Source organism: Mauremys mutica, chromosome 10 (genome assembly GCF_020497125.1).
Source record: "Mauremys mutica isolate MM-2020 ecotype Southern chromosome 10, ASM2049712v1, whole genome shotgun sequence".
Lineage (NCBI taxonomy): Eukaryota > Metazoa > Chordata > Testudines > Geoemydidae > Mauremys > Mauremys mutica.
The window spans coordinates 48,146,948-48,268,843 of record NC_059081.1 but is presented as its reverse complement, the minus strand read 5'-3'; the positions used below and the strand labels follow the sequence as shown (position 1 = coordinate 48,268,843).

Below are 121,896 nucleotides of genomic sequence, written 5' to 3'. Positions count from 1 at the left end.
ATTTCAAGAAATCTTACTTTATGCAACTTAGTACAAATGGAAGTTTCCATAGTTACAGCAGTGGTGCTGAAATTATACCTTTGTACCCTAAATGCCAAGAAATAAGCTTTCCTGACCGTAAAATCAGGATGTAGTTAATGCTAATGTTAACACCTCTCCCAGATGAGCTGAGCTTTCCCGTGCTTTTCTGTCTCCCTGTAATGGCCTCTGTCCTGTGCTCATCCTTAGATACATGAATTCTCATGCTGATTCCAAATCACTGTGGCTACTCACGTGCTTAAAGCACGTATGTGTTTGCAGAATCAGAGCCATGTCCTCTCTGCTGACAGTCTCTTCAACCTCTAGGCTTAGCCTAAGTTTCAGACTAGACCCAAAGAATCCAATGGTCCTTCTGTGCAGATTTCCCACTAACGTCAATGGGAATCAGGTGTGCGGTATAACTGCAGGATCAAGCCTCAATTGAAGATGAATTTAATAAAAAAAATCACTCCTGACTCATCTTAAAACACATACAACAAGGCCATCTAGGGTATGTTTACTCTGCATCTGGGACCCAGCCTCCCAGCCTGGGTCCAAAGACTCAGATTAGCAGGGTTTGCACAAGCACTCTGAAAACAGCTGTGTAGACGGGTCAGGTTAGAGGTTGGATTTTGAAGCCAGGGTGGGGTGAGATGGGCTTGAGAGCCTGAGTTCTGGACCATGATGCAACATCAAAACATCTATTTTTTGAGTGCCAGCATGAGCCCCACTAGAGCAACTCTGTGGACCCAGGTGGGAGGCTTGCCCCCAGATGCCTCATAGACATGTCCCTAATGGCTTGGGTCCTGATTCCTCCCTCTATGATTACAATAACAATACTATAAAATTAAAGGCGGTGGGTAAAATCCATTACTTCAGTGAGGCCAGGGTTTCCATTATAAACTAATTTCACTTAAACAGCTGTCTAAAACAATATGTAAATGGATAAAAAAGCAAGCTGCCCAATATACATATTAACTCCTTACTAACTTTGGACTTTCTCAGTAATAACTCAGAAGAATAGTGGTTCAGCTAAGAAGAATGCAATGAAGAATGAAAATCAGTCCTGGTTTTCTAAAAACCAGACATGAGGCAGAAATGAAAGTCTAAACAAGCTATTAATTTCAGAAAACTTGTAGCAAAAAGGTTCTCTGGTCATTGGGGTATTCACAGTGGAGATGCTGCCCCAAGCAACCTGAATACATGCCAAAGTGTTCTGTCCTTGCTGTTACTCTTAGAGCTTGTCAAATACAAAAGTTGCATCAGTTCAACTATCCTAGTATATTTAAGTAGTATAATACCATTAGGGCTGGTATCGATCTAAGATACACAACTTCAGCTACGTGAATAGCGTAGCTGAAGTCGAAGCATCTTAGATCGATTTATCTCGGTTCCTCACAGCGCGGAATCGACGTCCGCAGCTCCCCGTGTTGACTCCGCTACCGCCGTTTGCTCCAGTGGAGTTCCTGAGTCGACGGGAGTGCGTTCGCGGATCGATATATCGCGTCTAGATAAGACGCGATATATCGATCCCCGAAAAATCGATCGCTACCCGCCGATACGGCGGGTAGTCTGGACATACCCTTAGTGTGGACACAGTTACATTGGCATAAAGGAATTTATACTGGTATAGTTTATTTATGTTTGGGAGGGTACTAAGCTATCCTAGCAGAAGGAACCTTTATATTGGTATAACATCATCCACACTAGGGTTGATATCAGTGTAACTATATTGGGTTAAAAATGCAGACCAAGACCTGTGAAGCACCATCTATGAAATCAAGAGGAGTGGGAGAGGGGAGAAGAAATGGTCCCATGGAAGCAGCTGACCTCCAATTCCCTACAAAAAGGGCTACCAACATGCAGAAGAGAAGGCAAATGGGAATGATCCTGCTGAATAGTCCCATGTATACTTTTTTGGGGGAAATCATCAGCCTACAGTCTAAGGACAGAAAAGCTTTGCAATCAAGGCAGACTTGTAAAACAAGCTATACTCATTTTGTGCATCTAGCCACTGAGAGCTTGAAAATTAGTGTCTGAATGTAAATGTCCATCAACAGAGAACATACTAAATCTAGCAATGAACTATGGGAACTTCTGGTTTATGGAGTGTAAGTGATATCTATGTAGCAGTTCGTACAACACTAGTCTGTGCATCAGAAGACAGTGTCTCTGAAATTAGATTAGCAAAATCATGGAACTAAATATCATGTATGTTTTTGACATCCAAATCAGTGCATATGTATTAGTCACATCTATTAACGTGATTAATACAAGGGAAGAATTAAATATATTGCTTTAATCTGTAGTTAAGGCTATTCCCAATGCCAAAAGACATCAGCAGTAGTGCAGTCGTGGAGTGTCTGTTCCTTAAGAGGGAAATCAAAATTTGTAACCAAGATGCTGGCATTTTTACAGTTTCAGTATGTTACACAGATAAAACTCTTTTTAAGCTTCTGACGTCCCTTCGCCATTTTCATGGGGTTGCAGCTGTTCTCTTTCTTGTTCTTCCTGAGGAGGTCGCACACGTTTGAAGAACCCCATCTGTAATTTGGAGAAATCACACGTATTTGGAAAGTGACAGTCATGCCATCTACAAGCCATTTCTCACTGTGTGAGTGCTTAAACCAACTAACTATTCAGTCACTTGGGTTTTCCTCCCTACTCTCTAGTTTCAGCTCATCCTCTAAAACCAGGAAATACTAACTGAAAAAGGAAAGAGAGCCAAACAACAGCCCAGTCCTCCCACAAACACCAATCTTTATTGCAACTCCTCCCCTGCTCAACAACCTAGAATGAATGGATGGACTCTGCAGTTTACCCAATAGATCAACATATTCAGACTGTTTAGGAGAAAATTACTAGTCTCGTTTGCAGTAATACATCAGTAACGGAACCCCCCGCCCCCCAAAAGTATAATGCTTACCCTGTACATTACAAAGACTAGAACAGCCAGGAGCAATAATCCTGCTAGGACAGCCAAAATTATAACCCACACTGGCACTGGCATGGGCTGTGGTTGAATGCCCCAGGTGATATTTGTGGTAACCTAATGGAAAACACAACGGATCACATTTTATTAGGCAGTGGCATGAATGAGTTTGTCCATACAGTTTGTGACATACGTATTTTGAACCTGTCATATTTAAAACACATCCTAATGCACCCCATGAAACAACATTTCTTTTGGATGAGATGGCACTTCTGTAAATTGATGGAGAATATATGAATTCAAAAAGGCTTCATCAGCCCAAGTTGGAAGCAGCCACATTATCCAAGACTATGAAAGCCTTTGAACCACACTAAATACAGATTCTATATATGCTTGACATTTTAAAGAAGAACTGTGGCATCTCACAAATGTGTCAGAGTTTTTAAAAATATTTTTGACATTTTATTTTACACTTTATTTTAAAGGTAGGCCCCCCGGTAATGCTAAGACTCAAACCTTACAGGACTTGGAACTTGTAAATTGTAACTAATATATTTTAGAAACCAGACACTGTATAAGAATGTCCTCTTCCAAATCCCTCTGTAAAAACTCTCTTTTGCCGTGACGCCTACAAAAGTCTTGACCCTGGTTAGAGAGCTGGTGAGACGAGCTCGCTGTTTGTCATGATGACCACTGCTGCGTCATTGTTTCTCCTCCTCTTTGTATCACCCTGTTGTCTACTGCCTTATACTTTGGTAAGCTGTTCGGAGCAGAGCTCATCTTTTTGTTCTGCATTTGTACACTGCCTAGTGCAATATAGTTCTGGTTCTTCACTGGGTCTGTTGGGCACTACTGCAGTACTAGATTATTAATTATTAATATTAATAATAATAAATAAGAATGTCATAATTTTTAAGTTCAAACCCTTCCACTCTACAAAGACTAGAAAACTAAAAATTTCTACCATTCCTGGATTTCTTATTGCACCAGTTTGGTCACAAGATATTGGACTTCACATCTGTCAGTGGTGCAGGACTTAACACTGTCCATTCTGGGGTCCGGCAAGTGTAATGTGCATGGATGGGGATGGGGAGAAGGGAATATTTCTCTGGAAGAGTTAAGGGGAGGGGGACCCACGACATGGTAGGTGCTGGAAAGCTTCTCTAAGCTTTGGAATATTAGAAGCAGTCCCAGCAGACATAGATTAGTAGGCAAAAGGCAGGTGAAGCGGTCAAAGATGAATGATAAATAGCATATATTGCATACGTCTGCCGAATTGGGCCCTAAGATGTTTGGTAGTACCACCACTGTGACATCAGTAAAATGTATTTCCCAATAAAGGACTAAATATAATCCTGAACATCAGAACAAGTGATTCAGGACTGTCAGTATGTAGACTGATTTGTATCTATTAACTAGGTCTATTTGCGCACAGTATTGTCAATATAGATATATGACAGCCTACATGCCAAATGCTAGAATTCTAGTTTTCAGATTGAAAATGTTTGGTTTTATTCTTAATTTTACATGTATACATAATTTTAATATATAAAACTAAGGGTTAGTTAAAATTTAGTAGCATTATGAAGGTGAATTTATGTGCTTCATTTTGATTGTATTAATTTCAACTGAATGTGCATTGGGTCAAACCATGTTCAGACATAAATGACTTACTACTGTAGAATTGTGGATATCTTCAAATGAAAGGTTCTTGTAAGGGAACTCTATGACATTGAATGAGGCTGATGACTTGAGCGAGTACGAATGATTCTGGTTTTCTTTCTGTGCAAAAAACCAAAATTGATATTACATGCTGGATGTAAAAAGACTTTTAATGTTTCAGAAGCTGAGAGAGATTGTGAATTATTAATAGGCACTTACGTTCATAAAGGTCTGGGTCCAAAGGCGGGATTTTACATACAATATTGCACTCTTTCCCCTCTCCAAGCGGCCAACTTGGCAGACTATTTTTAAACATTCAGCAGTTCCACAGCCCTACGTGCAACAAGAGAAATGGTTACCTCACTGATGAAAATTCATTACTATGTCTACATTCAGTCTTAAAGACACAAATGACATTACATCAATTGCTACACATTAGATAATTTCTATATTCAAATGTACAATAGAAACACCATAAATCACTCAAGTGACTGAGAAATCCATAGCAAAATTCCATAATTTTGCAATTAACGAACTCTATTGATTTAACCCAATTTTAAGGCCCCTTTGTACCATGATTAGAAACATTTGATGGCAATTCCAGGATATGCATTATAGATATATACTTTAGTAAGATGTGTGCTGATCTGAACTCTCACTGAATGCTGGAGTTTGTAATTGTCCAGTGTATGAATTAGAAAGGTTACATATTTCTACAAAATATGGTACATTGCACCCAATGTATTCTCAGTTATAGATTTCCATAGCATTGTATTTCACAGCTGGATATCACAAACTCATGATGCAATATATTGTTGTTACACGTAAAAGCCAAATTCCATTATTTAAGATAAATACCCTTAAACGAGAAGCACAAATCCTTTCAAATTGTATAGTCTCCTCCAATCCCAGAGAACATAGCTAAAAAATTATTTCAACTAGAAATTATTCCTGTTAATATAACTGACTAGACTGCTTTACTTTCTCTCTTTGTTCTAGAAACTGTAAAATGAGAAGCCAAAGCTTTCATTGTGTACCATGTGCCAAATAACTGCACAGACCCAACCTAAGTGCCTCATTGTTGTTGCCTTCATACAAAGGTCACAAAGGTTTTAGAAAAAGATTTATGCCAAAGATTCCACCTGCTGTATCAGACACCTATGAAACATTCTGCTGCTGCATTGTTGATAAATTGGACAAAAGGCCTTCAGTAAGGGAGAGTGACCCTGTGACACTCTATAGCTCGGGGGAGCACCCTGTAACCCCCATGTTCCTCGTCTATATATAATTGTGATATTGCAAATAAAGCATGCCATGTGAGGTATCAGGGGATCTGCTGAAACCCATTGTCCCATCTAAATATGTGCATCATTAATGCATATAAAATTATAAGAATTGTATTGTATGGTTTTCACTAAAATATGCTGTGGGTTTGGGAAGCGCCCACATACTAGCTCTCCAGAGACAACAACAAGGGAGGTAACCAATGCCTGGGTGGGTGCAGAACAGACATCACCAGCCTTTGTCCAGCAGAGGAGTTACAATTCAATGACTCACTCACAGGAGACACACCAGGGGTATTGCGTCACCTTGTGACTCAGCAATGCCCACCAGATATGCTTCTCCAAGCACATGGATTAAGGGTATAAAACAGAACGCAGGGGCCCAATGCTTCGCCTTTTTTCCTCTCCCTATGCTGCAAGCAACAAGGACATTCAGAAGACTCCAAAAGAGAAGACTGGTCCAGGTTTCAAGGGTGAAACCTGCATACTATGAATTGCAATATCCAGTGGGATGAGAAAAACTGCTTAATCTAGATGTTGCCCAGTCTAATAGGATTGAGAGTTTAGACTGCGTATTTATATTTTATTTTATTTTGGTAACCACTCTGACTTTGTGCCTGTCACTTATGATCACTTAAAATCTATCTTTTGTAGTCAATAAACTTGTTTTACTATTTATCTTTACCAGTGAGTTTCCCTGAAGTGTTTAGTAAATCTGCTCAGGTTTACAAAGGCTGGTGTATGTCCACTTTCCATTGATGAAGTGGTGAACCAATTAATAAACTTGCATTGCTCAATAAAGGGTCTTGAGCAGTGCAAGATGGTATATTCCTGAGGCTGGGAGCTGGGGAGATTTGGCTGATGCCTTTCCCTGTGTGATTCATGAGTGGCTCTGGAAGCATTCATGCAATCTAGCTCCACATGCTGCTGTGCTGAGCGATAACAGCACCTGGAGGGGTTTGCTGCTTGTCATTAGCAAAGCATTGCGAGAAACAGCCCAAGGTGGAGAGTTAAGGGGGCAAAGCAGTCCCACAGTCCCAGGATGACCCCCAGGGACCGCATCACAGTCCCTTACCTGTAAGCAATGCCAAGGAAATTCAGAGTTCGGCTGGCCTTTCTAACCTGGATTAAACATTTCTATTTTCCACTAGCATCCTCATTAACTAATGGGATTAGATCATCAACAGTTCAGACTGAAAGAGGAACAAAACAAGGCTGCCTCTTTTCCCCTTCCTTTTTTGACGTGACATTCAGAACTGTAGCTATGCTTACACAATACAATTTGGATGCAACCATCACCCTGCCTCGGAGGGAAAAAGTACAAGATAAAAACGTAAACTGGCAGAATATTCTTGTCACTCAGAAACTGTGTCCTTGATGTCACCCGTCTCAGAGTTATTTGTCAAGCTAGTCAATCAATTGAAATCTCTCACATATAATAAATCATAGATGTTACAGACTGAAGAAACCTACTGTATTGGTATCATGTATAATAGGTGCTGTTAAAATCCACTGTTTGCTATACTGCAGTACCTCCTCTTCTAATTAGGGGAAGCTACTGGGGTTATTGCAGACAGTGCAGGTTATATTTTCCATGGAACCTACCTGTAATCAGTCTTCCTGAAAATGCTAAAATACAGACTCCAGATACAGGCTATAATTTTTGGTGATTAGAGAGTCCAACCAAGCCACTGGGAAGGCTGGGCAAAGGCAGTGACCCTTAAGAAAGGAATGTTTGGCAACTGGAGGTATAGGAGTTTGGAGCTCTTATGTGGAGAAGACTCGGATATCAGATCAGAGCTGTTTCACGGCACAAGCGCTGGAGGGATGGGGGAGAAGCAGGATGCGGCGGCGCGCTCAGGGGAGGAGGCGGAGTGGAGGCAGAGATGAGCTGGGGCAGGGCACTGCCGGTGGGTGCAAAGCACCCACCAATTTTTTCCAATGGGTTCTCCAGCCCCAGAGCACCCACGGAGTCGACGCCTATGGCTCTGCCTTGATGCCAGCCTCTTGAGCAGAGCACCAATCCCAGAAGTACTCCCACCACTTCTCCCAGGTAGATCCATCAGATTGCCCTTCCCAAAGGTCTGACAGGTTCATTCCACAGAAATGGGGAGAAATTCACTGTCCATTTCTGCAGTCTCAGGGTTACAGTATAGACTGATACTCCAGTGAGTAACTTTATTTATATGACAGTAATGCCAATGGGCCCAAATCAGAACTAGGGCCTGACTTTGTTAGGGGCTGTACAAACACTAGGTGGACACGGTCCCTGCCTCAGCCAATTAAAGACAAGGCACAAGAACCGAGCATAACAAACAAGAGAAAGAAAAGGGGAAACAATGGAAAGAATTCATGGGTGACAGCAACAGGTGGATACACAGCTTGATGGTTCCAAACCATTTAAACATTTCTTTAGAATTATCCTTTCTAAAAAGAGTCCCCATTTAACCATAACCGCCCCCCACCCTGGATTCCCTCTACATTTGCTCCCTCACCTACTAGATAAAGTGGACTCACTACATTATTATTATTATTATTATTATGTTATTACTTTTTCCTCCTGCAGAGTCAATCCCCCAAATCCCTTTATCTAGCACTACTGGCTCCTTTCAAAGAGAAACACAGATGATCCCCACACTTCCTGTGGATATTGGGTCCCCTTGAGAGCGGAGAGGCCACAAGAGCTCAGACATTTTCCCACTCCCTGCTGATATCCAGAAAACAGGGACAGGTCCCTGCAAACATCAGGAACAGGAGGGCAGAAAGTCCATTAGTCAGTTAGGTAGAGTATGCTCTGATGTCACTGCAATCCAGGGCTGTGAAGATGCCCCCAGGGATCACCCAGTCATTATACATCTCAGTGTCTCACACCTCCCCCATCCAACTGTCAATCTCCCAACTCTACAGAAAAGCATAGTATATGGAGACCCTGACACTGAAAAAGGCCTCAACTCAATTCCCATGCCTGCAAATAACTGTGGGCACAAATGCATTCAGACATCTAATTAATTGATTGCACAATTAGATGTGTTCCACTAAAAATGGAAACACATGGAAAAATCAAGGCCCTAGATTATCAAATGCATTTTTTCCCTTAAAACTATTTCCAAAGTTTTCATCTCTCCATTAAAAGAGCAAAAGATGACAGCTGAAATATATCAGTGAAGCACTTACCAAAGTATGTACATCGCCTTCAATGGCAGTTATATCTCTTCGATTTATATGGTGATCACGATTATCTTCATCCCTAATTGTTTCATTCTTCTCATCTGGTTTAGGAACTGAAATCTAGGGTTACATCAAGAAAGACACAAATAATAAACAATATTTTATATAGCATCTTCTATCCTAAAGGATCTTAGAATGCTTTACAAACTACCAAATACATATACAGGAATAACTTACCAGAAGCAATCACCTCTGGGATGGAACATAGCAACATTTTAACTGCAGAGAGCAACACTTCACACAGTTTAGTAGAGGAATGCAAGAACACTGCCACATACTCAGGGGCGGCTCCAGGCACCAGCATGCCAAGCACGTGCTTGGGCGGCAAGCCACGGGGGGCACTCTGCCGGTCGCCGCGAGGGCGGCAGGCAGGTTGCCTTCGGCGGCATGCCTGCGGAGGGTCCGCTGGTCCCGCGGCTTTGGCGGACCTCCCGCAGGCTGCCGCCAAATTCGCGGGACCGGAGACCTCCCGCAGGCAAGCCGCCAAAGGCAGCCTGCCTGCCGTTCTTGGGGCGGCAAAATGCCTAGAGCCGCCCCTGCACGTACTATAGGGAATGCCGTGGAATTTTAAGTAGACAAAAGTAATTACCTAAAAAGAACGTGTCTAGGACACCAGGCTAATACCCCTACTCTTGGCAAATGTGATTGAGATCTTTAAGAACTACTACTAATGATTAGACTTAAGAGTGTGCAGAAATTGGGTTATAAGCCAACAGCTAGCCAAACTTCTTTGACTGGGTCATTCACATGTTTTTTGCTTAATTGTTAATGCTGTTTCTGTGTTCCAGAGAAAAACAAAAAGAAGTGATTTTGCAAACGGATTCCTTGAAACCAGGGATAATTTTGTTGCTATGTCATTGCAATACAGACATGAACATACCAATTGCATAGCAAAACCATTTAAGGAACTCAAGTTTATTAGTGTTTTGCATTAACTTTCTGCATGCCTGTAAACTTCAAGCAAAGTAAAACTAGGTCAAGAAAAAATTCAAACTGACCTCACCCAAAAGATTTCACAAAACTTAGACAAATCAAAATCTATGAATTGCACACAGCCCTAGTCTGGAACTTTCTGGTACGTGCAGCAGAATGGAACCTCTGAATGAAAAAGATGTGTGTGTCCTTATTTTTAATCCCCATTTGTCCCTTTGTCTCTGTCCTAGCTGAGGTTTGCAAATCTCCAAAATTTAGCATCATCTTCAAATTTAATTATTATTTTAATTAATCACTCCCTTTCCTAGATCATTAACATAGATGGTTAATACGACCTAATTCAGAGCCCTGCAGTGTCCAATTCTTGCCTCACCAAACTCAATACTTTGCCAATTAGTGCATTTTTTTTTATTTTTATTTTTTTACACAGTTCAGCCAGTTCAATTAGTAGAATGTTAGCTGATGTCAATGGAAGTTTCATGCCTAGAATGGGCAAAGAATCTATTCTTAAAGCTGTCAATAGAGCGCTTTCAATTTAGCAATCTCATATTCAAGGGTCTCTCCCCAAAACTTCTAATGTATTTGAGTCTAAGAAACTGGTGCAAGCACTGTATGTTACACTTACATACACACATTTGTATCATTTAAGGAGGCATTTGAAATAGGGTACTGTGGGTAGGATATTGTGGGCCTTGGCAATTCCTCCAATTTGGGAATTCTTTTTCCAGATTTCACATTTGAGACCTAAAGGACACTATACTATTCAGGGTTCCACATACGAAATACCCATTTATCCCTGTGAGGGATTTGAAATTGTATATACACCTCTACCTCGAAATAACGCGGCCCGATATAACATGAATTTGGATATAACGTGGTAAAGCAGTGCTCCTGGGGGGCGGGGCTGCACACTTCGGTGTATCAAAGCAAGTTCGATATAAGGTGGTTTCACCTATAACGTGGTAAGATTTTTTGGCTCCCAAGGACAGCGTTATATTGAGGTAGAGGTGTATATGTACACACTATATTTATACAGTATATTGAAATTACATGAGCGAAATATATATCATTGTGTATTATATATAAAATACTTTTGTGGCATGCTGGGCCTCATCCAAAGGCTACTGAAATCAATTAAAAGACGTCCATTGACCTCATTGTGCTTTAGATCAGGCCTTAGATAAATAAGTAGTAATAAAAACAATAATGAAATGTCTCCTACTAAACTGAAAAATAAAAATATTACATAAACAACAAAACAATTTTTGGAATATTGCTGTTTAAATCTAGATTAAATAACATTCCATTTGTAGCCAATGTTTCTAATTATTCATTAATATGTTATATCATATATATTCATTCTATGTTAATTAGAGTTAATTTGTAAGATTATAGAAGTATAAGATTGATCAGTATTTAGAAGAACCAAGTATCAGACATGACAAGTTGAAATGCAAGAACATGTAGGCTGAGGCCTGCAAGATTTTAGCTTAGCTATTTTAGGTCTTGGAGACAAGAAATGATGACATGAGTGACCAGAAAATATCTCGCTGCCCTCAGATTATGGGAAAGGAGGTACCAAGTGGTAATATTGTGTAAAATTACCCAGAAAATAAATATTGAATCATAAAAATACTGTAAAGGCACATTTGTATTCGACATGTCTCAACCGCGGGATACAGGTTGTGCATCAATGCTAATGAGAATAAAGGGAACTTACACAGCCTATAGAAAATTGGGGTCCCTTAAGTTTTCAGGGGACACAAACCAATAAGAGAAAGAGGTTGACACTTTTATGGACATGCGCAGAATGTAGGTAAAGACAGAATTACATTATAAAAAAGGGATGCCCAGAATGGGAAAATTGAACTCCCTAATATGGGAGACTCCATCAGGAACCATCCCTCTACTGACGATCAAGCCAGGAGAGACCCATCAGACCCTAACACTGTTGCTAAGGATGTGAATATAACTATATTTGTAACTTGTCATAGGTATGTATAAAATTTCTATATGCTTGGGTAATCTTAACTTTAATTGCAACTTTAATAAAAATTGTAGAACAGTCTAGACTTTGTACTTGTGAATGTATGTGTAGTCACTACCTTTGGTCTTTATCTGTTCCTAGAGACTAACTCTGAAGCAAGTAGCAAAGGTGACTTTTACTCTGTTAAGCTTGAAACTGTAGCTGCCACAGCTGAACCCACGGTGGTGTTATTGTGTTGTCCACATTACAAAATTCACTTTAAAAAAAATAAAAGGCTACACATTGCTGTGGACTGAAAACTATGCCAACATGAGTTTTTCTTTAAAAAAAAAATATGCGGGATACTAGATCTGAACTTTTGGCTGAAAAACTGGTGTCTACCTATCCTTCCAGCTGGTGTCTCTTCATGCAAGGAACCAGGATATAACAAAAAATAAAAGGGAATACATAAAAAAGAGTAAAGAAAATAGGCAGATTCTCAATAGGAGTAAAACTAGCAAAACTAGCATCTATGCTTATTTAGATCAGCAGAGGGTCTGGTCTATATAAATAATCTTATATTTCACAGTTTATAGTATACCCAAACATGGCATTACAAAAGTCTCTGCTTACCTTAATTTTCAATGGGTTGATCTCCATATCTGAAGTGCAGTTCATGGGTCCATCAATTTCATATTGCATAATATACAACAGGGTGTTATTGTTGTATTTGTAAGGCCATTGAAGATTTAGCATCACCTTGCTGAAGGCACTTGGACCATTGTTTCTCAGCTAGTGACGAGAAGAAAATTAATGACTGTGTAAGACTATCCTCTTTCCTTTGTTAATGGCCCAGTAGGCACTAGTATATATTTAAAATTATATGAAGGAGCATCTACAAGATTTCCCCTGACTGTCAGTACAATCAGAGTATCACCAGTGTTACTATGGAATGAAATTTCATCTCCCAAGAAGCTAACTTATAATTACTTGAAATAATTTGCTGGAAAGGGGAGATTCTTCTGAAAAAACTTAAAGGAAAGATTTTTCTACCTTCAAGAAATTCCATTTGTTAAATGTACTATATTGCCCAAAGTGAGAGATACTGTACATTTCTTATCCAAAGTTGTATGTACGTTGTGGACATGTCAGATATATAAGAATAATTTTTTTTAGATAAATCAGTACCTTATTGGTTGCACAATAACTTGAATTATAGTCAGTCTTTCTAAAAAAAATTATTTAAAAAAATTAATTGAACACAGATGAAATCTGTGATAGTTGCTTAAAAAAAAGGAACTCTCAAAAGACTTTAATTTAAAGGCAAAAGGCTTTTGTAATAATGACTGCATAATTACAGTACAGCTGAGTGTCCAGAATAATTAACACACAGAGTAGTCATTTTATTGGTTTCACTGTTGCAAGATTCAGGCGACCAGATAATTTGTGAAATTTTCTAAAGTACTGGATGATTTTATGGCCAATAACATGCACAGTTATGTAAAATAGCATAGGGGCTTATGATTCAGGTATAAGCTGACTGCTGTAAGGATCGGAGAGGAATTTCTTCCCAAGTCCCACTAACTGCAATGTACAGCACTGCACCGCTGGCTATATTAATTGTTAGTATCTTTGCCTTCCTCAGAGGCTTGAACCAGTGGACTAAATTGACTCAATGCAGCAAATTCTAAGTTCCTATTGAACAACCACATGGAGTAAAGCACATTTACCATAAAGGAAATCTTAACTAAAATATTTCCTCCTTCCCCTCTTATTTATTAGCTAGAATCCTGGACCTCAAATCAGTAACTATTACATACCTCATATATGTGCTGAACTAGAGGTCCTATGTCTTCTTCTGTCTCTGGATTCTCCTGGGGTTGCCAGTTTGCAATGGGGAGGAAGATGTGATCAGGAGAAGAGACACTACATAGTGAAGGGAATAAACAAAGCTATCAAATATTTAGCCTAATGAATTACTAATTTCTAAAAAGTGACCCTAAGGCTTTCATAATGCAGACCGGAGAAAACTAAATTTACAAGTATCTAAAAACTAACACTGACTGACAATGACCTTTCCATCCTAAATACTGGACGTTGGAATGAGCAGAAGTGGGGTTTTTTTGGTATACAATGCTTGATCTTCTGCTCAATATATTGTTAAGAATAATTCTCTCTCAGAGGGATGTTTCTTCATATTCTTCTAGTTTGGGGCATAATATAAAATTAATACATGCTGTCTGGATAATCTTCTGTGGTGAGGAATTCAACTGTGAGCCATGTTGATGATAGGGGCATCTGATTGGTAGGGTCATACATAGAACTCAGCCAGCACCTGGTTGGTAATGGTGGTTTGACTAATTTTTCTTCCTTTTTAAACATGAAGGTTTAACAATACCAGGATCTCAAGAAACTTATTAATGCAGAAGATTTCTGGTGGGAAGGAAAAATTAAAGAAAATGGTGCCTTCACAGGTGATTTTCACTTTTCCCCTAAAAAATATGCAAGGCCTCAATGATTGTGAGCAATATTCGTGTTCCAGCAGGAGAAAAATTAACATCTTCACTGAACAGTCAGGATTCTTTAGAGGTTTAAGAGCTGCACAGAAAAGCGCTCTTTGTAAAATAAATATATAAATAAAAGCTATTCAGGATCATTAAAATATGTAGTGAGAGGCATCCTGAATTGACTGGCTGATCAGAAGGACCATTTAACAGTTAGGTGAAGTGTGGCTTTCAATAAATAGCAGTAGGAGAGTCCCATCACAGCCTCACAGATACTATACCTGAGGCTGAAAAGGACAAGCTACTTTAGACCTATATTTGGAGAGTATTTTGACATTCTAAAAAAAGGGTTTTGGCAGTTTTGGACTCAAAGTGTATTTTCTTAGTCTGTTCAGAAGGTGATTTTTTGGGAGTAATTTTTACATACTGTTCTTTGAACAAATTATAAAGATGAAGAGTAGCTTTTTCAAAGGCACTTAAGTGACTTAGGAACCCAAGTCCCATTTTCAAAATTGACTTAGGATCCCAAATTACTTCGGTTTCGCTTAAAACCCCAAAGAAGATGACATGAATCCGTGTTTACTTTTCTATTACAAAACCTCCAAGGCTCAATGAGAGGCAGGACCTGCAAGGAAATTTACCAAAAAACAAAAAACATTCATCTGAGAAAGAGACACTTGCTAAATTAGTACTCACCCTCTGATTTCAACAGATGCTAAGATGGCAAGGTCAGCCTGATAAGATGTGGTTGGGCTTAAATTGTCAAATAGATTGGAGCTGAAAAAGAAGATAAGTCCATTTGTTAAATGGAATGAACAAGGTACTTTTTTCAAGCGTTAAGCACATGTTATGTAACATTATGATGTGACTCCTGTGTCACCGAGGCAAAAGGAGAGGTACTAAAAACGAAGGGCCAGATACTCTGCTCCACTGAGGTCTGCTTTGCCATATTATATGGAATAAATGGGCCTTAAACCTGCCCTAAATATTCTACTGGCATGGAAAAGTCAATTGGCATAAAGCTGGTGTAGCTGACTACGCCAGCCCTTCCACTTTAACTCTCCTTGGCATAAGGGGCAATCGAGGGGCTAGAGGAGGCAGGGTCAGAGCAAAATGCACTCCAGTGATCATTGCTACATAATGGCCCCTGTCTAGCCCTTAGGCCGCACTAACTTGCCCCACGGGCTGGCGTGGCCTTCACCTAGCCCCAATATTGGGGATGCAAGAAAATGCCTTAAAGTCATCTCTGCATACCTCATCCCCTGCCACAGCTACACTAATCAGCAGCTGGGCGCTGAACCCGACATTTAAACCTACAGAAGGGTGTACTAGATCACAGGGCAGTTGTCACTTATAAATGCTAGGATTACTCATACCAATACAATCTAGCACTTTCCTAGCTCCTATATAAAAGCTTTTCATCAATTCTTTATCCCTATTTTACAGAAGGGGAAACTGAGGCAGAGAGAGGCTGCGCCAGGTCATTCAGCAGGTCAGTGGCAGAGCTGGGAATAAAATCCAGGTCTCCTGAATCCTAGACCAGTGATCTATCCACTAGAACCCATTGCCTCCTCTGTAAGGATTTCCTAAATGTTCTCTATTTTCTTCACAGCTGTTGTAATTATAAATTACATGTAGCAGAGCAATATTTTCCTCCTAGGCAGCAACCATCATACCCTTTTGAATGCCGGGTTGTACCTGTGACATTGGTGGGCCAGGTGCCAGCTCATGTCAAGGTGCTCGTGTCTCAACTGGACACTAACAGATATGTAGCTGGAATCTGTATGGCTCACTTGTGGGTTAGTATTGATCAATTATTAAAATTTTAAGAAAGTGTTTAGATGAGAGTTGCTGCACGCATTCATCTTACTTGCAGTATCTATGTTCCATACGGTAATTTGTGAGCAGTTCTGTTGTGAGCCTCTGCGATTCTCGCCACACAGGAGAGGAATGTTAATTAGTGTGGGGAACTGCTCTTCTACAGAAGACCCACCAGACCAGAGGGGCTTTGGTTGGATCTTGCAACTGAAAACTCCCTATGTCTGGACTGAGAAACCCTCAACGAAAGGATTGAAGACTCTTATTGTTCTGCTCTCCTCCCTGAGAATATGAGTCATGCAAGTGGATTCTGCCCATCAGCTGAGTTTGCAGCTCAGATCACATGGCAGGAGGGGGATAAAAACCCCATACTGAGCAAATAGGTTTCTCCATGCTGCTTGGAATCAGAGAGGGAGAGGTGTTTCTAGGCATAAACAAGAGATCCCCAGCTGAAGCACAGGTTAGCTCTAAAGGTCAAGTAGAGCTTGCTCATTATAGAAGCCTATGTTACTGTATGAAACCCAAAACTGTAACTCATTCGTGTGTCTGAGTCTGCTTGCTTTAACCTGGTAAATAACTCTGTTTCCTTTTCCTATTTAATAAATCTTCACAGAGTTTACTATAGGACTGTCTACAAGTACTGTCATGGATGTGAGCCCTTGAGTGCAATTGACCTGTAGTAAGTGACTGGACCTTTGGGAGAGGAGTAACCTGAATATTGCTGTGATCCTTGGTATAAGGAGACATCTATCACAGAGATATGCTCACTTGGGGGCAATACAGATCAGAGTATCCAAGGGGACTGTCTGTGACTCTGTGTTAAGGCTGTTAAAGTGCTGAGGAGTTTGCACTTGGTACAGTTTGTTGGTGAAATCTAAGTTTAGACCTCACAACCAGTTTGGGGTTTGTTAAAAACCAGGGCACCCCCTCTTTTGTCACTGTTGGGAGTGTTGCAGTGCACACCTCTGAGTGCAGCAAAAGGCACAGAATAGAGAAGTGGGACGTGTCTGTCATATTACTTGGACCTGTCACATGTCACTAAATGCTGCATTCCCCTCTCACATTCTGCAGAAGCAATTTCTATCCTGTTGCGTTTGCCCTCTGAAACAGTTACATAAAATGTGCATTTCTCCCTTATATTAACTTGTAGTATATTATGCTTGGGTTGCTCACTCAGTTCATTTCCTCACAACTGATTGCCCTCATGAGAGATCAGGGGGGTGAAAAGGGTCGGGGAGCTTTCAGAGGTAGATGGTGGGGGATGGTTTATGAGGGAGGTGGCAATCGGAAGTCAGGCAGGCGAGTTTCTTGAGGTGGGACCTGGGAGGTGCTGTAGCAGCTCCCCCTTTCTCCTTCCTCTTCCCCACCCCCCACACTTCTCTGTGGAGGAAGCTGGGGAAAGAGGATCTGCAGGGACTGTTATTCCTCTGATGGAGGGAACCAGGTGCCTTGGTGATTGCTCTCACCTTTGAGGGAGGGAGAAGCTAGGAGGCCCAGTGGTGCCCACCTTTTCCAAGGGAGGTGAGCTAGACTTATATGCCACTGGCCAGAAGCAATAGTACACTGGCTGGTAGAAAGGATGGGAATAAAACTGAACCAGACAGCTATGTGAGATCAAAGGGTTTGAAGTGCTGCGAAGCCTTTGATCACCAAGGCAAACCGCTGTGCCACTAAAATTGAAGGAAGGGGCTAAAATTATTATTCATATTATCAGTTTTGGAGAGGGAAAATGCATAATGGGTGAGTGTTATCCATTCATTGGGTTCTGGGGACAAAGTCCCCAGGAAGTGTGACAAATTCACATGATGCCTCAAGGACAAAGTGATATATTTGAAGCTCAGAGTTAACTTAAGAGATGTATAAATCATAACCAGAGAAGCAGATTCCTATTGACTATGCATCACAGGAAGCCTGTGTGTTTTCTCCAGCAAACACATAAATCTCCTCCATTCATATACTCCTGATATATTATTGCCCAGAAGTCACCATTCAGGTTCTAGGCTTGGTTGTGCCAGGGGCTGTACCAAAAAACAAAAACAAACACAAAACAAAAACAAAAAACCACACACACAGAAATGGTCTCTGCTCTGAACAGAATAGGTGAACAGCCCTGGTATGGAGTAGCACCTCCCACGGTCACAAGTTCATTAGACGTAGAAGCCTGGCCTAACGTGCTCTTAAGAGCATGCCTGCATAGCAATGGGAGGTACTACTGAGTCTCAGGTCAGTGTAACTGCACTAGCTTTAATCCAGCTAGCACAGCTAAAAATAGCGGTGAAGATACAGCAGCACGGATGCCAGCTCAGGCTAGCAACACAAGTACATACTCAGCGTTCCAGGTGTGCTCGTACAGTCTGAGATGAAGCCCACGCCTTTGCTGCTATTTGTACCATGGTAACTAGATTACAGCTAGCGCAGGTGTGCCTAACCCAGCTGCAATCACACCCCACGCTGCAGTGCAGACATACCCATAGAAGGACTGGAGTGTCCAAGCAAAGTTCATTTTTAAAACAGAGCCTGCTGCTAAACCTTCAAATGCACACATTGTTTCATATTTTGTCGCTGCATGTGTGAAGAGGAGATCCAAACTGAACCAAGAATGCAAAATATTAAGCTCCACTTCAAATACCTCATCTGGTTTTGTACCCATTGTCACTAAATAGCACCATTTCATTTGTGCCACATCATGTGGATGGTAAATCAACCGCATACAAATAAAACTGACATTTTTCCTACATTACAAACAACAGAGAAGTGTTTTAAAGCAAGTTAAATCCATGATAGAACATTTACCAAATAGAAAGGAAGAAACTAGCTTAGAACTAAATTGTAAATGATCAGTTCACAGCTTTGTCATTTACCAAGGTATCTATTCAGTGCTAGCTACAGCATAAAGTAGATTTGGAGGAGTGGTGTTAGCATCTAGTTCCATACCTTCTGATCTGTAAGTCAAACTTCACGGAGGTGTCCATCTCTGACTGCTGATTCACACTGAAACGCAGCCCAGCTAATAGCTTAGAAACAAAACCAAGTGAACAAAGTTTAGTGGAACAGAATCAAGTTCAAAGCAAAAAGTGCTCAGCACTACTATTTGTGACTGAAATTGCACAAGGCCCGGGGTCACAGGGAAGGAGAGGGCAGACTGAATTAGCAATAAGGACATCCAACTGAACAAGTGGTGCCTCTCTCACTTGGTTGAGGTTGAGTTGTCATAATGCTGCCTCAGAGAAAAAGTAAAATTTGCTTCGTATTTCTCCAGTTTGCTTTTACATATTCCCAGACCTCTTGTTCTGCACCAGAAGGCAGCATGATCTAGTAAACTGGACAAATGTCTGAGAGTCAAGAAAATTAGATTCAATTCTGAGTTTTGTACTAATTCACCCAAGGTCATGCAGTGAATCACTTACTCTCTCTGCACCTCAGCGTCTCCATCTTTAAAATACTTGGAAGTGATATGTATTCCCTTATGTAAATTGCCTCGAGATTTATGAGTGAAAAGTGCTATACAACAGTGCTCAGAATTATTACAGAATAATTCTAGGTAAAGTTGCATCATAAAAACCATGTACATTCTTTTCAGACATTAGTTTACCAGCAAACTTGCAGCCAATCATCAGAATGTTTTCTTTGAACTATTCTAACATGTGGGTGGCTTAAAATATATTTTGAGATCTAAATGTCAATGAGATTACATCTTCTAGCAGTATGAGTGTGCATCTTTCTCAAAGAATATGAAAAGTCATCTTCCTGCCTCTTTTAAACCCCAGCCACGCATTTGACTTACTTTAGTCCCAGCCTTCATGGGATTTCCAAGGTCACAGACCACCAGGCGAGTTTGATTCTCAGTTTTAAATGCACATGATAGACGTGCTAAAGCCTGCAATAAAAATAAACATATCTTAAAAGAAGAGCAGTGCAATATTTTCTGGCATCAGTATGAAAGACAGGAACAAATTGCAAGCAAGTTGCATTCATTTAAATATTACTGGGCAATCTTAATATAATCTAGTAGCAAATAGCTCTGGAAAAAATCTGGAGGCAAAAACCTCACAAGGTAAGTGGTGTTCTGTTTTCTTGAATATACAGTATGAGTCTAATACTCTTACTCATATTGTGTAGCAATGATGATTTTTGAGGCCTCAAGTATTTCCTAGGTTGAGTTCTCCACACCTATGTGAAGTACCTATGACTTTTCTGCAGGGGAGTTAGTTTCAGAGCTTGAGTAATACTTCACATTAAGAGAGAAGTCTTTGAAGGCAAAATGCGATGAGAAGTCAGTAGCTCCTCAGAAGCAGTTCTTATCAGAGACATCAGGTTTTGGATAAGTCCACAGTAACAGTAGAGAGATCTAGGGTAGCAGAAGGCAAACTGCTCTGAACATGCCATTTGAAGTATGACCAGGATACTCAAGGGCACACTATCATATGGGACTAAAGGAGTGGTGCCCACTATGACAGTGAACAACAACAGAGTTGAGGAGGCTTAAACAAAAGGATTTCCCCCCTCCTCTTTTTCTTAAGAGCAGGTGCTCTCTTAAACTTTACAAGTATGGAAGAGGGATTATCTAACTTCATTTTGTGCTTCCTACAGACCTTGCCCATCAAAGAAGTGGGATAAATTGCATCAAAGGTAAGGTTTGTCCTAACATCCTGGCAGTCCAACCAAACTTAGGGTTATTCAGCTGTTGAGGGCTGTTCCTCCTCCTCCTTGGTCTGACTAGTTGAGGGAAGGGGAACAGTGCGTGTGTGTTGACACCTCAGAGGTAACCACGTACAAGACATTAGAAGCAGAGCAATCCAGTCAGTCTAGGTTGCAAGAACTCATGGCAAAAACTGCATTTACTGATTTATCTCAGCCTTCTCCAACTTTGTTGCCATTTTAAACAATCCTATAGGTCAAAGGCCTAACTGTGTTGAGAGAAAACTAGGATGGGGGAAGTTCTGGCAGCATAGTGGGATCTAAGCACACTCTAAGGCAGAGCACTGCTGGGAAACTTCACAGAAGCTTCAAGAATCAGCATTGGTGCTTTGAGATTGGTTGCTTGTGCCTGTGCACGTGTGATGCCAAAGAAAACCCATTTAGATAACCTGCGTCCCTTCCAAGAAATACAAACATCTCAGAAGGCTACAGGGGAAGAAGTTAAAAAAGTCAATCCCAAATACTCCATGTGACCAAGAGAACTGAAGCCCCTTAATTTATGAGGATTCTGCAGTTACAAAATTTCCAGCAGAATCCACTCTTTGATTTTTTCCTTTGTTCTTCACTTGTGTGGCAGGGAGGGAGCAGTAGAACCCAGATATTATTCTCTCTCTCTTAGATTTGCTCAACTCTTTACCCAAGATATGAAATGCTGAGTCTGAATATAAATTAATTAGCAAAGGTGTTGTTCAAAGACCTGTGCCAGAAATAATCTGTGTGTATTCACTGTGGCTGTGTGCAGTCTATTTATCGTTGCTTAACACCTCTCTATTGAATCAGAATAATTCAGCTTTGAAGTTCCAGCTGGGCATCTGCTCAGGCAATTTCCAAGTTATTGTGATCACCTGACTAACCTGAAGGCTAACACAGAATACCCATAATTTCCGGGACCAAGCTAGTGAGGGTTTAGAGCAGGAGAATATTAGTGACCCAGTCTAATAACTGGTGATCTAGAGCCCCTCTTACAATAGCTCACTTTTGGGAACTCTTTCCTAAAAGGTACAATAGTGTGTTGGGATGCACAAAACTACACTAGGCAAGAGTGAGTGCTGTGAGGCCAGAACAATTCAGTAGAAAGTTGTGGTTTTAATATTTCCCACACACTGCTTTGACTTTTTGGTTTCATCTGGTACCAGAAGACACACTTTCCTTACAGCACTTTCAGATTAACCAGAAACAAAGCAAGTACCACAGAATTCCTGCAATGACATATGTTCTAATGAAAGCTCCAGGCCAGTTTTACACAGCCAAGAGGTTTGGGTAAACATTTGAATTTTTAGGCTTAGTTAAAGACTGAAGCTTGTGCGTCACTAAGAGCTCGATCCTGCAAACCTTCACATGAGTAAATGCAACAGGACTAGTGACTGGAAGAAAGCGAGTTAGAAACTTACCTCATTGTTACGAACAACACCAATGAAGTCTGCTTGAGGTGGAATGATAACAAAGAGTTCGGCTTCATAGGCTCCTTCCCCTTGGTTCTGGGCATCGACAATCAGGGTTAAAGGATTGTCATCACCAATATAGATCTGCTTCTGATCACTGAGCAAGCACAGCAAGTGCAAAAGTGAATACTGTGTTCACATGTTTAAAGTAGTTACGTTTAACAGCTAGGATTTACAAAAAGGAGGCGTTTTGACATTGCACTAGAGCATTAGGGGTCACCACAGTTAACTTGCAATAAATGTTTCATAGCTCAAAAAATACAACTTGCAATGGATTTTAAAGGAAAAAAGATACGTCACTGGCAATAATGGAGCAAATATGAAATATCATTAAGAGAAACTCCCTATAAAGCATTTTGTCAATTAAAAAAAACCAAACAAACCACAACACAACACACACTTCCTAACAGCAGAACAGTAGATAAATGCTACAGGCCAGATCCCCAGTATACCCTTGCCATTTTAATAACCACAAACACACACTTTATATATAAATGTGTACACACACACACACACAGCCAAACTCAACTTAAAGTTAACTACAGAGCCGCAAGCAGCATCTCCAAAAAACACACACATTTATATCACTTTCTAATAATTCGAGATAAATGTAAAATATTTTCCCTATATAATCTTTGAAAATGTTGCATATAAACTACAAGGGACCCAAATTTTCTCTGAATTGGTATAAAATTTCTCATGCGTAAGACTACAAGAATGGCCATACTGGGTCAAACCAATATTCCATCTAGCCCAGCGTTCTGTCTTCCAATAGCTGCCAGTGTGAGGTGCTTCAGAGGGAATGAACAGAACAGGACAATTATTCATTCCCTGTTGTCCTATCCCAGCTTCTGGCAAACAGAGGTTTAGAGATACCCAGAGCACAAGTTTGTGTCCCTGACAATCTTGGCTAACAGCCACTGATGGACCTATCGTCCATGACCTTATCTCTCTCTTTTTTTAAACCAGTTATACTTTTGGCCCGTACAACACCCCTGACTATGAGTTCCACAGGTTGACTGTGTGTTGTGTGAAGAAGTACTTCCTTATGTTTGTTTTAAATCTACTGCCTATTACTTTCATTGGGTGACCCATGGTTCTTGTGTACCGTGATGAGGCAAATAAAATGTCTTTATTCACTTTCTCCACATCGTTTATGATTTTATAGACTTTTATCATTTTCCTCCTTAATCATCTCTTTTCTAAATTGAACAGACCCAGTTGCTTAAATCTCTACTCATGTGGAAGCAGTTCCATATACCTAATCATTTTTGTTGCCCTTCTCTGTATCTTTTCCAATTCTAATATATCTTTTTTTGAGATGGGGCGACCAGAATTGTATGAAGTATTCAAGATGTGAGCATTCCATGCATTTATATACAGTAGAACCTCAACGTTAGAAACAGCCTGGGAATGGAGGTTGTTCGTAACTCTGAAATGTTCATAACTCTGAACAAAATTTCAGGGTTGTTCTTTCAGAACTTTACAACTGAACATTGACTTAATACAGCTTTGAAACTTTACTACACAGAAGAAAAATGCTGCTTTTAACGGTCTCTTCCAACCCTGACATTCTATGATTCTATGAAATGAATATGAATTGAAAAAAGCACAGAAAGTTTCCTTAACTTGTCAATTCATTGTTTTTAGTAGTTTACATTTAACACAGTACTGTGTGTGTGTGTGTGTGTGTGCACGCGCACTGCCTGCGTACTTCCAGTTCCAAATGAGGTGTGTGGTTGACCACTCAGTTCGTAACTCTGGTGTTCGTAACTCTGAGGTTTTACTGTAGTGGCATTATAATATTTTCTGTATTATCATCTATTCCTTTCCTAATAGTTCCTAACAGAGTTAGCTTTCTTGACTGACGCTGCACACTGAGCAGATGTTTTCAGAGAACTAGCTACAGTGACTACAAGAACTCACTCTTAAGTGGTAACAGCTAATTAAAATCACATCATTTTGTATGCAGAGATGGGATTAGGTTTTCTTATATGAATTACTTCGCACTTCTCAACATTGAATTTCATCTGCCACTTTGTTCCCCAATCATACAGTTTAATGACATCCTTTTGTAACTTTTTGCAGTCAGCTTTGGACTTTGCCACCTCATGGGGTGTGTATGTGTATACATACTCATGCATGCATGTACAATTGCCCTCTGCTGGATAAAAATCACACCTTCTCATGTGCCTGTAACTGCGTCTAGTAGCAGCTAATGAAACTGTGGGACAGCCTTTTTGTTTGTAGCCGAAGATTCTACATGCTCTGCTTTCCTTGTCACAGGTTTTCACTTTAGCTGAGACAATGATGACTATATACATGCAGCCAGAGTGTCTTTACAGGAGTTTAGTCTCTCCTCACAACCCGTTTATGTTAACAGCACTCAGCCACAACGGGAAAACAGGTTCCCTTTTAGGCCATGATCCAGCAAAAACAACTTATGCACATGCTTAAATTTTACACTCTGAGTACTCCCAATGGTTTCATTCCATTCCATTCTTTTCAATGGGACTACTCACAGTTCACAAGATCTATGTAGGGTTGGAGTCTTACATAGGAAGTTACCTTTCCCAATAATATTTTTCCATAGTATTTATTGTTTATTTTTCCAACACTGAAATTTACCTGTGTACTTCAACCTTCAATTTTGGTTTGCAGATATTATCTTCACCACAGTCCAGCAGAATGTGTGTCTGTGCAAAAATCAAATACATATGGCTTTAATAAGTTCAGCCCATTAATTCAAACATGTATCTTCATTAGCACAGTTCCCTTATCACTGCTTTTTTCAAAGGTTTTTTGGAACAATTCTAATTAGGGGAACCATTTACTTGTCTCTATATACATGAACTATGAAAAAAGTTTTTAATGCATGCTGCATGCCCCTTTTACACTTGCTCACTATATAAATCTAAAGCCAATGTCTACATTTATCAATCGTATTTGCAGATCACCTAAAACAAATCATATGTTTCTTTACTGTTGCATCTCTATCAGGGGCAGCTCTCTGTATTTTGCCACTCCAAGCACGGCAGGCAGGTGGCTTTCGGTGGCGCGTCTGTGGGAGGACCGCTGGTAACGCGGATTCGGCGGCATGCCTGCGGGAAGCCTGCTGGTCCCGTGCCTGCGGCATCCCTGCCGCCGAATTGCTGCCGAAGCCGCGGGACTGGCGGACCTCCCGCAGGCATGCCGCCAAAGGCAGCCTGACTGCCGCCCTCACAGCAACCATCAGGCCGCCCCCCGCTGCTTGTCAGCCCAGGCATGTGTTTGGCGCCCTGGTGCCTGGAGCTGCCCCTGATCTCCACTATTCTCTCTGTGCAAATGACTGTGACAAAGCTTGGAACAAAAGGTAGAAATTAAGTTGTTTGAGAGAACTGCAAGGATAAATTACTAAGCTACAGAGCATCTCTGAAACTTATACAAATGTAAGCATAAGATCAGGAACAATTTCCAGGAACCCTGTGCTCCAGAATGGCAAACAGCAAAAAAAAAAAAAAAATTTCAGAGGTGACTGCATCTTTTGCGGTATTGGGTTAAAAGGGAGGAGGAGCGCCCACTGATCTACGAACACCAATAAGCTGCAGAAGTGAACTGCATGCTTCAGTGAGTAACTTACTCTTTCCTCTCCCTGGAAACTTCACATATGTATGGCACATACAGCAGCTCAAAATGAGACAATGGATTAAAGCCTCTCACCCTTCTGGACCAGCATACCTGATGCTGACCTGACCTCTGTTTTCTGTAATACAGCTAAGTATGATAGGTGAAAAAGAGGCTCAGCTCTGAAGACTAGGGTGTGTCTAATGCAAAAAAGTAACTTATACAAGAGAAAACAATACGTGCATGTATTTGGAAAACATTTTCAAAATTCAGTACCTAAAGCTAGACCCCCATATCCATATTTAGGTGTTCTGATATTTCAGAGGTGTTTCTGAAAATAAGGCCACTAGTTTACCATTATGCGGATTTAGGCACCAAAGGCTGAAAACACTGTCTATTCTGTTTAACCAAAAACTGTCAGGAATATACCTGTCTGCTAATGTTAGCAGGAGTGAACTGGTTGAGGATGGGCTGTAATCCAGCTGAGTCTTTGGCTGTTTTGTAATCCAACCGATATTCCATGAAAACGGTGATCGGAGTAAGTTTGTCTCTAAACTCAGATTCATCCTGAGGGGAGAAATGATTCTGGTCATTCTTAAATCACATCAAAAAGAACCCAGAGGGGCACTGGATTCAAATCAAAAGCCTACTAGTATTGGGTACTATTATTATTTATTGGTCATATTATGCACTCAGAGTCCCAAACCAAGATCAGAGCCCCATTATGCTAGCTGTTGTACAAACAAAGAGAAAATCCCGGCTCTAAAGAACTTACAATCTAAATATACAAGCCAGACAACGTTAGTGTTAGTATGTCCATTTTACAGATGGGAAATTGAGGGACGCAGAGAGATTTAAATGATTTCCCCAAGGGCGCACAGGAAGTCTGTGGCAGGGATGAGAACTGGCTCTCCAAACCCAGCCCAGTGTTTTAATAACAAAACCATCCTTCTTCTATAGCAATAATAATTCAGGGCAAACAACGACGACTCTGGTAATTACAGCTCTTTATTCAAGGTGTGCAATTCAAATAAGGCAAAAGACATTTGCCCTAAAAGTTTAACTGAAGTGATCACTTACCCTCAAAAAAGCCTGAAGTTCTTCACAACGCATCGTGCCCCCTTTGACAACAGTCATATTCTTAGAGTGACCAGGCTGTTTGTTGTGGAGAAACAGAGCTCTCCTTAAGGCTCCTTTTTGCTTAAGCTTATCCAACAGCAGCTCCACTTGGAAGGCTATCAAATCCAAAGCATTTGAGTTAGGAATTTCTTGACCACCCGTACGCATAGCAGGTTCCTCTCAGCTAATAACTCACAAGCTGACTTCAGCTGTAATGGCAATCTAACAGCTGTGCCCTCTTAAAAACTTTTATTTCTTTCAAGTACTAAATCTGTCATCACAATATTGTAGCAGAGGTTGATATTGTACTAAAATGCGACTCAAATCTTCTGCTCGACACTCTAAGCATATTATTTTTGAAGACAAATCTTCAAGTAATAGGTTTGCCTCTATATTGGGATTTCTTTATGAAAGCAGAAGTTAGATTGTTGTAGTCTCTGGAAAAAATCCTTACAGCCACAATATATATCCTCCACTTTTATTATTACTAATCTAATCATTGCTTAATGTATTTGATATGGATCCCACAACTTAAAAATATAATACATTTCCTTCTACATAAACTTTGCCAGATCATATCTATTATACACACATTATGTAGAAAACGCTGAAAATTTTCTGTATGTGACAGTATAATCATCCAGAAAACATCAGTCTGTTGCACTGCAAAAACCTACATACAGCCACCATATAAACCTCTTAGAATCATTTTATTGAAACTGGTTCAATTCCTGATCCGATTCCCATCCATGCCATTGAGAGTCTTTCCATTGACTTGAATGGGAGTTGGATTAAGCCCTTAGCATCTCAATTACCATCTCCACTATTAGTTCCATTAATGCACCCATGGGAATTGTTGATCTAAAATTCCCTTTTGTAGACACAGCTAAAGAGCTTGATCCTGCCAGATGACAAGTGCTGTCAGGCCTCAGTTCAGGAAAGCCACTTAAGCACGTGCTTAAAGCCCATTCAATTTTGTGGGACCTAATATGCGTAAAGTATAATGCATGCTTAAATTCACTGCTGAACTGGGACTTCACTTCTAAATAACTTGAATGGTGTCTAAAGGGGCTCAGCACTGGGAAGGATCACGCTCTATACTGAAAAAGCAATTACTTCAGTGATTAAGAAACAGTTATAACCAGGATTCATGCTTACAGACAATTTGAAAAGTTTTACATTTTTTAAAACAGCAGAACTTACTGAGTGTATTGGGGAGCTTTCCTTTGCCATCAGCTGTTAAGCAGAACTTTACTTTAAAGCTGTTTAAAAAAATATTTCAAAAAGCATATTTGATTAAATATTTTTCAGCAGAATGTAGTTTAAAAGCGCTCGCCCATAATTTTCCCAGTTCAAAGTTCTTTTCTTTAGAGACTCCAAACCCAGTCCACTCCCAAAGTTCAATCCTCATAGCCAAAGAAACCAGAACAGATTCATGACTGTTTCTTTTGTCCCATCTAGTTCCAGTTGGGCCATAGGGCGCTGTCCAAAACCTGACCTGCTCCTTCCCCATTTACGAGGACAAATGAAAATACAAAAATGGGTCATGTGTTTTTTCACCTCAACTGGAGCAGGTAGAAAACTCACTGCATTGCTCTCAATCTGCACTCCCAATGTGGGAGAAAACTGGAAATTTCAGAAGACATGGATTATGTTATTTCCATATGGAGAAGTTTAATGTTGGGGAGGCTTTCAAGGGTGGGGGATAAAAAAAATACCTGAACCATGTTGGGCAGCCACTCTTTAGGGTTAGGAAGTAAACCTTGCAGTATTATAGCTCTGGGGACTGAAGTACCAGAGAGCCATGAACCTTAAACATAACCATGGAGAACGCATATAGCAGTTTATATGGCTCACGGCACTTCTACACTGAAGGGTCATTGTTGACTGTGGTATAGGACTTGCCACTGTAAAAATTTAAGACGTCAAGATGGATAGTGACAGTAGAAATGCAGAGCCTTTAGAGCTTGATTAGCCTAATAACGTTCACCTGTGAAGACCAGAGTTCAAATTGTGCTGTAGGCCAGAAATGAAAGCGAGCTAGGGTTCTTGACCCTAAAGCACTCCACAATGGGGAACAACTGGCAGCCTGGGCTTTGAGGAGTCCAGGCCTAAAAAGGAAGGGCGACTGCAGTCCAGAACTGAATTGTTAAAACAGAACTGCTAGAGCAGCGGTCCCCAACCTTTTCGTGGCGGCGGTCGAGCATCTGCTGAAATGCCGCCGAATTTGGAGGGAGGGAGTTTGCAAAACATCTGATACCAATAGACCTGGCTCAAACCAACCCTAGTGGTCTCTTACTTTCCTGAACAGTGAATTCATTCTAATCAGTAGTAGTAAACGTTTATGCAATAAGTTTGCTAGCGATTATACAAGCATTCATCTGCGAGATGCTGAACCTTGGTGCTGACATGCATTAGGAACCCGGAACATGTAGAAATTTCCAAAAGGAAACTGGGGACTTCCTTATTTGCACTGATATGCAGCAGTTCAGCTCTGAGCTGATTTAATTGGGGAGATTTTACTCTATTCAGTGGAAACATTTTGCCATCCATGAATGAAAGGTGAAAAGTGAGGATCAAATCCAAAGTCCACTGAAGTACCGGGAGTCTTTCTATTGATTTTAATGGGATTTGGCTCAAGCCCTAAGTGTGCTTGCTTTGCTTTGTCTAGCCATTCAGAAAATCCAGTTTCACTTTTTAAAATCTGTTTATTAGCTCTACACTCTCGGCCTTGAGAGTTTAATTAAAAATAAACCACCGTACCAGGAAACTTTCACACGAGTATCTGGCAGTTCACAGATTTTTTCTTCAGGATTTAGAATGGTCGGGTTAACTTCTAAGCCGGCATTTACACTGATCACTGGTCTAGCCCTGTAGACAAAAGTAAATAAATTCTTCATACTGTGAAAACTGTTATACATTAAGTAATGCTAAAAATAATAGATACAGAATGTAATGATAGAGCAACAGATGGAAAAAGATACAAGAGAAGTTTTTTCATTGAATTCAAAGAGATGGAGAGTAGATGGGCAGAGAGTTAAAGAAAAGCTGCCCCAGATACCAGGAGCTGTGGACTCTCACATCAATACTACCCAAACATCAGAATGAATCAAGAAGAGCCAGATGCTAGATAAGTAGAGGGAACAAGGAAGGGAGTGGAATGAGATAAGTTCTTTGGAGGAGACTGAATATGTACAGAACTGAAGAACCTTAATGACACTTTTAAACTAGATCCCTAATGGCTATATTGTAACTTTACACCCTACCCTGGGTAAGGGGCAGGGAACAGCTACGTGACCCCAGAATCAGATCAGAAGATGAGTTGGAAATATTCCACAATTCCTCCCTTTCTCCCTCTTTCTCTGAGGAGAGTAAGTTACTTCCCTTTTTTGTGAAGCAGCCATAAACTTTTTTGTGCTCACCTTAATACTCTGGCCTGCGAGAATGAGCGGAAGAGGAAAGCAAGCTCCCTCCATTCCATGCCCCACTCTGCCCCTCTCTCACAGGAGAAGTTGCCATAATAAGTCAGGAGCTCGCAGAACCTTCAAGGATGAGAGCAGGTTTGCACATCTGACCAGGCAGAAGCATTTTACACCTGCAGGCCTCTGGAGAACTGTCACTCAGGGAAGGCCATGGAGGAAGATCTCATGCAGTGTTTTCTCTCAGCTCTGGACACATCCACCAGAAGCAAATAATAGATTATGGACCGCATATTACCACAGTGGAAAGAATGAGGTAACCACTTTTATCCATGTCATTCTGCAATGCAGCAAGACAGAACTTCAGACTCTCTCGTTTCTGTTCCACTCTGGAATTTACAATTTGTACTGAGCTTTCCTCCTGACTGCACTTACATGAGAACATGCACCATGTGCCTACCTGTACAAAACAGCTGTGTCAACACCAAAGGCTCCGACAATCAAATCTGGAAAGGAGAAAAATGCTAAATTTGAGACTTTATCCTCTTTTTTAAAAAGGGACATTAATTGGTCAGACATATAAAAGTGATGTAGTCACATTACTGCAACTGTTCTAAAGCTACGTCAAGAAAAAAGCACCTGGATATCCATTTTTGTCCACATCAGTGGCTCCTTTCAGTGAGTACCCAAAACTTGGTGGCATGGTACGGGCGGCCCACTGTCCTTCAAGAATCTGAGATGGCACTGCATTCAAACCTGTCGCTCTTCCATTGTAGATGTAAACAACCCCTCTTTTGTCCTCCCCACCATAGGGTGCAGCAACTGCAATATCTGTGAACCAGAAGGAATAGCCTTAATGTCGCCATAAACAAAGAGAACTTCTGTGTGCTGACACTGAACAATTCATATAGGCAAAATACAGTTACAGCAGAGTTTCAGAACACAGCAAGTTGATAATGTTACTATTCTCTGAAAGGTTTATTTATCTACACCCTTGTCTCTGTTTTATCCTGAGATTTTCCAGAATAACACCAAAATTAATGTTTAAGGAGCATGTGTCCTGTAGACTTATCTGCAACAGAGAAGGGCCCAATCCCGCAAACACACTTTTGCACCTATCTGGAGTCTGGGTATTTAACATTTTCCCCTAAAACACTCAGGATTGGTCACTTCTGGAGACAACTCACCAAACTAGGTTTCATTAATATAATCACGTTCATCCAGAAGGTTCAAGATTTTTAATAGCTCCTATAGACCTAAACCAGCCTAGTAAAACACAGTTATTAGATCCTAAGCACTATGTTGATGAGTGCATGGAAATATACCACAGGAAGAATTTTAAATTAATGCAATTATGCCACATCTCAGTAAGTCTGAGAACACTTATATTAGCAGTGAATGATAAATGTCCATAAACAAAATGCTAATCTGATTCCTTACAGGAAACACAACAAAAAAACAAGTGAGTATGCTGATTCAAGAACACCATGAGGCGGGATAGCTCAGTGGTTTGAGCATTGGCCTGCTAAACCCAGGGTTGTGAGTTCAATCCTTGAGGGGGCCACTTAGGGAACTGGGGTAAAAATCTGTCTGGGAATTGGTCCTGCTTTGAGCAGGGGGTTGGACTAGATGACCTCCTGAGGTCCCTTCCAACCCTGATATTCTATTATTCTAATCAAAGTATTAAAATCTGAAACAACTTATAGCAGATGTTATAACATTACTCCCTGTACATTTATATAAAGCTGCATAATGAGAAGAAACTCTCAAATATAGTACTGTTGTCTCATGGGCATTAGGACTTATCTGCATTGAGCTGATGAAAGGAGCAGAGACAATGGTACTGTACCATCCGGGGATGGAAAGCATGTTAACCAAATGACCCTGTCACAGAGTGGAATAGTGGAGCTTAGGGAAAAGACATAGTAATGATTAAATCCTAGTAAATGAATTAACTTTAAAAGGTGAAGATTTTGTTCAGTTACCTTTCTAACAAATGAATTAAGTCTGATTAAAATAACCTGAGTAGAAAAGCATAACAGTAGCAAATGAACCAGAAAAGACCACTTGTGTCATCTAGTCTGATGATCAGCATTTTGCAGGACTATTATTAGCCTTGATCTTACTAATGTTTTATTGAACTTGTACTTGAATGGCTGCTGAGATGTTGCCTCTGCACAAGGATTCCATGCTACTAACAACTAAAAGTCCAAATATTCACTTTTGTTGAAACCATTGCCATAGACTATTTTGAGCAGCAAAACATGTTTCTTTAAAAGCTGAACATTAAAACTGTTTTCTCCTATGAAAAAAAGTTGTAACATATACAGACTAATACTGGGCCTGAAATCAAATTTTTGCCTCTCATGCATGAGAAGCATCTCCTGGATAGATTATCACCTTTAATATTGTTCTTTAGATCTAGTTTGCATTTCCTGTTCTGTTTTGTAGCATGACTATTTCGGAACTATAACATTTCCTATGGACCAAATGAAAGGCTAGAAGATCAGCTACAATCCCTAATGTATTAATCCTTCATGAAATATCCTTTGTTGAGGTTGTATTTGCTATCATAACACTTTTGGGGGAAGGATTGGCTTTTATAAAAGGGAAACCTCAAAATTTCACCAGAGATGCCCTTCCAACTCACGATGGGAATGACGTATTTGATCAAAGTACTTATCATTCACAAAGAAGTTCACTGACTGATATAACAGCTTAAAATAGTCATTGCTGTAGTTTAATTGGTATAGTCTCTGCGTGATGCACACACGTAACTCCTGTTAGCATTCTTGAGAGCAGCATATATGCATCGAAGGGAGACTAGACCTTGGTGTCCAACAGTCTAATCTGTTTGTGTTCAGAATTCACATTACACTATGAATTTAATAATTCATAAAATGAGGTCCTACCATTGAAGCCATCCTGGTCCAGGTCCCCCAGAGGTGCAATAGAACTGCTGAATCTCGCAAAGATCTCAAACCCATTCAGCTTTACGATCTGAAAGCCTCCAGAAGCTTGTTGAAGGCATATGGAGACCTGACCCACCTCTTGAAGTTTGCCATCAGAACCACGCTCCATAAAAAGGGGAGCTCCAATAAACAAATCTGTGTAACTGTATAAAAAAAATACAGTCTTTCAACCACCACAAGAAACTCCAGTTTCACATGTTCCCATCACCCACTGTCACACAGAATTGTACAGTTATGGTTAAGATGAATGTTTCATATCTATCTTTAGGTTTCACTTGGAATTTAAAGAAAGCATCTAAAGCATGCATTTCCTATTTAGACAGTGTAGATGACGTATGACAACTTTAAAAAAAAAATTGCATGTTGAGTGCTCAAAATAAAGTGTGTTGTGCAGGGAAGCCCTAATAAAATGCAGTAAAAAAGCCATAAAGAGCGAGAAATAAGTGTAATGGGAAATATTGCTAATTTTGTTCTAGGAAATTAATTTTGAGAGAGACACAACTGTTTCCACAAACAGCTAAGAAAAAAAAAGGCACTTACTTATCCCCATTTATATCAGTGGCAGCTACAGAATATCCAAAATAGGCAGCCATCTGGAAAACAGCAGCAGTTTTACGTTTGATCCAAATACTTCAATGAGTCATTTTTGCCCCTCTCCAAAATATTTGGTACATGAATTTCATTAGGGGCCAGCAATAGTTTTTTCATTCCTTTCCCCTACTCCCTCAGTAAACTGGTCTGTTTCTACAACTGGATAAAGAGAATGGATGACTCCTTCCCCGCAACTAGTAGAATCCTGTGGTCCATCCTCTTTTTTAATTCTTAACAGAAAATTGAATTACAACACCAAGGAGCACTAACACAACTCCACTCCAATGACTCTTACAGGTTTCTAAAGGGGTTTCTGTGCTAAAACTGTTTTTCTAAGTAATATCAGCACAAGAAAGGGAATTCATGGAACACATCCACAGATTACTAAAGATATGGAGGCATATGAGCTAACAAAATACATCTCCTAGAGCATGGACTTCATGCCTATGTTCTGTCATTCTGAAGAATTTTTCTCCCTTGCACCCCTACAGCCACCTAATTGGTATAAAGCAGAACTGTATACCTGTTCTCCAGTAAAATTGTACAAGGATGACATATTTTTCCCATTGTAAATAGACACCTGCATAGGAAAAAGAAATGAGCTAGTAACACATGTCACTATACACTACAACAACATGTAACAGCTTTTCAAATTTAAGATTTCAAGTTTCCTACCATGCCCAACGTTCTTGCTGCTCTTGGAACCCCAGATACAAAGTCTGAAACATAAAAGAAGACAACTTGGTAATGTTCAGATTCCAGCTGAGCAAAGAACAATGGCTCAAGCTAAATCTTAATTTGCCTGAACCTTTTGCTCATTCCTAGAATGTGATGTACTATACTGTGTATGCATCCATGTACATCTGGGTTTGTGTCTGTTTGAATATTACTTCAAGTCTGCTTCCTGCTGAACACATTTTTACATACCAACAAAACAAGAACAAGGCTGTACCTTCTATGCCATCACCACTGAACTCTCCAACAGCCACCGAATAACCTGAGCAACAATAACAAAAGTGATAAGTCACGATATGAAGCTTATTCATTTTTGCTTTTCATGTAATTTCTCAACATTTTCCATATGATTCACTTTGCTTGCACATCTTATTGAATGATCTCAAAAGACAGTAAGATAAACAGCTATTCCAAAAACAGCATATCCATTGGATAACTATACTACCCAACTAAAAATAGTTACAGTCTGCATGAGACGCATCAATTTCAGTGGGAACAGCCATGCCCAAATGGGCAGGTTTGTTTTGCCAAATGGGGATCCACCAGTTTGAAACTGGAATGGCTAGGTTCAAACAAACATATAGAACCTAGAGATGGTCCAGAACTGACATGTTTGGGTCTGCATTTGAAAGGATTTATATGTTGCAATCCAAGTTTCTCTCTAATGGAATCCTTTGATGAATTTATGGCAATGAAATTTGGTGGTGATCGAGACCAAATGAGGACTTACCTGTTATGTTGAAAAAGGGCACATCAGGAACAGTAACAGAATGATCCTAGTTCTGGACTCAGCAGTTGAATCTTGGCTCAGGTTGTGTAAAAGAATTTTGAATAATGTCTAATACAGAGAGAGCTCCTACTTGAAATAATATTTAGCCTGATTTTTTCTGGTTGGTGAGGGGAGGTCACATCATAATTCAACTGAGATAGCAGACAATGACTTGTTCTGTGTAAATTCAGATGGTGATGGTAAAATAATCTCAAAGCTCTTTGCTAACTACTTAATACAAAAAGCCCAATCACAATACCAATTTTACGGATAGGAAAAAACGAACAGATGCACAATGAAGTGCACACAGTTAGACAAAAGTGCTTGGCTCCTGGGCCGCATGTCTACTCACAAGACCTTCAGGAAAGAAAACAGGAATTTTGCTAAGACACCATTACTGGCACTTCTGCTTTTGTGAAAAGACACCTGGGATTCTTAAAATGACCAGAAGAATTCAGGACCTCTATATTAATCTCGTTATTCAGGAGTACATATTCCCCATTCTCCCAACCATTACACTGGGCCATTAGTCCAGTACAGCTTCAGAGGAAATAGTATTACAAAGTCACTTTTTGCAACACAATACCTTTTTTTGAAGGTCGCACATCCCCACAAGTACAGACCCTACTTAACTGTTAGATCTGACAGACTCCAACACGCTCTGTTTCAATTTATTTTAGTGAGGAAGAACAGTTTCTTCCTTTAGATAAGGGTTTTACTTGGAAGTTTAAGGCACAGTATTTTTTGAGAACTTCCAGGAACTGTAGCAAGAGCATCAATATTAATTTGTTACAGTATAAAATTATGAACATGTTCAGGTTCAGACAGGGGAATATTTTTAGAAAGGACAATTCTTTTAAACAATGTACATGTGAACAATAAAAATGTTTCCGAAACAGCCTTCTCTTAAAGGAGTTCCTGGTCCTCTGTTTTGCACACGCAATAAGATGGATATATGCCCACTATTTCTTGAAATACAGAGCTGACATTGGTATCCATAGGAATTCTACACACTCACCCAAGGAACACCCTAAAACTATTCTCTCCCAGGAATTTTACTCCATGTTCTCTAGGAACATTTTTCCTTTCCTTTCTTTTGTCTAAGCAAGACCTAGATCAGGGGTCAGCAACCGGTGGCTCGCGGCTCGCCAGGGTAAGCACCCTGGCGGGCCGGCCCGGTTTGTTTATCTGCCGCGTCGGCAAGTTCGGCTGATCGCGGCTCCCACTGGCTGCGGTTCGCGGTCCCAGGCCAATGCGGGAGGCAGGAAGCCGCGGCCAAGACATCCCTCGGCTCGCGCCGCTTCCTGCCTCCCGCATTGGCCTGGGACCGCGAACCGCGGCCAGTGGGAGCCGCGATCGGCCAAACTTGCCGACGCGGCAGATAAACAAACTGGGCCGGCCCGCCAGGGTGCTTACCCTGGCGAGCCGCGAGCCACCAGTTGCCAACCCCGACCTAGATAAAGCTAAATGATAACAAATAAAAGTGTTCTCCAGGAGAGGTTAAGGAAGTTATTACATCAACACACATTTTCATTTTGGTTCATAGAATCCGAAGGCTACTTCCAACTGCTGTATTTCTAAAGTAAATACAATATGTGTGAGGGGGTGAGTGTGGATATGAATCTCCATATAGAATTATATACATGGATGTAAGGCCTGATTGAAAGCCTAGTAAAGTCAATGGAAAGACTCCATTGGATTCTCTGGGCTTTGGCTCAGGGCCATGAAAAGTTAACAGCACCCACTGTGTTGACAAAAATGAAATGAGGTCTCAAGTGACTGTGACATATTGATGAATTGGTGCAATATTGAAAAGCAGACTTTCACTTGTTCCTGACCAAAATATTTTTTTATCTAGAGAGGACTGCTCTAAGCATGAATTTAAATTAGTAAGTAGATTTCAAATGCTTCTAATGTATCAGCATTTTAAAGTAATCTCCAGCACTTTCTTATCTAGGTTTATGTAAGGGTGGGGAAATGGGTCACTGAGATTGACCTCTGTTCCCATATTAGCAGGGTCCACTTATACACTTTTTTTGGTCTTTTATTCTCCTTTAAGACCTCTCAGGGAAATTTTGAATTACCTTAGGAACTGGTATGATTTGAACAGGCAAGTCTGATTCCATGCCAGACTGGTGTACATTAGACTGCCCTGTAAAGGCAGAACAGGGCTTGTTCCTTTACTTTCACAATTTTAAAGTAATAAAGGACTTAAGAACTAGGGAATTTTCTGTGCCGTGTTACACCAGCTGCTGACTTAGAACACTTCTTTTTTTGAAGGGCAGAGGGCAGAGATTACGGAATAATAAGTAATCTCACTGATAAAGATTTCTGGTCACACATTTTTCCCCCCCAAGGGTCATACAGAGTCACTGAGAAAGTGACAAATCTCTGACACCATCTAAAAAGTGCAAAGCAAATATACATGGATTAGATAACATGTCCAAGAGCTCAAGACTGACCATGAGTCACTCTCCATATTAGAGAGACAGGATGGTTGCACACAATCCTAAATGGATAGGCATTTAGCAGGTAGAAACACTCTTATCAACTGCTATCTTTATCAACATTAACATTCAGTAAGGGTTCAAACCTGCTCCTGTTGAAATCAATGAAGTCAATAAAGTTATTGGGTCTTTTGCAGTGGGTGCAGGATCAAATCCAATGAGTCTTGCTGCAATATTGATACAAATATCCTTTTTTTCCTAAATGACCTACCCAAGTAGCTGTCATCAAAAGCAGCACTAGCGGACCGTGTTGCTAACTGGTCATCATACTTTATACTGTAGACTTTGGAATTATATTTAGACACAATTTCTGCCACCCGATCAGAAATGAGTTGACCTGCGGAAAAAACAACAACATTAAAATAGATAATTGCTCTGGTGAATTTAACTGTGAAGAATGGGACTTAATCAGAGAATGTTTGGATTCTTCACCAATAGCTTTTCCATTAGACTAAAGGGGAAACCTCCATTAGCCAACAATAACAGTAGCCATTGGGAGGCATGAAAATAAAAACGTAGACCATGATACAGCAGAGACTTAGGCTTTGTCTACAGTGGGCTTTGTTGTTAAAACTTCTGTCGTTCAGGGGTGTGAAAAAAAAAAACACACCTCCCAAATGACAAAAGTTTTACCGATGAAAAGCACTAGTCTGAACAGCGCTTTGTCGGGGTGCAAGTTTTTTGTTGGTGAGAGAGCACCCTCCTGCCGACAAATAGTGGCTACACTGCGTGCCTTTTAGTGGCATTTCAGAATTTAGCTTAAAAGAATTGTAGGAAATTATGAAACTGCAAGTTCAGGCGCATTATTTTATTTTTAAATTACTGTTACATTTAGAATTTTTTTTTCCTTTCAAGTTTTATGTAAGAGATGACAATTTCTCAAGGAGCTAACAAATATACATTACAAACGCAATTTGATGAGCATCAGTTGCATCTGTAATGCATTTTTAATCACTCTCCTTTATTCAGGGTCTGCACTAATACAGAAACTATGTTATATACATGCAACATGGGCAACTACATTTGGCAGCTGCTCACTAGGGGTGGTGGCAGCAAGTCAATCGGCTTTTGTATTCACAGGCTGTCTAGGCTGCTTGAGCTATCGTGCTAAAAATAGCAGCGTGGACATTGCGGCACAGACTAACTGCCCAAGTACAAGCCCAACCGACCCCTTGAGTCTGCACTCAGATGGCTAGCCCATGCCACCGTGTCCACACTGCTATTTTTAGCACATTCATTTGAGCATAGCTAGTGCGCGTCTGTCTGCCAGGATACAGACCGTGGATGCGCAATGGTCAGTTGAAGGCCTTCCCTCTAGGAGAAGATAAATGAAATGTTCTTGTGGAAACTGTGAAATCAGAGGTAAGGTTTGTGTTACAGCGCAAGGCAGATGCATGTGGAGAATGTGACATATCTCTGTATCCAAAGGAAATGGAATGTACTTCTCTTTGTGGGGCCTGTAGCGTGTCTCGTTGACAGTGAATAATTTGATGTCTGTGTTATAAGATACAGGAAAGACCTCTGGCTTAACTTTACATTTCCTTGCTTTTAAGGTTTTGGGTGGACGGGCAAAATATTCCCTGAGGTAATCTCATCGGGCTTGAACAAAATATTTGCCTTTAGGAACAAACACACACACTTTATATATTTAACAGAACATTTGTATGGCTATTTAGTTAATAATCAGTACAAAGAAGTCTTTTAAAGCTGCCTCAAATATTCAGTAAATGTTTTAAGGGGATTAAAAAAATATATTTCTAGTGTCTCATTCACTGAGATATTAATGTTTATGGAGGAGTCAAGATAGGTGGAGTGGGGGTGGAAAATCAAAGATATCAGCATTTTGTGTCACATAAGTGATTTGTCTCACCTTGCCAGTAGAAGCTTCCAGGTCCTCCAAGAAGTACCCGGTCTCCCTAGAAAGAATTAAATAAAAAATAAGAGCCCTCATTACCATATATATGAAAAATAAACAATAATAAAATATATGGTAATTCTAGGGGCACACAGTTTTCTTGTACTGTAAAGTTGCTGTAGCAACCCAGCCACGTATTATACTTTTTAAATAGATTTTTTTAAATTATGATTTGAGATTACACAGACCTACTAAAAGAGAATCAAAAAACAAAAAGGAAAATTAAAAATGTTGATCTTCTAGAATTTTATTAGGTTTAACACTACTGAAGCAAATCAACATCTGCTTTTGATCAATTTATTTTCCCACCCCTATGCTCCTCCCCCCATCCCGCCTCTTCTTTTTAAAACTCTGAACTGAATGATTCATGTCATTTTAGCTGACTCCTACAGGCATAATTTTAAGACAACAGAATATAGTTAGAACAAAACCGTATGACATTTTGCTAGGACTCTGTCATATGACTGGTTTCTGTGGAGGCATACAGACTATTCTTTCCTCTCCCCCATCCCTACTTTTTCTTAATCAACTACAGAAATATTGTACACAAAGTAGTCTTGGTTTTGATCTTTGTGTATATTACAGCAAAAGCTTTGTTATCCAGCATGTTGGTGGAATGGGGGTTGACGGTTAAGTCAAAAATTCCGGTTAACTAAGAGGGAGGGAGTTTGGGTACAGAAGGGGGCTCAGGGCTGGGGCATGGGCGGGGTTTCAGGGTGCCAGATCTGGACGGCTCTCATCTCGGGAAGCTCCACAACAGTAGCAACATGTCCAGAGAGGTGCGGCCAAGCGGCTCTGCATGCTGCCTCCGCCTCCAGGCGCCGCCCCCACAGCTCCCATTGGCTGCAGTCCCTGGCCAATGGGAGCCGCAGAGTCAGCATTCAGGGCAGGGCGGGGGCAGCGCACAGAGCCCCGGTGGCCATTCCTCCACCTAGGAGCATTAACCTCGGCCAATGGGATCTTTGGGGCTGCGCCTACGGGCGAAGGCAGTGCACAGAGCCACACGCTGCATCTCTCTGGACATGTCAGCACTTGTAGGGAGCTGCCCAAGGTGAGTGCTGCCCAGATCCAGCACCCTGAAACCTCTCCCACACCCCAACCCACTGCCCTGAGCCCTGTCCTGCACCCCCTCCCAGAGCCCACACCCCACAACCCCTCCCAAAAGGAAGGATTATAGAGCTTTCTGGTTTGCGAAGTGCCAGATAACACAGCTTTTCCTGTACTTGGTATGGCTATGATCCAGCAAAGCATGTTTGTAACTTTAAGCACAAGCAGTCCCATGTAAGTCATTGGGACTACTTGTGTGCTTACGCGTGTTGCTGGATCAAGTCCTTTTTTTTAATGTGATGCTTCGCTTTGTAAACATTTTTTTCCTATGTTTGGATTTTAAAAGAAATCAAACAAAAAAAGAAAATTAAAAGAGAATATATGAAAAAAACATTTTCATACAGCAACCTACATACATAGAGAAAGAAAACATAAGGAAGAGAACAAGAGCAAGAAGATACAGAAAATTTGGAGCCGTGGCTCAATAAGCAGCAGTGATTTGGGTCTAAAAGCAGAGTCTACTAATAGAGTTATTAAGGAGGGGTTACACTGTCACTTTCAGAGCAAGTCATTCCTGGAAGAGAACTGACTTAGTGACTTGAAGTGACCAGTGTATGGTTAAGTGTCTAATAAAATTACAAGGTTACTGTAGTTTCATTTGACCTGAGGACCAGTGGCAGCAAAGATAAAACAAATAATCAGGTACCACTGACAGAAGCTGGAAATGCAGGTTACTTATGTAGGGCATGATCTTTCAGAGCTTAGGTGCTAAGCACCTTGCAGGATCAGGGCTCATAATGATGGCTTATTCCAAACATTTAGATTAGTTTAATAAAGTTTTACTTTCAGGAACGATGGATCTTTATTTTAAAAAATAGATACATGCCTATATCAGGTACTGGTTGGAACTGCTGTAATTTGTCTGCTGACTTGTGAAAACAGGCTATATCCAATGAGCATCACATACCTTTGTAAAATCAATGCTAAAGCCTCCTTGACAAAATCCCTGTCCATCAGCATCAATAATTGCTACAAAAAAAAGATGGGGAGAGAGTGATAAATTAAACTTTGTGACAGGGAATGGTAAGATGGTTATAATTACATTGATCCATTCTGCTCAAACATCCTTGGATGGCCAAAGCCTGGATTGGGCGAACTTGAACTCCAGGTGATTTTTGGTTTGGTGTGAGGGAGATTTTTGTCCCTTTCTCTGAAGCAGTGGTCAAAGCCAGAGGTCAGATACCAAGTTAGGTGCTTCAATAGTTTGTTCTAATATGGCAAGGCAGATATTTCTTCCTGTTCTTCAACACATAATTAAATAACTTTAGGATTAGTTCTAGTCCTATCCGAATAGAAGTAAATGGTAACTCCATATTCCTGCTGAGTTAAATTCCAAAGGTACTGAGGAAAAAATAGATGTAAAGTATCTGAAAAAAGGAACTATTTTTCTCTTTCTATGCAAAAAAACAACCCAGAAAGCTATAACTATAATGTATTTCAAGGATTGTCTGAAGAAGAAGAGAAAAGCATTCCAGGCTGATAGTTCCCATGCTAGGATTCAGCCCAGAGAGAGATTTTATGACCGAGTTAATCCCCTGAATATACAGCTTTAGGGTAGTAATGTGACAGGCCCTTATTTATAACCGTGTGAGTAGCTGAATATTCGTTAAGTTTAAGACATAGACATTTATGCTCCTTTTATGTTGGATGACTATGGAATGCACTTCCTGCTGTTCTGCAGAATTTCTCAGTCAATGTTGTGATTCAAAAGGAGGCTAAAGAAATAGGGTAACAAATTTAAACAGTAATCTCTTATTCTGGGTGCTCAAGTTGAGACATCTTGGATCTGATTTCAGAGGTGAGAGCCACCGCAGCCCACACTGATATGACCAGGGCTTGTGGGTGCTTAGCACTTTCAAACAAATAGGCCCATGATTGAGTACAAAAAACATGAAGGCACCAAAAATCAGAGAGTCTACTTTTGAAAACGTTACCCTAAGCTTACCCTAGTTGCTGTTATTTGAAACAGCTAAGATGCACAGAAGTGGGACTGTTCTGTGCAGGGCACTTTGTACTCATAATATGTTGCAGTACCCTAGTTATTCTCCTCTTCAGTAGTTCACTGGCAGAAACTTTAATCTGCTCTGGCACATTTCAAACAGTTAAAAGAAGCATCAACTGGAGCATTAATATGATGACAATAATTCCAGATTCAGAAATTCATGCACTGGGGGTTGCAACAGAGCAACATCCACATCTCCGAAGAAAAGTGGGCTCATTTTGGATGCCACAACAATTATCAATGAGCTGTGAAATTCATCTCTGGATTTTCCAAAATTCAGGGATATTTGGATCCATGGTCTTAGTTTGATGCACTGTAGGGAATAGGGTGGGGTGTGGGTGGAGGTAGGGATGGTGGTGAGAGAGAGAGATACCGACATCTGTGAAATTTGAATGAAAATCCTGAACACCTCAAAAGTTCAGGAGTGCCCAGACCTGGAGCTTTGGGTCAGGTTCTTCCCCAATTGCCACAAGGATAAATGCCAACCTGACCATGGAAAAAGAGGGAAGGCACAAAACAGATTCTCTTCTTACTCCACACAAATATACATAAAATTGGTGTAACAGAAGAGAAATTGAAATTACTAAGTTAAACAACAAAACCTTCTATACATACTCGATCTGCAGGGAGCATATTCAACAGTCTTAGATCCATCATGAAGGTAACAAGTTCCTACAGGCTCTCTCTCCTGTTTCGCTTCAGTTCTCCAATGATACAAGGGGGCACAGGCCTGAGGAAAAGACATGACAGTCTATAAAACAGGTCTCTCTTCAGAACGCCTGAGTAGGTTGGATGGATCTTTGCACCACTGTTCTACTGCATGCCCAAGGAAAAATGATCCAAAAGCACTGCTTTTAGTAGAAGTACATCACATTGCCTACACAATGGGCAGTTGTAACAACCTTAGACAAGGAAAAGTCCACTTGTATTTTTAGAAATGTGCATTCATTGATAGAAGGCTGTGTACAACTCTCATAAAAGAAGGAAGAGCTTTAGAGGAATTTTTCAGAAATAACTTCAACATCCACTAATTCATGAATTATACTAGACTTTCCATAGCAGAAAAGCCAGACAAACTCCTAATGAGAAACTTAAATTGGATGGCAAAGCTAAGTTTAATTCTGAATTGTCACAGTCTTTCTATTGCAGTATTTTCCTGTAGAAAAACATTATAAGCAAGACTTACCAGAATTTTATCATTTTTAGACCTCACAGATGCTCCAAACCACTGGTGAGACTTAAACTCCAGTGGATCATTAGGTGCAAAATTTCTGTCGCCTGCAAAGAAAATTAAAAACACAGCATTATTTCATGAGCACCGAATGATCTTTAGAGAAAGAATACTAATACAAACCGAGATAAAAAGCAAGCCGAAACCAATAATATTTGAGGGCAGAAATAGCTTTGATAGAAGTAATTTTTTTCTGATGTGCTTATATATCTATGGAATATGTGACTATTTACCACACATGTAAGAAACATAGGCAGTATGATGAATTACTGTAGGAGCACAAGTGTTGCAATTTCCACTCTGAATGTTATCAAATCAAGTAAAGATTCAAAAATATACCAACTGATATGATTAGAAACAAAGCAAGAGTAAAGTTTTGCTGTCTACAGTAACCAATGAGTTAAAACTTAAGTAAGTTGAATAAGAGAGTTATGGCTAACTTGTGCCTTCCTAAGGGCGTATGTACATTGACTTCATACTTTTAAGTTAATTCCCCTTCACTTTCCTGAGTACCCCCATACACATGCCCGAAAAGTTAACTGTTGTTGTGGAATCTTGGGAGGAGTAAATTAACTTGAATGGTTTCTTGTGTAAGTGTAAATGTAAAAATCATCTAACATACCCAGCCCTGAGCCTTCTCCCACTAAGAACAATGGAAATGTTGCCATTTCAGTGAGAAGATAATCAAGCCCCTAGGGTACAGCACTCAGAGTGGGAGATAACTAAGGACTTGTCTACATAACGAAACAGCCTGGAATAGCCTGAAAATGGATTAACCTAGAGGCACTTTTAGTACAAAAAAGGAGAGTCCACACAAGGAGGTAGTGAAGAATAAGTTACTGCAGTTTAAATCCACCCCTTAACTTATTTTGCAATAGCCTCCTTGTGTACACAAGACATGAAAATTACTGAAGTTTTGCTATGTCTGTGTTTAAAGTATCAGCAAGCTGACTAGTTGATACATCAGTCCCACATGCTGCAAAAAATACCCTTTCTTGTGAATCAGGAGCTCCATTACTCAATACTTGTGACTACTTGATTCAAAACTTCCTTGTACATTATACACCTTGTAAGGAAATCTCTGTATCCATAGGCATGCTATTACTTCCTGATGGGGAAATCCTTCAGAAAGGAAAACAAAGCAGACTCCAGTCTCCACAGGCGGCTAAAACAAAAAGGTGGCTGGATAACCGTTACTCTGATCTTAGGCCAGAACAACACAGAAACCAAGGCTTTGGCTACACTTGCATTTCAAAGCGCTGCCGCGGCAGCGCTTTGAAGCGCTAAGTGTAATCAAAGCGCCAGCGCTGGGAGAAAACTCTCCCAGCGCTGTCCGTACTCCACTTCCCTGTGGGGAATAACGGACAGCGCTGGGAGCGCGGCTCCCAGCGCTGGGGCTTTGACTACACTGGCGCTTTGTAGCGCCGCAATTTGCAGTGCTGCAGAGGGTGTGTTTTCACACCCTGCTGCAGCGCTGCAAATTTGTAAGTGTAGCCAAGCCCCAAGACAGGTTTTCATGGTGTCAGAGAAAGTTATTTTATTTTTCTAATTTCAATAGCACAAAGAGGCCAATAAAAAGACATTTCAGTCCCGTCTGCTCTCTCACCATATTCCTATTTAATACTTCAATGGCCAGTAAAAGTGCATCTCTCCACGATCAGCAGCCTGTAGTTTTATATTACCACCCAGCGGTAGCAGAATTTAGTCAATTTCTGTCTGGGGCAGAAATCTGTAATTTGAAGCCAGGTATCTTCTGAATGTGATTTGATTATTTACAGTATGTACACAAGTCCTGTAACCCTTCAGCAGGTTTGGTAACACATGGCACACAGGCAAATCCTTCTTCCAGAATCCTCAGGCAAGGCACTTTTTGCCCTGTCCCCAGAAACAGCTGTTCTGTCTCTGAGGGCCCCTCCCCCCCCGAAGGCTCTCTTTTTACAGACTAATCCCTTCAATTTTACACTTGGCGAACTCCTAATCCTAGGCTGCTCACCAAGGCTACATGACCTGGAAAAGTGAACCTGGGGCTCTGCACTACCAAGGAAGTTGGAACCTCAGTGCTTCAAGTGCCAGACAAAGGAGAATGTTTTAACCCACACAATAGCAATACCCTTAATGATATGTTAGGTTGTGGTTACTGTGTATGGCATCTAACCCTTTTTATGGGGAGTTTCATCCTAGGTGCTTCCATCTCAGGGATTATGCAACTATTAAGCACCTTTTGCCATAACAGTATTAAAAAAGACAGAGAATGAAGTGGGTTTAAAAAAAATAATATATCAGTTTCCCTAATTAAAGCTCTCTCTATGCTGATGTAAATTGGAGACTGCAATATATCTAGGACAGGGGTCGGCAACTTTTCAGACGTGGTGTGCCGAGTCTTCATTTATTCACTCTAATTTAAGGTTTCACGTGTCGGTAATACATTTTAACGTTTTTAGAAGGTCTCTTTCTACAAGTCTATAAACTATTGTTGTACGTAAAGTAAACAAGTTTTTTAATATGTTTAAGAAGCTTCATTTAAAATTAAATTAAAATGCAGATCTTATCAGTTTAGTGCAGTGGTTCTTAACCTGGGGTGCACGCACCCCCTGGGGCAGGGCTGGTGCAAGGATATTTTGCGCTGCCCCCCCTTGCACATCGGTTCATTGAGGGGCAAATCCCAACGAGCCTTTATAGACCCCAGGGGCCAGCCGTGCCCAAGGGCTGCTCCCCAGACCAGGTTCCCCCCTCCCCGCCCCCGAACTCCCTTGGAGGGTGACAACCCCCCCGTGAGCCCTCCCCACCCCAAGTCCACTCACTGACCTTGCCGGGCTTGGGCCGCTGCAGCAGCTCGGCAGGGAGGAGCCGCCTTCCTGAGGCACCGGCGAGCCAAACCGTCCTGCTTGCGGCAGCAGCGAGCCCCAGCCATGGAGGAGCCGGCGTGGTGCGGGGGCAGCAGCCCTGCAAAGGCGGCGGCACCGCTAGTGGGGAGCAGCCGCGCACCCCCGCCCCTCCTGCCCAGGCTGCGGCCTGGTGCCCCCCCGGGGGCTCCTGCAGGCTGCAGTGGATGTATGCGGGTGCCAGCCCCTATGTGCCCCCGGTCCCCCCCTCGCCTAGGATTACCATATCAAAAAAGAGGGCAGAGCCCTGCCCTAGCCCCACCCCCATCCACTCCCTTCCACTTCCCACCCCAATTGCTCTGGTCAGAAATCCCCCCCTGTTCCTTGTCCCCTGACTGACCCCTCCTGGGACCCCTGCCCCTAACTGCACCCCAGAACCCTACCCCCTACCTAAGCCTCCCTGCTCCTTGTCCCCTGACTGCCCCCTCCTGAGACCTCACACACACACCCTAAGACCCTACCCATCCCCTGACTGCCCCAACCCTTATCCACACTCCCACGCCCCATCCAACCACTCCCCGCCCCCTGACAGGACCCCTAGAACTCCTGACCCATCCAACCATCCCCCTGCTCCCTGACTGTGCCCCGGGACTCCCCTTACCATGCCCATGCCAGTCAGATGCATGCCGTAGATTGCCGACCCCGATCTAGGACTTGACTGAACTGAGTTATACGTTAACAGTTGAATTTTCCAAAGCACCCTGCATGACTGTGCTCCCACTGAAATCAAGCACTCGGTGCTTTTGAAAAATTCTACCCTAAACTTCTAGAAAGGTGCCCACCTTGTACAGGGCTATGTCTACACTGGCAATTGAATGACAAAACTTTTGTCTTTCAGAGGTGTTATAAAAAACAAACAACAAAACCCTAAAAAAGAAAAGTTTTGCTGCAACAAGTGCCAGTGTGAACAGCATGTTGTCAGCGCTCTCCTGCTGACAATGCAAACATCGCTCTTTTTGTCGGCAGGAGAGACGACAAACAGCGGCTACACTGCACAACTTTTAGTGGCACAGCTGTAGTGACACAGCCGCGTCACTAAAAGCTGTGTAGTGTAGACAAAGCCTAGGGAGTCTGGCAACTCGCTGTTGGAGTGGAAGGAGAGATTTAAGCATAGTTGTTTGGGTATATTCCACAAACACAGAAAATGATACCTTTTGTTCTTCTGAACATGCTCAGAAGTGTTCAACATACAGTATTAATGCACAAATGTTTGACATGAGAGATTAAATTTTTGTTAACTAAGCCTTACAAAGAAGCTCAATTACTAAACAAAATAATCATATTTCATAAGCAGGGTTTGGACAAAGAAAAAAAACTGTCTCCTCCTCGAGCAAGGCAAAAAAAATCTCACGTACATGTATCAACAAGTGAGAAATATATGCACTGCAATAGCTTCTCCCTAGCAGCTTTTTTATGTGCCAAAAGTTAATGTTTCACGAGAGTATTCACAGAAAGTAAATTAGGCCTAGAGTCCTAAGTGTACAAAACTGAAAATCAGTAAGTGTTTATTAAACTTATGAAACTTTGGGTACAAGAGTTCACATGCTCAAACCAATATACGACATTTTGATGGACAATTTTTTGTACTATTTATTTCTGAATTTTGTTAAACCATTGATGAGAAAATTACATCTAGCTACTATATATTTTAAATCAACAACTTTACAGATTGATTCATATCTTAATACATTTTTAAATTACTGTAAAACCATTTCAGTGAGCATGTCTCTCTAACCATAACGTTGCCGACCCCAAGCAAATAAATAAATAAATACATAAAATTGGTCAGGTCCTCAAAAATCATGACATGGTCTTAAAAATCATGAGATTTGAAAAATAATTAATTGGGGCATCTTTTTATTTGCTTTCTGGTTTGGGGGCTTCAGAGTTCAATTTTGTCTACAGGCTAGAAACTTTTGTTTTTAAAATGAAAGCTGAGATTTTCACGTAACCATCAACTGACTGTAGTACCTGGGGCTTTAATACCTAATACCATGAGACTTCTGACTAAAGAAGAGAGTTGACAACACTTTCACTGCCCATTCTCTCCATTTTGTTTGATACATCATCTTGTCTTGTTTTAAACTTAAATTGTAAGCTCTTTGGGACAGACTCTCTCTCCTACTATGAATCTGTACAGTTCCTAGCACAACAGACACTTTGGTTTCTCTGCAATACAAATAAAATAACTACAAAATGAAAATCTAGTGCAGACCTGACCCCACCCCCTTCACTTGCAAAGTAAGATGCAACTTTAATCCCAACCAAAAAATCCCCTCAGGAAAAAAATGGTCTAAGTAGGCATTGCAGCATGCTCCACTGTCAACTGACCAGAGTTCCACACAGATAACATTATGCAACCTGATCCTCTCCGGTTTAAATCCAAAGCCTTTGGGCTGGTCTTCACTGCTAAAAGAGCTGTGTTTTTTTTACCTCGAAGTAGCTAATGCCATAAACTATCGGGAGGCAATAACCCAGTGAAGACAAGACACTTAGATTGACCTTGAAGTAAACACACTGAGGTCAGCCCTACTGTCTCCCATCCGCTTCCCCGCAGACTGACAGCAGCAAATTTACCTCACAGTTTAAAAAAAAAAAAGGGGGGTGGTGGCGGGGGAAGGGCGCGTCTTCACTGTGTCTTTACCACAGGATAGCTCACATCCATTAGTTACCCCTTAGTAAAAAATGCAGCTGCTTTTTTTTCTCTTCCTTCTTAAAGCACTGAAGACAACAAGCTCATTAGGTCAACTGCAATGGTACCAACAAGGAGTGAAGTGCCTTTGAGGGTACATCTACACTGCAAACAAAGACTCCCCAGGCAGCATGTCTCAGCCTAGGTCAACTGACTTGGGCTCATGCTATGGGGCTAAAAATAGCAGTATAGCCTCTTGAAGGCTACCTCTGGAAGTAAGGCTATGTATTAGTCTAGAACAGGGGTCGGCAACCTTTCAGAAGTGGTGTGCCGAGTCTTCATTTATTCACTCTAATTTAAGGTTTCGCGTGCCAGTGATACATTTTAACATTTTTAAAAGGTCTCTTTCTATAAGTCTATAATATATAACTAAACTATTGTTGTATGAAAAGTAAATAAGGTTTTAAAAATGTTTAAGAAGCTTCATTTAAAATTAAATTAAAATGCAGAGCCCACCAGATCGGTGGCCAGGACCCGGGCAGTGTGAGTGCCACTGAAAATCAGCTTGCGTGCCGCCTTCGGCACACGTGCCATAGGTTGCCTACCCCTGGTCTAGAAGATACACACAAACAAACAGGCCTGCACTCAAGCTCTAAGTGAGTACGCATCTGAATGTACTGATGAATCTCACATCTACCACGTACACATTTCAAGCTCTTAGTAGATAATGGTTTAAAGATTTGATATACTAAAATGGGAAGAAAACAAAAATCTGTATCAGAATACATTTCAAAACACAAGGAAGTTTAAAAAAAAATCAGGAGAAAAGGATGAAAGTTGAGTGTATGCAGTGCAAATGGTGTGGCCAATTCTTAAATGTAAATATTTATAGGCTAATAGTTCTAAATCTACAACAGTAAACTGTTTATCCAAATAAAAGGTTTTATTTGGGGATTAGAAATGTATTCTTTTCTTAAACTCAGGGGTGGCATTGTGTTTTGAGTTCAGTTTTAGTTCTGCAGCAAACCACATTGAATTCCTTACAAAGCATTAACCTACTGAATACTTTGTTCCCGTCCTTCTGTCCACCAAAATAAACCCTGATATTTACCCAGAAAAATTAATAATTTTGCACTGATTTTCACCTGTTTTTGTTGCTGTAGTGATAAACTCCCCGGAAACATTAAATAAAATAAAAAATGAAAAAATGAAGGGTCTTAATCATGGGGTACACGTCACACAAATAAAAATGAATGTATAAATGCCAGATCTGTGTTGGGGCTTTTCCTTTGTGCATCTGTTCCACCATCCTACTTATCTTATGTACCTTTTCATTAGGGAAAGGGACCTGATGTGCCAACTCAATAGTGCTCAGCCCCTTGAAATCTCACTCCTAGGACTTTTTCCTCTTTCTAGTCAGAGCAGGCAATTACTCCAAACAAAAAGGAACTTCACCTAACTGGTCCTAACACAATTATGCCTTGATACATTCCAGTTCTATTATATTCAAGCCTCCTGCTCAAGAACAAACTTAGTATCCTTTAATGATCAGTTTTATGGGTGTGTTTTTGCTGTTGGAGAAATGGGACATTGTCATTATTATATTAAATAGGACTTACATTTACATCTGGAAGTTGGGATGGGGAGAAATGGCAGGAAGAGGAGGAGATTATTAACCATACTCTTTCAAAGAAGGCAGAGAGATTCAAGGAAGGGGGAGGTTTATTTCTGACATATTTTTGGCCAGTCTGCTACAGTCTATGCCTTCTTCATTCAATATAAATGCTATCTAAACAATGGTGAAGTTACTGTTAAGTGATCTGGAAGTTGTGCTATGCAACCCTTAACATGCTTGGAAGCAGAAACTCATGAAAACTCCATGGTAATGAGAAGATTGGACTGTAAACATTGTCCCCTTCTGGAAGGGCGAATCTGAATTGAGTTAACTCTATGAGTCAAGACAAGAGGCACTGAACTGGTGAAGTTTGGCCCAGACTATGAATACTTAAAAAGATGTAAAATTTAAAGACTGACCTAATTTACAGAATAGATTAAAGTCTCCTCAGTAAAATAATGACTGGTGCAGTTAAGATGAGTTTTAATAAATAGAAACTTAATGCAGCTGGCCAAAAAAAGGCAACCTCACAAAATATACAGGAGTGCTCTTCTCAGAAAGCAGTATTGTAGATGGTTTGAAGCTGGACATCTTCCACCTAAAATCTGAATAAAGGTTTCAATGTGGGGGATTGTGAGCCAAGAGGATGAATGTTAATCATCATTTAAAAGTCCCATGCTGTGAAGGGACTGACTCCTGCATGAAGACCACTTGTTTAGCAAGCCTGTTTGGATCATGACCCAGTGATAAACAGGAACACAAAGCTCCTGCTTACCTCTGATTGGGGGAAAAAATCCTGTTACTTCCTCAAGGCTCTGTTGGAGCAACACAATTCCCCCCTCCCCTCCCCCACCTCATCTGATGTAAGCAAGAAGCTGTGTGTTCCAGCTAGTCCTTAATCACGATCCAACTGCACTCAGTGAAACAGTATTCTGGCAGAAATCTACCTAATCACAAACACACACGAGTGATTTCTCCAGTGCTGGGAACTGACTGGTGAAGTTTTACACATGTAACACCTCTCCCCACTCTGTAGTCACTGGAGTTACCCTGAGCCTGACTCAGATTTCACTTACTCCAGGGTAAATCACAAAAATGACAATTGATTTCACGAGAGCTATAGGAGTGTGAAGGAGGAGTTAGCAAGATTAGAATCGATCCCTCTAATTACAAATGAAAAAACTGCCTTCACACAGGTGAATGGTTTGTTTTTGAACCAAACAGCTCCCTTTGAGATTAGCAGGTTTAAATCTCTGTCCATGTCAGTGGCCAAATCTACACTCCCCCTTACTTTGGTATAACTTACATTGCTCAGGGGTGTTAATAAGCCACCTCCCCAAGTTCTCTCCCGTTGGCACACAGCATTTTCACCAAATGTGTTACAACAGCTCAGCTGCACCAATGTAGCACTTCTAATGTAGGCTAGCCCAGGCAAACAATCATACTCATTTAAAAACCAGTATTTGCTAAAAGTGGATAATTTCCCAAAGATACCAACTTTCCTAGTCCTGAGAGCCATTGATGAAAAGTGCTATACAACAGTTATATTATCATGCCAACTTCCCTTCCTTATCCTACTCTAGGGGAAAGCAGGAGTTCCCCACCATTTCCTCCGCAATATACGTATAAATTTGCCTTCAAGAGTTTTGTTCAAGTTTACAACATGCTAGATCTGCCCTGAACTCTATCAGCAGCTCCTAAACAGTGGAACACTGAAAGGATGAAGCTGCACAAAACAGCTAATATGCCCTCCTAAAACTAAATAGGTCACAGATAGAGCCAGGCCAGACTGGTGGAGTAGGCTTCCAAACAAAGCCTTTTATTGTCTAGGATCACCCACTTCAGTACGGAAGGAAGCTGAGAAACGTAAGAGGGAGTGTGTGGGGGAGGGTGGGACTTTATTATTTATTATTATTTCCCTTTTGAAAAGCTTATTTCTCTTTTAGCATGGATCAAAACAATCGATCTCAAACTAATTTCAGCCAAAATGAATACAGGACAATTCCTTCATAAAGACTGTGGTATACTAAACATGGGCAGTGGAAGAATACAGCTAATTAGAAAAGTGCCAAACTGTACCCGGTCAGACTTAGCCTATGTAACTTTTTTTTCCCTGGAGCAATCAGAAAAAAGCTGGAATGGACTCAAACATTTCAACCAGTACACGAAAACCCCACACTTAAAGCTTGGTAATTTTCTGTAGATGCTTTTCCCAATTCCTGATTTCAGGAAGTGGTACAGAAAAGGCAGAGAGACATCCTCATTGCCAGGAAAAAGATTGAGACTAACAGTGAGTCACAATCTGTGGAGATATATATTATATATACAATTTTAAAGAGGTGGGGAGACAGTTTATCACTGCGGAGCCAGCACTTTCTGTGCTAAAATGAAATTTGCCAGAGAAATCTGCAACTCATTAGCATGGAAGTTCAAAGTTGTTTTAAGAGCATATTTTAGTTTACAATAGTTTAATGGAACTTTCTGTATTTTGTCAAATAACTAAGTATTTGAATTAGCAAAGAAGCTCTTTAAGCAGGGACTCAAAAATGTTATGAAGCTGACTGCACACAGAGGCATTTTGAAATGGAACAGTCACATTTTCCCAATCTAATATGCAATTCAAGAGTTCACAAGTACACTGCATTGAAGCATTAACAGGAAAGTTTGTCAGTGCAAATGTAAAACTTTTTATTATTCTTTTGAAAAGGTTACAGGATTCCAAACAATGCCCTAAGCATGCTTGAAAAAGGAAGAGTTAATTTCAATCTTGCAGGCGTGATACTCAAGAGAACTGCAAGAGACTTGAAAGGAAGAATATAATTTCCTTTTTGGAAGCAAGCACATAACAGAATCCTTTGGTTCACATTCATTTTCTACATATTGCTCACATGTGTACAATCTGATAGACTTCAACTGGTCATGTAGGTCCCTGAAAAGCGTGTGTGCGCGCATGTCCAGAATAAAATTTCATAGCTTTTAGTGACCCCCTCTCCCCCAAAATCCTATGTCAAAAGAACAGAGGCATTTTATCCAGACTGCATAAAGCCAGTAAAAGTTACGCTCCCTGACATTCACTATATTACTGGTAACAAAAAAAATCTTAATGTGCCTTGTATGCTGAAAGGCTGTTTGTGAGCAGCACAGGTGTGAGCTACTTCAGCAAGGCATTGTAAGGCACCCTAGGTTGCAGGGCAGGGGTGACACAACTACTCATTAGTCTGGATTGTACCCTGGTATGTCACACTTGATCAAAACTTACTTTTGCTGATGTTCATGTACAATGACTTCAGAACACCTACCTGCTCACTGATTTTTGTTGCCTGTTACACTTAGTGTCTGACAATCTTTCGGCAAAATAAGAATAAGGCTAACCTTCTCTAAAGAGGAGGACATCCCCAGTCTGTACAACTAATGTGAACTACCTTTCAGCATCTCAAGAAACCATCAGCTAGGCAAGATTTGGAAATACTTTCAGCGGTAGGTGGATCTCTGTGTGTGTGTGTAAGACCAGCCCTACTGAGTTACAAGGCTGTGAGGAGGGAGGGGCATGGACGGTAAGTTGCATGCCACAAAGCAATGAGAGACTGGCCCCAAACAGGTAAAACTAGTGGGTGCAGCAGTAAGGATGCACCTTCTTTCAGAGGTGTAGTGCATATACATGAGTAGCTCCCCAAGCATGGGTACTAATAGCAGTATACACAGTCAGGCATGGTTTAGGCAAGTAGAATGAGTACATATCCATAGCCTTCAAGGGTGTATTTGAGTGCATACCCTATACAGCTCTCTAGCTGCCCAAGGCATGCCTCCTGGTCTATGCCACTATTTTCAGCAGTGTAGTGTCCTGCTGCCTCTCTGCTACTGGAGCCTTTTCATACCACAGGGAATGTGGGGAAAGGCACCGGCAGCGGGAATGCAGCAAGGAAAGGCTCCACCAGCTCCCCCTTACTGGAGCCTTTCACTGTTGCCTCCACCCTGCCAGAGCCTTTCACTGCTGCGTGCAGCTACACATACCCCACACGTCACTGCTAGTGGTGTATAGTGTAGACATAGACTAGGAAACAGATTTTCAGAAAAAGCTGAAGGTGTGCAGTTAGGGTTGCCAGATGTCTGGGTTTTAACCATAACGCCAGCAGCTCCGATCGGCACCACTGACTGGGCCGATAAAAGTCCAATCGGTGGCACAGCGTGGCTAAGGCAGGCTACCTGCCTACCTGCCGTGACTCTGCGCGGCTCCCGGAAGCAGCAGCATGTCCCTCCTCTGGCTACTACGTTTAGGGGCAGCCAGGGGGCTCCGCACACTGTCCACTCCCCAAGCGCCGGTTCCGTGGCTCCCAATGGAAGCTGCAGGGTCGGCGCCTGCGGACGGGGCAGTGCACAGAGCTGCCTGGCCACGCCGCCACATAGGAGCCAGTGCGGGGACATGCCCCTGCTTCTGGGAGCTGCTTGAGGTAAGTGCCACCCAGAGCCTGCACCCCGACCCCTTCCCACCTTCCAAACCCCTCATTCCCAGCCCCACTCCAGAGTCTGCACCTTCAGCCAGAGCCCTCACACACCCTAACCCCCTCCCACACTCAAAACCTCAAAGCATCTCTCATCCCCATCCCCACCCCAGAGCCCTCACCCCCTCCTGCACCCCAATATCCTGAGCCAGCCCAGTGAAAATGAGCAAATGAGTCAGGGTGAGGAGAGCGAGCAACAAAGGGAAGGGGGATGGAATGGACAGGGCCTCAGAAAAGGGGCGGGGCCTCAGAAAAGGGGCGGGGCAGGACAAGGCAACGGTGTTCGATTTTGTGAGAGCAGAAAGTTGGCAACCCTATGTGCAGCTCATAGTGTGAATCATACCTTTTAGCAAGCTTTATATAATTTGGTTTCAGAAGGAAAAGAGAGAGGGTGGTGTAGTAAAATTTAGCTACAGTTCAACGCCTGTGCAGATTTTCACTATGAACAAATTACCAGATCTGGCTGCCACCCAACAAAGGCAGGAAATCAGATGCAAAGCCCAGAGTATGTGCTAGAGCATCCGCCCTGTACAGTAAAGGACCGCTACACAAAATTTGGGGGGGAAGGGGAAGAAAGGAGAGAACTGAGAAAAGAAACTATTTGTTATAAGGATCATAGTTTTCCCATCTGAATCCCGAAAATCTAATTTTTAAAGCCAGAGTTTAAAACACAAGTTATGTTTTCACAGATAGGTCATGAGGTTGAAGGTAGACAAGGTTTTCCCAACATGTTTTGTTTATAGCGAGTTTTGTTTATAGCAATCTGGTTGGGAAACCAGTAACTCTGTATCTTCAAAGGAAGAGAAATTATTACTAAATGATCTCTTTGCAATTATACAGTGTATATTGTTCTGGAAGTAGATTTCACCACAGCGTTTGTATTGAAGAATCACTAAACATCCACAGCTTCTTAACAAATGCTGAAGTTGTATTTGAACACAGAAAGAAAACTCCAGGGAGTTTTAAGAAGTAACTGAGTTCAAAGAAACTGCTAGTGCTATGTTATGTTTACATTGTTAAAGTAATAAGAAGTCAGGAAATTCAAAAAAATAAAATTTCCAGTGTTAACACACTTTGTGACAGTGATGTATTAAGCTACTCAGTGAATAAGAAACAGGAATGGAAAAAAATCACTTAGCACTTATACTGTACACTCATCAGTAGATCTGCAACACAGTCAAGTTAAAGTTACAAAAACAACGTGCACTGCCTGACACAAGATATTTTACATTTACCCTAAAACAAATATTTTTTCCACTGAACATCCAATGTATTTTTTAAAATGAAACAAATTTTAAACCATTTGTCTGGTGATGTTGTGACACCCCAATATTCACCACTGTCATGTAATTAGGTTATGTTTTGTACAAAGTCAGTCTTTTGAGGTATCATTCAGAAAGTCTTTATCTGCTAGACCAGGGGTATGCAACCTATGGCATGGGTGCCAAAGCCGGCATATGAGCTGATTTTCAGTGGCACTCACACTGCCTGAGTCCTGGCCACCAGTCCGGGGGGGCTCTGCATTTTAATTTAATTTTAAATGAAGCTTCTTAAACATTTTAAAAACCTTATTTACTTTTCATACAACAATAGTTTAGTTATATATTATAGACTTATAGAAAGAGACCTTCTAAAAATGTTAAAATGTATGACTGGCACGTGAAACCTTAAATCAGAGTGACTAAATGAAGACTCGTCACGCCACTTCTGAAAGGTTGCCGACCCCTGCTGTACAGGGTTGCAGATTCTCTTACCAGATCAACCAGTGGAAGCAAACATAGCCCAGCTCCATGCAGCCATTGCTCTTAGCATTAAGTAGCCCTCTTATGAGCCAGAGGGGGAATGTGATGCACGTGGGGGAGGAAGAAGTGTTATAAAAACAAAAGCCAAACAAGAGAAGGAGGGAAACAATGAAAAAACAGAAAAAAGTACGGAGCAGACAAGGAGAAAAAAGGGGCAGAAAAAAGAAGAGACAGATGCAACTGGGCCAGGGCTAGGGTTACCACCTGGCTGGTATTTGACTGGCCTGGCCAATATTTTTATAGACTTGCCAGTTGCCAGAAAAATAATTTAATCTGCCAGGTTGTTTTTGTATGTGGGTCTAAAGATTTGCATTATCACCACAATACACTGGGATACCTCACGTTAAAAGTTTCTGTGTCCAGCTGACGATGCTGCATAGTTCCCACTTCTTCAGTTTACGTCAGCGGTGGACAAACTTTTTGGCCCGAAGGCCACATTTGAGTGGGGAAATTGCATGCAGGGCCATGAATGTAGGGCTGGGGCAGAGGGTTGGGGTGCAAGAGGGAGTGCAGGGTGTGCAGTAAGGGGGTCAGGGCAAGGGGCCAGGGTGCAGGAGGAGGCTCAGGGCAGGGGGTTGGGGTATGGCAGGGGGTTGGGGTATGGCAGGGAGCTCAGGGCAGGGGACTGGGGTGCAGGAGGGGGTACGGAGTGTGGGAGGGAGCTCAGGGGGTTGGGGTGCAGGAGGGTGCAGCAAGTGGCTCAAGACAGGGAGTTAGGGGGCCCAAGGCAGGGGGCTGGGGTGCAGGGTGCAGGAGGGGTTCAAGGTGCAGGCTCTGGCCTGGCACCGCTTACCTTGAGCGGCTCTGCAGTGGTGCGCAGCGGGGCTAAGGCAGGCTCCCGGCCTGCCCTGGCCCCGTGCCGCTCCCGAAAGTGGCCAGCGTGTCTGACAGTAGCTCCCAGAGGTGGGGTGGGGCAGGTGGCTCTGCCGCTTGCTGCCCTCAACTGTGGGTACCACCTCCAAAGCTTCCATTGGCCGTGGTTCCCTGTTCCCAGTCAATGGGAGCTGCGGTGGGTGGTGCCTGCAGGTGAGGGCAGCGCATGGACCCCTCTGCCTCCCCTCCCCCTCCCCCAGGGGACGCAGGGATGTGGTGCTGGCCGCTTCTGGGAGCGGGGCAGGGCCAGGCAGACAGGGAGCCTGCCTGGCCCTGCTGTGCCACGGGGCCAGCAATCCCACGGGCCAGACTGAAATCCCTGATGGGCCGGATTCGGCCCGCGGGCTGCAGTTTGCCCTCCCCTGGCTTAAGCAACAACATGATCAGAACTGTTGAAAATACAGCAGCTGTCTGCCCACCAACACACAAGTGCACCACACGTGTGCGAGAGATGGTTTGAGTCACATGAGAGTTAGGAGACATGCAATGTTATCAATCTTATCGATATGTGTTCTCTCTCTCTAGATACTGTAAGTGGCTGTTGAAGGGGGGTGGGTTGCGGAGTTGTCTTGCAATTGGGGTTGCAGTGGGCTTGCGTTGGGGGGTGGATTGCTGGTTCTCTTGCATTTCAAAAGTAGGCCATTCCCAGGCAGGTTACTGAGCGCTTACCACCAATTCCCAGCGGCAAAGGCTTTTCAGAGGGAACCATCAATGCAGAATTCTGGAAACTATTGATGAAGATAATCTGGACCATATTTTCATTTTGACCTCACTCTTCTTGCTTGTAAGTACAAAGAAACTGCAGTACTTATTCTGCAGGAAATAAAGAAGAGATAACTGCCCCACTGATTTACACCAATATCTAGACAGACATTCTCAGGCATGGAGTGGCTTTTAGGAGGATCAGTGATTACTTTAGAACAAGTGCCTTTCAGTCTCTCAAAGCAGTTTGAGTGGAAATTTGTTTTAAAAAAGCCCGGTACAATAGCATCTAGAGATCTTCAACTCATGGGGGGGAAGCACACCCATTGTGTCAACCCTGAGGAGGGTAGAGTGTGTGCTTTCCTTTGGGACCAGCTCTGTACAACCCTAGTACAACCACCAGGAAGCAGTTCCTACAGAAAGGAGTTTCAAACTTGTCTAGCTACATCAGTGACTAAAAACCCTAGTGTAGGCAAAGCTTCTACTGACTCCAGCCCTAGGGAGTTTAAAAAAAAAAAAGAGAGAGAACTCCTGTCTTTGACCCCAGAACCACTTAAGGCTCAAATCTGCCTGTATTATATACCACAGGCAGGAAAGCCATTACTTAAGTTTCATATTACCTTCATAAAATGGAATTCTCACTAGATATGAACAATTAAAGAAGAAACCGATTTAATTAAATGTTAGTCCATACACAGAGAGAATGCTACGTTTTCCATTAACAAAACAGCCAAATACTCTTGGGAGTAATCTGTTTTACGTTGCCATTTCTAAACAACACTCAGGAATTAGCATTTGTGCAACATATGAGAAATAAAGTAGTGATGGATGACCCTGCAAGCTGCAGAGGTTCCACTCAGTTAACCACTCAAAATACACAGGGAGAAATGTGTGTATGATGTGAGACTCAAATCATTCTCTCCCTAGCCCCCACCACATGCTACGGAGGAATTACAAGCATTTTCCAGTTCCCTGCATACGGTCTTCTATTGAAGATTCACTCAGTAAATGACAATTGATTTTCCTTAGGAACATAAGACCAATGGTTCATCAAGCCCAGTATTCTGTCTTCCAACAGTTGCCAATGCCAGATGCTTCAAAGGGAACGCACAGAACAGGGCAACTGTAGAGTGATCTGTCCTTTGGTCATTCAGTCACAGCGTCTGGTTCTCAGACAACGGGGCTGCCTTCCTGCCCATCCAGGCTAATAGCCGTTGATGGACCTATCCTCCATGAACATAGCCAATTCCTTTTTTGAACCCAGTTCTACTTTTGGCCTTCACAGCATCCCCTGGCAACAAATTCCACAGATTGACTGTGTGTAAGGTGACCGGGTATCTGGTTTTCGATCAAAATGCCCAGTCGAAAAGGGACCTTGGCAGCTCCGGTCAGCACTGCTGACCAGGCAGTTAAAAGTCCGCTTGGCAGTGCTATGGAGCTAAGGCAGACTACTCCCTACCTGTCCTGTCTCTGTGCTGCACCTCGGAAGTGGCCAACAGGTCTGGCTCCTAGGCAGGGGGACCATGGGGCGCCACATGCTGCCCCTGCCCCGAGCACCGGCTCTGCACTCCCACTGGCCGCAGTTCCCCACCAGGACCCCTCTGCCCCACCCCCCAACCTGGAGCCCCCTCCTGCACCCCAAACCCATTCATCCCTGGCCCCATCCCAGAGCCTGGACCCCCAGCCAGAGTCCTCACCCCCTTTTGCACCCCAAATCCCTGTCCCAGCCCAGTGAAAGTGAGTGAGGGTGGGGGAGAGCGAGCCACCGAGGAAGGGGGAATGTAATGAGCGGGAGACATAACCTCGGGGAAGGGGCGTGGCTGGGGTGCTCGGTTTTGTGCAGTTCGAAAGTTGGCAACCCTAGCTGTGTGTTGTGTGAAGAAGTACTTCCTTACGTTTGTTTTAAAGCTGCTGCCTATCAATTTTATTGAGAGCCCCCTGGCTCTTATGTTAGACTCTAGGGCCTCCCCATAAACCAGGCGTTCTCAAACTGGGGGTCGGGACCCCTCAGGGGGTCATGAGGTTATTACACAGGGGGGGTCGCAAGCTGTCAGCCTCCACCCTAAGTCCCGCTTTGCCGCCAGCATTTATAATGGTGTTAAATATATTAAAAAAATAATAATTTATAAGTGGGGGTCGCACTCAGAGGCTTGCTATGTGAAAGGGGTCACCAGTACAAAAGTTTGAGAACCACTGCCATAAACTATTTTGAGGATTCTTATAGGCCCTTAAAAGACTGCTTAAAAGGTCATAGGAAGAGAAATACAGGAACAGAGAATTCTGAGGAATATCTGTTTGCAAGTGGCTGAATAAAGGGACACAGGATGAAAGAGAATGAGAACCTCCAATACAAAAATAACCATTATGGGCAAGAGGCTTAGTTTAACTTTCTCACAGACTCTCTCACAAAAGGTTGTGTAACAGACTTACCTCCATTAGCAACCAAACTTCACATGTACTTTACAAAGTATCTGAATAGATTTCTGCTCTAAAGAGATCAAAATGCCATCCTTCTTCCTGCCATGCACTTTTAAAAAAAAGAAAATATGATTCTGCTTTGGCAATCTGAACTACTGGCCTGATAATGGCAAGGAACCAGCTACGCACATTAAAAGAGATTGCATTGTTACAATGCATTGACTGCCCTGTTTTTCTGGAGTATAAATATACATTTTAATCTCCCAGACACAGTGTGATAAATACAGCACTTCCATAAACACTCAAATGAAATTTTAATAACTTAAAATGTATCTGAATAAAAATTCTCCTGAGCCACCATGATTCAGCTATGAAATTCTTATCTTTAAGTTCCAGGAACCTAATGTGCCCATTACCTAAGGCAAAAATACAAATAAAACACTGCTTGTTTGCCCAGTAGTACATACCTTGATGAGTAGAGACATGCATTATAGTAGTGAGGCCTTTTCCTCTACCTACTTTGCCTGGCATATGGGAAAGCCTATTGTAAATATTCAGAGCCTAAACTGATTCATTAATTGTGATCACCAGAGAAGAGGCACATCTCCTTTTGCCACTTGCCCCTGGGGGTTCTATATCTAGCAGAAATCTTTCAGCTAGCATAGAAAGATCTATTAATTACAGAACTCTTATAAAGATTGCTAGCAGCGTCCAAGACTGTACTTCAGCATAATCCAGAAAACATAAAGCTTATCAAAGACACAGAAATACAGACAAATTCTGCTCTCTTACACTGGTGATTTTGTTCCACTATCAACATCTGAAACCATATTTAAAACAGCCGAGTGTACTGTGGCACATTATAGATTTACAGACGTATTGGAGCATGAGCTTTCACCCACGAAAGCTCATGCGCCAATACATCTGTTAGTCTATAAGGTGCCACAGGACTCTTTGCTGCTTTTACAGATCCAGACTAACACGGCTACCCCTCTGATCTTTAAAACAAAATTCTTATCTATTTTAATTAGACCAGTTTAAGCCCCAATCCTGCAATTTGAGCGGCATGACAGGTTCCCACTGAAGTAATTGAGAATCTGCACAGAGGTCCTGTGTGGAATGGATTGCAGGATCAGGGCCTATGATTATTCATATTGAAATTATTTTCCTAGCTAATATACTTTAGAGCATTTGAAGTTTATGTTTTTGAATTACGTTCAGCTCGGACATTGAAACTGTACTCCCTCAATTCACAGGTTCAATTAAGGCCAGAAAGGATCATCTGTATCCTGTATCAGAGGCCATCAAATTTCATCCATTTCCCTTGCACTGAGCCCAATAACTTGTGTCTGGCTAAAGCATAGCTTTCTGCTTACAGCTCCAACTTAAATACAGCTTTACCTCTGCTAGCAGTTTACAATCAGTTTCGCTTTTTTGATCTTGCACACTAACCTAAGGCAAATATAGCTACTGTGGTTAAATAAAAGAAAAGTTTGCAATATATTTTTATAACAGGTTTTGAAAAAAAGTAAATTTAAACTTGGGGCCCTAACTGCGTAATGTCCTTTAAAGAGCTCTACTTTCAAATGTATAGAGGTGTCTGAGCATCCTGATTTAGACTACGAACGTATTTCTCCTTAATCTGTTGACCAGATGCTAACTAACATCCAGTGGATGAAAATGAACTACAAGATTTGAAAGAAATACCAACTGAACTTTTAAAAATACAGCCTGCACAAATGGGGCTGGCATCCTGCTTTCATTGACTAGCTAGGGTACGTCCAGACTACCCGCCTGATTGGCGGGTAGCAATTGATTTAATGGGGATTGATATTTCACGTCTCGTCTAGACACGATATATCGATCCCCAAACGTGCTCCTGTCGACTCCAGAACTGCACCAAGGCGAGCGGCAGTTACAGAGTCAACAGGGGGAGCCGCGGCCGTCGATCCCGTGCCGTGAGGACGGGAGGTAAGTCGAAATAAGATACATCGACTTCAGCTACGCTATTCCCGTAGCTGAAGTTGCGTATCTTACATCTACACCCCTCACCCCCCGCCCCTAGTGTAGACCAGGCCCTAGTAATCTCTTTCTCTTAGACAGCACTTTTCATCAGTAGACTTCTCAAAACCTTCTTCCTATATATGAAATTTTACTCTATCATTTATTGAAGCCTACACTGATTTCTGTACTAGTGGCATACTTATCAGTCTGGTTGTAAAAATGCTATAAAATTTTATTGCAATACATGTCAATAACATTCATCTACAGTGCTTAATGTCAAAAAGAAGATCAATTACCAGAATATCCCCTATATTTCTTGGTATTTATAAAGCATCTAATAATGATGATATTTAAAGGGGGAAGAAAAAAAAAGAGATTCCCTAACAAAAAGTATGTTAATCATGAACTGCTAAACATCTGCAATTTGGTTATTCAAGGCCATTTGTACTACTGACTTAATTCAGAATATCAAATTTTCAAAAGAGATTACTGCAAGCAGGAGATGTACATAAGAAGTATTCTGGTCAAAGATATTTGTACAGAAGTCATTGACTTGATTGACAAGCCTCAACTATACTAAAACCAATCTTACCCTATCAAAAGGACTGTTCAGAACTCAACAGGGTGGTTTGCAAAAGGGTTATAATCAATGATTTAGAGTGAATATAAAACACAAGACACCTGAGAATCTGAGTTTCTAAAGCTCATGTCACATCAGAAGTGTCAGCTGTGTTAAACATTCAGATTCCTGGATGTGCTGCTCTTAAGTCTTGTTGCCTGAATATGGCTTTGAGTACTAGCCCATCCCTTATGGGAGAGTCAGAGAATATTTTCGATATCAGGAGTACATTTGCAGGATTTATTTGCTTAAAATAGGTTTTAATTAATCTTGCAGGACTAAACTAGGCACCCACATGGTCATATTTAAGTTTCATCCTCTCACAACCTACACTCTTTTACCACCTAACTTTGGACATGAGGGAAACGAGAAAAGGTTTCTTTGAGGCAAGGACCTGGGGTGAAATCCTGGCTCCACTGATGTCAATGGGAGCTTTGCCATTGAGTCTGATGGTGTCAAGATTTCACCCTTGTTGTATCTGTGCTGTAAAGTACTTAGCATGCTTTAGGGTATTGTGAAATAAATGTTAAAAAAAAAGTCAGTCTTATTTCTAGATATATGTTAAGAAATACTTTGAAGAACAAATATGTGATAGACCATTATGATATCTAAAGCTAGTGCCAACACTACTTTCCAGTCAAATCCAACCCCCGAATTTCATGACTCTTACCCCTGTTCAGAAGGGGGGGGGGGGGGAGAGAAACCCTAGTAACTTAAAAACTGTGTACAATTATTATTTTCATGTCCTAAGCAGTCTGACATACTGGTAGCCGTGGACTGAGATTTTACAGCCAAAACAACTTTAAAACCATGGTTTGTTCCCAATGAACAAATCAGTCAAATCTTGATATGAGTTTTATACACACTATGCCAAGTACAGCTTTCAACTATTTAGAAACTAATAAACAGAACAATTTCTAGTATCATGTGCAGATTTCGGAGACTTTGGTGAGATACCTAGAGAAATTAATGCAATAGAAGAGTAGCATCTTTATTGTACTGTAGTATAATTTACAAATTCAGAATAAGCATGACAACCTATCAAGCCAAAACTCACGTGTGCATACATGTACATAGATAGTACTGACAGACGCACAGATGGATGGTGACCTGTAATGCTCTAAATCACCAGTGCTTCCTCAGGCCACATTAATATAGGTCTTGCTAATCCACACTCATGACACGCAATGGTTTTTCCACATGCTGGCCTAAAACAAGCTGTGGGAAACAGGATTCAATACCCATGGGCTCAAGTGTAGGAACATGTGCAGTGGATTATCGCATAGCCTACTACAGCTGGTGGAAATCACTAAGTGTAACAGAGCGTAAAGACTGAATGGAATGATAACATAGCACAGTGTAATATTGTTTTCCATTTTAGTACAGTGCTGACATGGGTTAATTTCTCATCACATACCTATTGAGAAATCCTGACAAAGATGTGAAGTAAGTATTGTGAAATGACTAGAGTTGTAAAAACCCCACGGATTTCTGTTCATGAAAACCTTTGCTTTTGTTTCAGTTTACACCCCCAGGTTTCAGTTTGATGTTTTTGAATAACCTGAGTGGGAGGTGCAGACACATAAGTCAGGGCAGTATTTACCATGTAATGTCTTAGATATATTTCAGAATACAAGAGAGAAAGTATGAATGAATAACCAGGGCTGTAGTCAGGTTAAACAAAAAAAAGTTAATAAAGAAATACTTGTGATCACATAAGCTTCCAGCACACACCAAACACGCTGAAATTCTCAATGAGAAAGAAGAGTAAGCCCTGACTAGTGAGCCAAACCAAGAGAACTTGCATTTAAACTAACTGGGAACACATCCCTTCATCTGAATCTGAACAGGCCCACACTATCAGACATTGCTTAGGTGCAGAATTTCTCTAATGCGGCCACCAGGGGCCTTTCGTGTGGCCATGACAGCCTCCTGGGCAAGTATTGGCCTCTTCCTCTCTCTCCTTGTTGCTCCTGGATGCACTTCCCTGAACTGCCTCTGGAGACAGGTGGGGCACAACACTGCAGAAGCAAGGTGAGTTCTTGACCAACCTTGGGGAGAGGATGGGCTTCAGCCCTGGGATGGTTAGGCAGCAGGCTCCAGCAGCGGGACTTCAGGAGCCAGGCTGCAGGACTTCGGGTGCCCTCTAGCCCCTGGCTCTGGCCACTAGTCCCTAGCTCTGGTCCCAGGCTCCCACCGACATATGGTGGGAGCCAACCCTGAGTGTTGACCCCTGGTCCTGGCCACATGGCAGCGGCTTCCAGCCTCTGGCTTCAGCTGCACAGCCCCCAGCTCTGACCATGCAGCAGCAGACACTGACCCCTGGCTCTGGCCATGCAGACCCCAACCCCCCAATCATACTGGCCCTCCACTGCCTTTCCCAGCCCCACAACCATCCCTCCATCGCCCCTGGCCCAAGCTGCCTCCCCCTCCAGGGCTTAATTTGTCTTGGTGCTTGCTGAGAAAAAGTGATGAACAAACATGCAAGTATCATTTTTCACCTGGGAAGATGTGATAAATAATACTTGTTGTGAAAAGTAATATTTGTATGTTCTTTAATACCACTTTTCACAGCACACTTAATAGCTAGCTGGAATGCTGTGATAAGTGATATTACAAGTAGGGTCTGATACTTCTAGTATCAATTATCACAGCCTTCCAGCTAGCTACTAAGTGTGCCGTGAAAAGTGGTATTAAAGAACATACAAATATTACTTTTCACAACATTATTTTTATTACTGAGTCCACAAATAAAAACATACATAAATAAATTACAATGATTTGAATGTGTACATGTCCATAATTAACTTTAGGAAAAAGAAATAAATACGTATTTTAGGAAAAAGTGTCAGTTTGAGTCACTCTGAGGCTACCAAAAACTTTGCTTAGGGCATGGGAAACATTACAAGCTCCATCTACTTACAGCAAGTATATCATACTTTACCTCTGGAATCAAATATAACAGGCTGGCAGTTTTTGTTGGAATTCCAGTTACACTTGAGCACCTGGCCTCCTTCTACAATGTCAGGTTGTGTAGTGTTCGCTTTTGGAGCGCCCACCAGAAGAAATATCCTGAAGTAAAAAAGAAAACACAAAGTTCAAGAGCACAGTCACTAATTAATAATAATAATAATGCTTAGCTCTTATGTAGTGCTTTAAACAGTTATGTAACCATGGTTCTAAGACACAAACTTAGAATTTGGATCCAAACTACTTCAAGATTCAGAGATGTTCGGATTAGGGGGTTTGTTTTGGATCCTGTGTTAATGCAGGTTAAAACAAAATTTTGACTAAAAACCAGACAGCTGAGAAAGTGTAAATAGAGATTCATGTTTAAAACATTTCCTGACTGATTCAGATTTCAAACAGACATTTAGCTGGACAGCCTTTCCTTCCCTCCTTTCGTTATTCAATCTTGTGTGTGTGACAGAAAAGGATGTAGTGTACCCTGGTTAAAAAAAAACAAACAAAAAATAGTCTGGCATCACTTCTAGTTCATTTCATACCTAAAAGCAATTCACGGCAGATAGTCAAAGGCCAACCTTGATAAAAATCTGGGATTTTTCATTTAAAAAAAATTCTAACTGGTAAGTTAGCCTAGCAATAGCAATTTTTTTTTAATTAGTCCCTCCAAGAACCCCAGCTGACGTCAACCACACATTTGCACGTTTGGCATATGACTGAGTCTTTATTGAAACCCATCAAAAACTAACCCTTTTCTCTCTCACACCTATTATAATTTTTAAAATCTTCATGTGTATTTAGATGTGCATTCTGCCCAGTGGCTGTTGTGACATAAGGCTGTGAGAACTTGCAGATTGCAAAAGTCTACTTCTGTATATTCAGATTTGGTTTCTCTTTCTTTTTCTCACTCCCATTCAACTCAAGATTATTACATCTTTCAGAAACTCCGACAATTCCATGAACCATGCTTGACTAATCAGCACTTTCTTTAGGGTCTGAATCTGAAAAACAGTGTGGATATAAAATAAGAGGCAGCAATTACTAAGCAGTCTATTGTATTATTTCTATTTTATAATGAATACTATGACACTATTCCTCCCTTTAAAGCCACGGATGGCCATTTTCCTCGAATACATTTTCAAATACAGACAGTGGGTAAAAGTGTTACTACCAATGCAGAGAGGAATGCTTAATAAAACAGTGTCATAGAATCACAGAACCATAGGGTTAGAAAAGACCTCAAGGGACATCTAGTCTAAACCCCTGCAAGATGGATGGTTTAGACACAACAAATCGGTTATCTAGCCTCCTTTTGAAAACCTGCAGTGAAGGAGCTTCCATGACCTCCCTAGGCAGTCTGTTCCATTGTCCTACTGTCCTTACAGTTAGGAAGTCCCCCCCCGGCCCCCGAGATTTAATCTAAATCTGCTATGCTGTAGTCTGAAACCATTGTCTCTTGCCACAGATGGCAGCACAAGAGAGAACAACTTTTCTCCATTTTTTTATTGCAGCCTTTCAAATGTTTGAAGACCACTATTATGTCCCCCCTTAATTGCCTCATTTCAAAACTAAACATACCCAGTTCCTTCAGCCTTTCCTCATATGGCTTGCATTCCATCCCTTTGATCATCTGTGTCGCTCATCTCTGGATCCTTTCCAGTTTCTCTACATCCTTTCTAAATACTGGTGACCAAAATTGGACCCAGTACTCCAGCTGAGACCTAACCAGCGCTAAGTAGAATGACTTGCATGCTATGTCTCTGTTAATGCAACCTAAAACTGCATTTGCTTTTTTTTTTGCAACTGCATCGCGCTACTGACTCATCTTGAAGTTGTGATCCACCACAACTCCCAGATCCTTTTCAGCAGTGCTGCTGCCCAGCCAGTTAACTCTCATTCTGTATTTGTGCATTTGTTTTTATTTCCCTAAGTGTCATCATCATCATCATCATGTTCCTATTACACCTCTGATGTTTAGCGCAGTGATGAAGCTCCTCCACTCCTGTCTGTTTCTGGCAAGTCTTTCAATGGTTCCCCAGCTGTGCCCCAGGTTTTTCAGCTTGGCTTCCACAGCTCTTCGCCATGTTGTTTTCAAGCGGCCTCATTTCCACTTGCCTTCAGGTGTCCATCTTATTGCTATTCTGGTGATGGAATCAGTTTCCATCTGAAGCACATGACCAATCCATCTCCAACGCCTCCTGGCAGCGATGGTGCTCAGATCCTCTTGGCTTCATTGTGTCAATAGATCTTCGTTTGAGATTATTCTGGGCCAAAAAGATAGGGAGGATTTTTCTAAGGCAGTTGTATGGAATGAAGACAGTTTGGACATGTCATACTTTCTCATTCCCCAGCATTCTGCACTATAAAGTAGTACTGAAAGTACGCCGCTCTGATAAATCTTGAGTTTGGTTTCGGTGTTGTATTTTGATGATTTCCAGACTGTATTTAAGATTCTGAAGGTGTTTCTGGCTTTACTGATTTTGTTCCAGATGTCCTGGCTCATTCCACCTTCTTGGCTGGTGGTGTTGCCCAAGTATGTGAATGTTTCTATCCGTATGTGAATAATCCTCTATCCGTACTGGTGATGGTGAGGCAATATTAAAGGTCATGATATCTGTCTTATTTCAGTTCATTTTCAAACCAATTTGCTGGCTGAATGCGATGAGTCGAGTTGTTTTTTCTTGTATATGTTATTAGGTATGTGATAGTAGAGTGACGTCATCTGTGAAGTCCAGGTCTTCAAGGGATGAGAAGGGTGTCCATTTAAAGCCTCTTCTGTTGTACGCCACATTACCCAGTCAATGACAATGTTGAAGAGGATTGCAGACATGACATACCCCTGACATACTCCTGGTTTTGACTTCAAAATTGAGCTCACTGTGATTAACACTGGATGTAAAGCTGTCCTCTGGTGTCCATCCCTAAGTGTAACACCTTACATTCGCCTTTGTTGAATTTCATTTTGTTATCTATAGCCTAGTTCTCCAATTTATCAAAACCTCTTTGAATTTTAGCTCTATCTTCTAAAATGTTTGCAAACCCCCAAGCTTTGTGTCATTTGCAAATTTGATCAGTATACTCTCTAGTCCTACACTCAGGTCATTAATAAAGACGTTAAATAACACCAGACCTAGAACAGATCCCTGTGGAAACCCACCTGAGACCTCCCTCCAATCTGACATCATTCCATTGATAGTTACTCACGTGGGACTGTGTCAAAAGCCTTGCTAAAGTCCAAGTATAGGTCCACAGCATTCTCCCTACCCACCAAACCATTTACTCTGTAAAGGAAGGAAATCAAGCTGGTTTGGCATGATGTGTTCTTAGTAAACCCATGCTGGCTGCTAGTGATCACCTCTTCATCCTCCAGGTCTTTCCAAATTGTATGTTTTATACATTGCTCTAGTACAGGGGTCGGCAACCGGTGGCTCGCGGCTCGCCAGGGTAAGCACCCTGGCAGGCCGGCCTGGTTTGTTTATCTGCCGCGTCGGCAAGTTCGGCCGGCCGCGGTTCGCAGTCCCAGGCCAATGCGGGAGGCAGGAAGCGGCGCGAGCCGAGGGATATTCTGGCCGCGGCTTCCTGCCTCCCGCATTGGCCTGGGACCGCGAACCGCGGCCAGTGGGAGCCGCGATCGGCCGAACTTGCCGACGCGGCAGATAAACAAACCGGGCCGGCCTGCCAGGGTGCTTACCCTGGCGAGCCGCGAGCCACCGGTTGCCGACCCCTGCTCTAGTAGCTTACCAGGTATCAAGGTCATGCTGACTGGTCTATACTTCCCTGGCTTCTCCTTTTTAAAGACGGGCACTAGGTTAGCCCTTCTCCAGTCTTCCAGAATCTCTTCTGTCATCTATGAGTTTGCAAATATTATTGCCAGTGACACTGAGATTTCTTCACCTAATGCCTTCAGCACCCAAGGATGAGTATCATCAGGCCCCGCTGACTTGAATTCATTCAAATTAGCCAGAACGTATCTGATGTGTTCTTCATTTATCCTGATCTGCATTCCTTCCCCTTTACTGTCTATGGTAACTTCACTAGTAATCCGGTCACATATTATTTTTGTGAGAAGACTGAAGGAAAGTAGTGTATCAGAGGGGTAGCCGTGTTAGTCTGGATCTGTAAAAGCAGCAAAGAGTCCTGTGGCACGTTATAGACTAACAGACGTATTGGAGCATGAGCTTTCATGGGTGAATACCCACTTCGTCGGATGAAGGAAAGTAGGCATTGAGCAGCTCTGCCTTCCTATCATTTATGTCAAATTTGTATTTATTTGTCAGAGCCAGAGACTCCAGCCAGTAGGGGCAGAAGCAGCCAAAGCAGGGTCTGCTGCACTGGTGGGAGGAGGTAAAATGAGGCAAACTGGGCCAACCCCTCCTTCCACGCCCCCTGGACATAGAACTGTGCAGGGGAGACCACCCAAACACAACAAGGACCCTAGGACCCCGGAAACGTCACCTCCCTCCTTATCTGCTCATGTGAGCTCCATATTCAGAGAACCTTTAACAGTTCTGAGTGGACTTTTTCTGCCCTATGATGATTGGCTGTTTTCTTCAGCCCTCCCCTGCCCTCACACAGTATCTCTACAATGGATAAAAGACCTGCGGTATAGCCATGGCTAGCCTAGGTCAGCTGACTTGGGCTTGTGGGGCTCAGGCTGAAGGGCTAAAAATCACTGTGTAGATATTTGGGCTTGGGCTGGAGCCCTTCATCCTTGCTGGTCCCTGCTCTGTACCCTTCATCCCTCTTCTCTTCCCTTTCTGTTTACCTCATCCCCTCCTAACTAAAGCAAAAAAAAATAAAAATAAAAAAGTTGTGGAACCAACATGCTCTTTGCTGTCATCACATTGTTTGCTCTGCTTATGTGTTCTACCCCTTCCCTCACCCTGTGTCTGTCTGGTCTATTTAGATTGTAAGCTCTTCAGGACAGAGACTGTCTACTGCACTGCGTTTGTACAGAGCTTAGCACAATGGGACCCCTTGTTGGTTGACCCTTACGTACAACCAAAATGAACGTGTTAAAGAAGAAAAGAATGCTTCTAGCAAAAGGAAGAGAAAGGACAGCACTCCCAGTGTATCTCCCCTATAGAAACTCATAAGAACATACTATGTTATAGGATTCCCCTGTCTATGCTAGGAATATTTTCAGTTAGATTTTAAAACCAGTTAGAGCCATAGCAGAGACCTGGTTTTAGACAGCTTTAGATAGCATGGCTTGTTTAAACAGAGTCAGTCCTGAAACTGATTCAGATAACCATAGTGTAAGGCTCGCAAATTAGTTAGCTGAACCAACTTCAACACTGGTTAGAAAATATCCCCGGTGTAGAAACACCCAGGTTTCTTAATCTTCCCTACATTTCAGTTGCTGTTTTCTAAACTTTCACTTAAGCAATTCTTAGTGCACTTACCAAAGTGAAGCAAGGCTACACCAGATTTTTGCTGGGGTAAATCAGTATAGTAAAGGGAGCTACGTAATTTATACTAGCTGAGGATCTGGCCCAATGTTTTGAAATCAGTCAGATTATTTCTGACCAGCTAGTCATATTACAAGTGAATCCCAAAAATTTAAGACCTGATCCAAACCCCAGTGAAGTCAATGAGATTATGTTTTTAACATTGCTGGTTTTTGTGCAGGGATGGTACAACTGGTGGTGGCAGTCAGAAACAAAAAGGTACTTGATGTAGTCAAGACAAAGGAGTCCTTGTTTCAATGCAACGTGCAGTGCACCATGAGTAGGTATCCCAGTGTGCAACTCATTATTGTCCAGCAGTGCACTGTCTCTTTTGGAAGGTTTTGGCAATGCATGGTGGGGTCAAAACGAGTCATGACCCCAGGGTCAAGATCCCATCATGCAACTGTCTCCAACCCATGATGTCATCTCTATTCCATAACTTTTGTTCCTATTTTGAAAATCCCATGAACCTGCATGGGACTTGTCACTGTCTGTCATGGCTGACAGAAACATGGAGCATCTCAAATCTGAATTACTGTCATGAGCATTACAATCACAGGACACATAATACTCTTGTATTTGCAGAGCCTCAAGAAGAGACATGGAGAACGTGATGATTTTCTGGAGAAAAGACTGCAGTGGGACATAGCGAGAACCAATTCAAGATTGGTGGTGATGTGCACAGAGCAGCTGCAAAATGGTGGAGTGCCAGTTCTAAGCCTGAGAAACAAGCACTGGCTGGTGGGATGGCATTGTTATGTAGGCTTGGGATGATGAGGAGTGGCTGCAGAACTTTTGGATGCGCAAGGCCACATTCCTGGATCTGTGTGCTGATCTCCCCCAGCTCTCCAGTGCAGGGACACCAGAATGAGAGCTGCACTGACAGTGGAAAATCAAGTGGCATTCACACTGTGGACACTTGCAATGCCAGGTTGCTACTGGTCAATGAGAAATCATTTTGGAGTGGGAAAATCCACTGTGGAGAGCCACTGTCATATAAGTGTACAGGGCCATTAATCATCTCCCAGTACACAGGGCTCTGACTCTTGGACCCTGCATGGTGCCAATAGATGGATTTGCAGCAATCGGGTTCTCAAACTATGGGGGCAAGAGAGGGCACACATATCCCTACTCTGTCACCAGACTGCCTTGCCACAGAGTACATCAACAAAAAGGGCTACTTTTATGCAAGAACTGTAGATCACTGGGAATGCTTCACTGACATCAATGTGGTCTGGTCAGGGAAGGTGCATGATGCTCACATCTCTAAGAACAGAGGGCTGTTCTGAAAGCTACAAGCAAGGACTTTCTTTCCCAACAGGCAGACTGTTATTGGCAACGTTGCAATGCCAACAGTGACCCAGCCTTCCCCTGCCTTACAAAGCCATCCACTGACCAACCACCTTGACAGATTCCACTACCAGCATAGTATCTGTAAAGCAAAAGGGGAAGAGTTGCTGCCAGGATGTAGGGCAGAGATAGAGCAGCTGTCTGCTGAGTCTGAACAGCCAGACACAGGGGCTATCAGAAGAGGTTAGCATGGAGATATAGGAGCTATATCAGGGAAGCTCTGGAAGAGCACTTTAACAGCGAGCCACAGTAAGACACTGTGGTGTTCTGTGTTCCACATGGCTCCGCAGTTTGGTCTGTTAGGAACTGTGTGATGTTTGATGCACATCTATGATCATAAAACAGGCAGTGTACCTACGAATTTTGTGGTGCTTGCTGTACATTTATGATTGACAAAGTCACAATGATCCTATGAGTTGTGTCAGAGATTACAATAAAAACTTAAGTGGGTGCTCTCATTGCTGCCAGGCACTTTGCAGCATATGTTCAGAATTAATGAAGATGAATTATTTTCCAAACAATAAACTTTTATTGAGTAACAAAAATGCTGCAAAAATTATGTGCAAGTTAAAAATAAACACATTAAAGACTTAATACGTTTATGAAGCAAAGCTTAAAGAAGCTATATCAAGTGAAGAGTAGGTGACAAAAAAAAAAACCCCAAAAAAATTCTACACAGCAGCAACAAAAAAGGCTCAGGGGTCAATGATCCATGTCACAAGTTTGGCAGAAATCATACACAGTAAAAGCTGTGTTATCTGGCACTTTACCAACTGAAAAGCTCTATAAACCGGCATTTCTGATCTTCACTGAAAGTCCAGTTTATAGTCTGGTTGGCGTGGGGCCGGCTGGCTCCCTACCTGGCTCAGTGTGGCTCCCTGGAAGTGGTGACATGTTCCTGCTACTCCTAGGTGGAGGGACAGCCACAGGGGCTCCGTACTGCTGCTCCCCACCCTGCCGCAAGTGCTGGCTCTGCACTCCTATGGGCAGCGACCGCACGTAGAGCCGCCCAGCCGTGCCTCCGCCTAGGAGCAGCCAAGGACATGTTGCCACTTGCAGGGAGCCGCCTGAGATGAGTGCTGCCAGGATCTGGCACATCGCACCCCCTCTCGTGCCCCCAACCTTCTGTCCCCTCCCGCACCGAAACTCTCTTCCAGAGCCCACGCCCCCCACCCCTTCCTATGCCCCAACCCCCAGCCCTGAGCCCCCTCCTGCACCCAAACTCCCTCCTTCTTAGTCAACTGGAATTTTTGACTTACCGGCACTCCCCATTCCCCCAACATGCCAGATAACAAAGCTTTTACTGTAACGTGATCCAACATTGATTTCACGAAATGCGTTTTCCTAATCATAATGAAAAACAGTTTTCTTGAATTTCTGCACAATGGTCCACTGAAGATATCATGTAGTTTGTTCTTCACTGCCTATTTTCTCTCTTGCACAGTGGTTGGACCAAATGGGCAAGCTATGTTTTTACATACACTGTCAAGCTTCTGCATAACACAAAGGAAGAATCATGGATCTGATCCTGAACCACTGAAGTCAATGAAAGCTTTGCTATTTAACCACAAGCATGCAGTGGGGATAAAGCGAAGGCTAATTATGCAGTGCGTGACACAGGAAAATTTAGTACAAGGGACAAGCTTCAAGATTTGTAATCAGCTTTTTGGAGGGGACTAAGGTTTATAACTCGTGCTTCATTCCATTCTTGACGTTAAATTTTCTGGACGTTAAACTTCGCAGCTCCCATTGGTCAGGACCAGCGCTATGGGCTGAGGTAATGCGCAGAGCTTCCTAGTCAGTCCTCTGCCTAGCAGCTGAGCAAAGGGGTGTCACCACTTCCGGGGGAGCCCCCCAGGTAAGCGCTGCCCAGAGCCCACCTCACCCCGTCCTCTGCCCTCTCCCACACCCAAACTCTGCTGCTACTGGGAGGGGGAGGCACAAAGCCCGGTAGGGAGCCTGGCAGCCCGCCAACCCGTCGCCCCCAACACCAGCGGGGGCCCGGGCCACATGCCACCACCCGCGCGCCCCCAGCACCAGCAAGGGTACTGGGCCATGCACTGCCGCCCACCAGCACCAGCAGGGGTCCTGGGCCGTGCGCCACCACCTGCGCCCCCCCAGCACCAGTGGGGGTCCCCGGCCACCCCCAAACCCTCCAGCACCAGTGAGTGTCCCGGGCCGCCCCCCGCTAAGCAGCCGAGCTCCCTCCCTCAGCACCCTCAGGGGCCCCAGGCAGCCCCCCACCAAGTTTTATTCACTGGTATTTTTAGTAAAAGTCATGAACAGGTCACAGGCTGTGAATTTTTGTTTACTGCCCATGACCTATCTGTGACTTTTACTAAAAATACTTGACACAAAATATAGCCTTAATTATGATCACTGCTTTGTATGTATGCAGTCTGGTGCAACTATCATGAAGTTGATATTTCAGAATGTGTCTCTCTTTCACAGCAAATATATACATTTATGAAATATGCAATACAGCTAATGATTTTGCAAACACTTGAACAGGTCCATTGTATAAAATGTAGGGTAGCACATAAAACCTTGATCCTGCAGAGTTATACATGTTCTTAACTTTAAGAGCATTAATAGTGAATAATTTCATTGAACGGGATGTGCTTAAAGTTAAATAGATGGTAAATCTGCATCTGTAAATGTGAGGCTTAATTTTGTAGGGTAAGCACACAAGATACATATTTTGACTGCATAACAATATAAAAACCACCAAGGAAAAGAATTCCCATACAAGATAGTCATGTGTCTCATTTGGCTGGTCATTTGGAAAATGCTTTCACCCTTAGAGTATTGGCAAACAAACACTATAGTAAACCAGGATCTTTTCCAATAAAGCATTAAGAGGTCACTCTGACTCCCATTAAAATCAATGGGAAAATCCCCCATAATTGACTTCAGTGGGAGTTGGCTCAGAATACAATAGGAAAGTCTAATTTGTTTACATATTTACTATTCTTACTCAAGATATACAACTAAAGATAATAGTATAAAACTTGCAGAATGAAGACAGCACAAAAGAGTGTTGCAACATTTACAAGTTAAGGCAGGGTGACTTCTACTTAACTGGAGCAACAAAGAATGCAAACAAGGCTGATACTTTACAAAAAGGTGTTACTCAATATTTATATGTTTATAAACAAATTCTAGCTGCTAAAATCAAGAGATGAGTAGAAAAATCACCCCGTATGTCAAATATATGCTAATCTTCTATCTCTAAAGTTGATTTTTGAAGGGTGGGGAGGGCACAAAAAGGGAGAACTATAATGTGTATCCCACCTAAGAAAGATAAATTGTAGTATTATAATTAATCTAAGAGTTGATAGAAGAAGAACTATGGAACACTTTTGTGAATCACAAACTACGTCATTCTGAATCCTTATTTTAAGGTGCCAATTAAAATCGGACTGCAACTTCTTCAAATCTCACACCTTCAAGAAGTGCACATGATCAATAACAATCTCTAGAGCACTTTTGATCCTTTAGAACCCTCAGATACTTCACAAAATTCAGAGATATACCATTGAAATACCTCCACTTTTGCAAAGGACTATAGCAATGAAGTCAAACAGCTTCATACACAATATTGGAGTGGGAAACAGATATGTTGATTCAGTTCATAAAGTCATTAGAAAAAAAATCCTATATTTCTGTTAACTGCCAGGGGAGCTACTTGGGCAGATTTTTAAAACAGGATACTCAGTGTTTTGTATGCAACAATGCAAATACAAACCCATGCCCAGATTTGCATACATAATATTTACCATTATGACAGTCTTGCAATACTGTTAAGAAAATTTTCCAGTCCAAGCACAAAGTCTATGCCCCTGCCCTTAACTATGATGAGTAAGAAAAACTATATATTTTGCACACCAGTTTTAAAACAAAAGGGACCTATCCTATGTTTGCAAGGAGTAGAATTTTGTATATCCAGGTTGTACACACAATCATGGTAACTGTGTACGCATATGCAGACACACATAAAAGGATCTGGTTTAAAAAATGGCCCTTAGTGCCCAGGCAGTACAATTTTTAAGGTCTCATTCAAAAGCCAAGTCTATAGATTGAACTGCACAAGATTCAGTTTGGGCCTAAGGAAACAAAAGGACTTCCACTGATTTCAAGTGGGCTCTAGATCAGTATACCCTGGAAGAATGAAGGGATGATCCCCTCCACCTGAGATTTAAACCTATTGTTTCAGGGCATCTATATATTTAAATCCTTAATGTTAGGCCATTTAGCCACTCCCCTCAAAGCAAACAGGCCTGCACTAATGCCTGCCACCGGTTTTCTTCTGAAAGGCTTAATACAGAGAACTTGGTTGATTTTCTCCCAAATAAAAAATATGCTACAGTAGCCATTTAAATGCCTAGGTAGCCTCCTTTTAGCTTAGTCTTTATTATTATTCTGTGAACTTCTGAATTACTTTTCTGGCTGACAAAGTTCTTTGACACATTTGGCCACAGGTGATCAGAGTTTCAAAAGCAGAGTTTCTTTCAGCCACCCCGTTGTGTGACTTCCACAGCCACTCACACAACGCCCTCACTCTTTCATAGAAAGCGACCCTCAACATTGTACGCTTGGGATGCATCTGGTCAATCTCAAAACCGCAGCGCAAGCAGGGGGTGGGTGGGAGAGCGGAGAGTGCCAGAAAAGCAATCAAGTGTCTAGAGACCCGAGCTACAGTAGAACAGGATGTTCGCCCGCTTCGGGGCACAGGGCAAGAGGACGGGATGGGAGGCTTTGTTCATTTCACAATTCTCCCGGCCCTTTACGGCTCCACCAAAGGTGACCAGATCATGTCCTGATTCGATAGTCACCGTCCCGATAGTCGGGGCTTTGTCTTATATAGGCGCCTATTAACTCCCTACCCCCGGCCTGATTTTTCACACTTGCTCTCACGCTGCCACCAGGGGCCACAGCCCCTCTGGGGACTCACACGGCCCTGGAGCCGCCAAGGGGGACCCAGGTTACAACACCCCCGCCCCACCCCCGGACCCCCGCCCGCCGGGCTGGCAGCTACGTACGAGGAGGAGTCTGGCGCGAAGAAATCCACAGCGAAGCCGAAGTAACTCCCCTCCGAGCCCGAGTAAACAGCCGGGCCGTCCGCGTCCAGATTGAAGGCGCCGCCGAGCGCCAGCCAGCGGCCCAGGAGCAGCAGCAGCAGCAGGCGGAGGCGAGCCATGGCCGGTGCCCAGGCGCCTGGCAATGCCCAGCGGGTGCCCCAGCAGCCCGAAGCGGAGGGACGCCTGGCAGTGCCCGCTGCCGGCAGGGACCAGCTGCCCGGGGCGGGGCGAGGCGCGGGGCGGCGCGGGGCTTCCCGGCCGGGCGGGTCGCTTCCTTTTCGGTCGTGTTCCCGGAGCGGCGCTTCCCTGCGACTGGGGCTGGCGAGAACCCGCCGCGGCCTCCGCCTCTCCCCGGCGGCTGACGCGCCGCCCCACGCCGGGAGGGGGAAGCCGCGTCCTGGGGCGCTGGGGCAGGGGGGCGGAGCGTCCGTTCCGGGGGCGGGACAGGGCCAGGGCCGGCCACGGGGCGGGTGCTCGCTTCCCTCCAGGCCTGTCCCCGCCGGCCGGGGGCACCTGCCGGGCTGCCCCAGCACTGAGTGCCAGGCCCCAGGCGGTCCGAGCGGCTCCCAGCGGCACAGCCCCGGGACAGGAGGAGCAGAGTGCCGGGGTCTGCGCGGCCCGGGGAACCGCTTAGCAGCAGGGGCCGGCCCCCGCCCCCGGAGATGGGGTGTTTGTCCGCCTCGGGACACCTAGGCTTAAGGTTGCCAGCGACTCTAAGCTGAAAAAAACCGGGACTTCGAGGATGCTCCTGAGCCCAGAAATCTAGACAGCGGCAGAGTGTGCTGAGCACCCTTGCCGATCAGAAAAAGGGAGGCTTCTGGGCAAACACGGGCAGGTGGCACCTCTACTTAATCAGTTGCAACTGGAGAGTCAGGGAAATGATGACAGCACAAAATCCCTGAAAACAGAACTGCGAGAAGAAGAGATTTTTTTTCTACAAAAACAAAGAGTATACCTTAAAAGCTTCTTGGAACAGGGACTGTGTCTTCATTCTCCCAGACTGAAATCATGGCTCTGTTGAAGTCAGTGGTAAAATGCCAGTTAACTTCAGTGAGGCCAGGATTTCATCTTGTGTTTCTGTGGACAAATGCAAAATCATCATAATTAAGGTTTTTTTCTAACACATTTATTCTAACCCAAACGGTGGAATGTTTTGGGAAATTTGCTAAAGTTATATGGCTAATTTTGAGTAATTTCAGGGTGGAAAGAAAATATATTTGGCACAGATTAAGAACTCAGATTTCTTAGTTTTAAAGTTTAATTTATCATACACTTAATCTTTAATGAGGTCAAGTGCCTCAACATTATTTCAAAACATCTGAGACTACAGATAAGGGAGAACTGTTTGATATTATATGTTTGGACTTTCAAAAAGCCTGTGATGAATTCCCTCACAAGAAGCTATTAAGGAAAGAAAGTAGGGGAGAAGAGGGAAAGTGCTTTCATGTATTACAATCTCGCTACAGGGACAAAAGCAGAGTCAGAATAAGTGGTCAGTTTTCAGCATGGCAAAAGGTTCAGAGTAGAGTGCCTTAGAGTTCAATAGTGGGATCGTGTTGTTCGATATTATTTAGGGGGAAGTTGTATGGTCTGTGTTATGCAAAAAACAGATTAGGTGATTGGTTCCTTCTGGCCATAGAATCTATTAATATAGTTGTCAGTGATCTCAGGAAAAGGTTTAAAAGTGAGGCACACAGTTTGGAGACTGCACAAAATTTAAATTAGTCCAGACAAGAGAAGATTCTGGGGAGCTTCAGAACACTAGGAGAATGGGCAACATGATGGCAGATGAAATTCAAGCAAGTAATAAACATTGGAAGACATAATTTGGAACTATCCCGTACACTGTGATTGGTTCAAAATTAACTTTCATCCCTCAGGGAAAAAAGGCCTAAATCCCATTATGGACACTCAATGAAAACCTCTGCTCAATGTAGAGTAATGTTCAAAACTCTTAAATAAAATGTTGGTTGCATACAAAATGGGATAAAGTACTGAAAATGTTATGCTATTATAGCAATCAGTTGTACACCTTCACCTGGAATACGGTCTTCAGTGCTAGTTACTTGCTGAAAAAGAAAATACTGGCAATAAAAGAAGTTCAGAGACAGATGAATGTGGTAGGGAGATACCTAGAGGCAGAGAGAGACTTTCAAATGGAGGAGAGATAGAAAAGGCTGGGGCTGTTTAGTTCAGAGAGGAGGTAAATAAGCGAGGAATGATAAAGGTACATAAGATAATGACTGGTATAGACATGGTAAAATGAGTGTCAAGTATGGCTTTTCTCATGATGCTGAACAAAGGAGACGTTGAATTAAACAGCAAGGGAACAAAATTGAAAATTGATTTTAAAAAATGTATAATTAACCTGTGGAACTCACTGTCACAAGGCCAACAGTTTTGCAGACTCCAAATAGGAATACAGTTACATTAGTTAACAAGTTGGCATCCTTTCGTCTGCAAGAGATGGTGGAAATTGCAGCCTATGATCTAGACGGTTTGCAATGTCTCATGTGACTGAATAGGCCAATCAGATTTGCATGATCTTTGGCAGTTATTGCAAATGTATGTATCTTGGTTGGGAGCTGCTTGCTTCCTATGGGCTCTTTTCTCCTCAAACTGTAGGAGCCAGCTCCTGTCATGAACTTTGATACCCTGATGGAGATGATAGTGCCACTTGTTATGATCACTAGCCATGATTTCCCATTTGTCAGGATCAATTCCAAATTTAGACAGGTTTGAATAAACAGTATCTGAATCAAGGTTCAGAAGAAACATGTTGTTTCAGAACTGTCAGAGTTTCGGGCACCTTCCTTTAAAGCATCTGGTACATACCACTGGCAGAGATGGGGGGTCAGGGACGGTGTGGGTAATGCACACAACTACTGAACTAGATGGACCTTGGGTCTGAGCCAAGTAAAAGCAAAACGAATGACAGCAAATAATAAAGGCTGCACACAATATATTAGAGATACCAGGTAGGTAGATACTAAGATATCTTAATAGATACATTTCTGATTTAAGGTCAGATGCAGAGTTCTGGGAATCCCTTCTAAAAAGAGGGAATCAGCAAGGAAATAAGTGTATGAAATACACTTGAAGATGGGGAGATTTCTATTAGCAGACAGCTCTTTAATCTAGCAAAAACATAAGATCCAATGCCTGGAAGCTGAAGCTAGAAATAATGCACATATTTTTAACAGTGAGAGTAAGTAACCATTGGAACAACCTGCCAAGGGATGTGATGAATTCTCCATCACTAAGGGCTTGTCTACACTACTGCCTGAGGTTGATCTAAGATACGCAACTTCAGTGCAGTAAGTTGACAGCTGATGCTCTCCCATCAACTCTGTTTGCACTCCTTGTTCTGGTGGAGTACTGGAGTCGACAGGAGAATGCTCAGTGGTTGATTTATCGTGTCTGTACTAGATGCGATAAATCAACCCCCGCTGAATCGATTGCTGCCCGCCGATCCAGCGAGTAGTGTAGAAAAGCCCTAAGTATTTAAATCAAGATGAGATGTATTTGTAAAAGATGTTCTTGAGCTTGATAAAGGAATCACTTGGTGAAATTCTGTGTCCTGTGTTTTATAAAAGATCAGATTGAGTGATCATAGTGTTCCTTTTTGGCTTTTGGCTTTAAAATCTGTTAAATGACTAAGTGGAACTGCGGGTGCTCATCACCTCTGATAATCAAGTGCAAGATGCCTGAAGTTGGGGTTCAAAAAAGGGAGGTACCCAAAATTGAACAATTGAAGAGATTTTGCCTTAACTTTAATTTAAAATAATCATTTTGCTGATACTCCCCCTGCATCATGTCATGTTATATATAACTCACACTGTAAAACTCTCAAAGCAGGAATTGTATATTCCATGTAGGCAGTAATATATCTGAAATGCCATGCACGCCTATTGTGTTAAATATAATTTTAAATCACAATCCTTATAAACAGGGCCGCCCAGAGGATTCCGGGGACCTGGGGTCTTCAGCAGTGGGGGGCCCCCGCTTCGGCAGTAGTTCGGCGGTGGGGGGTCCTTCCACTCCAGGACCCGCCGCCAAAGTGCCCTGAAGACCCGCGGTGGGGCGCCCCCCGCCGCCGAATTACCGCCGAAGCGGGGGCCCCCAGCCGAAATACCGGGTCTTCTGTGGTAATTATGCGGCGGGGGGCCCCCACCGCAGGTCTTTGGGGCACTTCGGTGGCGGTCCCGGAGCGGAAGGACCCCCGCCGGCGAAGACCAGGAGCGGAAGAAGCTCCGGGGCCCCGAAAAACTCTCGTGGGGGCCCCTGCGGGGCCCGGGGCCTGGGGAAAATTGCCCCACTTGCCCCCCTCTCTGGGCGGCCCTGCTTATAAATGATAAGCAATATTATTTTAGTTAAATAACAAAGCCAGCACTCCCAGCCAAGAAAATACTGCCTTTAATAACTAGAGTATGTGATATATCCACAAAAGGGAATTATATAGTTAAACTGAAAAGATAAGGTCCCTAAATCCAATAAGAAATACTGTACATTATATTCATAAATACTTTATACTTATCCAGAAGTTTTCATCTGATAATCTGAAAATGCTTTATTACTACAGCTAGCTGAACATTTTTCTATCAAAACTTTTTTGACAGAAAACTGGGTTTTCGCTTACATTATTTTTTTGTTTTGCAGAAAGTGTCTACTTCCTTAAAAATCTTTCAATATTTTGTGAGGGTTTTTTTAAAGTGTTTTTTTCACACCCCTGAGCAACATAAATTATGCTGACATAAGCTGTAGTGTAGACATAGCTTTAATAATTTCAGTTACTACACCTGTCCTTAAGCCCCTCTGGCAATTTTCCTGCTTTAAAAAAAAAAGTTCTCTTCCCTGCTGTGGATGTGTAAAAAACATAAACAAGATGAGGTCAGCTAAGTGACTGACTATAGAGGATAAACAGTCAATTGACACAAAGAGCTGGCAAATGTGCAACATAAACAAGCTCAGAAACAGAAAAATGCTTTAATCTCTTTTGGTTATAGACAGGTTAGGTGTTACTTACAGCATGAGTAGATAAACAGAAAGAGAACGGGGCGGGGGTGTGTGTGTTAATTGACAGTGTCCCTTTAAAATTATATCCAAATCACTGAAAAATGCTTTATTTTCAAAGTATCAGAGCTGCTGTGTCAATTATAAGTTTTAGTGGTGACTCTTCCTGCTTTGCTGTCCAGTGTTATCTTCCATTGTCTGTTAAGAGAATTCATTAAGAGAAAAGGTATGTGAAAATATCACACGCTGGGTTCCTTATCACTGGGGTTATTTATCTAACTTCTTCAAACAATTTCCCCTCTGCTCTTTCCTTCACTACTGTTTCACATACATATCTCTTCTCATTTTATCTTGAGCTGTACCAAAGGGAGTAAGGTAATAAAGCCTGTCATTTTCCTGACTCAGCAGACAGCCTCCCACTCTTCTCCCACCAAGTTTAGTCATCGATCCAGCTAAGCGGAAGTCATGGAGTCATTACTGTCTGGCTTAATTCAGAGCACAATCAGAGTCAGTAAGTCTAGACAGTTTCAGGGTGTAGCCACATCTCCTATTATGGCATTATTACCCCCACATCCAGCCCAGGTAGAGCTGGAAAGTGAAGGGGATTTGGGTCATATTTGGTTCTCTGCTGATGTCTCTTTACTGTTGCACCATGGTGTGTCCTGATCAAAGCCAGCTTGCTCTGCATTAATGAGGAAGAAGAGTATTTTGTGTTGTTCAAAAGTTTAACTAATCTCTCTGTTTATTGCTTGCACTGAGTAATTAGATCTGACAGAGCGATAAGATGGACTGCTGTCTGAATACACAAGAATGGGTTTGTTAATATTTACAAGCAAAAACACCATCTCACCAGGCATGGAGATGTCATTGTGGGGGAGGAGGGGCAGGGTTTCCTGCTTTCTCAGTGTTCCAGCATAACTATAAACTGAAGCCTGTAAAATCATGTTTCAGACAGTGAACAAGCAAAGTATGTGCTTATGTGTTTGCTCTCCTCTTATCTCCACTGTTAGATTTGCAGTTACTGACTAGGATGCTTGGTGATAAAAGCTAACCATTAAAGAGTGGATGGGAGGACTGGCTCCATTTTTTAGAAATGCTAGGGATGGGGTTGTGGAGAAAGACAGGATTAATTTAAAATTAATCTAGCCTCTTTTAGGGTTTTACGGTCTAGGGATAAACTCTGCCCCCTATTGGGATCTGCTAACTCTGGATCTAGTCTTGCAAGCCTCTATTTGTCTGAATAGTTATTACAGGAGGACTGCCAGGGGAGTCAACAGGACTACTCACATGAATAAAACTTTGCAGGATCAGACCCTAAGAGAGATCTGGGTTCCAGTCTTGGATCTACCACAAACTTCTCATGTGCTCTTGGACAAGTCACTTCCCTCTTTCTGTGCCTCAATCTCCCATCAGAAAATATCATCCCCATTTTACATTCTTCCACTCTGTATCTGTCTTGTCTATTTATTTCCTTTCACCATGCATTGCTGCAATGGTTAAAGGAAATAAAGGTGTGCTCTATTGTGACCAGGTCAACAGCAGCAAGGATGGGAGTACACAGACTTCTAGCTAGTTGGAGATGGTGGGAAATGTTTCTCGAGCACACTAATATTTGCAGGCCCAGCTTCATCCCAGATGAATTGCAGACTATCTTGACAATCTGTAGGCATGCATCCCCAGTGCTGGCTGTGGACAAATACATTTACAAGCTTTTCTAAACTTGCCAAAGAAAGGAAGATTAGATAGTGGGTAATAGCTTAATCGGTGTCATTGAGGGATGGTTTCTTCAGGGTTAGTCTGCCATTGTAGTCTTTAAAGCAGGAAGAAGGATGTATAAAAGAAGCATTAGCAATCTCAATCTCGGTTGTTCATTACTCTTCTTTACTAATCAAGAAGGCCAGGGGTCTGATTCATAAGTGTTGAGTCATGACTCCGTTAGAGTGTCCCACATCTTTCGAGTGGGATGAATTCATGAAGTGAAGGACGGCTGAGCTCATGGGTTCCAGTACCATGCTGCCTGAGAAGCCCTTACAGACATGGACAGTGTCCTTAGTGAAGAAAGATATCAGCATGAGCAATGGGTAGATTATGTTGGAGACTGTAAGCACATGGGGTTAGTGAAATCACTCACCACTCTGAATATTTCTACTGGGCCTGGTTTGGTGCATTAATGGAGGTGAGCCGCAGTGATCTCTTGGCCTGAAATACAAGCTTTGGATAGGCCTGGAAACAGGCTTTTCTTTTGGTGTGTTTTTGCTTTTGATTTCCACCATTGTCACTTGAACTTCTGCCCATCTCATTTGCTGGTGCAGGACATCTGTGAACCATAGGAATCTGTGAGAGCAATGGGTGGTGGTGCGGGGGAGGGGGGGGGGGAGGACTCTGGGACCACTCTGTCTATGCTTCTGGTTAGCATGTGATGAGTCTTACCAGATCTGCAGTGCCTCATTCAGTTGTTGGACTGACGATGCCCTCAAGGATGTTTTACAAATTGGTGGGACCCAAAAGCTTTAGGGATTGAACCATGATTATGTGGCTTTCATGCAGTATAGAAGTTGCCAAGACCCCTGCCTGAATAATGCAATAGTCCAGTCAGGACAATGGCTGGATGAAGATGTACTTTGAGTCAAAATTTAGCCCAAAGATCACGCCTAAGATATGGCTGGCTAAATAGGTTAGGCCAGAAACAACCTGAAAGAGTCTTGAGGAAGAAAAAGGAAGTGAGTTCCAAAACATGTCTGTGTTTGGATTTAATTCCTTGAGTATTGTTAGTAACATTACTTCAGTATAAGACAATGACATTTTCCTCCCATGATTCTTTGCCTTCTGTAGAGGATAAGTTACTCATCCGAGTTTTAGTTCCAGGACCTCACACAGTCAGAATAAGAAACAATTCCACTGCCTTTAAAAATCGACTCATATTTCCTTGGTTTGGCCAGAATGAAGTCCTCATAACTCATGCCTTTTACTAAACATTCATTCTGAATAGCAGTCCTGCAAACTTGAAAAACAAATATAATCCATATAGGCATTAATTGCTCTTTTTTTTTTTTAAGAATTAATAAAGTTTTTTTCTCCATTAGAGAAACAGCAGGGAAGGTTGATGGGCCCTGGCTACTGAGCTCCACACGCTGCCTCCGCTCCGCCCCAAGCTCTGGTTCTGCAGCTCCAATTGGCTGGGAACTGTGGCCAATGGGAGTTGCGGGGGCAGTGCCTGCCGGAAGAGGCAGCACAAGAAGCTAGGAGCTGAGAGAGGGGAGCCCCCCACCCAGGTAAGCACTGCACCACACCCCAATCCCCAGCCCTGAGCTCTCCCACGCCCAAACTCCTGCTGCTGCTGCTGGGGGGTGTGGGGGCTCAGGCAGCCCCAGGGCCAGGCACATCAGCTGCTGCAGAAGTCATGGAGAGTCATGGAATAATCCGTGACTTCCATGAGCTCTGTGACAAACAAGGAGCCTTATTTATGATGATCAGTGTGACATAAGCTTTCATCAGAGACTTACATGGCATTCTTTGGCAGACTTCTATGTAGATATCAGATCCAGGGGATTCCTGTAACCCTTACCTCTATTCCCCCTGGGTCACACACATATCCTAGCTCATCTTGTCACCTTGAACATCCCCTGCTGCTCCCTCAGTATCTCCCCGGATGACGTCTGTTTCTCTGTTGTCCATCTTCATAAACCCTACATTCTGACCCTCTGTCAGGGCCAGTAATAATACAAAGAAGCCTAGTGAGATTAGCAGCTTGGGACAATACACAACATGAGATGAAATTTAGAAAATGTAAAGATACTTCCTCGGGGGAAATAATTTGAAACATACATAATTCAGTGTCAGTAGGAAACTGTGGAAGCAGCAATATTAATTACCGCATATTCTGTTATCAGCCAAAAAGAAATAAGATTCCCCTTCCATGCAGCCAAAGTGTATATGCATATGAAATAAGAAAGGGCTTGATGCTGGAAGTTCTCCATACATGGAAATCTACTCAAGTCAGTGGGAGGACTGAAGGCTCTTTGGATTATGCCCTTTCTTATTTCTTTTGGTGCATAAAAGTGTATCCACTAACTGGCATCACAACTGTTTTCCACTACACGGATATCACCATTATTCTTTTCAATTATATATATATATCACACCTTTCCCTGTGTGTTTTCTTACTGCATACAAAACATCTCTGCCGCATCCTTCTGACTTGAGGCATCTGATCCTTCAAAGTGTGATCTCTTAATTACACACCAGAAAGAGTAATAAAAATTTAATACACATCGATATGGTTATCCATTGTGTAATGATTGCATATTGCTTAGCATGTATAGATATAGCCAAAAGGGCAAGTACAACTAGCTGACTTCCAAATGCAGCAGTTATTCAAACTAGGCAATGTAAATTAGAGAGTTGTCTGAAAAACAAAATACTAGTTTTCTATGTGAATGCTGCATAAGAGTGACAGTTCTGAAAATTACAGCCATTCCTGATTAGACACTCAAGGCTGCATTGCCATTCATTTGTTTGGACTGGAATCTTGGGGTTTCAAAGGAGAGCTGCCCTTGTTTAGGTACACATCTGTGTCCTGGTCATGAGACATCTGAGGCTGATGGAAAGCATGGGAGGATTGGTAATGTGATTCAGAGTCTCATGTAGCTACAAGGTGTTACACGTGGCTGCTTGATGGCCTTCGATGCACTCTTTATGGACAAGTGGCCAGGGCTTAAAGAAACCCACAAAATTGACCCCCTCAGTGGCAGAAGAAAAGCCAAGGACTAAACAGGAATGGAGAGGAAACAAAACTGCCGCTCCCAAATGGCTGGTTCCTCCAGAGAAAGGCTGAGGCAGATGACTGGAGCAGTGAGAGGGAAAGATTGCACTGCACCTGCCTGCAGCACTCCTGTTCAGAGGGTACAAAAATGACTTCAACCTTCTGAGCTGTCTCTAAGGACTCAATTCACTCTGTTATAAAAGGACTGGTGTAGTAAATGCAGTTTCACAATTTTTAGTGGTCAGGGAATGGCAGGAATGGTTTGGCTGAGATTCCAAAATAACCACAAGAGATAACAACAGTAGGTAGGTTTTATATAGTGCTTTGTATTAGTAGATTTCAGAGCACTCTAAAAAGTTCAATATCATTATCCCCATTTTACAGATGGGGAAACAGAGGCACAGAGAAAGGACGTGACTTGCGCAAGGGCATGCAACAGGCCAGTGACAGGGCTGGAAAAAGAACTTTTGTCTTCCAAGTCTCAGTCCAGTGCTCTAGCCCCTTCGCCTCACTGCCTCTCACTACCTTGATATGCACTGAAACTGATGGAAGGGGGCATTAAAATGTCTATACAGTTTTATTTCAGTAGATCCATGGAGCCTCTGCATAATCGGTTATTTTTAGAACACCTGTACCTGAACCTTCTGATGTACAAGGGAATCAGATTTTCTCACTTGTGAATTTCCTGGTCTGTGCACTTAAAATGATCACTTCTAAAAGTTCACTAATAGCTCAAGATAGGCATAGCAGCTGTCTGCATAGAAGTGCAGAACACGTGGCTAAGAGTGTGTTTCCTAACACATTGTTTCTAAGCTTAATTATTACCTTGTAACGAAAATCTTGAATACATTGCACGGGCTTAGCTACTTTTAAGAAATTGGAACAAAGAAATAATAGAGCTACTGTAGTAGAAAGAAAAGGTCATTCTTGCTGCTCTTGACCTTTGGTTTTGTTTTCTCCCTAAGTTAACTGAATATCTGCATATTCAAGCAAATTATAGTTCCTACTGTTGACTTGGATACTATAATGTTCTGTTCAGCAACTTTTGGGAAGTGACTGCAGTTGATAAGCATTTACACAACACAGGAGCCAAGAAACAACTGAACGTTCATTATCTAAACTAGTTTTATTACGTGAAAAAAGCTGTGTCTTCACTGTATGTTAGTGTGTATAAGGATTTTAAAAACAAACAAAATACAGTGGCTATCGATGAATAGCTGTAGGGTCTGGAGGAAAGGTGAGAAGAGAAAAAGAATCTATAACCTAATCAGTGAGCCTTTTTTTGCCAGAAAAGCATGTTTCCTGAACTAGAAAAAAATGAAGAATCCCTTTCACTGAATTCATACGCTATCTATGGCAGATTAAAGGATGGAAAAGTACTTTTATTTGCATTAGATACAACAAATATATATAACGTGTATCTGAGTTTAGTGAATTGCATAAAGGCAATGTTTCAGGTAACTCATTTCATTCAAGCAGGACCTTATCCCTCACTTTACTGTAACTGACTTTAATGTGAGGTTATTCAACTCATCACAGAGAAATTAACACCACAGAAACAAGAACAAAAGCCTCAACTTGATATTTTTCTTACTATCTGTGCACAAAATCACAGATTCAGGTGCACCCACTTGTATTACATCAGTGTTCATTTGCAAAAGCACAGATATAGTTTCCAGAACTCATTCAGACGAAGAATGCACTCATTTTTAATTTAGCACACAGACTGGAATAAGTACTTGTCATACTGCTTGATTTCCTGGAATTTGAGCTTCGTACAAGACACAGGACTGGAAAATATTTTAAAAATAGATTATGTTTAAGCCAATCTTCAAATGACGGAAGTACTTAAATGCCCGGAATTTAAAAGTAGCACATTTCTGCGTTCATTTCTTAAATTTTTCTTCAAAGCTGGAAGTATGCTGAACCACCACTCAAGCTTAAGGATTTTTTTTAAAGCCAAAGGCTGTCATCCTGCTTGCTACTGTTAGAAAATAAGACAGGGCAAAAGAGCTGAGCAAAAGAGGACACTATAGAATTGGCAAAGAAGAAAGGACACAGATGAGGGCAGTGAATGACAATATTTTCTGGCTCTGGGGAATTAATTATTTGAGGTGCTGAGCACATGTAGCTATTATTGTCTTGAATTGAAGTTCAGGGTACGCCACACTGTTGAAAGTCAGGCCCCAAAGTGCTCAGTGTTTAAATGAAACACATACTGCTTAAAATGTACAGAACTAGAGAGTATTTTAATTGTACTATAACATCTTTTCATTGTACACTTTACTCTCCTCTTCCCCAACTTTTGAAATGATGCTGGTGTGGCTACTAGCATTTGTTTAGGCATTTCTCATCCCTTGGGCCAGACTTTGTGGACCACAGAATTGTTACTTACCCCATAGTTCATGAAACTTTGGAACACTACATTTAACACCCCAATCAGACTTGGTGGATGTTCTGATTGGGGGAGGGAAAAAAAAGCAAAAGATTTTTGGTACAATTTCAAAGACACAATTTAACCCTTTTTAAACCACTGCAGTTATAGGAGTCAATACCGTATGTGAGTATGTGTAACAGATGCCTGCCTGCTAGAAGGCACAAGAATTATCATCTTTCAATTGCCAAAAAGTGTCCTGGGCAGCTGATTACCAATATTCTGTTATTGTAGGGCACAAGTCACTGACTGGTGGCTACACCCTAACTTCTTCAGCTTCAGCACCAACTTCTAATGACCAAGCTAGCTGTGGGTTTAAGATCTCTTTAGAATTTCAGATTTTCTCAGGAAAAGCACTTTGCACAGCAACAATGAGTATGTATCTGTTAAAATCAGCTGAACTCTCAAGTAACAGATTAACGTAATATTTTTATCCAGATATACAAATTTTAATCCAGCATAAAGAAGCACACTTGCCCCTTTCTTTGTAGCAATACCGGTTTCACAATATATAGTCTTATACCTAACTACAAAGGGAAACGAGGAAACTGGCTACACAAAGTGCTGTAGATATTTGACAAGAAAAGTTGAAAACAAAACAAACAAAAAACCAAAAAAATTCAGTTAGATGTTCTTTGGAATTACCAGTGCTAAGAGTAGGTACAATTCTGTAAAGAATATTTAAGTTTCTTCCCATTTCCCTCTTCCTCATACCCCACCCAATATTCCTTTTTTTTTAATACTTCAGTTGGGATTTTAAATCTCCTTTCCTCCACAGCATACATAGACATATCAGATGCTACAAGCCTCATCTTCATTTAGTCATCTGCATATTAAAGAGGTTGTATGAGCAAAGAGGCTACCACACCACACAGAAGCCCACAACACAGCTCAATAACTACACTGCTAAGAGATGTCATCCATAACATCAAGTGTTTGAGAATTACTAGACTATGTTACTGTTATAGACAAACTTAATCTTGCCAATAGTGTTACTGCACTGGCCAGGAAATGCACTGAAATTACTGGCACCAAGGAACTGAGAAATAAAAAGGGTAAATAAGAGAGATACTTTGGCTAGATTCCAAATCCAGTACTGATTTCTCTCCCTCTCACCTATAGCCTCATATCAAGGAATGATACAAAAGCTAACAACCGTGCTAAAAGTCATTTATATATTAAATATGAATGGAAATAGGAAGATCTTTCAACAGACTGATAAATGATTAAGCCACTTTTTTAACCCAACTTAAAACAATTATTTTGTAAGTTATGTATTGTCATTCATTCAAAATGGGAGCTGCATTCTCGGTGTCCTGAGCTACATCAGACTGCTGGCAGTGCTGCTTATGTGTCGTCATGTCGGGGGGTGCGGGGAAGGAAGCTTCTGACAATTAAATATTTAGTAAGAAAGTTTAGCTTTCACTGATCAGTGTTTTCCTTTAAATACTTACTCTTAGAAATCAGTTTCACTGCGCCTCTCTCTCTCTCTCAGATGCTATTTTCTGTTGCTAAAGGGAAAAAAATGTCCCCCTCTCTCAGCCCCCAAAGACAGATCCCAAAGAGGGCAAAAAATGTCCATGGCAGCTAATTTAGCAATGGCATTCCAGATGCAAGAGTTCATTTTAGCAACACCAGAAGTAACCCATTAAAGCTGATGTTACCACTTGGAAGACATTTGTGCAAACTCACCCACAGTACCACGGATCTTAATGTTCCTTGGAAAATAATTCTGAAGTAATTTGATGAGTAATCATTACACATTTTATAATTAATGCAACAATATTGTTACTTGATTTTTAGTTCTGAAGCAAGGGTTTTTTGTAAGGTAAGGAGGTGGGGATAAATATTGGTTTTCCAGGAGACTATAAATTAGGAATCATTGGTATGGAGGCAATTTCCTTATTCACAGGTCATGTAAACTTTATGTAAGCTTTACTTTTAAAGCATCATATTGACCTATACCTAGGCCTGAAAATGCTGCCTTCTAGAGGTCAAAGACAATGCCCATTCCCAAGTTTTCCTTTGGAGATGCAGACATTCTGGTTTATAATTTGTATAGTGCCAAACATATGCTAAGTGCTTTATAGACATACGAAGAGAAGATCCCCACCGTGAAAAGCTGCTAATCTAGACAGTGTACAAATATGGCCAAGGGAAGAATAAGATGCGACAACAGGTGAGTGAACTGTATAACCTGTCATATTAATTCTATTACGGTTTTATTGCAGGGAAAGATGAAAGATAATATGCCATTTAGAATTCTTCTGCATGGAGGTCCAGGGCTTGAAGGCTAACTGTAACTAGCCACTCCTTTAGCTGAAACCCATGAGTTTACTTCTGGATCACGACTAGAGGGAACATATTTACTCACTATATCATACAAAATATATTTTATTTACAATTTGTCTCACACTGATGTAAAGAAAAGTCAACATAATGATTTTAAAGTTGACAGTCTTTATTTACAACCTTGTTGGCAAAAGGTGGAGGGAAAGTTTAAAACATTTTAAACAGAGGGCACCATAGCTGACGCTGTATCAATTCATGAATCCGCATCTTTAGCATCCAGCTGAAGAAGTAAAGCATATCAATACCTACTGGAGCATGAACATCTGAATCTGTATCTGCTCCATTTAGAGCACATTGCTTGAATATTTTAGGCAGTTTCTAAATCAACTCAAAATTACTTATTAAAAAATGCAGTTCTGGTGAAAAAGCTGTTCACTTTGACTGTATACTGCACCTGGTAGTAATAAATCCACTTAACTCAGTTATGCTTCCTACTTTTAGTTGAAAATTACACCTCATTTTCTGCGATGACAGCTCTCAATTCAATTATTAACTACTCTGAATATCTTACTATGAGGTGTAGTCAAGAGTGGAGTAAGGAAACTGAAGGAAAGTACTTCTGGTTTTTGATGTGCCCTCCAGAATCAGTTGGGGAAATCATAAACATCCTGTTTAAGAATTCTAGATGAAAAAATGATGTAGTCAGTTTTCACTTTGTAAGGTAGACTTCAATTTTCTTATTTGATTTGTTTGTTCATTCTTCTAAATCAAGAGTGTTTAATTCTTCTTCTAGTTCATCCAAGTCCTCTCCAGTAAAAAGATTTTCATCAACAGGAACTGCATCTATTACTCCATTTTCCTGTTCTCCTTCTGCCTCGTTTTCTTCTAAATCACTTTGCTCCCCATTCTCTATCCCACCTCCTGAAGCTTCACTTAATTTGTTATCTGAAAATAAAAACAATTCTTACAATGTCTATTAATGTTACCAATTCTTACAGTCACTCTCTCTCACACTCTCACTCTCTCTCTCCCCACCAACTAGGCTCCATGCTTGAAGAATATACACTACTGCCATATGGCCATATTCAACTAAGACTTACATATGCGGCACCTACTAATACAATTCATCCCACTGAACTCAATAGGACTACTTGTGTGCTTGCAGGACTGCGTTTTTAACAGTTAAAAGTGAACACAGATGTGCGTAAATGCAAAAGATTATTACAACTCCTGTCCTCACCAACTGGTTCATACTATTAAGTTATTACTAGGGCTGCTGATTAATTGCAGTTAACTCACGCAATTAATTTGCAGTTTTAAATTGCACTGATAAACAGAATACCAATTGAAATTTATTAACTATTCTGGATGTTTTTCTACATTTTCATATACAGTGTATTCTGTGTTGTAATTGAAATCAAAGCATATATTTTTATTACAAATATTTGCATTGTAAAAAGTGATAAAAGTAAATAGTATTTTTCAATTCACCTAATACAAGTATTGTAGTGCAATCTCTTTATCATGAAAGTTCAACTTACTAATGTAGAATTATGTACAGAACAACCTGTACTCAAAAATAAAACAATGTAAAATTTCAGAGCCTGCAAGTCCACTCAGTCCTACTTCTTGTTCAGCCAATCGCTCAGACAAACAAGTTTGTTTACATTTCCAGGAGATAATGCTGCCCACTTCTTGTTTACAATCAGGGCTTTGGAGTGGAGCCCGGAGCTGGAGTGCGGAGCAGTGGAGCTGCAGGTTTTTGCCTGGAGCTGGAGTGGAGCCAGAGCACAGCTCCAAAGCCCTGTTTACAATGTCACCTGAAAGAGAGAACAGGTGTTCTCATGGCACTGTTGTAGCTGGTGCTGCAAGATATTTACAAGCCAGATGTGCTAAAGTTTCATATATCCCTTCATGCTTCAACCACCATTCCAGGGGACATGCGTCCATGCTGATGACAGGTTCTGCTCAATAACAATCCAAAGCAATGTGGATCGATGCGTGTTGATTTTCATTATCTGAGTCAGATGCCACCAACAGAAATTTGTTTTTGTTTTTGGTGGTTCGGGTTCTGTAGTTTCCACATTGGAGTGTTGCTCTTTTAAGACTTCTGAAAACATGCTCCACATCTCGTCCCTCTCAGATTTTGGAAGGCACTTCAGTTTCTTAAACCTTGGGTCGAGTGCTGTAGCTATCTTTAGAAATCTCACATTGGTACCTTCTCTGTGTTTTGTCAAATCTGCAGTGACAATGTTTTTAAAATGAACAATATGTGCTGGGACATCGTCTGAGACTGCTATATCATGAAATATATGGCAGAATGCAGGTAAAACAGAGCAGGAGACATACAATTGTCCCCCCAGGAGTTTGGGCCCAAATTTAATTAATGCGTTTTTTTTTTAAATGAGTGTCATCAGCATGGAAGCATGTCCTCTGGAATGGTGGCTGAAGCATGAAGGGGCATATGAATGTTTAGCATATCTTTGCAAGTAAATACCTTGCAATAAATAAATGATATTCTATTATTGTTTAACAGAGCGATTAATCACGATTAATTTTTTTAATTGCTTGACAGCCCTAGTTATTACTATTATTCAATGCTGTATTATAAGTCCAGAAAGGTATAATCAGGATCAGGCTTTTATATGGTAGCTGCTGTACAAATATATAGTAAGATGTAGTACTTGCCTTAAAAAGTTAGCTAACAAGTTTAAGGTAAATGTACAGATTTTGGAGTCATCATTCATTCACTTATTTTCTAAAACAGGAAAGTGTAAAGAAAGGTGTTTCCTTTCCCAGTGTCAAGATGTAATTTTGAAATGATTTAAAAGTTAAACAAATACTGTAGTAGAAATGACTGTAAATATTAACTAGAGGTCACAAAGCACAGGGCATTTATTTCATTAAAAAAATAATCAATCTGCCTACAGCAATTCCTTTCCCCTATACTAGAAAATATTGTGTTCTGAAAATACAGAATAACTATATGTGAAGCAGCATTAAGATACTATGGCAATAACCACTATACAAATCTATCAAACGTTTCTTCAGAGCCTCTCTCTATTTGGGTATTGGAAAGACCTTTAACATTACTTCAATGTACTGTATCTGTTAACTTAGTTATGCCTAAACAGTGAACTTACCATCTTTTTCCACTGAAGTGTATGTGCTGAATCGCTCAAGACTAGCCACAGTAATACCAGTCTCATCTACATCCTTTGGGACATACAGGTTCAAGTCTACATCATTTATCCTCACAAGATCTTCAACCTGAAAAACAAAGGGTTTTGGGTTTTTTTTGCATTAATCATTGTTTTCCTGCAACTGATTTGTTAATTTTACATTTGACATCAACTTTTCTTACTGCAGGTTTTATTTTGTTCGGTATAAGTAACAGCAAACTAAAAGGGGCACCTACTATTTAAGTACTAGCCAAGCTTCTCAAATTTAATCATAATTAACTTTTTTTATGGAAGCCTATCAAACCCAAAAAGTTAGTCTCTAAATTGTAAACGGTAACCAGCAATATGAGGTAGTTAAAAAGAGTTAATACTTGCTTCTTTACCTCATCTTCACTTGATCCTTGAATATAATTAGTGTCGTCTGCTTCTTCATCATCGGCATCAACCAACTCAGGCCGGAACTCAAATACTTCACGTCCACTGATCTATCCATGGGGAAGCAAGTAAGACATGTTCAAACAACATAAATATTATCTGTACTGCAATTAAGAGAATAAAAGAAAATACAGTTTAATTTCAGGCCAGCTACCTCATTATAGAGTGTGTTTCACTCTTTCCTCTTACAAGCAGTAGTACACCTCTACCTCAATATAACGCTGTCCTTGGGAGCCAAAAAATCATACCGTGTTATAGGTGAAACTGTGTTATATTGAACTTGCTTTGATCCACCTGAGTGCGCAGCCCCGCCCCCTGAGTACCGCTTTACCGCGTTATATCCAAATTTGTGTTATATCGGGTGGCATTATATCGAGATAGCAATGTATCTGAGTAGAGAACATACCACCAGTGCTTTGCCAGCTTTAAAATCAGCTTTCCTCCGTTCCATATCTTGTTCAGCCTTGTCAATTTTTTCTTGTCTTTTTCTTTTCTTCCATGCAAGAAAAGACTCTAGGGTGATTTTGGTAATGTTTGGTCCTAAGGCAGCACGCTGTACAATAAAGATATTAGCTTTAATCAATCTTTGTGAACACAATTATCTACAATACAATAGGGCAAGTTTTTCTTCACAACTTAAGAAACTGTCTCTTAAAATCAGTCCCTCTTAAGATTTTTCTGTACATTAGAGATACTTAATGAGATTTTTCTTTTGACGTACTTACTATTAATAAACATGCATTCATGCACTAAAATTTGACATTGTTTGACTCATCAAAGAAAAGTTTAAATTGGCTACATCCAAATCTATTCTACTACTATATGTAACCCGGCAATATTTAAGAAATGATGGTTATATGCATCCTTAAAATATAAATGGTATGAACTAAGGGTGTCAATTTCAACGGCAACACTTGTCTTGGCTTTTGAAAAGATGTTATTAATAAAATCCTCAGGTTCCTTTTAAACAATAACCACAAACGCCACTAGATTTTTCTTCTGGTTTCAATCTTTTCAACTCCCTAATTTTGTATACCACATTAAGACAAAAACACACACACACAGAAACCCAGTCTTCAATAGTGCCTACTATTCGCAGAAGCTGAATTTCAGTACTACAAGTCAAAATTCTGACCTAAAACATTGCTGCCCTCTAGAGGTAAATATTCAGCTAAACTTTACTTTGCATTCTTATCTGGTGAATAACCTGGAGAAATTAACAGTTTCAGAAGAAAGACTTGATTATTTTCAAAGAATCACTAAGTATATTTCACTCTAACACCCAAATGGATACAAACATCAGTGAGTACCAATTTACTCTGTTGCTAGAAGAGTATTTTGAACATGTACCTCTTTTCAGAGGACTTTGTTAAAAAATAATTAAACCATGTAATATTCAGGCTTGAATGACTGAGTTAGCTATTACCTTACCTCTCTTTCTATTAGATCTTCTAAAGAAACTTCATCTTCCTTTTCCTCCTTCTTTTTGTCTTTTTTTAGTACAAAGCCAGGAGGGAGAGCATGGCGGTACATACAGTTGTCTCCTCCACCAGGACAAACCCAAAACCAGCCATATTTGTTGTTTTCAATAGCATCAAGAAAATACTTGCAGACCTGTATTAAAAAAACAGTGGTTATTACCTCTGAATCCTACCTTCTCATCCCCAGCTACATACACTGGTAAAGTGAGTTTGTCACATTAACTCAGGAACAGTATTACAGCAATGGTCAGTAATTCACCACTTGTCATATTACATTTCTGAGCTACCATTCAAACAGAAGTCCCAAGAAGAAATATTTTTGAATGTATTTTGACTAAAGAACAATGGACATAAGAGTACAACTGATTAACTTATTTAAATAAAAAACTATATTTAAAGTTTTCATCAGCTTTTTCTGTTAAGGTTTTCCAAATTTGGGGAAACAGATGGCTCAAAGGAATGGTGATTGATTGTCTAGTGGTATAAATCCAGTGTCTCTGTGTAACGCAAGTTGGTCAGGTCTATGTCCTGTTCTTCACTGAGAGGTATCCAAATTTAAAAAGAGGTTATGGTTTTGTATGTTTTTGACAGTCTCAAACTGATACATCAAGAATGTAATGAGAATGGAGACTGTACTCTACTACCCTTTCAACCTTGGAAGTTCTCCTTTCCAGGTCAAGTTTTGAAGCACACTGAAGGGACAGCATGCATTCTTGCTGCAGTCCTACACCCATCTGTAGATAGAGCACTTCAGTTGCCAGAGCTGTGAATGTGGCAACTTTAACAAGCAATTTAGTAATTTTACTATAGATCCCAAGCGGTTCTTTCACATTTCACTTCCAACTGTGTCATGAGTAATATTTAGTTATTGTGAAATAACATAGCACGAATACAACCACCATTTTCTTGTATTTTTAGTTTGTATGGATAAAAATGTGGAATTAAAAGAGTGAAAAACACAAAGGTATAAAATATTAAAGATTTAAACTGATGCTAGTTAAGATACAAATTAAGGTCCCAATTTAAAATATCCCATAGTTTTGGAGCCCTAAGGACTAGAAAATCCCTTCTAATTAGTGATTTTTTTTAGACTTAGCATTACAGAAAAGATTAAACTGTATGCACTGATAGGGCATTCATGGTTAGAATATTTCTTCATTCCCATCTATAAATCTATTAGCATCTTAGGTTCACAATCAAAAAGGTAAGATGTGCAAGAGAATCAATCACATAAGTAATCCTATTGGCATATGTAACTATGAACACTTGCGTCTTGAAAATGGGTAGTCAAATTACATCCAATAACGTACCAGGATTACTCTTCATACTGTTTATGAAATCATTTTTATCTTAGAAAAAGATGCTTCTCATACCCAAAGATGCAAGACAACTATATATTTATAATTATAAAAGAGCCTTGCTTATTTCAGAAATATGGCAAGATGATAGAATAATGCAAGTCAACCTTTATCCTCAAAAAGTCTTTATAATAGTCAAATAAAGATTTCAAGATATTCTAGTAGAAAAATCCAATACCTTTCCAAATTTAATTCTCTCTAATGATAGCTAATAACTACTGTTACTCAATTAAAGAAAAAGGACATACTATTTGAGTTTTGGGTTTTTTCTTTTCCGCCTCACCATGCTTCTTGTTCACCACCTCTTCCAGCTTTTTCTCATCCCAATTATCCATTGTATCTAGATATAAATAGTAAAAAAGTGGGTTTCAATTACATCTCAAATTATAACTAAAATGCCAAACCTCACAATCAAACTGCTTTGGATTCTGCAGTTTAATTGCAGTAAAGGAAAAGCAATACTGTCAAGTTAAGGTTCTTAATTATGATTTAATAAAGAGGATTTTCAAAGCCTCACATGCTTTTATTTAAATCAAAAATTCTTTGAGAGCATTTTAAAGAATTTACACCTCTTCTGCCACATAAACTCATGTCCCTCATGTGTCCCCCCCCCCTCCCCCCCCTCCAAAAAAAAGATAGAATCTGAGATTCCATGTCTGTGTTGAGTGGATTGGGTGGGGGAGGAAACATGGAACAGTGGGTGGGATGGTGCCCAGGAAGGAGGTGGGGGAAAAATAGTTCTAACAAACACATGAGCAGGAGAAGAGAGGCTGACAGATATAAGTCAAGGCAGGAAGTTCTTTATCATCTTTGGTGATGCACAAAAAGCAGCCATTAAAGAAAAGAAGCTGTGAAGGGTTAGAACACTAACAAAAACAATGAAATCATACGTGTGGTCCTGGTGCACCACTTCAGTGTGTCAAAAGGTTAAAACATTACCAAGCAGGAATGGCACACAACATTATGTTAGTGCATGACAATCGGAAAAGAAAATTGACCTATCTTAGTGTAGCTCTCTAACCCATGCTGAGCAAAAGTGCAAAGCCAAACAGCATTCTATTTTCAACTGATCAGTGCTGATGGGAAATGAAGCCACAGACAGAAGCTTCCCAAGCAACCTGAATTTAAAATACTGTTCATACACATTATGCTACGGCTAATAGCATATGTGCAAAAACCTTAATAAGTTGCAGTTCATTTGCTTTTTCTGAAGCCTGGCTATCTTTAGAAGCAATTGGAACTAAAAGGAGCCAATTCTATACGACTTGCCACCTCTGTATTGTAAATACCCCACACCACCAGAGTTTAAGGACTGCTGCCCTGGAGCACACTGTCTTTATTATACTAATCCATCAAAATATGGACTAGAAAAAATTCTCTTACAGATATGAAGTTGAGTGATTTTTCTTTTTTAAATCAGCTCAATATTATTTGTATTACCAACCACCTAGAAGTCCCAGCCATAGGCCACAACCTGATTGTGCTAAGCATTGTACAAACAGAACAAGACGACTATTCCTGCTCCAAAGTGCTTATGAACTTATCATTACAACTTTGGCACCAGAAAAGTATGTTGGCAGTTATTTTCCAGAAGAAACATACCTTTTTCAAGATCTTCATCTCTTGCATCAATGTAAACACTTCGTTTTTCACACTTTCTCTCCAAAGACAAATCATGAGAAAACTTGCACTTATCTCCTTTGGTGCACTGTCCTTGCTTGAAGAAAGCACAAACTACTGATTTGGGATCTGCACCTGTGTCATATGAAATTTAGTATTTTAGTACTCTTTCCAGGCAAAACATTTTAAGTCGCATTTTAAATTATTTACTAATTTTTTTTCAAAAAGTATTAACGCAACATTTCAGTTTTTAAACACCAAACAATAGAGCATGGAAATTCAAAGTTAATTTAAAAAAACCTGGAAGTTATTCACAGTACAATTACCATCACTGACGTCTCTCAGTCTACTTCAGTACCACTACCAAGCTGCTGTCTTTCATGTACTGTATGCTTCATACCTACTTTGTTGTTAGGTTTGTTTTAAATGTCCAAATTTAAAGGCATTTTTATATTTAAGAAAATCTGGCACCAATGTGTGGCTGAAGTAACGCATGTGTCCTACTCTTAGTTTACTACAATAGGTACTAATTCAAGAATCAAATTCGCTTTAAAACTATCAACTGGGTTAATCAAGTTTCTTGTACTTAATTCCTATATTGATTCATAAGGCATGATATTTTCAGTGGCAACCATCTAGCTCCAGTGCAACATAGTTAATGGAAATGTCAATCATTTTCACAGGCACTGAACCATTGCTATGGGATGTATTACTATAGCAATTAAACTACTAGGATTTAGTCTTAACGAGGCAGTGCTGTTTATGGTTAGGGTGGGTTTCAGGCAAAAACAGTTTGATTTGGCCAATGATCTGATCTGACACCTAAGGGCTAGTCTACACTATACAAGCTCTGCTGATAGTTACATTGGCACATTACATTATAGCTCTACTGGCAGATTCCCCTAGTCCAGGTGCAGTATATGCCAACAGAAGAAGTTCTTCTTGCTGGTATATTACCACCAGCTCCTCAAACAAAGTTAGCTATGCAAACAGAAGCACTCTTGTTGGCATAGCTGCATGTACACTGGGGTTTTGGCTGGCACAGCTAGGTCAGCTAAGGGGTGTGGTTTTTCTCACACCCCTGACCGACACAGCTATGCTGAGAAAACTTTGTAGTATAGATCTAGCCTAAGACACAACAACCATGACTGTTTCCCCATTCTGTAAAATGGGGATAATGGTAATTTAAAGTGTTCCTTACTTACATAAATAAAATAATCAAACTGTTATACTTTTACAAAGAAAGAGACACCACTGAACACTAAGGGGCAGCACACAGAGAACGAAAACTATATGCAAGGCCCACAACTGGCCTGGAGCCTGTAGAACCAGTTCACTGCAGCCTCTGGCACAGGGACAGTTTTAGGGAAGGACAGTGCTAGAGTGAGGGCACTACACTCTAGCAATCTCCAGGGCAGAGAGAATTGAGGAATTACAACTGGCTCTAACAGCCCTCCACCCCGACTCTACTGTACCTAGTAAAAACTGGATGCAGCACAGAATCAGACTGCCAATGTTAATGAAGAAATCTCCATTGAAATAAGTGCAGATTTCTGTACTCAGATGAATGACATTATGACCTCACAATGGTTGGCATTAAAAGGTCAGTTTTATTTGTTCACAGAATGGAATTATTAAAATAAAAAAGTTAGAACTGCTTGCTTATAGATAGGAAAACTGACATTTTAAATACTTTTTTAATGTGAACTACATAAAATACCAATATAATTATCTACAAACTAAAATGTTACATTACTCTTAGTTTACCTTTACTAATTTTCTGGGCAGCAACTACAGGTTTGAAGAGTTCATTTAGTTCCTGTAATTCTTTCTTCTTATCATCTTTCTTTAATTTCTTGTCACCTTCAGCTTGAGCAGCCTATAATAATCCCAGATTTGAAGTAAAGGATATTTAGAACCATGGAATTACTCACAATCTGTACCCTACAGCTTCAAAGATAACATAGCATGCAATATTAATTATATGTCATATAGAACGACAGTCACTGATTTAGGAGGTGTCAGCATTATTGTTTTCCTAATATTTCCTTGTATTAATGGCCAGGGTGCACTATCTAGCAAATGTTAGGAAGAGCTAAAATACATTTCAAACCGAAGAGAGGAAAGAAAGTAACAGCTAACTCTTTACTAGGGCTAAGATATACTATATATGATTGAAGGACCCTTTTCTATTTTTGTTCCACATTTATGGAATAGGAAATCAGGAAATAAGTGTCATTGCTGGCACAGGACAGCCATCTTCCAGCAAGACTCTAGCAAATACAAGCTGTCACAGTAGAGGAATAACTGAATTAAAGACCCAGTGCCAACACTCAGCCCAGTTACTTTTGGCCAGGACCCACAAACGTAGAGACTCTACTATTAAAACCCTAAAATATATGTTTTATTCTTTCCTTTTATGTGTATCAGCAGCAGCCAGCCACGAAGTCTGCCTTTGAAAGTCTTATTCATTACATCATCTAGCCAATTTTTTATTTTATTGTGTGCAGTTCTTCAGCATTACAGTGTTCTGTTAATAACTGACGGTGTATATGGCAGGAAAGCTTAGTTTCATTTGAATTGTGTGTGAGGAAGAGATAATGAATAAAGTAGAAAGGGAAAACTAGGTCTATGACTACAAGGGAGACATTGTGAACCTGCCTCTCCCTTCTAGTAGTTTAAAAATCAAGTCCCCTCATCATCAGTCACTGTTGCTTAAGCTGGTAGGAAAAAAGACTTATACCCCATACCTGGACCTGTGCAGAGAACAAAGACATGGGAAAATAGCATGTACAATTAATTAGTTTTAGTACGCCTGACTCTCCTCCCAGAGTTGTTAATTGGACTTTATACCTAACTATTTAAGGATATAATTATGCTCCCATTATTATTAGCAGTAATAAATATTTATATTATGATAGTGTATAATGGCCCAGTCAGAAGTGAAGTCAATGGTAAACACCCATTTGAAAGAGTCATTCTCTTTTTTTCAGTATATTGCCATTCAGGCTCTGCAGCCCGGATGCTACCATTATAATAATACTTCCAGGCAGAGGCATAATTTGATGCAATGCAGAATTAAAACCAGGTTCCCCTCTTCCCTAAATGATGCATGAGATAGCTAACTTTCAAAATAGTTATAAAGGTAAATTGATCCTGGGCTAACAGTCAACCTAAGAAAGATGACAAATTATCTTTACAATTTTGATTTCTAATAACATTCAATCTAGAAAAGCCTATTTCAATCCTACTTTGCATCTGATGGATGAAATGGCACCTCCACACTTGTCAACTATAATAAAAAACAATATGTTTAATGATTTACTCTTTGAAATTACACACTTATTAGAGTATCTTTATTACACCTCTAGGATTAGAGCTGAAGTTATTTCTTAGCTCGACAGCACTTCCATTTGTACCTCAAGACATGCCTGTCCTTGACTCTTGAGGGTCATTCACAGAGGTACGGCCTTGGGAGGTACAGCACTGTATTAGGATTAGATGTTGAAAGTTCTCTTTCCAGACTTCTAGGTTTCCTGGCTGTTTGGGGAGAAAAGTTTCAACATCTAATCCTAATACAATGATGTACCTCGCAAGTCCGTAAGACATACAAGGATATACCTTGCCCAGTTTCCATTTTTTGTTGAGAGAATTCTTCTCTATCACGCACAGCTTTGTGAAAAAGCAGCAACTGAGTGAAATCAACAGGAGTCTGGTCAGTTTTACAATTGATATTCAGCCCTGGGCAGCTGTGAAACTGACATGAACCAAAAAAGAATTTCACAGGGCTCTACAGATGATCCTAGCTAGCGACTTGTGCCTCATGCTGCAAAAGAAGACAAAAAACCAAAGGTGTCTGACAATCTGACCTGGGAAAAATTCCTTTCTGACCCCACGTAAGGCAATCAGTTAGACCCTGATCCTGTGGGTAAGATCCACCCAGACTCCTGAGAAAAGAATTCTCAGTACCATCACATAGCAGCGTACCTTCCCATGCTGTGTTCCATCTCCAGCAGTGGCCTAAAACCACAGAAATGTCTGGCTGGAAGGGACCTCAAGAGGTCAAGACCATTCTCCTGAGGCAAGACCATACCTAGCAGGTGTTTGTCCAACCTGTTCTTAAAAACCTCCAAATACCTCCCTTGGAAGTCTATTCCAGTGCTTAACAACCCTTATTGTTAGGAAGTTTTTCCTAATAGCTAATCTAAATCTCCCCTGCTGGAGATTAAGCCCACTACTTCTTGTCCTACCTTCAGTGGACACTGAGAACAATTGATCAGTATCCTCTTTATAACAACCCTTAACTTACCTGAAGTCTTATCAGGTCTTTTTTTCTCAAGACTAAATATATCCAGGTGTTTTTAAAAAAACAAAAAACAAAACAAAACAAAAATCCCTCTTCCTCATAGGTCAGTTTTTTTAAACCTTTTATCATTTTTGTTGCTCTCCTCTGAACTCTCCAGTTTGTCTACATTTCTCAAAGTGTGACTCTCCCAACTGGACACAAAAGCTTCAGTTGGGGGAGTCACTCATCTGCAGTAAGTAGAGCGGGACAATTACATTCTGTGCCTTACTTAAAACACCCCTATTATTACATCCAGAATGATATTAGCCTTCACAATTGTACCACATTGTTTCCTCATGTTCAATTTGTGATCCACTATTACTGCCACACATTTGCTACTTAACCTCCACTGCCTAGCCAGTATTACTGCCTAGCCACCTTTGATGCTTCAGCCGTTAGAATGGAATGGAGGGAAAAGAGTGCCTTCCTGACCCCTATAGGTAAAAAAGGGCCCTTAGTTTCACTTTTGTTTATAATTAGGTGGTAGTTATTTACCTTCAGGTTTTCACACACTAGTGCAATAATACAAAGTTTGGATTAAAAGCATTCCATAGGAATGTTTGCTAATCCTGTTACTACTGGAAAGCTTTTTAAATATGGAAACATCTTCACTAGTTGAAAGGTTTTATAAAAAATATGTATTAATTTTTTTTCTAGATTTGGAACTATGTTATCCTTTAACTAGATCAGGGGTCGGCAACATTTCAGAAGTGGTGTGCTGAGTCTTCATGTATTCACTCTAATTTAAGGTTTTGCATGCCAGTAATACATTTTAACGTTTTTAGAAGGTCTCGCTCTCTAAGTCTATATTATATAACTAAACTGTTGTTGTATGTAAAGTAAACAACGTTTTAAAAATGTTTAAGAAGCTTCATTTAAAATTAAATTAAAATGCAGATCTTATCAGTTTAGTGCAGTGGTTCTTAACCAGGGGAACATGCACCCCCTGGGGGTGCAAGATGCCCTTTCTGGGGGTGCGAGACATGCGAGATTTTTTTAGAAGGTAAATCATCGAAAACACAAATTAAGCACAGACACATAAGTACAAGTACTTTGTTTCATCAAACCTATGTATTTATCAACATTATACATGTTTTAATGATTACTGTAATATACAAAGTTTTTAAGTTTTCATGTTTTTAAGCTAATTGAAGTGTAATTTTTTATAAGGGCTGCAGAGTGCTGCGACCAGGCCAGGAGCAGAGCCCTGGGCTGGTTGCCAGTACCCCAGGCCGGCAGGAGGGCTGAGCAGGGCCGGTGGTGGGGACCCTGGCTGGCATGGGGCCAGGCAGCCGGAACCTCAGACCAGCAGCGAGGTGAGCGCGGCTGGCAGTAGGCTGAGCGGGGCCGGCAACCGGGACTGTCGCTGGCAAGGGGCCGGCAGCGGGCTGAGTGGCTCAGCCTGCTACTGGTCTGGGGTTCCATCCACTGGCTCCTGCCAGCCGGGGTCCTGACCGCCGGCCCCACTCAGCCTGCTGATGGCTGGGGGTTCCGTTCACCCAGGCCGGCAGCGAGCTGAGCGGGACCAGGGCCAGGACCCCAGCTGGCAAGGGGCTGGTGGCCAGAACCCCAAACTGGAAGCGGGCTGAGCGGCTCAGCCGCTGTTGGCCGGGGGCCGGAAAAAAATTGGCTCTGGCACGCATGCTGCAGGTTGCCGACCCCTGAACTAGATAAACATTAACAATAATAACGACAAAGAGAATTAGTGTCTGACAATTAAATGGCTATTATTTTTAAAATAAATTTAAACCAACTGAATAAATTAAAATTGTGCTAGCAAAAATACATTAGGTAAATAATAAAACTTACCTCAACAACATCTCATTACAAGTCTATATGAGACATTATGACTGATAAGAGATAATTACAGATTAAGTGCTTACCTGTCTTGGATTTTGTTGACCAAATTTAACTTGATGAGTCACAGCCTTGATAAACTTCTGCTGTTTTGCTCCTTTCTTATTCTTTAGACCAAATGTTTTATCCTAAATTAGAAGAGATTTGTATAAGTGATGCTTCAGCTACTGGACAGTTTTATGAAAAGTTCAATGTAAGTTACAACAAAAATGTACTGTTCCTTTCAACTTATCAATACCATTCCCACCCTTGATTTCCCAAAGCTACTTTGATCTGAGGAATAGAATGGGCAATATTTAGTCTTGCATTGGGCAAAGATTGAAGGTCTCAAATCAAATTAAACACTAGCTCTTAAATTAAAATAGATTTTTTTCAGTTTAAACAAGCTATGTTATTCTCAAAGGTAGCATACAGAATTCAGAAATTACAGTTAATTCTTTGTTAGTCAAGAAAGAGCAAAAAGAGTATTTAAAGATTTAATTAAAACAAATTAAAAAGCCCTATGGCTGTAACTTCCAGTTCAATAAGTGTTATTTAGTTTTTGAATGATGTAATCTGGTCATAATATCAATAATGAGGTAAAAGTCTATATTTAAATATAGAAGGCCTGCATGGAGACAGCATTAAAAGAATAAAACAAAACAAAAAACAACGATAAAATAAAGATATCTCAACAAGGATTTGGTAAATTAAATAATCTGTCTCGACAATATATCTCAATCCCAACAGGCATCAATAACATGATGTAGCAACAGTAAAATGAACAGAATAAAATCTTACATTCCATCTGTCAGGCTCAGTTTACCATGTGAGTTGCATGTCATTTAGAGACTCAGCTCCAAAACAGCTCGTAATCCTTTATTTTCCCTTTGGAGATTTCTGTAGTAACTAGAGTCAACTTTACAAATCTGTAAAACCTATAGGGCTTTTTATTTAAAAGAGGTTATCTTGCATTACACACACCTTTAACTTTGACTTGTGGAACAATATTATTCCCAAGTTCAATGTGTAACACAAAAGAAAGAAAGAAAGATAGGAAAAACTTTTTCACTAAGAGAGTGGTGAAGCACTGGCCTGGGTTACCTAGGGAGGTGGTGGAATCTCCTTCCTTAGAGGTTTTTAAGGTCAGGCTTGACAAAGCCCTGGCTGGGATGATTTAGTTGGGAATTGGTCCTGCTTTGAGCAGGGGGTTGGACTAGATGATCTCCTGAGGTCCCTTCCAACCCTGATATTCTATGATGTCTATTCCAGTGGTTTTCAACTCACGGGCCACTTGCGGCCCAATCAGCACACAGCTGCGGCCCAGTCAGCACACATTCTGGCCCTGACAGCCTCAGGGCCTTACATGTGTTTATATATAGTGGAGGTGGTCCATAAAACATATAGAGAGCTGCATATATGGCCCACAATGTTCACAGGATTGAGGAACACTGATCTATTCTATTGAGAATGATATAACAGAAAATAGACTAAAGGGGTACTTAAAACACAATACTTTCTGGGAACACCAGTTTCAAGTTCTGGGCAGCAGAAAAAGGCTTCTCAGTTAAATGCACTAAGCTATGAAAAAGTCAGAAACTACATATATGACCTTAAAATGGACTTGGAGGTTCTGCCTTTTCTTTTTTTTTTGGTGAATGCCATTCCATGGCATTTTTGTAAGCCCAACAGTTGCCCTAGGGTGTCCAGCCAAAAGCATTTCCCCCTTACTGCTGCTTTCTGTTATGGCAAGGTGTGTTTGTCACTTGCCTCCCCCAGAGGTGCTGAATCAAAGGGTCCTCCAAATTAAGTCATAATGTCTTCAATTTATCTGAATATTTGTGCCCCAAGATTTTGTAGAACAGCAAAATATCCATATAATTCTTTCTTGTCCTGCATTCTTTTAACAGTTTTCTTTTCCATTGCTGTAGTTCCTCTCCCCACCCATCTTCCCTGTGACCAATGTAAGATACCGCTAAAGCAGTATTTCACAAAGTTTCATATTGTAACAGCACCTGTTGAAGAAAAGACACCTGCATTGTGTGTGTTCAATCTAAAAAGTTGCTGAGTATCCCCCATTCCATGGCAAAAAGTGTCTGCTCACGCTCCTCTGCAGCAATTATTCTCCCTACATTTCCAGTTTGTTTATGGAAGGTTTTACATAAAACCTGACAACTTCCTTTACACTCCTATCTGCGGCAATGTATTTTTCTGTGACTGCAACCTCTATTTAAAGCCTATCTTTGCCTTTGATTTAATTCTATTTATTAGAAGCAGAAAAATATTTTATTGCTAGTCACTGGAATAAAAAAAAAAAGTCACCCAATGATAACATCTTGGTTAACTCAATTTGGGAAATGTTAATAGAGAAAAAAACCTAGCAAAATAACCAAAAATTAAATAAATTAGAAACTGGTTACTTTTTATTGAAAACACTAAAAAATAGTTCCAGCACTCAAGCTCACAGAGTTTTACATACTAATTAACCATCAATAACAATAATGGATTAGTGAGTTTTCAGTGTATATTTTTAATAATTTGTTGCTTTGCAATGAATGTATAGCTTTTAAATACAACAAATATAAGGCCTGGTCTACACTAGAAAGTAACAGTTGACATAAAGCAGCTTATGCTGACCTAACTCTGTAGGCATCTATACTAAAATGTCACTCCCACCGATGTAAGTCACCTACTACATCAACTTAGGCCATATCTACACTAGCCCTTATAGGGCAAAACTTGTGTTACTCAGGGTGTAAAAAAAACCAAAACACAGCCCTGAGCATTGAGTGCACAGTGCTATGTCAGCGGGAGATGCTCTCCCGGCAACATAAAACCAGCTCAACGAGCAGTCGTAGCTATTATGTCCTCTCCCGTTGGCATAACGCGACTACCAAAGCACTCTTGCAGTGGTACAGCTGTGTAGACACTGTGTTACTTATATCGTCTATTGGCTGTCAGCCCCACATGGGCCTGATAGCTGGGGCTTCCCAGTGGTGGGGCTCCAGCTGTCAGCCCTGCTGTGGGGGGCTCCAGTTGTCAGTGCCCCTCAATGCCCCAGAGAATTAAGTTGGTGGAAGGGCTCCTGGTGAGGACCCACAGCTGACAGAAGGAACATAGTTTGGATGTTGACTTAACTTACGTAGATTTAATTTTGTAGTGGAGACATGCCCTAAGTTATGAAAAATGAAGACTGATTCACATGTGGCATTATTGGCTCATTTTATATAATGAATGTCCCTTAAATACACCATTACTTTACATGTACTATCATGTTTGTGATCTCATTTGAAATGTCAAAGATAACTTATCTGTTTTTTCAACTACAAAATAAGAGTCTTTGTGGACTAGACCTCTCCTATAACTGAGTTCAGCTAGAACATTACTAATTCAGCAACCAACACTCCAAGATAATGATTAAAATCTAAAGCAGTTTAAGGAGTGTAATAAAAAAGAACAATTGTTTGAGGGTAGTTTGTAGCATTATATTTAAAAGGAAAATTGTTAAGGTATCTAGGTCCCAAATCTAACGTACCTGACTGATCTCCACTCAGTTTGCTTAGATATTTAGTTTTCTATTTACGCTCTTTCCTCTCCCCAAAAAAGTCGTATTTTCAGCATTTCAGAAGATATTCACTCACAAGGAATCCCAATGACAAATAAGCCTGTATAATGTTACAAGCTTTATTAAATAAAATTATAAACACTGAATCTCTTAACAGTCAAGAATAGTTTTATGAATGACACCCACTGTTAAAGGACCAACAGAGCACAAAATGTTACTACCTGATAATCTTTAATTTATTCTGCCTAGATTTGCTAAATAAGTATTTACCCAGTAGCTATGACATCAGCTGACGTTAGGCCCTGACACAAGAGACCATAGGCCATGATTTGCACTGAGATCCACATACTGAGTGATTCGATTTGACTGGCATTGCAGACGTATATCTGAAAGAGCTGAGCCCTGCAAGCTTTCTAACACCTGTGCTCTAATGTATCAGAATAAAAACTTTGACCAACCCATCTTCAGGCTGAAAATAACCGACCCATGTCTATTTACGGGATCCAATGAAAAGAGCAGTTAAAGGGCCGCGGACAGGCAAGCAATGCGTTAACAGATGCGGCTGGTGCCTTGGGAGAGGAAGGGCGGCGAAGTCCCTTCAGAGGCGCCTCCATACCTGGTGGCGGCATCTACACTTTTGTTTTTAAGCTTGTTGATTTAAAAACATTTTCATAAAGTTGTTTCACCCGAAGTGGCCGCCCGGTGCCATTTCCCCGGGGGCAGGAGAGGAAAGGGGGAGATCAGCTGCGCTTCTAAGGCTGCTGGTTTAAGGCTCCCCCAGAGGACGTGGGATCAAGAAAGGGCACGAGACGCCTCACCCCGGGAAGGGCAGGAGCTGGCGGCGGCGGCGGCAGAGGGGGGAGCAGAAGGGCGATGGGGGCTGGATCGGGGCCGAGGAGCAGCGACGGGACTACGGGCGCGCCGGACCGGCCGGAAAGGGGCCGGGCGGAATACGGAGCCGACGCGGGGACACACCAGAGACGTGACGTGAGAGAGGCGGTTATGGCCTCCCTGAGCTGCGGCTCCGCTCCCCTCGCCCCATCGCGACTGCGAGGCGGCTCACAGGGCCTGGCCACCCCGGCTCCTCCCGCCGCCGCCGCCCCTCACCTCGATGATCTTCTCCTTCTTTTTCTGGTCCGCCTTCTTATTGGGCCCCGCCGCAGGCGGCGGTTTCTTGGGGGGCATCTCGGGGAAGGGGGCGGGGCCCTGTCCGCGCTCGCTCGGGTCCGCTCAGCGCCGCGGCCGGAAAGCACGCAGGGCACCGAGGGGCCGTAGCTCACAGCCAAGCAATGAAAAAGCAAAGGAAGGATTCAGTTTACGACAGGCCGTCAACGACCGCTCCCCCGAGGCGCGCTACGAAAGCGGTTGCGCGCGCAACCTGAGGTGGGGAAGAGCGTGCAAAAATATTTCCCACAATCCCGCGCGAGCGAAAACCCCCAGCGAGGCCGGCATCACGTGACGGGGGTGAGGCGAGGTTACCGGTGCCGGCTCCCTCGCCCGCTGCTGAGGGACCGGTTAGTGGTCGGGGGCGGGACAGAGCCTCGCGCTCTCAGCCCTGGGCCCGGTCCCGTGGCGGCAGGAGCAGGTTCCCGGCCCGTGCCTTCCCCGCCCTCCCTTGTGTGCTGGCTCCCCCCCCACCCCCCACCCCCCACGGGAGCTGGCGCCTGGCGCGGGCGCTGGGGTGTAGCTACCGCCGGCCCAAAGAGGCCTGGTCTGGGAGCCAGGTGTGTGAATCAGCAGCACCTGTAACAGGGCAGGGCGGGGCAGGACTCCGACCCCGAGCGCTGTGCCGGCCATGTCTGAAATACAGCCCCCGTCCCCCTCAGTCAGTAACGCGCGTTTACAGCAAATTCAGCTCCCAGGTGAAGTACCTGACGCCTCTCCCCAAAGCCAGACCCGCTGCCGCAATGACTTTCGGAAGAACCACATATAAGGAGAGAGAGAGACAGAGGGTCCCTATTCGTAAGGCGATGTAGGGAAAGGGGGATGGAGACAAGGCTGAACAGTGAGGCATGTGGCCTGGATAGGCTGGGGAATGAAGGATGGTAATAGGCCGTTCTGCGTTTTGAATGTGGGCAAAGAGCTTAAATTTAATGTAGCCGGGAATGGGAGCCCAGCCAGGGATTTGGTGAGGGGAGGGATAGCTCAGTGGTTTGAGCATTGGCCTGCTAAACCCAGGGTTGTGAGTTCAATCCTTGAGGGGGCCACTTAGGGATCTGGGGCAAAAATTGGTCCTGCTAGTGAAGGCAGGGGGATGGACTCGATGACCTTTCAGGGTCCCTTCCAGTTCTAGGAGATTGGTATATCTCCAATTATTACCTTTTATTATTACCATCCCTGACAGGTGTTTGTCTAACCTGCTCTTAAAAATCCTTCAATGATAGAGATTCCACAACCTTTCTAGACAATTTATTCCAGTGCTCAACCAAGTACTCGGCATTTGGGTGAAGGTTTTGTGGTGGAAATAGCTTCAGTGGAGTTACATGAGGGGTGAATATGGCCCATTTACTTGCATTTTAATTAACTTGATTCTGTGACAATGATTGTATTTATAGCTTGTCTTGGTCCTTTTAACAATTGCTTCCATTAATTTACCATGAAAGGGAAAACTAGGGCCAAATGGGGAGAGAACTTCAAAGGCACAAATGCAGTTAGGCAGCTATTATGTGATGATATCTCAATTCTCACATAATTGGTGTTTTTAAAGCCCCAGCTCTTAAAGTCAAATATTAGGGCTGCATTTTTTTATTAACTCTAATACAGACTTCCTCTGTAACCTTGATCAAGTCACTTAATTTTACTATGCTTAAATCCCTCATGAGTACAATGTCTATAATAATACATAATATGAGTCTTAATAATTATATTTCCTGATTATATCAGAAAGTAGAAGTACATGTTCTAAAATACCAAACCAATTAAAGAGGCTACCCTGATGGTGTGTTGGGCCTGACCAAAAGCAAAACATAATGGCAATTGGGAGCCTGCTCTCAGAAGATTTCCAGTGTATAGAGATTTGCAAATGCAGGAGGTTCTAATAGTTCTGATAAAGATCCACATTTTGGAGGATGCTTACCTAAACAAAACTAAATTTCAAATCTTTTGAGATTTGCCTTCTTACTTACACTTGCTTCCAGACTCATTTGTCATCATCTGTATAATTGGAAAGATTACCAATTTAAGACTAATTTACTTTTACAGGTGATATGACAATACTGATTTTATATAATAGAAATCACTTGTTTAAATTACTAAAAAAGCTAGGTTGTGCTGTGAGCCAAATCTATTGGGTATGACACTTATCTCTGAGAAATCAAAAATATGAAACTTTTCTATTAAGATTCCAAAATGAGCAAAACAGGAGCAGCAAGGTAATTCATATGCAAATGTGGTAATTGCCTGGATACAGAAGTTCCATTTTGCTATGAAATTTTAAAGGTTTTTTTTTAAGTTGGAAAATCCATAGGAAATGAGTCAGTTTATGTTGCGAGTAAAAGTGATGATGATTATCTCAAGGTAAGAAACTTACTACTTAAGGAATCCTTGCCTTATATAATAAATTAAAGTTAATTTAGTGCTCATGAAAGTGTTGACTGATAACAATGGAAGGCCTCAAATTTATATGCAGAATAGGTACAGCACCAGCCAGAACCATCCATGCTATCCCCAGTCCCCACCACTGGATCTGATTGTCTTCTTGCAGTAGGTTTAGAATAGTACAGCTCCACTGATTTTTAGAGTAGTTATTTCTGTTTTACATTGGTTTATGTGAGGCTGTATTAGTCCAATTGTATTTCAATCATTTATGAGGAGTGTTTTAAATACTCTTTGCTAATACTGCCAACAAACACATTGGTTAGTGCCAATTATGATGATAGTTTTGTTATTTGGAGTTTTGATCAATTTGCATGCCCAAATAGCATCTTTCAGTGCTCTGTGTTGTTCTCACAATACTCATGTAAGCGTGAAGTATCAATATCCATTTTACATGTAAAGATCTAGAGCATCCCCTCTCATGGAATAACCTTCAGGAGGTAGGCTGTGGGAGGAGTATCTTCTCATATTGCTCTCCCCTCAGCTAATGTTGTTCTCACAATAAATACTTGTGCTTTCCCTGACAGCCCACTGATGTTACTTCCTGAAAATCACTTTGATGTAATAGTGATAGATAGATGTGCTCAGATGCTTGAGGCAAGCTACTGGATACCTCTGCTGAAGTCCAGAAAGTATATCCTGACTGGGGGTGGCTTCTGTAGAAGAGACTGGGATTCCATTATGGCTTATAGATACAGCCATAATGGTGGTGTTTCTAGAGATCAGCAAGATGTAGCTGGGTTTTCCTTGGTCCTTAAACTCTCCAATCAGGATGCTGGTCCACCAAATGGGTGAAGAATATGGGCTATAGTACATAAGCACTGGGGAACAGGGAGAGAGATACATCAGCAATCAACTTATGTCTGGGAAAGACTGATGCCAGTGTGCAAAACCAACCCCACAAATGTCAGAGCCCTCAAAAAGAGGCTCTTGCCCCTGGCAAGAAGGGAGGAAGCAGCATGAGATCTGAAAATGCTGTACCTGGAGAGAATGCAAAAAGAAAAAAACAGGAAAAGTGGGTGAGAAAGAATCAGGACCTAAACATGTACCCACAGGAAATAGCAGGGAAGAAAGGCAAAAGGAAAGGCTGCCATTAAAACTGGACCTGACAGTGCAGCTGAGGAGGATGCTGATATCCTGATTTCTGCTGCTGTGGGCAGTTACAGTAATTCCTCACTTAATGTTGTCCCGGTTAACATTGTTATGTTGCTGATCAGTTAGAGAACATGCTTGTTTAAAGTTGTGCAATGCTCTCTTAAAATGTTTGGCAGCTGCCTGCTTTGTCTACTGCTTGCAGAACGAGCAGCCCGTTAGATCCAGCTGGTGGGGGCTTGGAAGCAGGGTGGACTGGCAGTCCCCCCATCAGCTCCCCGTTCCCCTGTGCAGCAGCTGCCCAGCAGGCTATCAATTGCTGGCAGTTCAGCTGTCCCTCCCCACACTGCGTTGTGATGCTCCTGCCCTCTGCCTTGTAGCTGCTCCCAGGAGCCTCCTGCTTGCTGTGCGGGAGCGGGGGAAGAGATGGGTAATGTCAGGGTGTCCCCCTCCCCCGGGCTTATCCCATCTCCATGGTGCAGGGGAAGAGGAAGACAGGACAGGGCTCAAGATGGGAGGAGCTTGCTGGCAGTAGCTGCTGTCTCAACTTGCTGATCTACTCAAAAAGGCAATATACTTAGAGTGGTGTCAGTGTACTTAAAAGGGCAATGCACATCTCTCTCTCTCACACACAAAGTGTGTGTGTCTCTGTCTGCCATGCTGTCTCCTCTCCCTCCATTTGTGCTGCCTTGTAGAGTGTGAGGCTACATTAACAACACTGTGTTAACTCTTAAGGGCTTAGCCGAGTGCTAGTTCATGATTTATCAGTAAGGCATTCCCTGGGAAATATCCCATCCTCTTCTGCCCTCTGACTTCACCACCTAAACCAAGCTTCACAATCATCATTGCTGTGTACAGTATTAAACTGGTTGTTTAAAACTTATACTGTGTGTGTATATATATATAGAGAGAGAGTTAGTGATGGACTTAGACCAGAAGGACATAAGAGAGTAGTGGAAGGCAGGTATATTGGCCTTAGAATGAGCAGGTCCCTGTTCCCTAGATAGCCAAACAAAGGCTACGCCAGGCCAGTCAAGACACTTGATGCCAATTTGACCAGTTAAGATCGTTAGGCTAATGCTGGCATGTGACCTCAACTGGCAAAGGGTCAGTTATGGCCTTTAGGCTAATGGAGACAGCTGGAACCAATTAAGGTCCCACTCATACTGCTTAAAAAGCTCTCCTTTCCACTTCTTCTTGAGAGAAGTCCAGGTGCAAGGAGCTGGAGGAGAGGAAGCATTCCTGAATCAAGGGTGAAACTAGGAAAAGGGGACCATGGGGAAGTGGCCCAGGGAATCAGAGCAACATCAGTGGTGAAAGGAAAGCTGCCAACAGCTGCTATCATTAGGGTCCCTGGGCTGGAACCCGGAGTAGTTTGTCACTCTCTATATATATGTACCCCCCCCCTACAGAGATCCCCTCGAGAGGGGCAGCAGACTTTGGTCCAGGCAGGAGGCCAAACTGTGCCCACTGAGCTCTAAGGAGCAACAGAGACTGGGGGTATTTTACTTTCTCACCTCCCATACTGGCCTGTGATTAAAGTAGCTTAATAAGCTGTGATCTTTGCCGCTGAACTGAGAAAGAGAGATCATATTGAGGGCCTTAGCGAGCTTTTGAGGCCACACCAATACAGGCCTGGAGATTTGTCACTCTCTATATATATGTACTTATGTCTGGTGAAAAAAAATTCCCTGGAACCTAACCCCCCCTATTTATATTAATTCTTGTGGGGAAATAGGATTCGCTTAACATCATTTTGCTTAAAGTCACATTTTTCAGGAACAACTATAATGTTAAGCGAGGAGTTACTGAACCATTTCCCTCAATGCTAGAGAAGCTGCCTGTCCTCCAGATGTCTCCATTCTCTACTTTCACCTTCAGTGGGATTTGTTTGATGAAGAAGAATGGACGCAGCTATCCATGAAGACATTAGTCTCCAAGTCCTATAGCTTTAGTTGCTAGTTGTGAGGTTCTGGATAGCCAGAGTAGATAAACCGCCCCCTCCAAGCTCTCATTCATCTACTCATTGCCTAGAGGGAGGAGAATTAATTCACAATACAGAGATTTCTCTGGGGGGAAAAGAGACCATATTAAGGAGAAAAAACCAAGACTACACAAAGCAAGCCAAATACGCCATTGAAAAATCTCCTACTATTTAGTTATATATATCTTCTGTTTCAGATTTATTTTGCTTAATAAAATTTAAACTTAGAGCTGTTGAGTATGTACAGTACCATAGTTAGCAACCTAAGTGTCCAACAGACTCATGGAGAACATGTTATCGGTAAAACTGATTGATTAATCAAAATTTCTTAACTCCTGAGTCAGCAGAATACCTAAGAATATTAGTAATCCCACTGAATTTGGTAAGGTTTATTTGCTTAAAGTTAAGCAAATGTGTAAGTGCATTGCCGAATTGGGGCTTTAACCTATATATAATTTAATATATAATCTTTGCATTATATTCACCCTCATGTTCTTATATAGCTTTGGGACACTACGTTACGTAGATACAATGATTTTCTAATATGTACTTGCACTAATAAAAACACAATCTCCAAAAAGAAAGCTGTAATCTCTGCCTTCAAAACCCAGCAAAGAACTTAATCAAGGACTGGATGGTAATACAGATTAAAAAACGCATATTCCTCATGGTCCAGTATGGTCTAAGGATAATAGAACAAGTCCTCTTGATGTAACTTGTGTTAAATAACTAACCAAAGAAGCTTAAAAAAAAAAAAGATGCTTCCATGGAATACTACTAACCTCATCAGGATTCTCCAAAACATTTAAAAAATACTCCCTTCTAACAAGTGACCTAGTTAACAATAATTACTTATTATAAACATTCATCAGTAAACCAAGCAAAACTTAACTTCCTTTCCAATAATATAACCAACAAATTCATACTTTGTCCATCAGGCAACACCTGTCTGCTGTTTATTTTGATTAACTACTTTTTTAAATTTCTTTTCAGCGCTGTAGGAACAAAACCTGGATGGAATCACTGAACAGACATGACACCAGTTATACAACAAACTGGTGCTGGTTGTAAAAGAAAACAGGTTACTAAATAACTTGTAACCAAACAAAAAATATTTTAAAATTAAGCTAGACTTCTCTTGGGAAGAAAACCAGCTGCCATGCTGCAGTCAGAGATGAATTTTCCACATGTTAATCTTTTCCCCGTGTCATGTTGGCAGTTTTCCAACAATACTGATTTTTCACTTCTCTCAGGAAAAGCTATGTTAATAAATATACACTACAATTTAAATCCATGCTCTGTCTGAGGCTTCTTTTAGGAATTATAGCCATATTAAAAAGAAGTATGTACAAAGAGTGAGGGTTGCTACCACACTCGTTCTGAAACTCAGAACCACCCCTTGCCCTGATCCTGAAGTCCCAGCCTTCCCCGGACCCCACCGTTTTCTACTGCCCACTCCTTTCCAGAGCTTCGTGGCTCTTGCCTCACACCCCTGAAGCCCCACCTTCATCCAAGGCTCTCAGCCTCCTGCTGTCTGCCCTGTACGCTCCCCTGTCCCATGGCTTCTCGCTACCCACTCCCAACACTTGCCCTGAGCCCCATGCTTCTACTTTTGCCCCCATCCTCTCCTGAACAGCTGCTCATGTCCTGCTTTCCTATGCTCCTTCAAGCCCCACATCCTCTTGCCCTCCCTTCCCTGAATGCCAGAGCCTCTCATCTCTCTCTCCAGCCACCCATTGTTGCCTACAATTTCAAATCTCTCATTCTCTCCTCAATATTCCCTAAACTCTATCCACATGCTGCTCTCTTCCCACACTTCCTTCTCACCCATATCCCACACTGACTTCACTGGAAGCCTTTCAATTGACTTAAATAGGCTCTGGGCCTCAGGGTACATCTACACTACAAGACTATTTTGAATCTATTTAACTCGAATTTGTGGAATCGACCTTATGAAGTCGAATTTGTGTATCCACACTAAGTACACTAATTCGACTGTCTGAGTCCACAGTAACGGGGCCAGCGTCGACTTTGGAAGCGGTGCACTGTGGGAAGCTATCCCACAGTTCCCGCAGTCCCCGCTGCCCATTGGAATGCTGGGTAGAGCCCCCAATGCCTGCTGGGGGAAAAAACGTGTCGAGGGTGGTTTTGGGTAACTGTCATCATTGAACCGTCAATCACGCCCTCCCTCCCTGAAAGCGCCGGCGGGAAATCTGTTCGCGCCCTTCTCTGGTCGATTACAGCGCGGACGCCACAGCACTGCGAGCATGGAGCCCGCTGCGATCATGGCTGCACTTATGGCCGTTGTCAACTCCTCGCACCTTATCGTCCACCTCTTCTACAGTCAGCTGCTGAGAAATCAGGCGAGGAGGCTCCGTCAGCGCGGTGAGGACAGGAAGTCACAGAGTGGCGCAGACCTCTCACAAAGCAGGGTACGCCGCGCAGTGGAGATCATGGTGGCAATGGGTCAAGTTCATGGTGTGGAACGGCGATTCTGGGCCCGGGAAACAAGCACGGACTGGTGGGACCGCATAGTGCTGCAGGTCTGGGATGAATCACAGTGGCTGCGAAACTTCAGGATGCGTAAGGGCACTTTCCTTGAACTCTGTGACTTGCTGTCCCCTGCCCTGAAGCGCCAGGACACCCGGATGCGAGCAGCCCTGACTGTGCAGAAGCGAGTGGCCATAGCCCTCTGGAAACTTGCAACGCCAGACAGCTACCGGTCAGTAGCGAACCACTTTGGCGTGGGCAAATCTACCGTAGGGCTTGCTGTGATTCAAGTAGCCCACGCAATCATTGAGCAACTGCTCTCAAAGGTAGTGACCCTGGGAAACGTCCAGGTCGTCATAGATGGCTTCAGCGCAATGGGATTCCCAAACTGCGGTGGGGCTATAGATGGGACTCACATCCCTATCCTGGGACCGGCCCACCAGGCCAGCGAGTACATTAACCGAAAGGGCTACTTTTCTATGGTGCTGCAAGCACTGGTGGACCATTGGGGACGTTTTACCAACATCTACGTCGGGTGGCCGGGCAAGGTTCATGACGCGCGTGTGTTCAGGAACTCTGGTCTGTTTAAACGCCTCCAGGCAGGTAGTTTCTTCCTGGACCACAAAATAACGGTTGGGGATGTGCAGATGCCTACAGTGATCCTCGGGGACCCAGCCTACCCGCTAATGCCCTGGCTCATGAAGCCCTATACAGGCGCCTTGGACAGTGAGAAGGAACTCTTCAACTACCGGCTGAGCAAGTGCAGAATGGTGGTGGAGTGTGCTTTCGGACGTCTCAAGGGGAGATGGCGGAGCTTACTGACTCGCTTGGACCTCAGCGAAAAAAATATCCACGTTGTTATTGCTGCTTGCTGTGTGCTCCACAATCTCTGTGAGAGCAAGGGGGAGACCTTTATGGCGGGATGGGAGGTTGAGGCAAATCGCCTGGCTGCTGATTACGCTCAGCCAGACAGCCGTGCCGATAGAAGATCCCAGCGGGAAGCGCTGTGCATCCGGGAGGCTTTGAAAGCTAGGTTCCTCGGAGAGCAGGGTAACCTATGACTCTCCA

General features: G+C 41.8%; 2 protein-coding genes across 2 annotated transcripts; both read right to left on the bottom strand.

Moving 5' to 3' along the window:
* Window positions 1-1,559: 1,559 nt before the first annotated feature.
* Window positions 1,560-79,642, bottom strand: ITGAV (integrin subunit alpha V). Its single transcript, XM_045032712.1, has 30 exons — window positions 79,307-79,642; window positions 67,445-67,572; window positions 44,410-44,501; window positions 43,839-43,953; window positions 42,129-42,190; window positions 40,070-40,115; window positions 38,411-38,536; window positions 35,141-35,185; window positions 34,864-34,907; window positions 34,712-34,768; window positions 34,138-34,190; window positions 33,538-33,740; window positions 31,265-31,456; window positions 31,086-31,131; window positions 29,970-30,077; window positions 28,410-28,468; window positions 27,168-27,322; window positions 26,517-26,654; window positions 25,113-25,180; window positions 22,434-22,581; window positions 20,129-20,221; window positions 19,279-19,358; window positions 15,223-15,303; window positions 13,843-13,948; window positions 12,656-12,814; window positions 9,070-9,183; window positions 4,832-4,945; window positions 4,625-4,732; window positions 2,945-3,067; window positions 1,560-2,562 (listed from the first exon to the last, which is right to left on the bottom strand). Exons 1-30 carry the CDS (start codon window positions 79,462-79,464, stop codon window positions 2,467-2,469), a joined length of 3,117 nt encoding a protein of 1,038 aa, XP_044888647.1. The 5' UTR covers window positions 79,465-79,642; the 3' UTR covers window positions 1,560-2,466.
* A 14,288-nt stretch (window positions 79,643-93,930) lies between these two features.
* Window positions 93,931-113,017, bottom strand: ZC3H15 (zinc finger CCCH-type containing 15). Its single transcript, XM_044978440.1, has 10 exons — window positions 112,776-113,017; window positions 108,151-108,252; window positions 103,690-103,801; window positions 101,905-102,057; window positions 100,551-100,642; window positions 98,895-99,077; window positions 97,870-98,016; window positions 97,412-97,513; window positions 96,990-97,116; window positions 93,931-94,791 (listed from the first exon to the last, which is right to left on the bottom strand). The coding sequence occupies exons 1-10, from the start codon at window positions 112,851-112,853 to the stop codon at window positions 94,601-94,603; spliced, it is 1,287 nt and encodes a 428-aa protein (XP_044834375.1). The 5' UTR covers window positions 112,854-113,017; the 3' UTR covers window positions 93,931-94,600.
* Between the last annotated feature and the right edge of the window lie 8,879 nt (window positions 113,018-121,896).

Coding starts and splice junctions, on each gene's coding strand:
- ZC3H15 (XM_044978440.1), bottom strand. CDS start 112,853: ATGCCCCCCAAGAAACCGCCGCCTGCGGCGGGGCCCAATAAGAAGGCG. Junction 103,802..108,150: donor GTCAACAAAATCCAAGACAG/GTAAGCACTTAA, acceptor GGATTATTATAG/GCTGCTCAAGCTGAAGGTGA. Junction 98,017..98,894: donor AAGATCTAATAGAAAGAGAG/GTAAGGTAATAG, acceptor TTTATTGTACAG/CGTGCTGCCTTAGGACCAAA.
- ITGAV (XM_045032712.1), bottom strand. CDS start 79,464: ATGGCTCGCCTCCGCCTGCTGCTGCTGCTGCTCCTGGGCCGCTGGCTG. Junction 44,502..67,444: donor TGTTATATTTGATTCCAGAG/GTAAAGTATGAT, acceptor TTTTCTTTGCAG/GCGACAGAAATTTTGCACCT. Junction 13,949..15,222: donor GCATCTGTTGAAATCAGAGG/GTGAGTACTAAT, acceptor TTCACTATGTAG/TGTCTCTTCTCCTGATCACA.